General features: G+C 34.2%; 3 protein-coding genes and 1 long non-coding RNA gene across 8 annotated transcripts; 3 read left to right on the top strand and 1 right to left on the bottom strand.

The window, feature by feature from the left end:
* The first annotated feature begins 12549 nt into the window (after positions 1–12549).
* LOC120335568 (sphingolipid delta(4)-desaturase DES1-like) lies at positions 12550–20173 on the top strand. The gene is made up of 9 exons (XM_039403099.2): positions 12550–12696; positions 13878–14027; positions 14866–14944; positions 15169–15321; positions 16711–16841; positions 17346–17467; positions 18172–18282; positions 18840–18996; positions 19823–20173. The coding sequence occupies exons 1-9, from the start codon at positions 12615–12617 to the stop codon at positions 19855–19857; spliced, it is 1020 nt and encodes a 339-aa protein (XP_039259033.2). The 5' UTR covers positions 12550–12614; the 3' UTR covers positions 19858–20173.
* On the bottom strand, positions 20075–25008 carry LOC120335569 (uncharacterized). 2 transcript variants are annotated; one of them, XM_078109558.1, is made up of 6 exons: positions 24727–25008; positions 23980–24082; positions 23132–23238; positions 22378–22550; positions 21853–21961; positions 20075–21261 (listed from the first exon to the last, which is right to left on the bottom strand). In XM_078109558.1, the coding sequence occupies exons 1-6, from the start codon at positions 24830–24832 to the stop codon at positions 21089–21091; spliced, it is 771 nt and encodes a 256-aa protein (XP_077965684.1). In that variant the 5' UTR covers positions 24833–25008; the 3' UTR covers positions 20075–21088. The 2 variants fall into 2 exon arrangements, with proteins under 2 accessions (XP_077965684.1, XP_077965688.1); XM_078109562.1 differs by lacking the exon at positions 24727–25008 and adding an exon at positions 24365–24533.
* Positions 25009–36365: 11357 nt separating this feature from the next.
* On the top strand, positions 36366–42678 carry LOC120336682 (protein rolling stone-like). Of its 2 annotated transcripts, none has more exons than XM_039404414.2 (4): positions 36366–36604; positions 37913–38015; positions 38558–38795; positions 39717–42678. In XM_039404414.2, the coding sequence occupies exons 2-4, from the start codon at positions 37923–37925 to the stop codon at positions 40256–40258; spliced, it is 873 nt and encodes a 290-aa protein (XP_039260348.2). In that variant the 5' UTR covers positions 36366–36604; positions 37913–37922; the 3' UTR covers positions 40259–42678. The 2 variants fall into 2 exon arrangements, with proteins under 2 accessions (XP_039260348.2, XP_039260346.2); XM_039404412.2 differs by having other exon boundaries at positions 36367–36604; positions 37904–38015.
* An 11589-nt stretch (positions 42679–54267) lies between these two features.
* Positions 54268–74124, top strand: LOC120336287 (uncharacterized). Of its 3 annotated transcripts, none has more exons than XR_013474342.1 (5): positions 54268–54340; positions 55639–55701; positions 55907–55963; positions 57872–57961; positions 73064–74124. It is a non-coding gene; the product is annotated as an uncharacterized LOC120336287 (long non-coding RNA). The 3 variants fall into 3 exon arrangements; XR_013474343.1 differs by lacking the exon at positions 73064–74124 and adding an exon at positions 66051–66117; XR_013474341.1 differs by lacking the exon at positions 73064–74124 and having other exon boundaries at positions 57872–58170.
* The last annotated feature ends 29360 nt before the right edge of the window (positions 74125–103484 follow it).

The raw sequence follows: 103484 nt of genomic DNA, 5'->3' as shown, positions 1-103484 counted from the left end.
TAGTTATTGTTACACAGTTTCACTCCTTTAGAATATCTTGATAATGGTTTTGCAATATAATACCTAAGATATCATGACAAGAATGGCCCATGTTTTACTAGATCTTATTCGAAGTAGAAATGTAAAGTTAATTGAAATTAGCCTAAAATACGGATATATATACAACAAGTATTTGTTCTCCCTGAAGTATCTAAAAAACGTGTACGTTACGTATTTACAATATGTTTATAATAATAGGGAGGTAGTTGCTGCCAGTTGGTTTCTACGCTCGTTTGGATAGATAAAATATTGGATATACTTCCAAAATATTTAAATAAAAACGACTACGCTATCTTAGTACCTAAATTCGCTGTCGATATTTGGGATATGGTCAGCGCACTACTGTAGTTTCACTAAAGAGCTATTGTGCGTCATTTAAAGTATAATGGCACTCCACAACTGTTAGAAACACTTATCATTAGGGTTGTTCAGATACTTCAGTGTGGATAAGACTGAGTTCTGGAATAATATAGTAGACTCATTTAAAACGGTAATCTGGGATATGGTTATGAAATACAGTTTGCGATAAATTATTACTAGTAAGTGCACCAGGTGTAAGTATACAATGTAGCCTAAATGACTTTTGGTAGCATCGTTCATCGCCTAGGTTAGGTTGAGCAACTGAAATTTAAAATTGGAACTTTTTGACATTTAAATATTGAGCTTGGAAACTCATTGGATATTTGAAGTCTTGATTTTAAACATACTTTTGAGTTGACGCAATGGCCGTGATCTAAACAAAGATGTGCCTCCTACCTTACGAAAAATAAAGCTACAATAAATCGGTCATAAAGGAATTATCAAGTACTTGTACCGAATTGTTGTTTTAACATTTCGAATATGAGTACTACTAGTATAATCAAAACAACGGTAGAAGCGGAACTGAGAATTACTTTATTCAAATTAACCAATATAGTTATAGAATGCTTTTCCTTTGTATGACCAGATATAATCTTGTTGTGATTACATTACTTCCTACGAATGTTTGGATTTTGTTGTTGGAAACCGATGGTTATTATCAACCAGGCAATCGGAGGCAATTTAAATAACAACAACCGACAAGAATTCCACTTTCCAAATCTACTTTGCGGTCGCGTATAGGCTCCCTCGGTGCTTTTGTGTCTGGAAATCCGGCTTTGTTCAGTGTAGAAAATGTCTAGTTCATAAAATTTAACGAGATGAGTTGTTGAACTTTTGGAAATATTGGTTGAATATTCTTAAAGCAAATGTTTAGTGAATTGTTCCAAAATAAAGGCGAGTCTAGTATAGAGTTTAGGTCAAAAGCTATTGACTGAATATATATTGAATATTTTTAGAGAAAATGTTTAGTGAATTGTTCGAAAATGAAGATTGGTCTTGTGTTGGGTTTTCGTCAAAAAAACCTAACGTAAAGCTTGAAGCATATAGTTTGTCACTACAGTATATAAAGAGCCGCGTATAAATAGGTATGGTCTGTGTAAAAGTGATTTTGGAAGTGTCCAGTGAGAATGATTGCGGAGATCGTACGGAAAGACTTTTTTATAGGAGAATTTGTTAAAAGCAAGGTCCCATGCACTCATTCCCAAGCAAAAAATGATCTCAAAGCGAAGTTATGAGCAACTAATGCAGTGACAAGATCTTAGAACCTTTTATGATTTATGAATAGATATTAAATTGACTGTTTTTATGTACGTTTTATTATCACGGCGATATCGCACGATGGACACCAGGCAGTGTAAAATACATTACAATTAACCATTGAATGGTACAGATTATCAAAACTTGATATGAAACTCTAGATAGAAGGTTCATTTAAAAGGCGTTTCGTCCGTAAGATCGTCTGTAGAATTATTATCTCCATTGTCAGTAAATTATATGGAATACATAGTTTGTTGAAATGGCATTATGATGCCGTTTTAGTTTATTTCAAAGACAAAAAGTTTCTTTATACATAATAAACCATAAACATAACCATAAACAAACAAAAGTAATATTTTGACATTCCGCGGATTTATCCTATTATTTTGGTCGTTGGTATTTTTCGGGCAAAGCAAGAGAATTTGTAACTAAATGGAAATCTATAAGCATTTTAATGCCTAAAGAGTTCATTAGTTGGTCTCCCGAAGTATACGTACCAAGATGGCTCACAACCTGAACTTAGCATGTGTACCAGGTTAGAACTGTTCAGGTTGTGCGTCATCTTGGTACAAATACTTCCGGAGCGTCTATTAGTTGTTGTTACCAATTTAATTATTTTGTCTATTATTGATCTGTCCAATGAAGTTTCTTGTATTTAGGTGGCAATATATCTACTCACCATTCGTTTACCGAAGCAATACTTCACACAAATACCCAACTTTATTGCAAATACTCATAACTTGATTGCAATCCATAATGTTAATTGAATTTTAAAATATTCGACATCCGAGATATCAACTATATATGGCTTTCCTAATTTTTCTTCATAGTAATTACGATTGTCTGAAGTGCTGTTAAGTACTTCGACGCTTTACATGGACTTGATACCGGTTAGCTGTTGAAGCATATTATTATAAGCTATAGACTCAAATAGCCATTTGACAAACGAAGTCGGCATATTTTTCAATATTTTGTGCGTCACGTCTGTATCTGAAGTATGGAAAGTAAGAATGAAAGGGTTGGAATTCAATATAATAAAAATTCTATTCAGTATAGGATAGTTCATGCTTGTTTAATTAAATATACAGCCGTTTCCATAGCGACAGATACCGATGGAAAATTTTGATTTATTGAATATTCATATCAGATTCAAGGTTCTGTAACATTCTTGATGGAAATCCCAGAACAATCAAATGTGTATGTGCATGTGTATGTGCGGTGAAAGTCTTTACTATATGACGTACAAGGCACCATATAAATACGCATTGTGCTGTACGCATTGCTGTACGTGTAAAAAGGAAAAAACAATCCACAGCCACTCATGCTAATTAAAATCGATTTTTCAGTCAAATATTTTTGCTAATAATTAGCTCAACTTGCCTGTATAATATACCTATGCAATGAAACAGGAAATAGACAGAAACGGGCGCGCTCTTTAAGCAATTTCAATTCTTTCAGGGTCAGAGGAAGGATTTCGTACAAGAAATCTATATCAGACAACAAAGTATCAAGTCGTCTTAGAGGTGTATAATTATCATTGTATAAATACCTCACCGATTACTCGAGTTCATTCTGTTTAATTATTAGTTAGTAATGAGAAATTATTTTGAACCTTTAAACCAAATTAAATCTGAAGCACAGCGAAGTGAGTTCAGACATTATTTCATAGTTATATGAATATTAAAGTGATTCATATGTGTATGTACATAGACATATAGGTGTGCGGAATTGTTCAATTTTACTTGAAACATCGATATGCTTTAGCTGAGGCCATAGAAAACGAAAACTAATTGAAAGTTGATAAAAATATTGCTATAAAGGAAAATATATTTATTCTCGGAAATTTGGAATTTATTTACCTTTTAACACTTGGGGTATACTTTGTATTTGCGTGTAGTATCACTAATGTTTATTGCGTATGCAGCAATATTGTAATGTACGTATATATATATGCGACTGTGAGTTGCATGTATGACGTATTGCAAAATTTGTTCTTGAATAACAACAAATTACAAATAAAATTATATGTGGGGAGGATTAGGAGCTTCAAATGGTACGAGGGAGGAATGTGCCATAATAATTCGGGAACCACTGCTTTGAATGATTACTAGTAAATATGCGCATTGCCTGGTATTGATCATTAAAATCCGATTGATTACACATTTCGGAGACCTAACATGACCCGGTGTCACGACTAAACGTTTGTTGGATTAAAATAGATTTGTCTTTCTTTAAATTTTCTTCATGATAACTTGCTTTGAATTACCGATAAGTTTGTTAGAAAAGGAAAATGTTCATTGTGAGTGTATATGATTAAAATATGTTTCACTTATACAGGGTGTCCAAAGGATCTCGCCCGATTTTGTAGTGATAACAATTGTAAGTTTAAATAAATATTTAGTTGATACTACTGTGAGGTCGGGCACAATTTTTTAGACACTCCGTATACGTAAGAAAAGAGATTTTAGATAAATAAAATGGTATAGTCCCCACTGCACTGAAACACATTGGGTGTTTTTGGAAATTGAAGGTTAAAATTCCACTTTCATTCAATATGACTCACGTTTTTGATAACCTTCCGCTGACAATCATACTGTCATTTCCGAATTTTTGAAAGAATATAAATCATAAAAAATGCATAGATGACATTTCCGAGTGGGGCGACGTGTCCTTTGTTATGGAATTAAACCAGCGCTGTGACATTTTGTCGCATAATACACATACTCAAGTTGATTGATAATATTTTAGGAAATGTAACACAAAATTACTTGCATGCACAATTAAATCCTCTCAGATAGAGCTAACACAGTAGAAAGTCATGTTCAGGCTATACGTGCTTATGGAAGCAAGGGAATGGCAGCAGCACAGCATTTTCCATAGCTAATTTTAACGGTGCCTCAGTGTTGGATGAAATAATTTGAGTTAGTCAGAAGAGACCGACCTCAATTTTAGCCCGATTGGAGTAAATATTTGCCTGTTTGTCGTGCTCAGATATCATTTTAAACCACTGTATAAATGTTTGTAGGTATGAGATTTATTCCTAAAAATATCACCAGTTTCAATATTACTATCCTAAGTGATTAAAGAGTCTTCGGCATTCATTTATACTAATATATATATATATATAGATATTTAGGGCACCAAAGTCAGTACTTAGGGGAATGTAAAACGCATTATCCGGCCCTGGCTATATACAGCTTCTCGTTTGTTTTATACTTTCCAGCAGAAAGCCAGTAATTGTAATTTTGCGAAGCACAAGTGGCGCGTGTCTGAATCAACACCTACAATTACTACGCATTTCTCGTATAGAAACTATTTTACTCGAAAGCCGATTGAAACCATTTCTCCATAATAACACTAGGAAAGTAATTAGCATAATAGTACAGGTATAATTAGGTATCGTGTAATTATCATGCAAGCGACGAACTCGTTGATGAGACAGGTTTCATACAGCTGTTATAAAATGACTCTCGATTTTTTATTCATTCCTGATGAAATTTTCTGTTTAGGATAGCATTTACATATTTATCTCGGGGGCGAAACACAGTTTATCGTCCGGTTACAAGCCCATGTCCGGTGTGGAATTAGTTTAATTAGCGTTTGTTGCAGATGCGTGGACTTTATGGTAGAGAAAACCGTAACAGTGCAACCTGCCACCGATTGCGTAAACCACCCTACGACGACGAGGAGTCCATCAATTTGCTCGCACATAATTATTCCTCGATTAATTATTATCGAACCTGCGAACCCACGCAGGGTAAGCAGAGGTGTGGTTGCGTTTTCTCAACTCTCAGCTTGAAGCACCCGCCCCGTGGAGCTATTCAAAACGTTGACTAAATTCGATAACTGTATGTCAAAATGAAGACTCGGCAACCACAGGGAATCAATAGAAAAGATTAAAACTCAAACGGAGAAGTGGCTTTAACGCAAATATAAAACCAAAAGACAAACAGTACTATCAAAACAACAACAACAATACAAACAAATAAGGTTCAAAAACAAACAAAGGAAACTACACAAATAGACGAACCCCAACCCAACCACATCAGTTAGACCGGCTATTCTAAGATGATACGATAGCATCCATATCCAGTTATAGGAAAATCAACAATAGACTAAATTTATATGATCTTTTATATTTACAGTTATATCTTGTATTGTTTGAAGAAGTTAGACCATGATCTAACGAAAGCTCACAAATATACTTACTATTTCGTTGAAAGAGATCATGTTATTTTTACTAAATACGATAAGTCTTGAAATCGTGTTGGCACTAACTATGCATCATATTAACGAACGAGAAAATTTAAATCGATCAGTCTGGCGATGCTTTGTTGTTATGTTTGGATGCTGAGGTTATACTGTATACTTGTATACTGTATATCCGATACTTTTAAGGCAAATGAGAGGTTCCCAAATACAAATATTGGTATACTGGGAGTGCAGAATTAAAGGGATTTCTATTTGCAGCGAGTTGTACTTTTTTTTTCAATGGGGAAAAATTATTATTTATGTAAATTTGTTTCTGAAACGAATGATTTGAATAATAGCGACATTGATTTTCATTTTAAATAGCTTTCAAATCAATATATTATATTTTTCTATATGAGTGCAGAGTCAGACGTGGGAAAAATAGTTGTCTGAATGTAAATAAAATAACAGAGAATTTTAACATTTCAAGATAGGCGTTAAGAATATGATCCCGAGTAGTTTTCAAATGACAGAAATTGATTTGGCAATCCAAATTTATACAATGATATTTACAACTTATGTCTCGTCGAGCTTGATCCAACCAAGAATTTTAATTCTTTTCCATGCAGGATCATTAATTATAAATGATTAATGTTTAGTAAAAACGTCACCGCCGGATGCCGTCAGCAAATTTGATTTATTATATTGCTATGCGCAAACAATATGATCGCCTATCGCATATAGTCACAACGGTCCAATATGAGGAGCAGCAGGGGTGGCCAACACGTCGATCGCTATCGACCAGAACCGAAATTCTAAAAATTCTCCTCAACTGATGCTCACGGAGAGATTGTTTTGCGTTATAAGAGGAGAAAATGCGATGCATATAGCCAAAAGACGATAATACTCTGGAGTGTGATTTATTTCATTCACAACGGCAGCAGTGATATCAGAATATCCATTTTAACTGTTAATTTGTATTAATTCTGAAAGAGCCAAGAATTTTTAGTACTAATTTATTTTTGTGTGTGGCTTTATTATCGATCAGTCGATTGCAAAGTGTTAAGAAGATTTTAGTCAATCCCAGTCGATGATACGGCCACCTCTGGCATAAAGGATTGCAAAATGTAAGAGTAGCATTTAGCTGAAAGCACTGTTCATCTTGTTCTGCAGAAACATATCATAATGTATTGTTGTTCTCATTGGGTACTTTGCTTCAATGTTAAATTTTAAAAGAAGGACATGTTAAAGTTTTGGAGATAATCTACGATTTTATCGATAGTGAATTGCTTTAAATAGCGGAAATCATAAATAATATTATTATGTTTTAAATAAATTTCTACAAAACTTCATTTGGATTTGCCAAATTTTGCAATGTGCAAATGAAACTGCAGAAAGTATTATTCATTTTGTGGCCACCATATCGTATGCCATTTCTGTAGAATTCGCACATTTTGTTATGGTTATAGAACTATTGTAAAAGGTTAAAATCGGGTCGTTGGTGTTTCATAGTATCCAATTGTTGAATTCAATTGAAGTGAGGCCGAATAGGTACCAAAGGAGGAAGTTCCATTTCCGACTGATTTGTCAGGTATAGAAGTAGTCGAAATGTTGTATACAGAGTTTGGTCTGCTTAGGGAACATTTAGGAAGCATTTGAGATTGTTTAATGCAAAAGTTTGGATTGTCGATTGGGCATTTTCATTCGCGCTGAATTTGAAATTGGACAAATATCAACCATTTGAATGAATATTGCATTGATTGAATATTGCAAGATGTCTTAATTTCAAGTTGTGAAATACACTGCGACGGTTCCATTACATTTGAACCCACGTACATTTGAACCCATGACAATTGCACCTGTATGCTATTGCACCTATGGAATTTTTTTTGTTTTTCGGATAGTTGAACCCATACTAACCCTAACCCATGGGTTTTAGCACCCGCATATAGATTAAACCAGTGGATATACACATGGGTTTAAATGTACGTGGGTTCAATTGCACGGTCACCCACTGCGACAAATATGTGTGTGAATGATACCCATTTAAAAAGACGATTTTTCAAAAAGGTATTATGTTTATTGAGTATGAAAGAATATATTTATCAGAGACAGAGTTATTTTACTCGTCACTTTGTCACATTCAACATTAAAGTTTCTGCGATAAATATAGAAATGACAGGACGGATTAATTGAATTAATTTACCTGTTGTAATCTATAATAATGCACGGAGAAAGTCGCGAGCAGGTGTTCTTTTTCGACAGACGGCCGGTCAGCTGGAAGTTAAGTGATGTAATTCATATATCAATTATTTACAAGTTTCAAGCTGCTTTCAGATTGTCGCTTCTCCCTCCGCAATAACAAATTGATTCGAGAGATTTCGTCAGAGCTACTGTTTGTAACTTTATGCTGCATCAGAACGTAGTTTATTTTATCCGTTATGTTGTGGTTTTTTAAGGTAAGGACCATTTCGCTCTGGTTATCTTGCCCATATATCTGAGCATAGCTCTCTTGTTCCTGATACAAATGCGCTGTTACACAACCTCGTTCAACAAAAACAAACTCACTCACAAGATGAAGTACTAAGTGACAACTGAAATATACTAAATCGAATATTAGAGAACTTTGTGTATCAACTGATTTTTGTCCAGATTTTAAAATTTGAACGAATTTGCTACACTAGAGATATTTCTAGTCAAAAGCTTTTACCTTCGCTCAATTGATTTTGCCTAACAAGCTGGAGGGTGCGTTCAGGGTCGGAATGATTCAACAAGCGAAATTTATATTTTAACAACGGAAGTAAAACCTAATAAAACACAAAGCTGTGTAAATTCTTTTTGTTCCATTTTAGCATTTTTTTTTAAATAATGGATGCAACAATTACGCCACTACATTGGTCATGTGGCGAAATTTATTAGAGATGGGATGAGCAGTTGAATTTATTCATTATCAGATATTCGAAATTAGCAGCACGATATGTAAACTCGAAGATATTTATAAAAATAACGAACAAGTTTAGGAATTTAGCGTTTTGATACGAAGAACCCTATTCCGATTAATATAGGTGTTTTGAAATTACGAAAATAACACACCAGAAGTTATTTATTTTATTAAAGCAATTCAAATTCTCTAGGTCGTTTTCTCGTCGGCCTAGGCATGGTGCATATTGCTTCATACAATTTGAAATCGAAAATATATTTGCAATTTGGTATCAAATTATATACTTCTTTCACTTTAAGCTAGCTGTAAAGAGGCTTATATAAAATTGATTCCGATACACAGTATTCACACCGACAGGCAAGTTCCTTTCTCATCAATAGGCTTTCGGAGGTTTTCATATATATAATTTGTATTTTAGTCTGTATTGCTAGAATGAAGTATCAGAACTCTGCAACTAATGTAAAAGTCATTCGTGTCAGCCCTTACATCGTTCTGCTGTCAGCGGTTTTGCTTTATTTATCCTCGACATGACAGCAATCAAGCTCTATAAATGTCTTTCATTGTTTAAAATTGCCGTATATTTTCTAACGGCATTCGCTGTTAGTATTTTACCATGCTGGGTCAGTGATTGAATCATGTTTTGTTATGACTTACTTACAGTATTATTACTTTCATCATTTCGTTCGTCGTGCCCAAGCGTAAATAACCATAATCCGCCACACCGGTAATTAATGAGTCTGATATCATGCCAGGAGCAGCAGGCATAATAGCATATAAATTTTTAATTCCTAGTCAACTGTGGGCATCCCACCTCTCCCTTGAGACGCATTGCTCATATTTTAATTGATTGACACATTGCTGTATAAAAAAAGCGTTAGGTTCATATAGAATCGCGTGTATTACATTTTGTACAATGTATCGTACAGCGCATCTGGACAGTGTTATAATATATACATATACGTTGTGATTATTGAACGGGAACGCATGATTGATTCCTATCATTTTATCAACAGTAAATGTTTGTAAATTTCATAAGTTTGTTAACAGTAACATTGGAATGACGAATGGGAAGTATCTTGTATTGATTACATTGCTATTCATTTCTTTCCTGCACAGAGTACGCATCATATCTCAGCATTGGTCGAGACGCAAAGATAAGACTATTAATATATGCTGAATCAGAAAGATATATTTCTGATAGTTTTCTGTATAATTTATTTCTTCTCAATGCTATTTATCAAGACGAAATAGCTTGAATTTATTTAAATATTATAGTTATCAGTCCTATTTTGTTTCAGAGCGGTTTGAGAACAACTGTAGTTGAATGATATAATCAAACCAGCCATCTAGTCATGAGATTTATTAGTAAAATTCTGCAATTGAGAAACATAGCGTAAGCTGAGGCAGTTTGATATATAGGTATGGTTGTTTTTTATGTTTAATTAACTCGAAACAAATCTCCGTTGTACCTGTTAATATAGGTAGTTTGGTGTCTGAGATTGTATATTTTCTCCTACAACGTTTGATTTCCTATTAATAACCTATGACGTATTACTGTACCACAACAAGCTACACAACAATGTCATTTTTGTAGACATTTGAAGGCTTTGCGAACGTACAAAATCTATTTTGTTTTTCGGTTTGTATGTGTATGATTGTACCGGTCCTCTTTCGAGAGTATGAGCAATCTTATGATTGAAATCGAAACGCTTGTTATTGGGAGTTGAGTCGCAAACTCCCATTTTCGTATCGATGTAATTTGACTTCGCGGTTTCATTGACGTTTAATGTTATTTTGTATAAAAAAAAATTGTAAATTTTATCACTTTTTACGGTATTGGAATTGGGTACGTGTCGATAAGTACGTGTCGCAATATCGGCAGCCCATACAAGGCAGAGCGGAAACAAATACCGTTCAACATGCGGATGCGATTAAAATAGCATTAAATACCTTTGTTCAATTTGTATAGCTCAGTTCGAATTCTTTCAATAAGGAGCAATTTAGAGAGATGAAACTGAACGAATCAACATAATGCCACGGTTTTGTATTGTTGGTATTGTATGGAAACGCCTCTTCTAAATTTTAGTTCGCTAGAGGTATCGATTCTATAGTTGTGTGAACTCCCAGAACAGGGAGCAAATTGACAAATATTACTCAACAAATCTGTTGCCAGGCAGAGACGCAAAGCCAAAGACTAGTTTCAATTTTTAGCATGTTGCTATAGTCAAAATGAAATAGAGATTCCATTTGCTGGTCTACGTTTCAAGCAAACAATTTTCTTTGAATGCGGATTTTCTGTAGCACACTATGGACTAAAATACTTTAGTAAGGAGAATAGAGTAAGCAATTTAATGTGCATAGACATCGTGCAAACCATTGAAACATGAAACCGATAATTAGTTTTGATTGCCGGCAGGCTTGGTTGTCAAAGTGCATACAGTATTTATTGCCTATGACGACATAAATTTCCAGTTTTGATATTTCATCGTTTGTCTAGGTTAAATTTGTGTCAACTGTCAAGTGTAGTTGCTCTTTCGCAGACACATGTGCAGATATAGTTCTTGTGGATAATGTGATGACACGCAGGTTATTAATCATATATATTCTTTGCTTCACTAAAATATGGTTTCAATTTGATACCGTTATTTCCTAATGAACACAGTAACATATTTCATACCCAATGTAGGCCAAGTGTGATATAAAACACTTCTAAAATTAAGCTGCCGAGTATGGTGTATTATTGATAAAATATTCTCAATATTTCTCCTGGTAGATACAAATTTATTATTATATCCAGTTGTGTTTCCGCATATTCTGGTGCGGCTTATTGTATGAATCATATCAGCGCGACGTGGTATCCGATGTGAAAATACTTCAAACAACGCGTACATACTACCTAAATTGTGCAGTTATTACATTCCACATCACGCAGCCACGGGTAGGGGTGTTTTTTTATGAATCGCGCATTACATTTTATCCGAAATTGTATTCAAAATATGTGAAATGCTAATAATTTCGGTAGATTAAACGATTTTTAACAGTGTATACATGCTTTTATATCACTCAAAGTACAGCCTATTTCCTATATGTTTAGATTTAACTGCCGACAGCTAACGCAACTTGATGTGTACAGCAGGTATCATTTTTCGATTAAAAGTTCAGTTTTGAATCTAAGTTTTTGGAAAGAAAATGATATTATAGTAAGGTTAGAGCAATAAGAAGATGCGAATGGCTACAATTGATCTAAAATACCAAAGCCAGCTCACAAGGATACAGTGGGCAAGCGTAAGCATTAAGCAGACGGGAGAATACTAAACTCATTGGGCTGCTGTAGCTTAATTGACTGAAAATCCAAATCGCCCACACCTTAGCCGTATTCAGTCTTATGTTCGAATGCATGCACGTCGTGCTTATAACAACAAAGGTTGAGGCACCAAGCAAATATTACGGATTCAAATGCCATTAAAACTTACTTCCTTTCTATGCTGCGAAATACTAGAGTTAGCTGCCTTTCCATCAGGTATTTTGCTTATTGTTGTGGACAAAAATGTTTGTGTGATTAGGCATAAACAAATTAACAGGCCTATTGAGTAATTTAACTAATTTAACATTTTGAATAGGATTGTTTACTCATATTATATGATTTCATGGCGACCCTGTAGGCCTGTACCTGTCCGTGTCGCGAGGAGGAAGCTACATAACAAAGTGTAATATTGATTTATGATGTCATATAATATAAATTACATTTGTGCTGTCATAATTTGAAATTGTAATCATTTTCCATTATTTAAATCTAGACTAACTTATTTCTAAACTTACTTTAACCATGGGAGGATATGTTACAAGAGAGCGATTCGAATGGGATTATTCAGACCAACCTCACACAGATCGGAGAAAACAGATGCTTAGTAAGTAGCCTAATACCTCTGTTATTTTGGTCCCAAAGCTGATATTCGCAGGTTTGAAATGTGTCAGTTCAACAATTCCTGTCAGAAGCACGATTTGTAACCTCATCACGAAAATTGTTCTTGTTTGATGACGAGATCGTTACGCGAGATGGCGATTTGCACCTCAGATTATTCTGCGTGGGTTCGCAGGTTTGAGTCACATGGGCGATAATTATATGCTGCGGCATTACTGAACCCGGTCACGGCTTCCTCCACCATCGAATCCATGCATCTGAAACCATATAACTTACTACTGGTAGGCGGACGGGAGGCCGTGGTACGCCATATGGCTACTCTTGTCGGCTTTCCTTTTCCTTGGGATAAATATGTAAATACAAAAATACTATCCTACATATTTGTTTTGGAACGATTCGAAGATGTTCACTTAACCCGAGCTCTGAATAATTGCAATCATTGGATTTTTTCCAAATATCGCCGATGTATGTCAACAAATGAATGGAGGGAAAAATTGGACATCGCATTTGTATTTTAAATGCTGTGCTCAGGCCAGATCTCACAAATTTAACAATATGCGAAATAGTATTGAAGTATTTATCTTGGAGAGCGCCCTTTCGCCGCCTCGACTTTTTTCCAACAATAATAGCAGGTTCGGTTTTTGATGATCTTTATTGATTTTCACCATTTCGCGTTAATAATGACTGTCAGTAGCTCACGTACGCAACAATGAGTCGTCTTTACCCGCCTGCATTGACGTATTTGAATATTAAATACCAAGTTCACGATATACCGAACAAAGAATGACTCGGATCAGAGCAAGATGACTAAGGCTTATGAATATTTACCGAATTCAACAAACTGTTTGTCGCATCAGCGTTAGGAATACGCTCGCCAACGCACCCCAGATTACCCTGCTTGGGTTCGAATGTTCCCATGAATCCCATGGGGTATAATTATGTGCGGGAGGATTGCTGGACTCCTCGCCGCCGTAGGGTGAGGAGTCCAGTCCAGTCTCTGGTCTGTTGCGGCTTCCTCCACCATCCATCCAAGTTCATGCATCTGAAACAAATAACTGACCGACTAATCACATACTTGACATGGACTATAATGACCGGACGAGGCCATATTATTAAGCCGTTCTCCCCGGGGATAAATATGTAAATCCTACCATATTCTCTTTTCAGGTCAATACCCACAACTAAAGAGATTGATGAAGGTAAATCCACATTTCAAGTGGGTTGTGTGTGCCCAAGTTGCCGCACAATTTGTTGCTTGCTATCTTGTCAGAGATCTGTCGTGGCCATGGCTTTTACTATGGGCATATATTTTGGGAGGTTTGTTTATTTATTTACTTATTTTATATAGTTTCTACGGATTTGAATCAAATAATCAGCTCTACAAATATTAGCGTATCTTGAAGTTTGGAAACAGCGCTTAAAACTTCTTTCTATCATTTACCCCTCGAGCAAATTTGAAAGTAAAATCTACCATCTCCTAGAGAAGACAGTGTGTGTAAACTTCTTTTTTCAATTTCGTGGGTGAAGTATAAAAAGTCGGGATACGCTTGGCAGTCACTCTAGTTTAAGTTCAGAATAACATCAATTGTGTAGCAGAGGGCGTTGCGTTTCCAACAATTTCGCGATCCGCTACGTGTAGTCAACAGACACCCACATTTGGTCGTGTACTTTCTTACTTGCAAAATTTTCCTCCACTACAGGCCAAATTTACCTCTATTTAAAATCCCCTGGCTCAGAACATAGGTACAAAATACTACAAGAATTTCGCAGTCGTATTTACACTTAATGTACTAAATTATTGTGGTTGATAATATATTCATTTGGAGTTTCATTCCTACTCCAATTGTTTGGATAAGGATATTGATGAATCGTATCCTGTGACGTCAGTTATAGCAGGCCAGTGATCTGATTAATCACAGGGTCGTCATCGAAAATCGTGCATCGAACATCAAGTTTATTTTACGCGTACGATATGCTGTCATGTTGGTATTTCTGATTAGATATAACCGTGACTTTCAAAAGTACATATTTTTAAGTTAGGATTTTGTCCTTACATCCATGATAATATATACGCAGGATAGAATGCATTCTTTCTCTTATTTGCAAAATTATTGAAAATATTTTCCATGGAAATAATCTTCTGTATTTTTTTTAGGAACATTGAATCATAGCTTAACACTTGCAATACACGAAATGTCTCACAATCAAGCATATGGACATGGAAGTAAAAGCAGGTCAGTTACTATTTAATTACCCGTCCCCCTTGATTTGACAAAAAAATTCCTTACAATTACAATATTACATGACTAAAATGTGAATGTATGTCATCTTATAAGTCACGTTTTACATGAATCCAGTGCCTAACTAATATTATACAAAAGATAAAAACAAGCAGGAACTCGTGCGAACAATTTGAATACCACTACGATCAAGTATTCGGTTAATTTCATACTTACAGGTGGAATGGAATTTTTGCCATGTTTGCGAACCTCCCTATCGGCATTCCTTACTCTGTATCATTCAAGAAATATCACCTCGATCATCACCGATGTCAAGGGGTAGACGGAATCGACACCGACATCCCAACCGAATTTGAAGGTGTTTTGTTTTGGTGAGACGAGCCATTTTTTATATTTCTTATCCGGTACTCCCGTAGTGTGTGTACCAGGTTAGGGCATAATTTTATTTTCATTTTCCTTCCTTTAGTTCTACAACGAGTTCGGGGACTGTCTGTGTTAGCCAAGTGAATATACCCTCTGCCCTTAGGTTTCAGTTCCTTTACACAACTTGATGTAAAATAGGCGAAAAAAATTAATTATCGCCATATTGGTACACACACTTCTGGAGCGCCCCTTAGTCTGCCTACGTAGATGCGCCAAGTTGATGCATGTGGATGTTTCTTGTTTTAGAAAAACGGTGGGTTTATGAATCGTTAAGGCAAATTGTTGTAATTGGGACAAAAACTTTTCCCACTACCGGACCAATTTTTTCAGATTTTCGGTATAGTTTAAGATAAAAATGTGTCTCAAAAAGCTTTTAGTTTTATCTGTTTTCGATGTTTTTCTTAAACTGTCGTTTTACCCAGAATTTGCTGATTAGGAAATATTGTGCCATGTATTTCCGGGTGTCAGTAACAAAATTCGTACTCGATCGTATTCAAATCGCGTACATGCGTGTAGCTTTCAGGCAAAATGATATAAGATAGCCTATACGCAGGGCTGCCATCGACATGAACCCAAATATAAGGACATCAGGGAAACATAATAATAAGATACCAAAGAACGATATGTAATAAACAAAATGTATCCATGCCAGTGTGACCCGTGTTATTTATACTTTGCATTAGAAAGGATTTGCTACATCAATTCTTTATTCTTAGAAACGAAATCAGTAGGCTACTGCTATACACTTATCAAACCTATCACATCTTAGTAATTCTACTCGTCAACTGCACGGCTCTTATTCACTACCGTATTTTGATTCAAGTTACACGAACTGATCTTTGCCGGTAGGCTATTGTTTTGTCATTGTGGCAATTAATTTGCTGTCATTATGCCATGTATGCGCGAAGCAATCGGTGAGGTTCTAATATCATTTCTAGCAAATCAATCATTCGAATTGACCAATAATCTAAGTGCCGGGTATAAGAACCTCTACCCCTAAAAGAAAACAAACATAAGGACTCATGTCAAAATAAGGACGTTTCTTTTAGAAATATCGGACGCTATGGCAGCCTTGCTTATACGTAATAACAAGGCAGTGAAATTTGTAATAATAAAAATAAAAGCAAGGTCGGATACCCAGATGATGAATTGCTGAACACTTAATTTTTCTAAATGCTGGTGAATTGTCGGAAGTATCTCATGGATTACCTGTGATACATACTAGGTGCACACCACGTAGCACCTAATTTGTTGAATTTTATGGTGTACCTGTCTGTATACGTAGTATTTACTCATTTCCCATACGTATTAAAATACTGTTACTTGTTTTCATATAGCACAACGCTACGTAAAGTCTTATGGGTTTTACTGCAGCCATTACTCTATGCAATACGACCTCTGTACATCAATCCGAAACCTTTATCTCAACAAGACCTCATCAATGCTACTTGCCAGATCACGTTCAATGGTATGTATGTTAACAAATTGCGCTGCGATAAATAAATGCCAGCAACCAGCGGTTTCGCGGTCAATACTGAGGGTGGTCGTATCTTCATGTAAAAACGAGCACATTTCATATTTAACAGGCTTACCACAAAATTTCACGAAAAAACGGTGACCTTCTGTGTAAAAAATATATAGTTCAGGCCTCGAATGCCCATACCTCAGCATATAAACCCTGTTTTTTTTAGATGCGGTTGGTAATCCAAGAATTTGATAATAAATGGCCGTTAACCTTTTTGAAAAAAAGTTATTATGTATTCCTAATAAAGTCTCTCAACCTTAAGCATATTATTTATTAATAGGATTGTGATGTCATACTAAGACTTGTCAAATGCATCATTTTTAAATAATTTTTATTGAGATTTAACTGACGTATATCTACGCTTAACATTTCGATCAAGTCCCGTCAATAGTTAGTTAAAATTGGTGCCGATCTAACATTTATTTCTAATTATATTTTTTTTTATAGTTTTCTTGGTTTGGACGTGGGGAGGACGAGCTCTTGCGTATCTTCTCATTGGTACCTACCTAGGCCTGGCAATTCATCCCGTTTCAGGACATTTTATATCTGAGCATTACATGTTTTTAAAGGTAAGAGTAATACATATTTGAACTAATTTCATATAGTCACTTATTCTGATATTTTGAGGTTATTTAGAAACTAAGAACTTCACCCGTATTCAACCACTGATGTGCGAAAAAAAATCCATTTACAATTTCAAATTTATATATACACTGTACATCTCGCCTGTTCGTCCAACCAAAAATTTATGGAATATCGGATCATTTTTTCATTTTAATTCCAATATGCATGAAGATCTATTTACATACAGTTCGTTATTTAAAGCTAAAACGACCGAATAAAACAGCGATTTATGTTGCTTTAAGATGGTGGTCGGTTCGAGCCGGACCCAGTGTTTTCACGTCTGACTGTCCGAATAACGCAGGTGTTCAATTTGGCTCGAGTTATATGTAATGTGAGTAAAGTAATGTGAACTCAAAATAAAAAAAAAACATGTTATTAAATCTCTTTCTCAGTTCACCCGCATATTTGAAAAAAGTAATCAGCTTCGATCGATCATATTCTATGGGGCTAATTAGCTTATAAAATAATATCCGTCACAGACTCACATCACTGGTATCTCGCTCGTACGGGACATCAGCATCGCTGCTACAACGTTGTTTCAAATGTTTGTAGGGTACCCACGTATGCAAAGTATTTGAGCGAAATCCGGACTTGCGTTACTGCTTTAAGTCGGAATTTAACTTGATTAATAGTTCTTCATTTATTTCAGGGACACGAAACCTACTCATATTACGGGCCTTTGAACATGTTAACATACAATGTAGGATATCACATGGAACACCATGATTTTCCAAGTATTCCAGGAGCCAAATTACCACTGGTAAGCATTGCTGTATGTTTGCACGACATCGAAAATCAAATGCGGCTTTTGATATGCAAACCGAGTGAAAAATGATCTTTGACATAATCCTAGGCGTTCGATTTGGGTGATGAAAACTACGATCATAATGTTGCTGCCAGTCAGGGGTTTACCAAACTGTCCGGAGAGAGTTTCTCATAACGATCCCCCTTGAGGTATGACTTCAAAAATAATTCGGGGGATAAACAAATTATAGATTTTGTTATACAGAACAACAATAAATAAATGAAGGTCATGTAAGAGTTTGTATTATTAATTCAAATCATAAAACTAATCTACAAACTCACTCCTACAGCGTGCTGCCCGGGGCGGCTGCCATACATTAGTGTTTTGACACCAAACCCATCAGCTGATGTCTCTTCGGGATAAATATGTAAATCCTATCCTATCATAATAAAAAAAATAAATTCAGCAGTAATTTGACAATTTTTACGCTTTTGTTTGATCGAATGTAACCATTTGCACCCTCCGAATTAGCCAAACTGGACAGTGTAGCATGTTATATCACCCTTTTTCAGGTTCAGAAGATAGCACCAGATTTCTACGACGATCTTCCCCGCCATGACTCCTGGCCCGGAGTAATAAAAGAATTTATAACCGATCCAGACGTAGGACCTTATTCCAGAATTAAAAGGAAGGACTATTCGGGACAAAACGGAAAGGACCAGAATGCAAGTAAGTTTTTGCGATTTAGCATTAGCAGTAGAAAATTTGGCGCTCCAGAAGTGTGTGTACCAATATGAAGGTAACTTATTTTGTTCGTCTACTTTTGTCTAAAGGGACTTAAACATAGGGGCTGGTATTCACTTGGCTAACACAGACAGTCCCAGAACTCGTAATAGAAATAAAATAAGGAAAATTGGAATAAAATCATGGCCTGGCACTTGCACTACGAGGGTACCGAAATGTGAGTTGATTTCGGGGAATATAGCACTTAACATATCCATGGACATTTAGCTTAATTTATATCCCTAGGTCGAAATGACCCGTAGCAAGAAATGACCTAATCAAACATGGCTATTTTCAGAGCCCGTCTTAAGCCGCCAGAACCTATGCGCCGCATTGTATCTCGGACCTCTACGGGCGTTGACTTTTGAATTTATAATATATAATCGTGTAGACCCCTATAACTTCATGATAAACTGTAGGACTTTGCTACACGCAATGCTCTTTTAGTTAATTGTGCAATAAAACGTAAAGACTCGTATTTGATTTGGTCATAAAATAATTGTTTGCACATTTGTCATTTATGAGATCATAATAAAGTGAAAAATACGATTATATGAACGAATAATAGATAATAAATTGAAGCAGCATAGAGTAGTGTTAATGTAATTAAATTCACATAAATTACAAAGCAATAATAGTTTATTAACCACATCAACGTAAAAGCAAATAGAGCATTCGGTTGCAAAAACCTTTTTATTTGCCCTCCTATTCACAGAAATACGGTTGCAATGTTCTGCTGTCATCTTCTCTGACATACCATTTTACTTTTCAGACGGAAAAATATTCAACGGAGAGATATCGAAATGAATGTCTATCCACTGATCACCGAAAAGCATGATAATTTAAACTAAATAATTGATGCCCCATTATAATTTGTACGCTTTGCTACCGAAGGGTCCACAAACAAAAGCTTTGCACGCAATGTGAGTGTAGACATTGAACGACGGAATTTGAATTTTTTACTCCTGTATTCAACTCAACCACACATGGCATTGCACGTTATATTTGATACAAGTCACACACCCCCGCTTCTTGCCTATTTATTTTCTACGTTATTTAACATTGAACTATTGCTGTTATAGGAAATTTAGCCAGAAATTCAAATAAATATGAAAACGTGAAATAGTGCGATCTGATTGAAAGTGGATACGGGTTTCTGCATAGGGTACCATTGGAGAATCTCGTCAAAATAAAAACTATTTATGTGGTACGAGATGACCGCGAAGTTTCTTCCCCAGTTACATTTTCCATTCCCATCATCGAAACAATCGCATTCACCCTAGCGCAAGTTTGATTTGAGGCATAGAACACATGTTGAAAACAAAGATATACAGAATGAATGAAAAGTGAGGTAACTACCATTCTAGATGATTGATAATCGGCCATTAATCGGCCATTAATCGGCCATAAAGTCGATAATCGGCCATAAAGTCCACATAAGAAGCAATGGGAGGCATAGATAGTCCTTGGGGAAACTCAGAATAGATTTGAGTTAAACTGCGTTAGGTTGATATACAACTGAGAAGAAATGTTTAAGTACCATACGCATGAAGACTAAAAGGCAATCCGGTAAAGGCAAAAAAGACACTAATTTGCTATTGAGCATATATAATTTGAAGAAAATATTTCAAACTTCCCCCAGGTCTAGGGTTCTGCCAGTACATTCCAGGGGTTATGTAAGTTTCCAATCAAAACTGATGTATGTAATATAATTTAACTATACTCAAATGCACATGGGTCTGCCATTATTATTAGACATGTTACACTTTAAGATTTGCTTTTACAAGTAGCCTATAGTATTAGGTTCCCTTCTATTTATATTTAATAAAAGAAAAACTATTGCACAGGGATTCCCTAAGCCCCTGGAATGTTTCATTGAAGTTCTGTTCCACCAAAAAGCTTATTAACAACCACTGCTTTCGGTGATGGTTATAGCAGGAAATATTTGTGTCATGATTAATCACAGTATTTCGAGTGTGCAATTTCCTCATTGAAAATGAAAAATTATAGAGATATCATTATATTTGCACATTAAAAATTAGGGCTTGCCAAAAAAGGGAATCAATTCCGGTACACTCTTGATATAATCCTGATACGCTGGTAGATGACCATATCTCTTCAATCCACTTCGCTCCAACATAGGGATTCCGCTAACTCTTGTAAGAAGGTAATAATTGAACAATGGTGATATAATGCTCAACCATTCCCAATCTGTTGATGAAAAATAAATCCAATTTTTTTGGGTGTATTATATCGAATAGGATTTTTTTGATGGCTATTGAGTTGGAGGGTATTTATAATAAGATAAAGCATCATAGACACTCAACAAATTTTAAGGTAACTAGTGAATAGTCCAGATGTATTAATTAAGATGGTGGAAGTCTTACTAAATAACTGGACAGTGGACACTATAGCTAAGTCCACTAACAATTCCTGTCTAGAGCAAACCAAGAAGACCTCAGCAAACAACCAATTTCAAAAATCAAACCTAATGACGACCCAAAATGAATGAAATAGTATAATTTATACATTACAAGATACATGATTGAACAGACTTATCAACTTTCCTCTTTCTGGGACAAATATTCAAATCCCATACTATTTGATGTTGTATATTTTATTTGGAAATATTTTAGTTGAAAATTGAAATGATTGGTTCAAGAACTCTCCGATATCCATCAAGTTTTCAAATAAGTAATTTCAAATTCGAGTATTGGGCATTGCTCAATTAAGAATATATATTAAATAACACTCAGCATGCCCAAAATATCCTTTTGGTCATCCTACAAATAATAAACTTACTTTTGAATGAAGATGAAGCCGACACAAACAGTCCAGACCAGAGTAATATTTCACCAAAATAATTGGGATGTCGACTTATTGACCAAAGTCCGTGGGAGATAAATTTACCCTGGAACATGAAATATAAATTTCTGATTCTATACACACATTTGTTTTTTAAAATGCAGACTGGTTCTATAAACATTTCCTATGAATGAGATGTTAAAGTGTAACTAGGTTGGAGGTTTAATAGCACCATTGCTATCTCTTCACATATATAGGAAATTTATAAAATGACAAATAGTAAGTTTCGAATTGATGACTTGATACAGACATAATGCATTACAGCATAACAAATGCTTCAAAAGTAGCATCAGTTTATTTACAACATAACTTAATAACTACATGAATCTTCAAATCAAGATTATGGACAAGAATCAAAAATGAATTTCACTCAAAATAGCATAGATCATAAATATTGGTGATTGCTTATACAGAGACTCGTTTCGACCAAAGATGTGAAAACGAATCATATGGAAAACTCACAGCATTATCAGGATCACTTCGAAATGTAAACTTCTGATAATCAGCGATTACTTCTGTTAAAAATCCAACCCCGAACATTCCCCAACCTATGTAGTCTCTGGTTGTTGGTTTGAGACGGTCCTTACTTTCATTGTTAAGTAGAGAAGGTAACATAGTCAAGAATACCCATACACCTGCCATAACAGAATTTTGTAACTATTAGAATGTCATGATGTGACAATAATACTAAAACTAGTAATAGATCGAGATCAACTTGAACAATAGATTCAAACTACCGACAATTCACGGAAAGATACGATTCTGCCTGTGTGAGGTAATTGCAATTAAACTTGGATTTTTTAACAATTAGAAGTTCGACAATTTATGGAAAGATATCATTGCAACAATAATATAATAACAATAACATATAGGAAGCATGGGATAGACCTCAAGTTACTACTATATTGAATTTCGATCACTAATCACTACATTAGTCTGTAAAACATGTTACCATGTTACATTATAGTACAATTATTCTGAAAATTACATAGATTAACTGAATGTAACTCAAGTGATCAGCGATTTAAATTATTGTATAACTATGATTCAAATGATTGAGAACCCAAAGATTCATATTATAATTAGTGTTCTGTGCATTATTATGATATAGCTATAACAACAAACTATTCAAAAGGTTGAGAAAAATTGATATGAAATATTCGGAAGTGAACACAGGACACAGCTTTCAATAATCTTCAGTTTTAAACTCATTTACCTTGAAGCATCCAATACTTGAAAAATATTGATGGATTTCCTCGAACTTTATTAAACCTCCTATCAACACCATCATGTATTACTCGATAGAAAAGAAATGAGCCAAGCCTGAAATTATCAATTAATTATTATTAAAGTATTTTCACTCTTGTATCTGCATATTATGATGACTAAGAAATTGAATTATCATTACAAACAATTTGGATTTTCATGCAAATATTATAAAACGATTTTCAGTAGGATTTGGTTAGGTCTTACTTGTATACTAATTAATTCCAATACTAATCCACTTGGGTAGATATTAGGTTTATGCTTTGAAATATTTCCATACACATGGCAATACAACTATTTTCAGTGCAAATGAGATTTGGCCAGGTATTTCTTGGTCAATTAGGAAGATTAAAAAATGATATAGTTTCTTCAACACTAATATGAAAAAGAATAGTGTACAAAATAAAGTTTAAAACATGAGACATAAAAGTAAGGCACAGACAATCTCCCCCTGTGAAATGAAATAAAAGTGAAGAAAAAAGGATTGCGCTTTAAAATTGAGAGTATTGTGTTGATACAAAAATATAAGCAGTCAATCCTTCAATGCAGACAGACACACTTGACCTCTGATATAGATTTGTAATATACATATTTTTCATATCCCAAAAGAAAATATACAAGAACTACTAATACTTCTGATATTGACATCATCCATCTTTTGTAAAAAAACGCTCAAAACCAAAATTTTGCAATAATTGAAAATGATCAATATGTTAAATATATTCATCTTAAGCAGACTTGCAGACAGACATTGCACGATTGCACAATCCCATTGAAGCATTCATAATATGAACTTACCTAATTGCCCATGCCGATATAAGGTTTGCTTGAACTTTTTGTCGAAATGTTTTCTGACTGAAATGAAGACCCAATCTTGCAAGACATAAGAAGGTACTTGAACCTAAAAAGGTCAACAAAATTTAATAGAAATTTAAAATGTTTTCCAAATTCTGGTACTGTTCCAAAATCAGTGACTGTCTGACTGTCATCCATTAGTAACCTACATTATAGCATACATTTTCATAACAAGAACTTTGGGATGTTTAAGCATGATGAACTGCTACTGTGCTAAGAACACTTAGTAACCCCGATGCTTACAGAGTTGATGTAAAAAATTGACATTTCTTTTAATGTCACCATGAAGAAACAATAGTATAAACCATGTCAAAATAATATCAAAAACCTTGCAGCATTTTGTTTTAACATAAGTTTTGCCACCCCAAATCTGCAAATGACACGAATTGCAGAATTCACGGCTGGCTGAAAACTTTTAAAGTTCCACCTCCTGGCCTCCTAGGAAATCAAAACTTCATCTTCCGGAAGTTTAGAAATACCTCCAAACCAACTCCACAGTCAGACAATCCAAATGATCACATGGGTAGATTTAACTTGACCTGCAGTCAAGGCAGTAGGCAATATCAGAAGCTGCGTAATACCGGTACGGGTACTGTAATAGGGATTGAACAAATGAACCCGCTGAACCAGAGTAATAAGGTACCGGTACCTACGGTATCATACTGAATTATACAAATGTTGGCAACTTACCCACTAAATCATAAAACCTTTCAGTCTGGAAATAAGAACTCGGAAGAAATGCAAGCAGTTGAATCCCGAAGTCTAACGCAGCTAACTTCGCCACAGAATTGCCCATATTTCAGTATTTAGATAGGCCTATTTACCGTACCGGTAGTCTGGTAGTGCAGATTCTAACTATGTAATCAGTTTATGTATTCTCAGTTTTATATTTCTGTACTCGCTGTTGGTCACGACACCAGTCTGCCAGTACCGGTATACCTCAAAATTAGGATTATGTAACGTAAATACCGTATTTTATACAAGGCACGGTCGCTCGCGCGGAGCTGCAACTGCAAAATAACCGAAAATAACCTGCTCTATAGCGCTCAACTGCGACCAAAGTGGTTTAAAGGCTCTTTGCATGCGACGACCCTGGTCTGTAATTATTGGACACGTAGTGGACATAACGATCGTTTCAATATTATGTTGTTGTTGTTGTTGTTGTTGTTCTTGTTCTTGTTCTTTGACACGTTTTTAAAAAGTCGCTTTTCTCTTCGAATACTGGACCAATTGCTTTGAAATTTTCAGTGGTTAAAGATTAATTTTTTCGCTAGAAGGCTATTACTTTTGTTTATTCTTAAATTTTATATGAATCCTATGAGATATGATATTTCATACAAAATTTCGCGGTATTTATTTTTATTCATGGGAACACTGTTTTACACTTATTTCAAGCGGTTTCGCTATCGATTGTATTGCTCAGTACTACAGCTACTGTAGGTCGGTACTGGTAAGTTGCCATACAGGTACCGTAACGCAGTGAAATTGACTTATTCCTTCCGCGGTATTACTAATGCTGCAATGCAAGTTTTATAGCCTATCGTATGGAATATCAGACCTACAGGTTCGGTACCGGTACTGGTAGCTCAGTACGTAAGTACGATACTGGTACTGGTGCCGGTACCGGTGTCTTACCACAATGAAATTACCGTAACTTATTCTTTCACGGTCCTACCAGTGCAGTAATGCAAGCGTTGTAGCACTTGTAGCCTACTATATTTGTTTATTTTGATGAGAGTCTACTGGAAACAACATAAAATTTGAAAGGGAAGAATTGTTCTGTGATCAATTATCTGTCCTAAAGTGTAAACAACATAAAATTTGCAAGGGAACAACTGTTCTGTGATCAATTACCCTACCGGTACCGGTATATGGCCTACAGTGTACAGGTAAGATGCTGGCTGACTGCTAACCGGTACTGGTAGCTCAGTACGTAAGTACAGAAGTACGATACTGGAGCCGGTACCGGTGTCTTACCACAATGAAATTACCGTAACTTATTCTTTCACGGTCCTACCAGTGCAGTAATGCAAGCGTTGTAGCACTTGTAGCCTACTATATTTGTTTATTTTGATGAGAGTCTACTGGAAACAACATAAAATTTGAAAGGGAAGAATTGTTTTGTGATCAATTATCTGTCCTAAAGTGTAAACAACATAAAATTTGCAAGGGAACAACTGTTCTGTGATCAATTACCGTATATGGCCTACAGTGTACAGGTAAGATGCTGCCCGACTGCTAACTCAGTACCGCTTGACACGTTTTTAAAAAGTCGCTTTTCTCTTTGAATACTGGACCAATTGCTTTGAAATTTTTAGTGGTTAAAGATAAAAATTTTCTCCAGAAGGCTATTACTTTTTTTTTCGCTATGACGTCATCAAAATTATGTGACTCTACGTGTCCATATATTTGAGCATAGCTCTCTTGTTGTTCTTGTTCTTGTTCTTGTTCTTTGACACGTTTTTAAAAAGTCGCTTTTTTCTTCGAATGCTGGACCAATTGCTTTGAAATTTTCAGTGGTTAAAGATTAATTTTTTCGCTAGAAGGCTATTACTTTTGTTTATTCTTAAATACTATATGAATCTTATGAGATATGATATTTCATACAAAATTTCGCGGTATTTATTTTTACTCATGGGAACACTGTTTTACACTTATTTCAAGCGGTTTCGCGATCGATTGTCTTGCTCAGTACTACAGCTACTGTAGGTTGGTACTGGTAAGTTGCCATACAGGTACCGTAACGCAGTGAAATTGACTTATTCCTTCCGCGGTATCACTAATGCTGCAATGCAAGTTTTATAGCCTATCGTATGCGGAACGGAATATCAGACCTACAGGTTCGGTACCGGTACTGGTAGCTCAGTACGTAAGTACGATACTGGTACTGGTGCCGGTACCGGTGTCTTACCACAATGAAATTACCGTAACTTATTCTTTCACGGTCCTACCAGTGCAGTAATGCAAGCGTTGTAGCACTTGTAGCCTACTATATTTGTTTATTTTGATGAGAGTCTACTGGAAACAACATAAAATTTGAAAGGGAAGAATTGTTCTGTGATCAATTATCTGTCCTAAAGTGTAAACAACATAAAATTTGCAAGGGAACAACTGTTCTGTGATCAATTACCGTATATGGCCTACAGTGTACAGGTAAGATGCTGGCTGACTGCTAACCGGTACTGGTAGCTCAGTACGTAAGTACGATACTGGTACTGGTGCCGGTACCGGTGTCTTACCACAATGAAATTACCGTAACTTATTCTTTCACGGTCCTACCAGTGCAGTAATGCAAGCGTTGTAGCACTTGTAGCCTACTAAATTTGTTTATTTTGATGAGAGTCTACTGGAAACAACATAAAATTTGAAAGGGAAGAATTGTTCTGTGATCAATTATCTGTCCTAAAGTGTAAACAACATAAAATTTGCAAGGGAACAACTGTTCTGTGATCAATTACCGTATATGGCCTACAGTGTACAGGTAAGATGCTGCCTGACTGCTAACTCAGTACCGCTTGACACGTTTTTAAAAAGTCACTTTTCTCTTTTCGAATACTGGACCAATTGCTTTGAAATTTTTAGTGGTTAAAGATGAAAACTTTCTCCAGAAGGCAATTACTTTTTTTTTCGCTATGACGTCATCAAAATTATGTGACTCTGCGTGTCCATATATTTGAGCATAGCTCTCTTGTTAAAGAGAGAGAGATTTTATTTCCACAAACAATGAATCGCGAAATAAAACAATATCAAAAATTCCATTGAAGTATGGCATTCAATTTACACATTGTTTTGTGATTGTCTGTATGCAGGACAGCTGATGGTCACCGAGGCTCCTGGCCATTACTTCTCTTGGCAATATCACTTCTTATAAATACTAAAAATTAATTTTCCAATTCTTTAAATTTTCATTAGATATTAGATTTTGAGCTGCTTGTTAACTAACATTAGTTCCTCGCGACTTCCGCGGTAAAATTAGGTGTTCAACATTTTGTATTTATATCGGTTGCTGCCTCAAATCTTTGGCTAGAAAATCTTGGCATAGTCATAGTCAAGTTTATTTTTTCCATCCAGTAGAAGAAGTTAACATGCAAAATTAAGACGAATAAATAGAATTGAATACACATTTCACTGAGGAAGGGAAGCCGCGGGAAACCAAAGCTGGTTATCAAGCAGCGACACCCAAGGTTTAAATATCTAAATAAACATTAGTCAAGTTTTAGCAACGCGATAAACATGCAAAATTAAGACGAGTAATATTAAAAACACATATCACTGGGGAGGGGAAGCTGCGAGGAACGAAAGCTGGTTATCAAGCAGCGACACCCAGGGTTCAAATATCTAAATAAACATTAGCCAAGTTTTAGCAACTTGATTGTTGGAGAACTGTTATCATTGATGATCGAGTCTTGGTAGTTGAACCATATAATGCAGTGGTGCTTAAACTGGGGGGCGCGAGATGCTTTCAGGGGGGGGGGGGGGGGGGGGGCGAGAGGTCACAAGATGGAATCGAAAATTTCCATGCAACGTCTCATGAAAAGGTCTTCGGTTCGTTAAATGCCTGCTTTTTTACGGTATAATACCCCTTTTTTGTCCCGCAATAATCAATCTATGACAACTTGACAACTACAAGAATTCGAAATGTCTCTCTATTTTACTTCATTTGTGTTCAAGGTAGCTCGCGATTGCGGCGACTCATGACAAAAAAAGGTCATTACAGATCTAAAATACCACATCAATCCCTGGACATAAGGATGTGAGATCAACTGCCCGTCAATATTTAGTTTCGATATATTTTGCGCTCATGCAAATACGTTATTGTCGTTAGAAAGATCTGGTATAAAATCTCAGAAAGTATATATATTCAATTTAGTACAATGAAATTACATATAAAGTATATTAGTAGATCAGAAATACACATTCATCGCCCCATAACACCCGCGGTACGGCTCCTGGGTCAGTTGTTGAGATCACACCACTCGTTAAAATAGCCGACTTTTTCAACGGCCCATGATCGATATAAATATTTGAAATGATTGCTTTATCCACACTACAGGTGTGCCGCGGGAACAAGGAATAGACGAAATTTGCGATGTCTAAGAAAGTGTTTTTGAACTGTCGCGTTCCATTCCATGACGAAACCCGTTGGTGTTTTCCGTTTTAGTTTTATTATCTTTTAATGCCGCTTTTTCCATTATTTGGTTGCGGATTCACTTCTTTATTCTATCTTTAGCATCTCGTCGCTGATGATTATATAATAAAAACTCGTTTTCCCCACAGGTGTCATGGTTTCATGCGAGAACGCAAAAAGTAATTATCATGTCTTCGCGGCACAAAATATTTGTTGAGTGAAATTTCCGATTTAAGGAGATGAACACCGAAATAAAGATTTTTACGGTTTAAATAACACGTCACGCGGGCGAAAACAATCGGAGATTTAAACAAAATGCAATCGCAAACGTCATTATGGACTTTATTTTTCAGCGCTCAAGGGCCGGGAAAAAGTCCACATGCATAATTACTATTAACAATTGAGCGGCTTCTTTATGCTACAAATCTACATAAATTCATTTGCACTTCTCTATTGTGTAAACTGTATTTTTGACCTTAATTTTACGTAAAACTTAAGTTGACTTCACCAGGTATTGCAAACTGAACAGAAAAAAGAGAATGTATGATGAACAATATTTGTGTATGGCTTTATACATACAACAGTGAAAGGCGAAATTGTATTCCGATTCGTTTTATGCCTAAGCAATCTGAGCAATGATGCTATGAGACCAACACTCCAGCGCCATCTTATTATAAAGCAACCTGCCCATTACAAAAGCATTTTTCCAAAGCAAAAAAAAAGGAGGGGGGGGGGTGGGCGCGAAGTGTATAAAATTTTTCAAAGAGGGGCGCGGCTCAAAAAGTTTAAGAACCACTGATCTAATGCGATAGGTAAATAAATAACCAACATCGAAATATTCATTCAAATTTTAAACAGGTTTATGATTTCATGCTCTAACTGCAATTGAATACGGTTTACATATTTATCCCGGCGGATAGGAAAGCGATAAGACGACCTAATCATATGGCGAACCAATGTCGGGTATGAGATTAGTTAGCCGACTGCTAACTCAGTACCGCTTGACACGTTTTTAAAAAGTCACTTTTCTCTTTTCGAATACTGGACCAATTGCTTTGAAATTTTTAGTGGTTAAAGATAAAAATTTTCTCCAGAAGGCAATTACTTTTTTTTTCGCTATGAGCCGTAACCGACCAGCGGTTACATAAATTACCCTAGGTTGGCGTGAGGTCCTGCGAACCCACGAAGGGTAATCAGAGGTGCGGTGGTAAGCAAGCGTATTACCAGGCTCATTTATAGGTCATATTTTTCTGTCCCATCTCATAGCAATTTGAGTCTGTCCCATTTCATGAGATTCCCATTGGAAATAATTTGCTGTAAAAAGTGCTAAATTTAGGTTTAGCGTCTACTAAATAGGACCACATGTACAAAGAGACATGCAAAACGACAAATTTATTGACTTTGTTACCTAAAAATTCAAAGAGAGCACCAAGGAGGCTATGCTCAAATATATTGACACGATTACAAAGTTCATAATGAAATGTTTTGCTGTCAATTTGTTAAAAATCATAAGGTAATATGGTAATTTTGAATAAATTATCTGATCTCATAGCATTCATAAAAAATTTAGAAAAAAAGTAATAGTTTCAGAGAAAAGCGATTTTTCTCATAACGATCAAAATAAATTTTCTTGTCCCACGTGTCCCATGGAAAATACAAAGGAGTGATGACCCATCTCATTCCCATAAACAAGTCTGCGTATTCCTAACGCTTAGCTCGATGCGCCACACCGCCAATCTTATATTCATGTGTAGCCAAGTGACCTTTGTGTTTCTTAAATTGCTGAATATGAAAGTACGATATAGTCCTGACTTTTATACTCTCTCCCACAATTGTGACATCCAATACGTTGTTCATTAAACTGGCTAGCTGATCCCATAACTATAATCGAATGAACTGGTAACCGGACGAGAGGCCGTAGTTTGCCATATTATTAAATCGTCTTATCGACTTTCCACTCACCCTTGATGAATATGTGAATCCTATCCTATCCATAACGTTTATTAGGTTATTCTATTAAAATTACTCGAATTCATTCAAATTCCGAAGTATTTGAAATCACAACGAACGGTTTTCAAATCCCCACGCATATTTGAATCACTCTTCATGAAACGTCATCGTTCTGGGTACAATTGTGAATTGTACTATACCAAAAAAAAAAAAACGTTTACATGTTCAAACCGAATAACAATATGTTTTGAGTCAGTCGAGTACAGAAACGGTTTTTGAATATATATATATATATATATAGCGTGTTTGAAGCACAGGCTATCATTTATAACGGTACCGACTGAGACACTGAAGTCATCTGCCAAATTTATTTCTGTTGAATATGGTACGTTTTGCTCCATTTTATCATATTTTATTGTATTTACTGAGATTGGTGTGACCCCATTGAATACACTATGATTCAGAAGCGTACCACAATAAAACCTCGATTTTAAAATTTCGATTACACAGGCATTGTGTAAAATTGAAAAGGCAATAAGTAGTTCCGTTTAGTTGGAATGAGGTAGAAATACAATTTAATCTGAATTCTCCGTACATAGAAAGTCAGTTGTTGAAAATTTTGAATTTGATAGATAAAAAAGTTTGACATTGGTCAGACGAAACGTTACTGAAATATATTTATTTGTGTTAGAGTGCAGCAAAGGATATTAATCGTTACTCTTGCTACAGCATCCTTACATTTTATGCTTACGGATCCACCGGAACAAAAGCAAAGACATAGAAGAAGGATAAGTATATAGTTAATCGCGCAGAAACCAAATCATTAAAATGTAAAAGTGCCCTTTTGCTTTATTTTGAATTGAACCGATTTTTATTGCAAACGTATGGAAGCTGTACAATTTCAGCATAATCTGTCGCTTTGACGAAAGTTGTCGCGATTTATGCAGAATTATACGAACTTTTTGGAAAACTTCAAACGTATTGGCATATGTGATAAACGGCATCACCAATTTATCAACTACGGGTCAATATACAGAAACGTGTTGAAGAAGGATATTGATTGTTGTTGGCGGGAATGAAAATTTTTTTGAAGCAAACTGACTAACTGAATGGACATGCAATCAAATCGTGAATTAGATAATTTGCAATAGTAAGGGTGCAAGAGGCACAGTAATCTGCATGGGTCCTACAGGCTTATTTTATCATTTTAAATACGTATTTTTGATCCTATTTATTAAAACTTTGTGCGGTTTTCACTCCCGCAGTAAACGGTTAACCCCATAACATTTTTTTATATTGTTTTTCAATCGAATTTACTTGAACTGTTGCGAGTCTTCTATATATATCAATTTTTATTTTTGGATAATGTTCTATATATACCACAATTCATTAACTTCAGTAGTAGTACGTAGTTTGCTGTAATATATATATATTTATTTGTTTTCAATTGTGAATGTAAGCCAAAAGTCCTAAATTTACTTCACATTAGATATTTGTGTATTACAACAATTAACTAAAAAAAATAGTAAAATGTAAATAAATCTATTTATTTGCGTTTAACAAACATTGGCTAAAAATGGCCACACTTTGAGCAAATAATATATAATGCTAATCAAAATTTAATAGCAATGCCACCATGGTGACCATTCAAAATTTCTGTCAGCTTTGTTACCTTCGTTTGGATAGGAAAATATCCCGAGGTATAAAAAAACGGCAAGACGGCATAATCATATGGCGAACCAAGAACTCTCGCCCGGTCGCCAGTCCATGTTGGTTATTGGATTAGTCAGGCAGTTATTTGTTTAAGATACACAGTCTTGGTGGTGAAAATCCCGTAACCTTTGACTTTGTGCTGCCATTCTTGATGCAAAAATATATCTTGGTGTTTGGGTCATTGGATTAACTATATGCTATTTATATGCGACGTTAAATCAGGTTAATTATAATGGTGTATGTAATTCGAAAGCAGTTCTTCGTTTCGTTGTATATATTATGTATGACAAAATAAACTTAATTTGAAATTACCGAGGTAATTTTCTGAATATAAGTGTAGCACAAATCCGGTATTTCCACCAAGTCTATTTTTAGATAATTACAACTTTGAAGGCTTTTCACAATTGAGATCATTACACCTGCTAATGTCCAGTAAGATCTAATCCTTCTGCTTGCAAGTAAGCCATGTTGGAAAATCTAAGTATGAAATGTTTAGATTTAGATAAGTTAGCGGCATATGCTATAAGGATTTAGCCAATATTTGATCGTTGATATTCGTTCTCAAATAACGATAATTTTCGAATTCTGGACGAGTTCAACCATAAAAGCATCTCGCAGAATTCAAACTAACGTAGTACCGTAAGTACCGAAATCAACGTCGCAAGCCTTGTCTGGCGATTGAAACAAGGGAATATACTTATAAAGCTAATCAGCGTATTATAGACGGATTGAATATTTGTTTAAAAAAAGCAGTGGTTGATGTGAGATAAACCATTTCGCAGAAGTCAAACTATCGTAGTACCGTAGTTACTGAAATCAACGTCGCAAGCTTTGCCTGGCGATTGAAGCAAGGGAATATATTTATAAAGCTAATCAGCGTATAATAGACGGACTGAATATTTGTTTATGAAAGCATTTGTTAATGTGAGATTAGATGTTATTTGATATGTTTCGTGCAGCAAAAGGGCAGATTTTGAAGTAGCGACAATAATTCTAACTAACTTTCACTTCAGCGTCTACGGAGCTGCAAAATCCAGCTTCTATTGGAATGTGTAGAGAGGCGAGCAAACGTAATTTAACAACATTTTTCATTGCTCCATTTTTAGTCACAATAACACAAAATACAGCCTTTACCGTAGGGATAGAAACGCAGTTGTTGAGATATCTTTTCATCAGGTTACTTGGTCGAGATGTTAAAATTTTGTGACGCGCATTTATACAATTAATTTTTTGCAGGTATTCCGTTTTTGTTTATGAGTTACGTGTTTATAAATTTGCTATCTCCAAACTATATGTCATCAAAACAACATTTGAATAACAATATTACATCTAGTTTAAATTACCATAATATGTCATGGGATTTTCAAATTTCAATTTTACAGAAACAATTATATTAGAGTAAAACATAGCTATGATATGCTTGGTTGTTTAATTACCAATCATAGCATTGATTAATTTTAGTCGGCACGATTCGTCACTAAAACTAGATAAAATGTTAAGCGTATCACAGTGTCAAAGCAAAAAAATAGTGACGTATAAATGACACAGTGAAAATACCAGTTTGTGTGAACTAGTATGACTCGATATTTTAATGCCAAATAACAAGCCTCTACGTATTGCAGATTCGATGTTATGTCAGTTTATTTTCATTTTATAGTTATAAAGCAGTCCGATGATTAAACAACGTTAAATGTCGTTAGAAATTACAATGCCTCAACGCGCAACACAATTTGTTTTAATTTGACTATTTACAAAATGGTTTAAGCGCTGCGGTCACAAGTCAGTCGTCTCTGAATTCGATATGTGTACATCGCGAATTGATACGTTAAATCGCTCGTGACAAAATAATTCCGGGAAGTTTGCTGTCATTCAAACATTCAAATTTCCGTGTTATATTCAGAGCTATGAGCGGTTCAGAATTTTATATGGAACAGCTGTCAAGACGCCGAATATTTGAAACAAGAACGTTCAGCGTGTGAGAGCTGCACTTTATGTTTATTTTGACGGTTTTGATGGTTGTTAAGAATAATACAAATAAAAAGTTTGAGATCAGAGGAATAAGGAGAGCGAAAATATTGTAAATAGGTACTTGTACAAAAATAATAGCTGTGAAGGTTGTTTTTTGGATTGTACTCTTTATTTTACTCTGCCTTGTGAAGCTCCCTGCAACTACAAAAATAAATTACTCTAATTTGAAATAACCATTCGTTTGAATAGGCTTGAAGCAAGTTTTATATTGAATATCTGTTGTAGCCCGACAAGTTCAGGCCACCTTAACAAGTGGTCCAGCAACAAGTTTTCAGAACGCCGGAAACGGGGTTGTCCATCTTTGGTTCCGCTACGACCTCCAGGACCATCTGACGAATTACTCAACCCCAAGGAAGACGTTACAAATCGGATAGCAGAAGTAAAAGTTGTTACACCACAAGTCAAGACTCCAAAGCAAGAGTGTCATTTAGTTTAATTGATTTCCTGATAATCATTTTATTTTCGAAGAGCTTTATCAAAGACGCATGGTGTGCCGGGGGTAATTACTGCAATTCGAGAACTATCTACGTATACCATCTCGTAAAATTTCCACTGATGCAAATCCCAATGCCCTAAAAGTTTGAAATGTAAATTTTCGACCGATTGGGGAATTTTTCACGTCGGTGCAGTCACTCCACGTTAACGTTCAGTTGATTTGATTTTTAATTTGCCAAAGATATGACATTCCACGTGTTCTGCTATGTATGTTTCTTACGAGACCGTAATATGAACCGAGTTCAATAATAATGACACACAAGAATATGGGGCTTTGAACACGGGAAGTTAAAGGGGGAAAAGTAATTACTATTGACACATTAGGAAGCATTAACATACTTCGGTTTATTTAAGTAAGATTTACTTATTTATTAATTTGTCCAGATGAGGCCGAAGAATGCTATTATTCGAATGAATTACCACATTTCATTCATGTAGCAAAAATAATAAATATAAGCCACTGACACCAAAAATGAACTGGCAATTGAATCCCATGGGTGTCCACGATTGCACCAATATATATAGTGTAAGAAACCCGATATTTCATAAATCCGGACGACAACGTGGCTAACTATTTGAGGAGAGGAAGTAGATTGTTTATAGGGAGAGTGCCACACCATTTGTTACAGTTATGTTCGTTATAGAAAGGGTAATATTTAGTCAAACGTAACGTTACAAAAGTACATTTGTGTCAGCGTTGAGTAAAGCTACTAAATCACAGTCTTAGTGATTATCTCTGCAGTGTCCATGAACTATTTGGATATAATATAGTGCTGAAACGTAGCAGATATAATGATATAATACATACTCTATATCAGTGGTTCCCAAACGATGGGGCGTATAGACAATTTTTTGAGGAGACGTTAAGCTATTCAAAAATAAAAATAGTTGTTAAATATGATCTTTCCCTCCTTATTTTGTAATTTACATTTCTTTGATGTTTACATTTAACTACTATGTACACGTATTTTCAACGTGATTTTGGAATAAAATATATTTTGCCTTACCATCTGTTATTTGTAGCTTATTGTTAGCTATAGTTAATTTTGGGGTGGGGCTTAAAAAGTTTGAAAACCACTAATATATATTGAATACTGCATAATTCCTTGCTACGTTTCAAGATATTTTTGCAGTGTCGACCAAACTATCACCGGATCATGGAATGAATCATAATGCACCGAGTATAACAACGGAAATATGCTCATTTATATAAAAACGCTATACCGATGCAATTAAAAAATACGTTTCAGACAGGTGATTATGCGGTCATTGTTTATTGTTAATTTGTTTATTCTTGGCCAAAGATAACATGATATTAACACGTGATTCATATTAGAAATTATGACCCGTTCAAGGCTGGCAAGAAGCAATTTCATGGGATACTTTGTTAAATATGTTTTGTATTAATTTTACGAATATTTTTCATAGTAAGTTTAGTTTGGAAGACGCGATATAATTTCTTGTATTTATTTGAGGCTTCTTATTTTGCTGTAGTACGTAATGGTGCAGTGTAGTATGTGATTTAAATGTACGTTTCTAATGTGTATTGTGATTTGGATCCAGCGACAATGTAAACGCAAATTATTACCACCTGGAAGGTCATGAAATATATTTTTTTCTACTGAACTTACTTGACCAGGCAGTAAAGGCATAAAAATAAAAGGAAATTTATGATTTAATAAGGCTATCGTGTATATGAATACCGCTGTGTGGATCGCATATTACACCGGTGTACCAACAAAGTTTTGAACTATGTATAGGGGATTGCGGTGTTGGTACGATTAGTCTTTGTCAATTAAAGAAGTATTTATGTTTGAGCTGTAGCTATTTTAGACACGCAAAGTATCTAAACTTGCAGATTTCAGCAAGATACAATTTTCGTTTCGCGATATTTGAATATTTAAGAATCTGAGTAAGGCGTAAAGTCAAATATATATAATGTTATACAGAAATAATACAAAAACTAATATCAGGAGTAGGAGTAATTGAATATGCCTCTCCAGCATGCCTTTTTGAAGTATTGAGCATTAAAATTAGAATGACAGACGACTATATATTCTAAAATGGTTACTTTGCTAAAGCTCGAATGTGCCCTGAGGCAAAGTCCAAGTTGAAGTTTCCTCGTATTCCGGAGTTCAAATTTCATAATGTTCACGAGATGTTGCGACAATTGTCAGACACTAATTGCTTGTTTATGCGAAACTATTTTTGTAACAATAAGCAAGGTTGCCAGACTCAATTTTGATAAATACTCGCTCAATTGAAGCTGTACAGGGAGAGGGTTTACCTGTATCAGAGATATCATTAGACAGAGGTAAACATAATGACTGACACAATTTTAGCCAATATTGTACGGTATCATTTTGTTAATTTTATATGAACACTAACAGCAATACGCTAAACAAATTGAGCAGTACGCTGATGTAATCTTTGTGAATCGCCTAATTTGCAAGCTCACCCATTTTAGTGTCAATTTTTGCAAATTCTGGTTGTTACTATATTTGCGTATGAGTTGTCAATAAATTACCTTATCAAGTTTGAAATAATTTTCAGAAATTATAGATTTAGAAAGATGTCGGAAAATATTTGTCGACGGCAATTCACCTGTCGGAGCTTTGGTTTTGCTTGTTCCGAAGCAGAGAAAAATTCTTTTTATGTATCGCAGGTAAGCCATGATAATTAATAAATTTTAACATGATGGGGGGAATCGTAAATCTTCTATTTTTTGAATTCTGTGAGAGTTAGACGGGAATCATTCTGTATTTGCCAAAGCATATACTCAAGTATATATTTAATAACTCGAGATAATTTATCATAATGTAAAAAACAGTAAATTTCTGGTATATTTGACTTTAGCGATTTAATATTTACGCCATTACATATATTATTGTTTACCGTGAATTAATTGTGATTTTTATAGTTTAAAAAAATTCTCTATTGAAGCGTTTAGTAATTGTATGTTTGTGCCTTTTTATGTATCGCAGGTAATCTTAGATTGTTGTTATAATAATTAAGTCTCAACATGCACTATATGGGGAGAACTGTTGTTTGCTAAAGTTAATACTTCTAGTAAATTCATAAATGCAGATTTCGTTTCGTAATGTGGAAAACGATATTCAGTTTAATTAAATTAATAGATGTTCTTGAATAGCTTTTGCCATTAAAAAATACTTTATTATTGCTAATAACAAACCTCGTTCATTACAGTGGGGAGAAAACCGAGTCATCTTTTTCATCTATCGTTTATTTATGGGATTATATTCACTTGGATGGACTTTAGCATATTTAATTACTCTCGGAATATATGAGCCTGATCGGTTTGCCATCAGCTACACGTTTCTAACCAACTGGGGAGATGTCCTGAAGACTATTTACTTCATTTTAGCGGCAGTACTATCATTAGTTGGGGTCGTAAACAGGAAAAAAATGATATTTACTGATAATAGTAGGTTGCATTTGTTTTTATTTGTTTAATTTTTTCTAATTGGTTAATGATGACGTGGTAGAAAAATGGAGTATAACACTTCCGCGTGGATTCTGTAGTAGATCACTGATAATCCTATGAGGCCTTTCCGATCTTGGCTTCAAATAAGGCGATACAAAAGTGATCACTGGTACGCAAGGAGATGGTATTCTAGAAAAACTTTTTTATTTGTCTCTTAACAATTATTTACGCTGAATTGACTGAGGTTTTGCGATTGCTCGGATTACAAATGCTCAGATTAAACTACGAGCAACAATCAAGCTAGGTTTTTTATTTTCATAGCTTAATATGCATTTATTATCATTTTTAAATGAGACGTTTCCACGCCTTCACTGCAAACAAGGCTATTTTCGAGAGGCCCGTAATCTTTCATGCCTATTTATTGTACACTTGGTGATGAATTCAGTATGGGGTTTTGATCCAACATTTTCGACCTGTGACCCTAATATGGTTGGGACTAATGCTCTACTATTAAGCATCGCGTCAAGTTAAAATCATTATTGCACCCTTCTCATGTCTTGAAGTGACTTTTAACGTATTACATTACGCGTACCTGGCTTATTACCAGAATGCGCGCCCTAAAAGCCATCTAAACAATGTCTGCCCTGTTTCAGGAGTCTTTTTTTGTAATAAATTTGTATTTTGGACATAAGTATTTTTGTTTATATATCTTGTTCGAATTCTTTCCATTCAACCTATCAAAGTTTGATAATTATAATTATTACAAGTGTCGCTGCTCCATAACCAACATTCTTTTTGCTTAACCCTCCATCGTGAAGTGCCATTTGCCATGCTTTTTACCTAGCTTTTGTTCGCATCAAGTGTACTTTCATTTTGGTGAAAAATAAACTACTCACTGACTATCAGCTCTTTTTTTTCTAGTTCCAACAAAGATTCTACGAAGCACAACTTGGATGTTCTTTTCAATCTCTGCAACCGCTCAAGTCTTAATTTTCCTTACCTACTGGGTATTTCTAGCCCCAATTGCCGCACCCGAAGACATTCCAACTCCTTACAATATACACCGACATGCGATAAACCTACTTCTGGTTTTAATCGATGTGTTTGTGGCAGCTTTCCCCATTCGTCACCCCCATGCTGTTTACGCCATGATTGTAGCGTTTCTGTACTGTCTTATGACGCTGATAGAGCATTTAACTGGTGGAATATCCGCTGTGTATCCATTTCTGAATTGGGCTACAAACCCCGGGTTAGCTGCCGGAATATGTGTCGGGCTTAGCATATTAGGACCAATAGTTGTTCAAAGCATTTTCTTCGGTTTTTATAACCTAAGACTTGCTATTGCGAAATGTGTTGATAAATCGAGATCGCCAGAAACTACAAGGCTTCGATCCACAGAGCCGTCAGATCAAAATGGAGCAACACATGACATTGACAATCCAGCGTTTGACTCTTTTGAATGAAATCAGCCAATAAAGTATATAGAAAGGATGGTGAACCATTGACTGGCGGATACATAGTGACCCGTCATGTTTTTTTTTCGATGACCCGTCTGGTCAAGATTTAAAGCGAGAAACATACCAACATTTTAGTGATGGTAAAATGTGTACCGAGATCGGCCTTAACTCAATCGAACAATAAGTGAAACACTACAAAAGTTCCGATATATATAAGCTTACCATACGTCCCGGTTTAGCCGGGACAGTCCTAGTTTTCACAAGCTGTCCCGGTGTCCCGCGCGTTATACATAAATATCCCGGTCATATAATATGGCAGTCATGAAAATTTTGTTTATTTAATATCAGTGCACTATTATTTTTAGTTAATGGGGGCAGTCCAGTTATCACTGATTCGCGATTCACTTCAATAGTTCGGTGAGGGAAAGAGAGAGAACTACCATGCAAAAAATGCACGTTATCCAATGATTTAAATATTACTAAGCCTAGGAATCGGTTCCCGATTTGTTCAATCGTCGCTTTCCTGTTTTTTTTCATATATATGGTAAGCCGAGATTAAAATAGTATATATATGGCACAATATATGTATAACGATATATGGCAGGGGTGGCCAACCTGCTTTCGACCGCGATCGACTAAAATCTTCAAAATATATCGCGATCGACTGATCGGTAATGAGCTCCTACACAAAAACGAACGGGCACTAAATATTCAGATAACTGCATACACCCATACAAAAAATTCCACTGCTGCAAATAAGAAGGCTTTTTGGGCACATTATTAATAAAATCGACTAAAAATTTGTATTTTTTATGTTCTATTTGAGTTGTTAATTTGATTATTTAATTGTACCCGAGTAAATCTTTCATTATTTATTTAAGATTTATTTAAATCATACAATTCAGATAAAGAGCGTGCCTAGTTTTTAGTCGTAAGTGTTGAAATTCTTCAAGAAACTTTTTCAAGTATTCATGTATTATCCAAACAGTGAAAAATAAATATTCTCAAACCATGAATGTTACATGGCTGCTCAAACTTTAGTATCTAATTTACAATTTCATCCAAACGCGATTCTTCGCTTGCTTTTAATTAGAACAAATTGGGCATTTTTGATGCCATTGCGCATAAAATTTATCACACTACTCTTGGAGTGAGACAATAACTTTCGCATACTGCGGAAGTTGTTGTAGAATTGTCAATGTTTGTCAGTCTAGACACGCGATATTCGGCACTTCATTTTTAATCCTTGCCAGCGGAAAAACTTGCATTTGTTACGTAATAATATGCTCTATCGCGCTTGCTCACACTCAAATACTGTATGTGTATATTGTATTTTGCGCATGTAAAGTACTGTATTCTTCCTATTGCAAAACACACAACTGGTTCAAGGCAATTTTTGGGAGTATCTCAATAAAATTCCTTCAACATCAGACGCAAAAATTTGTAGCTGCCTACTTTCCTAAGATTGTGATTAAAACGAAAACCACGGGAGAAAATGCTGTTTGACCGTGAACGTCTATGTCATGTTATATGATACTGAACAAAAATAAATTCACAACACTTCATCCTGAGACACTGACCGTTTACACATTACCGGAGTAAATTTAAAAAAAAAAGAATTCTTTTGTTTTGATGCACCTCAATGTAAATTATACTTATGATAAATTATTTCCTAAATTCTTTATAAAATGATTTAATTTAGTCAAGAGTGTACAGAACCTTTTCATTATTTTTTTAACTTTTGTCTCCGTTTTATTATCAACTTGCACAATTTTTTTCTGAATCTAATCAATTTAAATCATAATTGAGAAACCAAAGTAATAACGCATATTGCAATGTTGCAATTGCAATCTTTGTTGGTTTTATCGGTTAGTTTTGAAATGTGCTTGCCGTTACAAAATATAAAATTGAAACCGATATTACCCTAATTTTAGGGTTGGCTCTATATGTATATTTTTGAAAGCATATGAACATGGCATTGGTTGTATATAAATATTTAGTCGGTGCCATTAGTATATGAGTTGTCTATATATATATGCATATGGCATTGACTTGTATGCACATTCCAGTGGCTGTATATGAGTATGTAACATTGAATTTCGTAGGTATATAAATTGAATCATCAATTCCCAAAATGAGCGAATATCGTAAAAAGCAAGTGATTAATCAAACTTACTATTATTAATATTATTTACTTGACTTCCATGATAAATGGCCTTTGATCCTTAGACATCTTGAGGACTGTTACCAATATACAGTCCGAGTGAGTTTGTCGCCCACGTTTTGATTAGTGTTTGCTCACAGCAAATTTTACCTCAAAATATAATCATGAACAATATGATATTTTTTTTTAAATAGTTCATTTTACATAATTTTGAAAAGTTTATATTGGGTTTTGTGATTTGTATCGATTAAATATATTTATATTGTACAATACGATGATGAATATTTGAAAAAAAAATAATGAATAGTAGATTTTATGCAAAGTTGGGCTTCAGAGTAAAAGTTAATTCCAATTAATATGTCATCAATGATGTAATGGTTAGGTCATATTATCAAATTGGTCCACAAGGAAGCTTTGCACAAAAATATGAACACAAAAGCCGTGCATCGGTACTAGTCTGACAAGGTCTCAATTGAGCACTTAGCAAGTTGAAACGCAAGAACCTGTTTCCACGAGTTACAAAAAAAACAGAAACATTTTCAGGTTAGGGTCGAAGCAATATTGGAGGAAACCAGAGTCGTATCTTTGGATTTATCACAGAATATCAAAATCACAAGACTCAGAATAGCAATTCTAGACTCTAAAAGCCCAGGGATAAGATTTCGCATTTGGGAGTGAAATTATAAATTTGCAAAATATCGTTTTTTAAGCGTATTGGATATAAGCATATTTCTAAATTTTTCTAGACGAGACTTGGCATGCAAAAGATTACTAAGGTAGTTTGTCCTTTTTATGGTATTCATTCACAATTTAATACATTATGCATGGCCTTTTCTGGAAAATGCTCAAATTGCATCAATACCCACCAGAGCCTCGCACCGTGAGGTAGTTTGTATTGTGTGTAACTTCTTCCATAGCATTGCTATGTCGTAATTTATTCGAAAAGAGACGTTTCCCCAAGTTGGACACCTTTGAGTTAGATCCACGCTTTAGTTTCTGATTGGCTGGTTGTAACAATGCATAGACAAATACTGCGGTCCTAATATAGATTGTTGCATCTTTTGTTTTATTCATTGTGTTTCTATACAAACCTATTTTATATATATATATATACTTAACAAACAACCGGGCAATAATGATGAATGAGGGCTCGATATCGGGCCGCACTGATACCCGCAACCCTGGGGGCATTGTCTACATTCGTGCACAAAGTTTATTGATACTAACCAGTCTCGCAACGCCAGTTCCCATTGTGGGTAAGTACCGGGTTTATTTCTATCAGTATTGTCCCTCACTACGTAAATGACTTTGTAGATTTGATAGATCCTGCTCTTATCAGTGTTTCGACAGGATGGTGGTGAGGACAAAAGAATTTTTACTCGAAAACGAATCTTTTTTATAAGATATTCTTTAATTAAGAACAGATAAATGTAATATCACAAAACGACATCCAATTTCTGACTTGTTTTACCTATCAGAATCATTTTGGTGCTTAAAATAATTGCCATTTCAACAGTCAAATATTTACAATTTTATTGATATATCTTCGTGTTATATGTATGTGAGACAGGCCTTTATTCCATTGGCATCTCAGGAACTGTTCTCAATCTACAGTTCGAGTGAGTTTATCGCCCACGTTTGATTAGTGCTTGCTTTCAGCAAGTTTCACTTTAAAACATATTCATGAACATTATCATGTATTTTTGAAATGTTCATTTTATAAGCAACTAAGGTAGTGTCATTTTCATGGTATTTCCTCCACAATTTAATACATTATGCTTGGCCTTTTCTGGAAACTGCTTACATTGTATCAATACCCATCCGAGCCTTGCACCGTGAAGTAGTTTGTATTGTAAATAACTTCTATAACATTGCTATGTCGGAATTTATCCGAAAAGAGGCGTTTCCTAAAAACGCACACCCTTGAGTTAGATCCACGCTTCAGTTTCTGATTGGCTAGTAGTAACAATGCATAGATATATACAACGATTCTTAATATAGATTGTTCAGGCGGTCGTACTGATACCCGAAACTCTGGGGCATTGTCTACATTCGTTCGTAAGGTTCGATTACATTTGAACCCACGTACATTTGAACCCATGACAATTGCACCTGTATGCTTTTGTACCTATGAATTTTTTTTTGTTTTACGGATAGTTGAACCCATACTAACCCTAACCCATGGGTTTTAGCACCCGCATATAGATTGAACCCGTGGATATACACATGGGTTCAAATGTACGTGGGTTCAAATGTACGGTCACCGTTCGTAATGTTTATCAAACTTCTCGAGTATCGCACCAGCAGTCTCCATTGTGGGTAAGTACCTGGTGTATTTCTATTTATATTGTCCCTCAATACGTAACTGATTTTGCAGATTTGATACCCTTTAATTTTGTTATATTATACAAAAGATGCTCATACCAACGTATTTCCTGCCCTTATTAGTATTTCGACCGAATGGTGGAGAGGGCAAAAGAATTTTTATTCAAAAAACGAATCGTTTTTTGTAAAAAATCCTTTAACTGAGGAAGGATAAATATGCTATCACACAACGACACCCAATTTCTCACTTATTTTACTTATCAGAACCATTATAGTGCTCAAAATAATTGCGATTTCAGCAGTCAAATATTTACATTTTAATGGTATACACATTCGTGTTATATCTGTGTGAAACAGTTCATAAAATAACATTCAGTCAAAGCTTGCGTATCCACTATCAAGCGTTACACGCATTTCATTTGTGTTGCGTGAATCAGGGGGAGAGAAATCGTAATCACTCGGCGATACCGTAGGGAAGCTGTACGATGTTGTAGATCGGCTGTGAAATCTCTCCGAATATTTCAATGGCCCAGAAGTTGTGGGACGAGACGACGGGACGCTTTCTGTGACGAAGCTCAGTTCACTTGAAGATCTAGAATCATTATTGACGGCATCAACATATAGATCAGGACTTTCGTTGTCAGTATTCTCAACTCGAAGCAACTCCTTTTCTGATTTTTGAGAAAACTGATTCTCTGTCTTGTCGGCGACGTCGTTGTGGGGTTTCAGAACAGAAGAATCTGTCAGACTTCCCGAGACTGTTACAATTTCAATGTTTTTGTTTTGTGCTTCCTTGCCACAGGTAATGGGAAAGAAGCACCAGGTTAAAGCAAAAATGAGGGAGAGGGAGTAAACGTTATCAAAATCAAAACCAACGATATTTTCCGTCTCCCGTAAATCTAATCTTGAAACACCGAACTCAACGTAAATCAGAGCGATGGTTGCGACAACAAAAATCCAAACAATCAGTTTTTCTGAAATATAAAAGACGTGGCTGAGAGTTATAATAATGCACTATTGACTATAGCTATAAACTAGTACAAGCAAAGCCCATTTTTCAAACAAAAATATAGCCATCCCAATCATTCCCCGCCCATCTAGAACTAATCCGTGACCATAAATCGTATACCTAATCTTACCTGTTATATAAAACCTCTTCATACTTTCAAACTCAGAGATAGCTTCGTACTTTAACAATAATATAACTTTTATATAGACCTCACTATTGTGCGGAAAATATTTATAGGTAATTTTATTGTCATAAATTATGAGTGCGGCATATAAACAATGTTTTGGGTTTTTTGTAGTAACCACATAGGCTAATGTTGCAACGCCACAACAAATTTTATTAAAAAACCAAATTAATTGTTTATAAGTTTTTTTCCTTTTCCTAGAAGGCAATAATAGAAATAATTTTCAATCATTCCTTTACAATTTCTTTATGAAAACGAGATAGCGGGCAAAATTTACCATAAAAACGTGCAAACGTTCTGCATAGCAACTCTATTGTTTTTCAACTAACTTGGTCCAATAAGCACAGTCATTTAAAATTCCAAATGCAGCATTTATAACCTAATCATACAATATTTTGTATAATAGCCTATATTAGATTGCAAAGTATACGAGCTTGACCCTGATATATCCACCACCAAATATACTCAACACTGGTTCAAAGCAATGAATGACCGGATATTTATTGCATTTCACAATAATAAAACAAAAGTTCGGTGTATATACAGGGAAGTATAATATTACATATATATTACAATACAGTTGGATCGAAGGAGGCACATGTGCGCTCTGTTGCGTTCTTTGATCGTCGATAGACAGTCTGTGATTGAACAATAGGATGAATCGCATTCACAATTTTAGGACTTGTCAAAACCGACTATCTGTTGGATTTACAATAAAATGAAATTTTTACCAATACGTATTTTTAAGTACAAACAAAACTAAAGCAGCGTAAATGTAACGATATATTCACACTTGAATATTCATATTAAATAAAAATTAATTTTGAGTGAAACAAGTATAAAAATATTTGGTATAGAAGTTAAATATGGATTGATTTGAATATTTCTTCTTTCCGTTCCAATTATTTAGAATGCTCTCGCAAGCATCAATTTATTCTCGGGTAGTGCGACTATTATAAACTGAATCTGTCAATTCAATTTCTCCCTTAAAAACTTTAAACCTTATATTTCGATTCAATTTTGTGTGAAATAAGTATACCTATTATTTGACAAGTCGAAAATGCTTTGAACCCACGTATATTTTCACCCGTAAACTGCACCCAGGACAAATGCACCTGCATAATTTTGCACCCACCGACCATAAAACGGGCGTCTCCCCAAAGCGCACACCCTCAGTTAGATCCACGCTTCAGTTTCTGATTGGCTAGTAGTAACAACGCATATTTATGTACAGCGATCCTTAATATAGATTGTTGCATCATCTTTTTTATTTATTGTATTTGTATACAAACCTTTTTTATATATATACTTGGAAAACAACCGGGCAACAATGATGAACAGGTGATCGACATTGTGCCGTACTGATACCCGAAACCCCGGGGCATTGTCTACTTTTGTGCGCTATGTTTCTTAAACCTCTCCAGTCTCGCAACTCGAGTCTCCATTGTGGGTAAATACCTGGTGTATTTCTATTAATATCGTCCTTTAATACGTTCACTGATTTTAAAGATTTGATAGATGCTAGGTTATCGCTGCTTGAGATTTCTCAAATGTTAAATTTCATCAGTTTCTATTTTTGAATGATATGTCAAAATTCATCTACTCTCAATGACAATATTATATGACCGATTACAATAAACCTTTTAATTTTGCTAGATTATACAAAAGATGCTCAAACCAACGTACTTTCTGCCTTTATCAGTGTTCCGACCGGATTCGTTCAATAGTTGTGAATTTGCTTTTTTCACAGCCACAGGAACAATCGCTGTCACAACATCGCAAGTTTTTAGTTGGGCTAGATTCTCTTCATATCTAAGAAGATTTATTCTAATTTCACATGATCAGTATAAATGTCTTCAGCTATATTCCTGTCTGGGCATTGTCGTCCTTTAATGGTCAGCTCACCAGAGCCGGGATAAGAACTTTAGACTCTCAAAGCCCAAGGAATAGAATCTTTAGCTCGCTAGAGTGGAGAGAGGAATTCCACACTCTCAAATGCCAGGGATAATTTTCGAAATTTCAAGTAAAATATAAATCATCCCGGATGATTCATCCATATTTGATATGACCATATTTCTAGATGTTTCTATACAAGACTATTGACAAGCAACTAAGGTAGTGTTATGGTATTTCCTACACAATTTAAAACATTGTGCATGACTTAGAAAATGCTTAAAATCAGAGCCTCGCAACGTGGGCTAGTTTGTATTGCATGTAACTTCCACAGCTTTGAGATGTCGTGATTAGGGCTGGGAATTTCAGGGAAAACACTTTAACCGTTAACCGGGTAAAATTAACCGGTTAACCGCCGCGTGACGTTTAAGGTAACAATTATAATTTCAGCTTGTTACGTCACAATGGTTATATTGCAATTTCGCGTGTTCTTATCCCGGTATCGCTCAAAATTATTCACGGATCGAGATAGTTTCATGATTCCTCTGCTACAAAAGATAGGCAGCGTGGTTTGGGCATGTGGAAATATTTAAGAAACCCCGATTCCGTTGTTAAACGTCATTTATGTGACAAATTTTCAGTGTTTGATGTGCAAATTCTACTTCGAAATATATATCATAGAGAAAACGGCATCAACTGCACACTTGTTGTTTGACTTGAATATCCGATTTTGCAATGAAATCGTGAACAATATATTTCGAAATCGACCAAAAACTGATTCTGAATTTATCATTGTAAATTTTCATTATCAGCAACATTGGTACTTCCTTTATTTTTTACATTTATTAAGTCCTTACCCACACAGTTAGTGATATTTTTTTGAATTAAATGCCGCAAGAGATAAATTTGAGATGACGTAATCATATTTGACGAAATTGTACGGTATAAAGATGATTTGTACCTGAGATGTCAGTTAAAGGTTAGAATAAATCACAACCGTTAACCATCTGAAATCTGTTAACCGGTTAACCATTCCCAGCCCTAGTCGTGATTATTTCGAAAACGTGCGTTTCCCCAAAGCGCACACCCTCAAGTTAGATCCACGCATCAGTTTCTGATTAGCTGGTAGCAACAATGCATGCAATATACAGCGATCTCCGATATAGACTGTTGCATCATCATTTTTATTTATTGTATTTTTACATAAACCTATACTCAACAAACAAACCGGGCAACAGTGATGAGCGGTTGATCGACATCGAGCCGTACTGATATCCGAAATCATGGGGTATTGTCTACATTCGTGCACAATGTTTATTGAAACTAGTCTCGCGACTGGAGTCTTCATTGTGGGTAAATACCCGGTTTATTTCTATCCATATTGTCACCAAATACGTAACTGATTTTGCAGATTTGGTAGATTCTACGGTATCGCTCCCAAAGCTTCTCAAATTGTCAGTTATCACTTTCAAAGGATATATGACAAAATTTATTATAAGAATGACGAATGACGAAATCAAAAGAAGAAGAAGAAGTAGAACAAAATCGAATTTTTAACAACTTTTTATTTTCAAGTATATAACATGGTTCCAATACCATACATACATAAATATAAGAAGCATTTATGTAGTCTTTGTCACCTTCTCCACTCAGCACAACACGGGTGGAATCGTCTAAAATATGTTTGGAAAATCGATATGAGTAATGCTGAATTTTATTGACCTTTGTTGGCATTGTAAGTCTAATTGGTATAAAGTAACTTATGGTTCATGTGCGATGTAAAAATTTTCTGTCCTTTCAACAATAGTGGTTACTTGTTTGTAAAGTACCTCATAATATATGCCTTATCACGATTGCACTCTTGACACTACGTGCTAACCTGTGTCTTACTTTCAGCTTATCCTCGCAATTACCTGTAACCTGAGCGATGCCTGTAGTAAATTTACGATTTTCCTATTGTATTGCGAGTTCAAAATGAAAAGAGCTTAAACGACAACATTCATCTAAAATGCTTACACGGAACGATGTTTCCATATCTGTTCTTTTTCATCATGTTTGGACGAGATGCAATTTCTGTTGTTTCATTAATCAACTTCACAGCTTCTTCCAATTTCTAAAAATATATTTTACATAAAGAAATGTAGCCATAGTATACATACTTGGATAAATATTACGACAAGAATTTATTGAATAATTATTAAATATCCCAGAAAATATGATGTTGATTAAAAGAGGCAGAAAATATGATGTAGATCAAAAGAGGCATCAACTCTCAAGTCGTTGACATTAAATTCTTACTTCAAATTAGATCTTAAACTCTCGATTGTCACTCTTTTTCAATCTGTTGTAAGTACATAAAAAGAAGCTTGGCATCTATCCTGGTTTCAGACTCTATGTCTACTGTCTCATTTTGAACGTTTTCATATGTGTTTACGAAATCTGAACAATAAAGATGAATAAATTTTCCAAAGCTTATGAAACAAACAAAAATAGAGTATTTTAGAAACACCAAGTTTTCACATGGGGTTTACCATATTATTGAGTATTATTAAAGCTAGCACTTCGGATTCGTACGAGAATAATTTTTCTGTCGCCTTAGTCTTCGTATATTTGCCTCCAGGGTCGACTTGCTTGGCATCTGTTGATCTATTATTCAATACTTCACCTAAAATATATATTGTCGATGTATTTGATTGTGTTGATGCTGCTTCTTTTAATGTTGCACGGATGATCCCAACTTTTGTTTTAATGCTGTCGCCAGAATGACTGTGATATCCTAGTTCTTTTATTACATTTTCACCGATCAATCACCAACAGTCGATTTACATAGAAAATTCCTAAACTGACGGCAGCGCCAATGAATAGCATCTGAAACTCGATCATTTCGCTTACAGAATTCGTGGCCTTTGTAAATCAGTAAGTCGTTTCCTCTTGCGGTCTTGAAAAAAGTAAGCACCATGTTTCTAACTTATTTTCGCAAAGGGACTTGTAATATTCGCATTGGCAACGTCCTAAAGAAACAGTTTGGAATTGTCAGCGAGAAAAAAAAGACATTGATGCGGGGAAAAACTTTGCGCGGGATCGAACTAACACATCAATTAAAATCCTTGCTCGATTGGCGCCGCTCTCTTCAAGAGTTGTCGACCGTTTAAAGCACAAATCATACTCCCAAATTTGGCTCGCATTTCCCCGTGGAACATTTTGTCGATTGAGTCTTATGATATCGACAATTGCGACGACAATGACAGACGGAGTATAATATAAATATATACGATCAGAAAATAGTTTTAATAAAGCAATCGAGAATTACATAGTTATAATGATTGTTTTTCCCAATGTATACATTGGGAGAAATAATCCTAAGTGTACCTTTCAACCCTATTATAGCATGGAAGGATAAGGGTGTATATGTAAATACGATAATATCCGTAAATGCAAATGCCCATGGGTATAGATGTTCATGGGTGCAGATGTCTGTGGGTGCAATTGTGCGTGGGTGTTAAAGTACACGGGTGCAAATGTATGCGGGTTCAAATGTCCGCGGGTGCAAATGTCTGGGGTGCAAATATTCATGGGTTCAAATGTACATGGGTTCAGATGTTCGCGGGTCCAAATGTACATGGGTTCAAGTGTACGCAGGTGCAAATGTACATGGGTTCAAATGTCCGCGCGTGCAAATGTACGTGGGTTCAATTTTACATGGGTTCAAATGTACGCGGGTTCAAATGTCCGCGCGTGCAAATGTACGTGGGTTCAATTTTACATGGGTTCAAATGTACACAAATGTACGCGGGTTCAAATGTCCGCGGGTGCAAATGTCCGGGGTGCAAATATTCATGGGTTCAAATGTACATGGGTTCAGATGTTCGCGGGTTCAAATGTACGCGGGTGCAAATGTACATGGGTTCAAATGTCCGCGGGTTCAATCTCTATGCGGGTGCTAATATACATGGGTTGAAATGTATGGGTTCAAATGTCCGTAGGTGCAAATGTCCATAGGTGCGATAATATGCAGGCGCAATTGTCCTGGGTTCAAATTACGGGTTCCAATGTACGGGTGCAAATGTACGTTGTCTCAAATATAATGGAACCATTTTCTCCTGGCATTCTACACCTGCTTTCGGACAAAAAAATTTTAACAATAGAGAAAATCTGTTCAAAAGATGCCGATGTTCCGGCAAACAAAATCAACGAGTTTCTTCAAATTTGAGAAGCTAATATTTCTTAAAAAACGTAAAACGTTAAACATCTCCGTCCACTTAATTTCAACCGGCAAAGTATGCCAAATTGCATTCGAAGCATGCTCAGATAAATATATTTCTATCAGTATTCGTCGAAAAGTGCATCGCTATTCAAAACCTGACTAGCTAACCGAACATATCATTTATCAATTTTGCAGACCAAACACTTCAGTTCAGTTTATTTCACCCTTCAAATTTGTCCATATGTGGGGCCTGACAGCATTGTACGCTTCATCGTGCAGCTCTATATACGATAGAAATTTTTTGTAGAAATCGCAAACATCCTTTTTAAATACAGTTACGTCGATTTCGCCAAAGCGTTCCAAGGATTTCAGAAGTACAGGTGATTGCGACGGAATTAACAGACTTTATCTTTTTTTCTGCAAATTTAGCTGACAGAATATATTTAGCACGTGCTTTGTACAAATGACCACCTCTCCGGCTATGGCCGGTAGTAACTAATATCGATTGCTGTGTGTACTAATCGCTCACTTTCCTTCAAACCCTGACAATTATGATAATCTAAAATCAACTTCAAATGTTCTTCGAAATCTCTGTGATGTAATTTAATGAAGTCTTTGTTATCTCTTGTTTTGTTTTATTAACTTTGGTAACTTGATGTTTTTGTTTTTTTATTTTTATTCAGACAAAAGTGGCAGCCCTGGTCATGTCTCAGACTTGGTTACAGTTAAGAAGTGATGTACGTTGAAGACTGAATGAAGCTGATGACTTTTTAAAATACAGAACGTTTTTTAAATAATTGGTTTTCAAACAATAGCTCACGAGCTGACATTTATTGAGTATAGCCTACGGTGCATATTTTTCTCTGAGAGACCATGCATCTAGAAGGAAGCTGAAACCGACACCCAACGGCAGGGGTCGGCAACCTACGGCCCGCGAGTAATATAATCCGGTCCGCGACGCTTCACTGAATTATAGTAAAAAAAACTGTTGTACGGACGATTATATTCTTTACGTAACAGAATTTATTGTGAGACATGTATAGACTAAATTATATTATAACCTAAAAAGTATATAATTCACAATTACTCGTTTAATGAGCCCATAATTTAATTATAATTAGACAAATGGCAATAGAACGCAGAAAAGTTGATGCTAAATGCAAAACGTTCGATGGCGCCGAAAATATTCGAATGGGATATTTTGAAATGCAATGAGGAACTAAATCTATATTAATATATTTTATTCGAGAGATTTATCACTACTTGATTTTTATTATAAAAAATATCATCCGCTCGGTTTCCAACTCTCTAAAAATCTGTGCAACCCGCCAATGACTTGCAACCCTTAATTTTGGCCCGCGAGCGATAAAAGGTTGCCGACCCTTGCCTTACGAAATCCATTAAACCTTTGGCACAATCTCAGGTGGGACAATCTCGGGTGGGAATTGATCCTACGACCCCATGGAGGGTAATGTGAGGTGTGATGGTAAGCGTATTCCTACAGCTTAGCGGCATGCACCACTCGCCGCTTAGATGTCATAGCTTCGTCAAACATCTAGAAAATAAAATGCATCATAAAAGGTTATATTTTCCCGGGAAAAGGGGATAACTGGTTAATTTTTAAGGTGTTTCGAAAACGCTTTTATATTCACATATATACTCGGATACGACGATTTCAAACCGCCAAGATGTCGTGAACTTGAGGGTTGTCTCGTACAGTCGTACCTGCATCATGATCGCTTTTTACCAAGCGATCAAAAGTATTTTGAGGCTTTATTTTAGCCACTTAGCTAATGCATTGCTACTATACTGGGCTCACATTAGCAAAGTTTTTCAATGCAGTCAGAACGGGTGTATTGTGCGATTGTATGTAGGAGATTGACTCTAAATCTTAACATTATCAGTTGTTGTCATCGGTCTGCAGTCGTCTTGACATTTTAGATACTTCGCATAGAACCGAGATTAAGACTGTGGTATTATGCCTCGAACTTTTTGGTTTGGCGGATAATTTACTGGAAGCTAGAAATTATGACGGTTACAATTAGTGTAGAGCAAATACCGACTACCATTCACATTCGATAAATTAAGTTTTGTGATCACGCGTCAGAATCGTGATCGGCTCGTGGCGATTCAGAGTTATCCTGGAGAAATCGGAGTAATTATTTGATTACAAATGATTATTTAGTGTTTTCGTCAAATATTTCGCGCGAAAGCCACCAGCGACATCGCTTCAGTCGCAACAGTGTGCGGATAAATTTTGTCGTAGGATGATCAATGGATTTTCTTGTTACCTTCGGAGCAATATTCAGGTGAGTAAAATGTACTTGATAACCCATGCTTTTACTGATGTTGTATATTTTTCGATAGTAAAAAAATTGGAATTTGTAACCTAATCCATAAAAATAAATCGGATCCCAGAAATAAGGTATTGTTTTGTGATCTATAAGTCTCAAGGGTTAAAATCGCAAACTCATCTTGTTTTTTTGAATCAAATATAATTCAACCCTACCAAAGTTCCATTCATGAGTAGCGGAGAATACGAAGTTGATCGGTTTTGCGGCTTATTCAATTCTAGGTCCGATTATTACAAATAGAATCGATGAAACATATACTGTAGAACGCTCTGAATAATTCTCCAAGTTTGTCTTGTTTTCATTTACTCAACGCTCCACCATGTTAGTTCTGTAGGAAAAGCTTTGCTGTTTCGTCATTGAGATTTTTGATATTTATCGGTTGTCGCCCGTTATCCCTGCGGGCGCTGTGTGTGTAACTAATGTTGTTCGCCTATTTTATATCAAGTTGTGTAAAGGGACTGAAACCGGTACTCCTGTAGTATGCGAACCAATATGGCGAACACCGGAACGTAGGATGTGTACCCAGTTATGGTTAGTCCCTAATTTTATTCCAATTTTTCGTATTTTATTTCTATTATGGGTTTGGGGACTAGCCAAATTATGGTTTAACCCAACCTTAACCGGTATTCATGTACGTTCCGGGTTCACGCGTTTAAAGATGTAGAAATATAACTTTTGAAAAGACCGGACCCAGATATTTTTAAAGTTTTGTACGCGGATCTTAGGTGAAAATAGTTGAGTAGCTCAGGCCTAGCTGATCGCGTCGTTGCGCACGTAACATACTAGTCTCGAACGTGATTCTTTTAGTTTGGTACAATAAGCCTCGTACCAAAATTAAATTTAACCGTAATCTCAACAAATTCCTTGAAAAGTTATTTTTATCTAAAACATCAAAATCTAGTTTCAGTTTTCTTGAGGCAGTATCAGGTGGGCCAGATTGTATTTAAACAACGGCCGGATTGAGCCCGCGGGCCGCACTTTGTACATGTATGACTATATCAATACCAAAACAACGCAACGAAAACAATTTAAAGGTAATACTGGAAGTATGTCTCTACGCTATCTATACATGACAAGCTTAATATCAATCATACATATCTTTCTTAAGGATAAGACGAACCTCAAGCATATAGCCAAGGCCAAAAGCCAATTTTTTTTAACTTCGTGATATTTTATCTATTGTACGTAGATTTAGTTTAGGCAGGAATCATAGTGTTATACGAAAGCTTAATATCAATATCTTTGCTTTTTAGATGCAGACATATGAAATATGAAGTTAAAAGAAATGGAACAAATTGAGGAGATCTACAATACAGGTAAACAATGTTTTAAATATTTTAGTTAACTTTCAGATATTCATTATTTCCGTAAACAAATGTGACAATTCTACACATTAGTGACTGGAAATGATTTGTCATATATTTCATAAAACATTGCGTACTTTAATTTCTTAGTATATGTCAATTAAATCACTAAATTTACTAGTGAAGCAGTTTTTTTCAAATTGCCTTATATTTTTAGGTGAAAATAGCGAGGAGAAATTAAAGTAAAGGTTTCACTTGCAGATTGCATAATAAGGTACAATATATACACTAACACATCCTTCTAAATAAGTAATCTATGTAGTTTTTGGCGTCATAAATCCCTTTTCCTGTTTGACTTTTTCGGTTTGAAGTTTCGAAGACGCCTGTTATATAAAGGGATGCTTTATCGAAATGGGTAATCGCGGGAGACGTTGTGATTACCACAAATAGTAAATTTTCCTTTAATGTAAGTCCAATGATCATGCCCCGTTAGGAGCAATTCGGTTAAATCTAATGAGCCACAAATCGTAGATCAGTCAAGAGTATCATGTTATATACCGGTAAGTGAATCTGACAAAGCGTATAAATTTCAGTGCAAATTCCTCCATAATAATCATTTGACCATACCGTTCATTTTTAATAATGTTCCTGAATCGGACTAGATTTTCAATGACGAAGTATATTCGTATTGGTATAACAGTAAATCTCCCGTAGTCGTACATCTAGCGATAATATTTAACCATGCCATTGGTGTTGCAAACTAAAAACGATACTATGTTTATTAGATACAACGTAGAGTGCATCCATATAGCCATAAACCTCCTACGGCCTGTATATAAAGTCCTTTATAATCTATATCAGGGGTCGGCAAACCCTGGTGATTACAGATACTGACGTGGCAATATTTCCCGTTTTATATCTGTATTTCCTTACTCATTGATATCATTGTCCGTATTAAATCTGCATAGCATTTTGGTTCGATCAAATCCGTTTTTACCCCAAATGGTAGGTCACGCGAGAGTACAGCACTAGATGAGTGAATCCGACAAAGCGTATCAATGTATCCGTGAATCTCCCATAGTCTATAATTCCTGGTAATAATCAGTTTATGCCGTTTATGTTCATAAGTGTTTCAAACTAGAAACACACGAAATTCTCCATGACGATATTACTCGACATGAGTCGATCCAACCAAGTGTGTTTATAATACATAACCGTGAATCTCCCATAGTCGTACTTTCCGTATCGTCACTAAAATAAAAATAAATTTATAATAACGTTACTATATAAATCATATACACCCAATTTTCCAAGTGTATCAATATACATGTAAATCCCACATAGTGTGTATATATCCACCTTGTTAGCAGTCATAGTAATCGTCCCATTAATATTCATAAGCGTTAAATTCTAGAGATGTAACGGATATCAGCAATATAGATACTTATATCGGTATGGGCTAAATGTAGAACCAATATTTCTGATACATTTGGGTTTTTAATCTAATCCAGGAGCATTTAAAAAAGAAGTTAAAATATGGACGTTGAAATTAATTTTTTTGCGTGGAGTTATCATGTTCGTGGTATCTGTCGCCTCCTTAATTTTGAGCAATTTTCGTCCCCACCCATGAGTGTAGAAACAGGATTCTGACTAAAGATGTACCAATTTATCGTTATCGGGTATCGTTATCGATAATACCGGCCAATTTTTCTGTATTAGTATTTGTACCGGGTAAATTTAGACTTAGATAGATTTTATTGTCAATTTATTTAGCTTTTCATTCTGATTCAGAATCATTTGAAAAATAAGTTAGAATACTGATGTTGACATAGACTTTGCTCGAGGTATTGTGTTCGCGGTATTTGCCTCGTTACCTCTGAGCCATACTCGATTACACCCCAGCAATAAGAAACTGGAATGAAATTCTGGTTCGCTTTTATATATTTATCTGCCAAACGAGCTTCATATAACTAGCCAAACCAATTTGTTATAATGCGTTTTCATGCGTATATATATTTTTAGCTTATGCTAAAACATAGATCGCCTGGAAAAAGAAATAGGTTTAGCCACCCAATAAGGCGACCCCGAAAAATCAATTTGTAATATAGGCTCTGAGAATCGTTTTATTAGCCTGAAAAACCGATTGGGTACAACTAGCTTACACTACATGTCTGTTTTACAGAACACTGCTTGTTTCGACAGTTTTTCATTGTATCAAAAGATAAAGATCGAAGATACGAATAAGCAAACGAAACCAAAGAATTATCGACAAGTAATTTGTATTTAAATATTTCATTCGAATTTTTGATATCCATTGACACAGTAATTACGGACCGACAGTAATTTTCGTATATTCCAGAGTTGTAAAAACCTTATTGACATTTCATTGGTATATTGTAAATTTTTAAACTTGCGCAATTTAAAACTGGCTGACATCTTATGGCTAATATTTGGAATTTATTAAATTAAATGACTACATGTTCTTGACGACTAAAGTTATTTTTTAAAAGTAGCTTACATGTGTGTTCCTATGTGTCTTTCCCCCTACCCAGTGGGCAAGATAGCACCCTTTGAGAATTACTGTTACAAAGTTGCAATACTACCGTGTTTTCCCGAAAATGAGACCTAGGCTGGATTTTTAAAGTGATTTTAATATAAGCCCTGTCCATAAAATAAGAACTAGTCACTAACGAGACATTTTTTTTACCTAGTCGATAGCAAGAATTGCGTTTTAATTCGTTTTGCAGTTGTATTGAATATAAAACGTGTTATTTATTTATAAGTAAATGGATACCGGTACTCATATTTTGTATATTCCAAAATCTCGCAATTCTCTACTTTGTAAGTTTGTTATAAAAGAAATCCCCCCAAAATAAGTCCTAGTGTTATTTTCCGGAAGAAAATTGAAATAAGAAAGGGTGACCATACGTACGTTTGTCGTCCTCAGAGGACGTTCTGAAATATCGAAATATCCTCCTTTTTTAAGGGAATTGAGTATTTAATATTCTCTTGCGTTTGTGATGTGTTAAATAAGGAACTTGTAAACGTAAATAGAAACCTTATCATTACGCATATGAGAAGCAATGCAATGAACCCTGGTGTTTCGTTCTCTATCTAGCTTTACGGGTTGTCAAGCATGACTCGACATCACCAACTTATATTAACAGTAAACATAGAAAGCACGCACAGTAGAACAGTTACAATAAGGATAACCACGGGTGGCGCTATAGGGTATATTACCCCTTTTCATAAAAAGTATCAATACATGAATGTTCACGGCCCGAATCTATCAGGAGTACGAATGATTCTAGTTCGTGTTCTGCGTCTTCTGAAATTCGGAGTTACCGGTCTCTCGCTCGATTTCGTTTCATCTGAACAAGGAGTTTCAGAATTGTTCGCTACATTTGACGTTAGTTGTGACTCTGCATGCGAAGATGGTTCTTGTTTTATTTCCTTCTTGTTATCGCATGTTGGTCTTTTAAAAACCATCTATTCCACTTGTAGTCTCTTTCCTCGGTATTCACGCGATATGACCTTGGAGACAATTGCATGTTGGTCTTTTAAAAACCATCTATTCCACTTGTAGTCTCTTTCCTCGATATTCACGCGATATGACCTTGGAGACAATTGCTCAGTGCATGTACCAATCTCCATCTCCCTTCGTTTTCAATAAGTTTCACGAGCACTTTTCGTCTTTTGTGAAGCTCCGAAAGTTGTTTTGTTTCGCGATTGTAATATTTCTTAGATCTTGCACGTCTCTGCTCAATTTTCGATTTTACATTTTTCTCAACTTTCGGCGCGAGCAGTTTCTTCAATATTGGAAGAAAACATCTTGTGCGACGGGACATTAGCATTTGACTATAGAGAACCATCTGTTGGCGTATTTATCCATTCGAGTAAAGCTTTTTATACATCTGAACAGTCTCGACGTGTCTTTTTAATCAGATTCTTTGCTATCTTGACGGCTGATTCGGCTTTACCGTTCGACTTGCTATGCAACGGAGATGACGTTCGATGCATAAATTCCCAACTTCCAGCAAATTTTTGAAATTCAGCATTTGCAAATTGTGGATCATAGTCGGAGATCACTGTGTCTGGTTTGCCATGTCTGCTGAAATTTTTCTTACAGCATATGATTACCGATCTCGAAGTTACGTTATTCAGTTCGTCGAGTTCCCAGAAATCTGAACAGTAATCGACAGTGATTGAATATTCCTTGTTAAATACAGTAAATAAATCCATTCCTATTTATACCATGACTGGTTAAGGATTTCACCGCTTATTCACGGTTCTCGTTGATTGTCTTGTCACGCGCAGGTTCCATAAATACACTACACTGACCAATATATGCTTTGATTTCTTGGCTCATTCGAGGCCAACATACTATATATCGGGCCTTTCTCAAGCATGACTCAATGTGACATTCATGAATGCGTTTGGGCATTTCGGGCCTCAGTGTCTTAGGAATTACTATTCTTCGCCAATTTGAAAAAATTCAAAACCGTCTTTTGGGGGTTGTGGTATATTATCATTTGTGCACAACCTAGAGAGTGTATCTGCTATATGCATTTTTCTTCCAGGCTTGTACTGGACTTCTAAATTGTACATTTGCAGTCTAAGCGGCATTCGCTGTAATCGTTTGAGTGCTGCTTACAAGGATTTCCAAAAAATAGCATCTATCGTTTTGTGATCACTTTTCGACCAAGAATATAATGATCAAATCGTTCGCATCTAAACACGATTGTCAAACATTTTTCAATTTGTGCGTAACGACGCTCCGTAGTCGTTAATGAGCGCGAGGCAGAAGTAACAGGCTTACCTTCTTGTAGTAACAGAGTTGCCCCTAATGCGACTTCACTCGCATCACATTGTCAGGTTACCTCTTTTGAAATGTCATAATATAGTAAAATTGTTGCAGTTGTTGCTAACGTTTTGATATTTTCCAACGCATCATCATGTTCTCTCAGCCATTTCCACTTAACATTTTTGTACGTCAACCTACGAAGAGGCTTACAAATTTCTGATAGGTGTGGAAGAAATTTAGCAAGCCTCTATCATCATTAGCGGCCACTATCATCTTTTAAAATTCAGGTAATAAATCGTTAAATGGGTGAAGAAATGTCGTACAGCACTGCAATTATTTAAAATTTATTAACTTGAATTCAGTGCGTCTATTTCATATGAAATAACTGTATCACACAGTCAAACACTTTGTGTCACGAATCATCACGAAATATGTCAATTATACCAAACTTTTTACATTTCAGGCCATTTTTTATAAACCATCAAAAACCTGGGTGAAATTTCAACTTTTTCGGTGAAATATATGCAGTCCAATAAAATTTCTATGGCTTTTGATATAAAAAATACAAAAAATTTACTTTCACTAAACTTTTAAAAAAATTGATGGAATTCAACTTTTGCTTGGAATTGCCCATATGTGTTCCCATTTCCAGCAGCAAGTATATCATCGACAATACATCGTATACCTTCGAGACCTTCGAGACCTTCCGGAGCTTCATTAGGTCGCCTCGAAACATCCGTATCTAGAAAATGGAGTTATAAAGTAGTTGAATAGCTACTTTGTTCGTCAAGCTTGATTTGCCAGAATCCATCTTTGGCATCAAAAACAGAAAAAGCTTTTGCATTAGCTAAATCGGGTAAAACATCTTCAATATTTGGAATAGGATAATGAGAACGTCTTAAAGCTTTATTCAGGTCTTTTGGGTCCAAGCATATCGTCAATTTACCAGGTTTTCTAACTGCTACCGTATTGCTAATCCAGTCGGTAAGTGTGGTAACTTTAGCAATTAATAAATTTATTCATAAGATCATTGCGAAGGCAATTCTACGAGGTTGATGCTTTACTGGTAGAGCTTACCAGACCTTCAAAAGGTTTCGCCCGGTTGTTTGAAACTCACCACAAACGTTAGAATAGAATGAATCGCTAGTATATAAACGAAAAGCAATACAGTGCTCCTGAAAACCCCGCAAGTGGGTAGTTTCGATGTATGCGAGCCCGCATGGCAGAAGTGGGGGCATCCGACTGAGGCAGCAAAGCGTGGTGCATTACTTTCATATAATTAAAGGCAAGCTTAAATTACAATTGCACGGTGATAAGACAAAAATGCATCATTTCTTATACTATACTTAATCCTAGAGAATTTAGTACATTGTGTAATGCATATCTCAGGCACTGGAAAATATGGTTCTACCAAATAAAGCGTCCTCCATTTAGGGTTTTTTCGGGAAACACGGTATGATATCTGTATTCCCTTCTTCACTTTATAGCAAAATATTTATTATTCTTAGTAGAATTTTTATTTTGTTTAATCCAGCAGTTTTTAACCTGGGGTGAATTTTCTCTGGGGTTAAGTTTTGTCATTCTTAGAGGTAAATTTCGTTAGTTCGAAAAAAAGATTTTGAATAAACAAAAAACGCATATATTTACATGTTTTGATGCGAGCAACATCTTGTTATTGATAGGCAAACTTGCGGGAAATATGTATTTTTAGCCTATTATTGGATATGATGATGTGTATTAGCCTATTATTGTATCACAATGTAGAGACTCTTGCAGAAAGCTATTCTGGCAACGGTTATCGAGAACGCCTGCGGATTGTCGCTAATTCAGCGTTGGAGTGAGGAATGTTAGTTCAACAGTGATTCGTTCCGGGTAACAATTAACGAAGTTCTAATTAAATAAGCTTCAAATAAGTTGCTAAGTTTCAAGTTGGGAAAAACACGCGTGGTAATAAAGATCTGATAGATGTCATTAGAAGGAACATTAATTCGTAACACGTTTAAGTTGAAAGTTATTTTTAAAAGCTCCACACGGTAGGAAATATTTGCACTGTAAAAAAATTCAATAATGAGTTTATAGCCCTGCATTGAGTCTGAATTATAAACTTCCGCGGGCAATCAGCAGTTGTTTTTATAAGCGTAACGGTATCTTGAAGATGTGATACGTAGCCTACATGTTTTGGCGAGAAATTGCGCGCGTTTTGTAACATTCCTACTGGATAAGCTTGGAAAGTCGCTGTACCGTTGTCGTTAACCTGATAGGCCTACAGGTACTGGTAAGTTACCGCGCAAGATTTCCAGGGAATTGATAATAAAATACTTCGATTTCTTCGCCTTGTCTATATATTTCAGCATAGCTCTCTTGTTATCGGTTAGCCTATATTTCAACCAAAATTAGAAACCAATACCTCCGAGTTCTTTGTTATTTCACCAGACATCGAAGATCTGGTTGCCCAGACGCAAAAGTAGCCGTCGCATTAAATCTGATTGTTTTTTTCTCACTGAAAGCAGTTTCTTGACCAACCCTTTACTTGACCTTGTTAACTTATTTGCTGAATGGGTAAATTATGCAATAAAGAACGACTGGTTTAGGAGCGTGTACCTATGTTATGTTCTGTTATAGAAATACTTGTATTTAGTTTTGAGTAGGTCATTAGTATGGCAATATTTGTAATTTGTGCAATTTGAAGTCGGAGACTGACATCTGACGACTAATGTTTAGAGTATTCGCACACTTGCGGAATAAAGCGAAATATAAAACACTAGTGAATAATTTATTAGCCAGAATCATGAATGTTTTTAATTTTTTGAAAAATCTGCGACGTATTTGAAAATGAACTTTATATGTTTACTGTAACCTTATTGAAGCTTTTTTCGTTTGTAAAGATCCAAGTGTGTAATGAAAATCTTCGGAATTTTTTAATATAAATCTAATTAGGTAAAAAATATTGGTACTCCCGTAGTATGTGTGCAAGGTTAGTGTTAGTTAATAATTTTAATTCAATTTTTCATATTTACGGTAAGTTTTGTTTGTAAAGGTTCAAGTGTGTAATGGAAATCTTCGGAATTTTTTAATATAAATCTAATTAAGTATAAAATATTGGTACTCCCGTAGTATGTGTGCGAGGTTAATGTTAGTTAATAATTTTAATTCAATTTTTCTTATTTACGGTAAGTTTTATTACGAGTTTGGAACCGTCTGTGTTGTGTTAATTAACCAAAAGAATACATCCCCTGCCCATAACTTGATGTAAAGTAGGCGATCAAAATTAGTTACCTCCGTATTGGTACACAGAATTCTGAAGTGCGAAAAATTGGTATATCATATTTAACTCAGGAAAAGTTGTGTATATTCGAAGATGCAGGGTAAACACACACATATATATAATATTTCAAAAAGTCGTGTAAGGCAGTGCGTTTCCAACCGCTGGACCTAGTACCGACGTCGGACCGCGCAGTTGTGATCTGCGAGATAATTGGTGACCGTACATTCGAACCCATGTACATTTGAACTATGTACATTTGAACCCATGTGTATATCCGCGGGTTCAATCTATATGCGGGTGCTAAAACTCATGAGTTAGGGTTAGAATGGGTTCAAATATCCGTGAAACAAAAAAATTTCCATAGATGGAATAGTATGCAGGTGCAATTGTCGTGGGTTCAGATGTACGTGGGTTCATGTAATGGAACCGAGAAAATTTGCTACTTGTTTGTCAGCCAGCGTAACCACTGAGTGGCCAAGAAAACTAATGGCACTCAGTTTTAGTTGGTAAATCGAGCGTTCGAGAATAGTGTTAATTGTCATCCCAATTTTGACGTTCTAATTCAAAGGTTGAAATTGCAAGCCCGGGAACTAATTTTTGTGGTCTTCGAATGTCCCGACTTTTAATGCAGAAAACATGTTATAAATTTATTATTGTCTCTACACGGATATATTTTTCACTGGTAACAAGTGCTGCTGTAAAGCGCTTTTGTATTTAGTAGCGTTAGTGGTATGTTGTTTACTTGATGTTGGTTGTACTCATAAGTGGAGTTTATTTTGCATTTTAAAATTATGAAAACTTCCGGGCACGAAAGGAAATTTGTGATGAGGGCCGTGCTTGGACGAAAATTTTTTTCCTGCTGCGCCACTGCTCATCTATGTCATAGTGAAAACGTCCAATGTGCACGTCGGAAACACATATTAATGTGAGCAGCTCTATCTGAAATGCATTACACTCAGAATAAATTGCGTACTCGCTTGTCAGATTGTCATTTGGACGACGGCAACCTGGTTTCAATTCGATTTCAACGCTTTGACCATGGCAAAGAAACGAAACGTCATCTCAAACATTGATTAAATTTAAATGAAAAAAGTGTATTGTTTGATAGAATATATATATATATTAAAAAAAACAGTAGGTGCAAATGCACCATAGTTTGAAGTTTATGGTTGCAATCGCAGGTGGAAATTATTTCGTTCCGCACGTGGTAAATGTATATATTGGCCGGCGAGTACACAAATTTGGCCGATTGATGTTCCAATTTGTCGCCATTGTTGAATTTCAAAACAGTGCCATACTTTACTTGTGTTGCGCAAATCTTACTCCTATTCTTCCTCTATTCCTGTATGCTAGTGGATCCGTATGCGTATCCTGCTGCACATTAACACAAATGTATTTCTGTAGCATTTGGTCCGACCAAAGGCAGACTTCCTCAGAAAAGCATCTCTCGAATTGGGTCTCATATTTTACTGTTTCTATTTATATATGCAACTAAAACTAATCAGTTCAACTTAGGTTTTTTGAAAGATTACAGATTTATCTGATATTTAACATAAAATTATGTAGGCTAAGTGGTAAATTGATAATTGTTTTCAGATGTCAATTATTTTGTGGAAAATATAAAAAAGATATATTTAAATCTGATTTTTGAAGTTTTAACCTATGATGATTAACTTGAAAGTGTAAATATTAATTCAAAAAAATTTAAAATTGTATATATATTTTACACACTTAAAAAGTGTACAATTTAAATCAAAATATTTGTGAAGTTTTTAAATCCAGTGTTTTTACATACAAGGTCCACCCAAGTCTGTATTGTCATTCTATTCTAAACGATTTTAAAGAAATTAAAAAAATATATAATTTTTTTACAAACTTGAATAAAAAAACAATTGTATTGGTATTGTATGGTAAAAATGAGTTTATATGTTAATGCTTTATATACAAAGTCGTCAATTAACTCATGCAAAAAAATAGTTGGAACCTTTTATGATGTGTTATAATTAATTAGCAAACTTAGTATTTTAGAATTTTGCTCTATAGTTAAGTACCTGATATACTTTTCAACGAATAATCGAAAATTCGGAAAAAAGATTGTGAACTTCAGCTCTTTTGCAAATGTTCCCAGTCTTCATTGTCATTGCATGCTGTGAAAGATTTCGAGCGTTCCTAGATAAATTCTAGTTATCTCATGATTTTATTAGAAATTAGGAAAAAATATTATCTTCAAATTTTATTTTAAAATAGAATTATTTTTTTTAATTAAACAAATTTATCCCCATTTATATTCAGCGTACAACCAAAACTCAAAATCTATCTTTGTCGCAAGCTTTCGAAGACTTCATCGACATTTTGTATTGAAAACGATGTCAAATGTTGATACTATATGTATATATATGTCAATTCATCAATGCATCGAAAACTGTACAAAGTTATTTTAAAATTTTATAAATAAACTTGCAAAAATAATGTTTTTGAGTTTTGTTATAAACAGGGATTCCATACCGTCTTTATTTATAAGATTTGTCCTTTTTTTGACTTGTTTTTAGCTTTCATTCCTATTTTTGGATTGCGCATCCTCATTTTGTCTTATTTGGACTCCATAAAGAAAGCTTTCGCTAAAGCTTTATTGTGGCATCATAAAAGAAACACAATTTTATTTGGAACACAAAGAAGCAAGGCACGGATAGGCATGAAGTGTTGTTAGTGTGGCGATCCTTAGGTTTTGTCGTGGTGGTGGTTATTTTAGTCTAAATTTAAAAATGAGCAAACGTAACAACATTTTTCGTGATGAGTACGGGAAAGAATTTTAATAGAAGTTAAACGAAGTGCTTCGCACACTGACGTCTGTAATTGTGACATTACCCTGGAGGCCATAGAGAAGCTAGCTATTTCTGATCACAATGCAGAAATAGTTCCAGTCTTCCTAATTTTGGGTTCCAGATCGATGGAATCCCTGATTATAAATTTAAAAGATTTTAAATTCAGCAATTTCGCAAATGTTCCAAATCTTTACTGTTGCGGTTAGACAATTCTCGTTTCTATACTTTACTATTCGCTATGTATACATCAATATAAGAAAAAACATAACCAGTTTACGTAAAGATTTAGAAAAACATTATCTGACAATAGGTGCAATATGAAAACATGATGAATTTGAATGAGTAAATTTATCTCGCTATTGTTAGAATTCTTCATTGACATTTTATGTTGTCATTTCACGTGATCATATCTTATTGCTACTGTTAGCTAACTTCTAGTGCAAAATGTGAATATGTATAGTTATAACTTCAAAAGGAACTAGCAAATGTAATCTTAAGAATGTATCATTCATTTGAATAAAAAATGTTTTATTTTTCCATTTTTAAAGTAGCAAATAATGAAAATTAGAAAAATTTGGGAAACTAATAAAATGTTTGATATATAGCTTCTTTGCAAATGGTTAAAATCTTTACCACCGTTCTGCTGTGACACATTTTACGCTCTTTTACTTCATCGTTCGCCATTTTCCAATACAATTAAATTATAATTTGCCCCCGAGTTTTATAAAAGATTACGAAAATACCTAAAATACCTTGGTAGCCTATCCAAAGAGTCAAGTAAGTAATGAAAGCTTTTGACTGTGAATTTGAATTTAACGAAGCATATAAAATTGATATATTAAATTAAACTCTGCGACTCGGTAGCATTTGAGATTTTTGAATAATGCAGGTTAGACATATAATTTATATATATGTTATTTCAAAATGTCGCGGTATGTAGTAGGTAGTGCATAAGAAAACGTTAAATCTGGATATAATCAGTTACAAATTAACGCCCGATCATTAACTAGACATGAAAGCATTGAAGTTACGTTTTTTTTTCGAGATCTATTCAAGAAACTATTAATGATTAATTAAAACGCAAGTCTTCATTGAAATTGTACGCTGTAAAAGATTTCAGGCGTTGATGCATATATTTGAGTTACCTTACGCTTTTAATAGAATGTAGAAAAAACAGTTTTCAACCTTGAAGAAGCGCATAATATAAAATAGCAATAATCGTGAAAAGTTGTTAACTTGAGACTGTTAGAAGTATTCTCTTTTATAATTTAAATATTCTCTGTTCTAATTTTCTATTTTTGTCAATAAAAGGCAAACATGGTACATCGAGTAAATATATAAATAAAAGTTGTTTTCAAATATTGAAGCATCGTACAATGAAAAATTTGAAAATATATTTATCGAAATTTTAGAAGCCGCGTACAAAAAAATTGGGATTGGATAATTTGAGAATATCTGACAAGTTGTGTAACATAGCTTTTGCCGCAAATAATCTATATGTATATTAGCACTCCCTGTCCGAAACGTTTTTAAATGTTAATACTGTATAAAGTTATCAACGAAATAATACAAGGAAACTTGTTTAGACTGATATCACAAAACCGTAACCTATTTTGAAAGCCTGTGTACTTTTGAAAAATAGACATATAAGAGAGAATAAAAATTATTTTCTAAAAATAAACTCAGAAAGGTTACCTTAGAAATAATATAATTTGTTCAAAGAAACAATGCCCTCTTATTACAGATAAAATCGCAGAATTTTACATTACAATTTTACATTAATCGAACAGAAAGTATTTGTTCATTTTTGTAAGAAAAATTAAATGAAAGATGTTTTAACTAATTTTTGAAGCAGCGTTCAGTGCAAATTTGCGAAATTAGATAATACCTTAAAAGTTTTGTTCTATTTTTTTTTTTTTTGAAATAGGTATCCACAAGTGTTTAGTATTAGCGCAATTTTTTTTTGCGAAAATTGCGAATTTATATTTTTAGGGCCTGCGAAATAGCACCTTTTTTGATATTAAAGGGGCAAATATTTTCTTGCGAGTTTGACAAATAAGTTGCGTACTAGTACTTTTGTAACCCAATTTTGCATTACATAACGATATTTGCTTGAATTCTAACCTATGTTGTGCATACAGGAGAGAAAGCTTTCGCATTAATGACAAATTTTTTTTTTTATAGTGTGATTACTATACAAGCCCGCCTATTCCCTACTTCCGTAAAAACGCTCGGCGGTGTCTTTGAAACCAGATGTTGGAATATTACGCAGTGCGTTTCTTTGAACGAGATTGGTCATGTGTCTACCAATGACATCGATGAATTGTGACCATAGTGCGTGATTTTCTAGTGCTGGTTCGACAGGTCTTTGTACTTTTCGTAGTAAACTTCTTGGAGCCATTCAGAAGGTTCTGACATTTTGTTTAGTAATGGTCATTATTTTTTGAATTAGAAGTAACTTTTAGCAGCGTCTCACAGATTTGCAAAATCAGCAAATTCACAAAACACGTATGTCGTATTAACAGCCTTTTTATTTAACCGCAAATGCACATGGCGTTTCCCGGAATTTTGCGATCGAACGCAGCTACAACTCATTGATATTTGAATAGAGGTGAATAAAATCAAATTTTTATTTTTTAATTGGATATTTTTAATGAATACCGGATAGTCGAATAACAAATATTTTTTTATACACAACAGGAGTCTAAAATGTAGGTCGAAACATTAAAAATCGGCAAAAAAGCCCTTTTTCTGGTTAATTTCGTTGTGATCGCTGATTGTTTTTGTCATCTCAATCGTTTTGGCGGCGATATGCTGTATTTTGCAATTTATATTCTCACACTTTTTCTTTTTCTCAAATATGAATTCTTGTCGATCGACGGAGAGCGAAGTTCTATATTTGACGTTTACACGTGCGCTCACATCGGCAAAGCATTTCTGCGTGGTCAAAAGACAAGATGACTTTAATACACAGCAGCCGTCAAGCGTGGCTGAGTAAAATGTTCACATTTTCGAAACATTACTTGGTCAAGGAAGGGAGGGATCACTAAGGAGCTAATTAAAAGTACATTGGAAGGATGTGACTTGTCATTTCTTTTCTGGATATAGCTTGTACGTGTTAAATACCACGTATGGTCTCTCGGAAGCGCAAATCCAACTTTTAATTTTCGATAATCATTTTTTAATACGCGGGTCATGCATGAAACTGCTAGTAACATGCTGCCAATCGTACGTAGTTTAAAATGTGGGATATTTATCGTTACGTTTAGTCGTCACCCCTGTTTTGTTTTATTTTTAAATTTCTTTGTTCTACTTTGACGTCGTTTTACAGTGATCTAATGTAACTCTCGCGCGACTAAATCCTTTTTGTTCTGCATGGCATCCTTGGCGCAATTTATTTCCGACTGAATTTAAATTGTGTTTTAGAATAAGTTATTTTCTGTTTGTTGGTTTTCAAAATTCACAAACCCGGGGCGCAATTTCTATTAAAAAAAGAGCAATGATGCACGGAAAACAAATTTGATTTTATTGCAATTTGAACAAAGAAAAAAAAAGTTTTACATGTTATGCATGACTAACCAGCGCTACATGTGGGACTTGTGCACATGAAGGAATATATATCGCGACAGGATGTCTGATATCTGAGAATGCGTACTTCTCTTCGCCATAATTTCAGGATTTCAGGTTCATGCGGTCGAATTAAAATTATTTATAAAATGGATTTGGATAAAAATGGATTTAAAATGGTTATTTCGCGACCACTTTCCGCGACAATCATTCCTTTATTTTCAAATTCACGTATTTTTTTTTTTTTAAAATCATCCCGAGTATTTCGTGTACCATCGCAAAAAAAAACTTTGGTGTTATCATTCCTATTGTCGTAGTTGTAATATATGAAAACGTCGCTAATCGTTGGTAATAACTAATATCGATTCCTATATGTATCAATCATTGTCTTGTTAGGTGGAAGGAGTTGCACAAAATGCCGTTTACGCGAAAGAGTACGGTTCGCAGCTGAAAGGGGTGGTTGATTGCATGAAAGTTTTGTTTGCGACAGGTGTGCTTAGCAGTTGTCTTTTCGTTACCGATGAATTTGCTAAGTGTTTACCCCAGTGGTTCTTAACCTTTTTTGCATTATTTACCCCTTTACCAAACAAAATTTCTAGATTTGCCCCCAATATTACCATTTGTGATCATTTATTAAAAATAAGTCAAGCGAATTATAAAGGGCACCAACGTTAGACGCGAATCTCTCCATCTCTCCCTTTTCTTTCTTTTGCGACAATCCGCAGTCAGTCTCGATTACATTTGCCAGAACCACCTTCGGCAAGAGTCGCGATATTGTGATGCAATAATAGGCTAATATACATCGGCCATGGGCTAATACATATTTCTCGCAAGTTATCCTAACAGCTAACAATAACACAATGTTTCTCGTACCAAAACAAGCAAATAGGTGCGGTTTTTGTTTTTCCAAAGCTTTTTTTCAGAATAACGAGATTTACCCCTAAAAATAACGAAATTTATCCCCAGGGGTATATTCACCCCAGGTTAAGAAATGCTGGTTTCCTCTTTAATTTGCAATATTAGCTGAAAGAGCGCTTTTGCGTGTATCTATGCTGTTTCAATTGAGTTAACATAAAAGCTAAGGCGCCTAACGTGTTGAAATCGGTCAAAGCACTTATTTCAACTGTAAAGAACTTTCACACTAATTTCCTTAGTAAACACTGGTATTCACCATTTTCTTTTGTATTTCAATATCAAAATAAATGTTCAAATGGGTTCGATTCCCATAAGTACCGATGCGTCATCGTGTAAAATCTCATGTAATAAGTCCGTTGTTAGGGCTCTGAACATTTTCGAATACCTGATGATTTAGAATCGAATCGATTAATTTTTTTCGAATTACTTGGGAGACATATAATTGTATGCAACTTTTTTATTGTAATTGGTCCTGACAACAAATGGATTACTAAAAACATAAAATACACCAATTAGACCAAGGCTGCTCAACCCGCAGCCAGCTGGACTGTTTTTTTGCGGCCCGCCCTATAAGTTCGTAAGCAGACTTATGTTTTTACCATGTTGTATTTGGGTATATAGGCTCAAGTATGTTTCGTGATTTTCGTGTGATTATTCCTGCCATCTATCTACATTCAAATGGCGGTTCTTATTATTACGTCTGTGATTGCACCCCGGTGGACATTGACGTCAGTCTTTTTTATTTCTCGCAGAACTGTGCGTTCAGTTCGACGAACTCGAAATATATTGTGCGATTATTGAGGACGAACGCTTAGCGCAAGCATAGGTTAGAACCTAAATTTGCAAATTAATTTCATTCTGATTGTTTTCTTGCGTGTCTGCTTTGATCGTCTTTATCGCCAAAGTATAATAAAAAGTCAACAATATCTTGGGGACTGGTCCCGGGACTCGTTGTCCTTTTATGTTCGTATTTTTTTTTATCTAATGTTTGCGCTAAATGAGATTTCGGAAATGTGTCCGTCAATAATGCTGATGAAATTGACTTAATTGCATTGCTGCATATTGGTCACAAATCAGTATATTATATACGCTATTCGCCCAGAAATCTTTGTAATGTTACTTCAGTATTGGTGTTTCAAATTTTACGAAACGACCCACTTAAAATTGATATTCCCGTGACATTGGCGCTCATTATGCTCATTTAAACATTGATGCAGTTTCACAGCTACTGAAAATGAATGAATAAAAACACTATAACGCAAATATAACACTCAATTTCGAAGTGATGTGTGTCTTCTCGTGTGGTCGTCAAAAAACCACAAGTTTCATGTCCACACCCAGTGTTACCGGATATTCGAATAGTGGTCTGTTATTCTAATATTCGACTTGATATTCGAATAATTTGCCAGTACTACTAGTACTGCCTACTCAGTAACCAGAAGGCAATTATTAAATAGATTGATTTTATGTTAAATAACTTGCCTTTCATTTATTATGTAAATTACCTACACCGAAATCAGGACTTATCTGGTATTAATGTCTTGTACAAACGTTTGCGGCCCGCAACGAATTTCGTAACGTGAAAGTGGCCCGCGAGACGAAAAAGATTCGGCAGACCTGAGTCTTAAACAGATTGTTGAGCGTCCACACATGATAAAAATTTCATTAATATCAGACTATAGAAAAATAATAGAATAATGTGAATTCTTTGAAAAAATATGGCTTGAATAAAACAAAGAAAAGAAAAAAAACAAGAAGGCAGCAATTCGAAATTTTTCTCTCACCGTTTCGAATAATTTACTATTAGATACAAAATGCCCAGCCCTACCCATTGTACATTTTTACTGCAAAGAATTAAAACACAGATGCGATCGAAGGTTATCAATTGATGAGATAAGACTATTTTTATTGCTTATTATTAGTTATTCATGATGCTACTACGATTCCTAAGAGAATGCCTTACCTTCGGCGTCATGATTATTTCTATATATAATTTTTCAGGTTTCCTCACTTAATGGAAATGGAATCTTGACGACATTCTCTGTTCACAGAAAAAAAATTAAAGTTGAAAATACAACAAGTATTCAAATATAAATGTGAGTTTCATCAAAGATGACTATGATTGGCTCACAAATAAAATGCATTGAACCACACTTATGTGAAAAAGACTTTAAATATAAATAAAGGCTGTTTTACTCTACTCGGTGACATACATACATTGATCATATTTGTATGCATACAAATGGATTACATTCAGAGCTTCAACATGGGTCGACCCAACTGTTTATGTGATGATTGCAAACAGATTCTTGATTACAAATCAAAGCAATTGTGTTTATTACTTTACAATACAATTCCCATATTTGATGTCATAGCAAGATGAATATGAAATTGTTTTCATTGAAATATATTGCATTAATGAATTTTATGGAATTCTCTTGTGGAATTTTTATCACAACACAGTATTGTTTATATTTGCATAAATTTTCTTTCAATCATTCTAATTTTAAACATTTATATCTGCAACAGTCTAATACTTGAGCGTAAAGGCAACGGCGATCGACATTTTTGTCATATCTAAATTATACCAATGTTGTCCTGACGAATTGGTATACAAAATATGTTATATATATATATATATTATTTCAATATATATATATCACTTGTGTGTTAAATTGAAGATTCTAACAATATTTTTTTACCAGTTTGTGGCAAAAACCAGATAGTCTATCTATGGTTGTCAATGCCGCCATAACACAAACCTTTTTATTACTTCATATCTTCTTATCAACACTGCCTATTCAACGTGAGAAATCTTGTGACAAACCAGGCCGGCATGGCTTTGTCTCATCATCTTCAACGTCAACTTCTTCAAAAACATTACAAAATACACTTACATATACAGGGGTAGGGAGGGGGGTTGGGGGTTCTGGGAAATGGTGGTGGACCCTGGGAGGGAGAGGTAAACACAGCATTGCAATCATAATTAGGCGATTTTGGTTTTGTCAATTCTGATATAAAATATTCATAGATTCTGGTAATAGGATGGTCAGATAGAGGTCCTTTCATTTTTATTTTCAAATCATTAGCATTAAACGTGACATTACGGTTGAATGTCGTTGCCTTCTTTTTTTTCAAATTAAGTGACAAGCAATCCTTTTTACGTGTTTACGTTACAAATATGGCTGTTTGGCAGCCCATGTGTGATGGCAGTTCCAGCCTACTTCGGCAAATTTCATAAATATTTATTTTAATGTTTGTGAACTAATTTCTTGAGACAATCATATTACTATAATTATGTACATGTTTTATGTTTATTATTGATATATTATATTTGGGAATGAATTATTTTATCTACCATGCTATATCTTTATTTAGCTATCCGTTTTGTCATAATCATTTATTCCATGCAATTTCTTTAAAATATTTTCAACAGGAAACGAAGATATAGTTTACGAGAGCGACAATGGAAGGATAAATTAAACAGGGCATGCCATGGCTTTTTTCATTTTTCTTTATTCGTTATAAATGACTGTCTTTGGCGTAATTTCAGTTTAAAAACTGGAATTAGTTATTAATAATGTTATTATTAGCTTTTCAGACGCAGAACTATAGAGATAGAAGTTGATTTCCAGAGGCAGAACTATAAAGATTGTGGATATGGAGATACTTTTTAAAAGCAGAACTGCGATGATGAAGATATGGAGACAGTTATCAAAGGCAGAACTTTAAGATGGAGATTCGAAGACTACTTTCAGCATAATTATGAAGATTCAAGTTACGAAGACACTTTTCAGAAGGAAAACTGAACATTGAAGACACGAAGACACCTTGGAGATGCAGAAATGAAGGTTGTAAGTTAGGCCTAGCTAAATTTAATGTTACATTAGCTTTTCAGTGGCTGAAATTTAAAGATTCAAGATGCGGAGAAAATTTCAGAGACAGGACTACAGAGATTGAAGATATGAAGATACTTTTCAATACCAGAAATATAAAATGAAAATATGAAGATACAATCGAAGGCAGAAGATTGAAGATGAAGATACGAAGACTACTTTTGGAAGCAGAATTATGAAGATTCAAGTTACGAAGACACTTTCCAGAAGGAGATCTAAACATTTGAAGGCACGAAGACACCTTGGAGATGCAGAAATGAAGGTTGTGTGTTAGGCCTAGTTAAATTTATTGTTACATCAGCTTTTCAGTGGGAGAAATATAAAGATTCAAGATGCAGAGAAGATTTTTAAGAAACAAAACTATAGAGATTGAAGATATGAAGACATTTTTGAAGAAAAGAACTATAAAATGAAAATATGAAGATACAATCGAATGAAGAAAAATAAAGATGAAGATACGAAGTCTACATTTGGAAGCAGAATTATGAAGATTCAAGTTACGAAGACATTTTTCAGTAGGAGATATGAACATTGAAGGCACGAAGACACCTTGGAGATGAAGAAATGAAGGTTGTAAGTTAGGCCTAGTTAATTTTAATGTTACATTAGCTTTTCAGTGGCAGAAATTTAAAGATTCAAGATGCGGAGAAGAATATTAAGAAACAGAACTATAGAGATTGAAGATATGAAGACAATTTTGAAGAAAAGAACTATAAAATGAAAATATGAAGATACATTCGAATGCAGAAGATTAAAGATGGAGATACGAAGACTACTTGAGCAGAATTATGAAGATTCAAATTACGAAGACATTTTTCAGAAGTAGATATGAACATTGAAGGCACGAAGACACCTTGGAGATGCAGAAATGAAGGTTGTAAGTTAGGCCTAGTTAATTTTAATGTTGCATTAGCTTTTCAGTGGCAGAAATATAAAGATTCAAGATGCGGAGAAGATTTTTTAAGAAACAGAATTATAGAGATTGAAGATATTAAGACATTTTTGAAGAAAAGAACTGTAAAATGAAAATATGAAGATACAATCGAATGGAGAAGAATAAAGATGAAGAAATGAAGATTACTTGTGTGGAAGCAGAATTATGAAGATTAAAGTTACGAAGACATTTTCAGAAGGAGATATGAACATTGAAGTCACGAAGACACCTTGGGGATCAGAAATGAGGGTTGTAAATTAGGCCTAGTTAATTTTAATGTTGCATTAGCTTTCCAGTGGCAGAAATATAAAGATTCAAGATGCGGAGAAGATTTTTAAGAAACAGAACTATAGAGATTGGAGATATGAAGACATTTTTCAAGAAAAGAATTATAAAATGAAAATATGAAGATACAATCGAATGCAGAAGAATAAAAATGAAGAAATGAAGACTACTTGTGGAAGCAGAATTATGAAGATTCAAGTTACGAAGACATTTTCAGAAGGTTATACGAACATTGAAGGCACGAAGAACCCTTGGAGATGCAGAAATGAAGGTTGTAAGTTAGGCCTAGTTAATTTTAATGTTACATTAGCTTTTCAGTGGCAGAAATATAAAGATTCAAGATGCGGAGAAGATTATTAGGAAACAGAACTATAGAGATTGGAGATATGAAGACATTTTTGAAGAAAAGAACTATAACATGAAAATATGAAGATACAATCGAACTCAGAAGAATAAAGATGAAGATACGAAGTCTACTTTTGGAAGCAGAATTATGAAGATTCAAGTTAGGAAGACATTTTTCAGAAGGAGATATGAAAATTGAAGGCACGAAGACACATTGGAGATGCAGAAATGAAGGTTGTAAGTTAGGCCTAGTTAATTTTAATATTACATTAGCTTTTCAGTCGCAGAAACATAAATATTCAAGATGCGGAGAAGATTATTAAGAAACAGAACTATAGAGATTGAAGATATGAAGACATTTTTGAAGAAAAGAACTATAAAATGAAAATATGAAGATACAATCGAATGCAGAAGAATAAAGATGAAGAAATGAAGACTACTTGTGTGGAAGCAGAATTATGAAGATTAAAGTTACGAAGACATTTTCAGAAGTAGATATGAACATTGAAGTCACGAAGACACCTTGGAGATGCAGAAATGAAGGTTGTAAGTTAGGCCTAGTTAATTTTAATGTTGCATTAGCTTTTCAGTGGCAGAAATATAAAGATTCAAGATGCGGAGAAGATTATTAAGAAACAGAACTATAGAGATTGAAGATATGAAGACATTTTTGAAGAAAAGAACTACAAAATGAAAATATGAAGATACAATCGAACGCAGAAGAATAAAGATGAAGATACGAAGTCTACTTTTGGAAGCAGAATTATGAAGATTCAAGTTAGGAAGACATTTTTCAGAAGGAGATATGAACATTGAAGGCACGAAGACACCTTGGAGATGCAGAAATGAAGGTTGTAAGTTAGGCCTAGTTAATTTTAATGTTGCATTAGCTTTTCAGTGGCAGAAATATAAAGATTCAAGATGCGGAGAAGTTTTTTTAAGAAACAGAATTATAGAGATTGAAGATGTGAAGACATTTTTGAAGAAAAGAACTATAAAATAAAAATATGAAGATACAATCGAATGCAGAAGAATAAAGATAAAGAAATGAAGACTACTTGTGGGAGCAGAATTATGAAGATTAAAGTTACGAAGACATTTTCAGAAGGAGATATGAACATTGAAGGCACGAAGACACCTTGGAGATGCAGAAATGAAGGTTGTAAGTTAGGCCTAGTTAATTTTAATGTTGCATTAGCTTTTCAGTGGCAGAAATATAAAGATTCAAGATGCGGAGAAGTTTTTTTAAGAAACAGAATTATAGAGATTGAAGATGTGAAGACATTTTTGAAGAAAAGAACTATAAAATGAAAATATGAAGATACAATCGAATGGAGAAGAATAAAGATGAAGAAATGAAGACTACTTGTGTGGAAGCAGAATTATGAAGATTAAAGTTACGAAGACATTTTCAGAAGTAGATATGAACATTGAAGTCACGAAGACACCTTGGAGATGCAGAAATGAAGGTTGTAAGTTAGGCCTAGTTAATTTTAATGTTGCATTAGCTTTTCAGTGGCAGAAATATAAAGATTCAAGATGCGGAGAAGATTATTAAGAAACAGAACTATAGAGATTGAAGATATGAAGACATTTTTGAAGAAAAGAACTACAAAATGAAAATATGAAGATACAATCGAACGCAGAAGAATAAAGATGAAGATACGAAGTCTACTTTTGGAAGCAGAATTATGAAGATTCAAGTTAGGAAGACATTTTTCAGAAGGAGATATGAACATTGAAGGCACGAAGACACCTTGGAGATGCAGAAATGAAGGTTGTAAGTTAGGCCTAGTTAATTTTAATGTTGCATTAGCTTTTCAGTGGCAGAAATATAAAGATTCAAGATGCGGAGAAGTTTTTTTAAGAAACAGAATTATAGAGATTGAAGATGTGAAGACATTTTTGAAGAAAAGAACTATAAAATAAAAATATGAAGATACAATCGAATGCAGAAGAATAAAGATAAAGAAATGAAGACTACTTGTGGGAGCAGAATTATGAAGATTAAAGTTACGAAGACATTTTCAGAAGGAGATATGAACATTGAAGGCACGAAGACACCTTGGAGATGCAGAAATGAAGGTTGTAAGTTAGGCCTAGTTAATTTTAATGTTGCATTAGCTTTTCAGTGGCAGAAATATAAAGATTCAAGATGCGGAGAAGTTTTTTTAAGAAACAGAATTATAGAGATTGAAGATGTGAAGACATTTTTGAAGAAAAGAACTATAAAATGAAAATATGAAGATACAATCGAATGGAGAAGAATAAAGATGAAGAAATGAAGACTACTTGTGTGGAAGCAGAATTATGAAGATTAAAATTACGAAGACATTTTCAGAAGTAGATATGAACATTGAAGTCACGAAGACACCATGGAGATGCAGAAATGAAGGTTGTAAGTTAGGCCTAGTTAATTTTAATATTACATTAGCTTTTCAGTCGCAGAAATATAAAGATTCAAGATGCGGAGAAGATTATTAAGAAACAGAACTATAGAGATTGAAGATATGAAGACATTTTTGAAGAAAAGAACTATAAAATGAAAACATGAAGATACAATCGAACGCAGAAGAATAAAGATGAAGATACGAAGTCTACTTTTGGAAGCAGAATTATGAAGATTCAAGTTAGGAAGACATTTTTCAGAAGGAGATATGAATATTGAAGGCACGAAGACACCTTGGAGATGCAGAAATGAAGGTTGTAAGTTAGGCCTAGTTAATTTTAATGTTACATTAGCTTTTCAGTGGCAGAAATTTAAAGATTCAAGATGCGGAGAAGAATATTATGAAACAGAACTATAGAGATTGAAGATATGAAGACATTTTTGAAGAAAAGAACTATAAAATGAAAATATGAAGATACAATCGAATGCAGAAGAATAAAGATGAAGAAATGAAGACTACTTGTGTGGAAGCAGAATTATGAAGATTAAAGTTACGAAGACATTTTCAGAAGTAGATATGAACATTGAAGTCACGAAGACACCTTGGAGATGCAGAAATGAAGGTTGTAAGTTAGGCCTAGTTAATTTTAATGTTGCATTAGCTTTTCAGTGGCAGAAATATAAAGATTCAAGATGCGGAGAAGATTATTAAGAAACAGAACTATAGAGATTGAAGATATGAAGACATTTTTGAAGAAAAGAACTACAAAATGAAAATATGAAGATACAATCGAACGCAGAAGAATAAAGATGAAGATACGAAGTCTACTTTTGGAAGCAGAATTATGAAGATTCAAGTTAGGAAGACATTTTTCAGAAGGAGATATGAACATTGAAGGCACGAAGACACCTTGGAGATGCAGAAATGAAGGTTGTAAGTTAGGCCTAGTTAATTTTAATGTTGCATTAGCTTTTCAGTGGCAGAAATATAAAGATTCAAGATGCGGAGAAGTTTTTTTAAGAAACAGAATTATAGAGATTGAAGATGTGAAGACATTTTTGAAGAAAAGAACTATAAAATAAAAATATGAAGATACAATCGAATGCAGAAGAATAAAGATAAAAAAATGAAGACTACTTGTGGGAGCAGAATTATGAAGATTAAAGTTACGAAGACATTTTCAGAAGGAGATATGAACATTGAAGGCACGAAGACACCTTGGAGATGCAGAAATGAAGGTTGTAAGTTAGGCCTAGTTAATTTTAATGTTGCATTAGCTTTTCAGTGGCAGAAATATAAAGATTCAAGATGCGGAGAAGTTTTTTTAAGAAACAGAATTATAGAGATTGAAGATGTGAAGACATTTTTGAAGAAAAGAACTATAAAATGAAAATATGAAGATACAATCGAATGGAGAAGAATAAAGATGAAGAAATGAAGACTACTTGTGTGGAAGCAGAATTATGAAGATTAAAATTACGAAGACATTTTCAGAAGTAGATATGAACATTGAAGTCACGAAGACACCATGGAGATGCAGAAATGAAGGTTGTAAGTTAGGCCTAGTTAATTTTAATATTACATTAGCTTTTCAGTCGCAGAAATATAAAGATTCAAGATGCGGAGAAGATTATTAAGAAACAGAACTATAGAGATTGAAGATATGAAGACATTTTTGAAGAAAAGAACTATAAAATGAAAACATGAAGATACAATCGAACGCAGAAGAATGAAGATGAAGATACGAAGTCTACTTTTGGAAGCAGAATTATGAAGATTCAAGTTAGGAAGACATTTTTCAGAAGGAGATATGAATATTGAAGGCACGAAGACACCTTGGAGATGCAGAAATGAAGGTTGTAAGTTAGGCCTAGTTAATTTTAATGTTGCATTAGCTTTTCAGTGGCAGAAATATAAAGATTCAAGATGCGGAGAAGTTTTTTTAAGAAACAGAATTATAGAGATTGAAGATGTGAAGACATTTTTTAAGAAAAGAACTATAAAATGAAAATATGAAGATACAATCGAATGCAGAAGAATAAAGATGAAGATACGAAGTCTACATTTGGAAGCAGAATTATGAAGATTCAAGTTACGAAGACATTTTTCAGAAGGAGATATGAACATTGAAGGCACGAAGAAACCTTGGAGATGAAGAAATGAAGGTTGTAAGTTAGGCCTAGTTAATTTTAATGTTACATTAGCTTTTCAGTGGCAGAAATTTAAAGATTCAAGATGCGGAGAAGAATATTATGAAACAGAACTATAGAGATTGAAGATATGAAGACAATTTTGAAGAAAAGAACTATAAAATGAAAATATGAAGATACATTCGAATGCAGAAGATTAAAGATGAAGATACGAAGACTACTTGAGCAGAATTATGAAAATTCAAATTACGAAGACATTTTTCAGAAGAAGATATGAACATTGAAGGCACGAAGACACCTTGGAGATGCAGAAATGAAGGTTGTAAGTTAGGCCTAGTTAATTTTAATGTTGCATTAGCTTTTCAGTGGCAGAAATATAAAGATTCAACATGCGGAGAAGATTTTTTAAGAAACAGAACTATAGAGATTGAAGATATGAAGACATTTTTGAAGAAAAGAACTGTAAAATGAAAATATGAAGATACAACCGAATGCAGAAGAATAAAGATGAAGAAATGAAGACTACTTGTGGAAGCAGAATTATGAAGATTAAAGTTACGAAGACATTTTCAGAAGGAGATAAGAACATTGAAGTCACGAAGACACCTTGGAGATGCAGAAATGATGGTTGTAAGTTAGGCCTAGTTAATTTTAATGTTGCATTAGCTTTTCAGTGGCAGAAATATAAAGATTCAAGATGCAGAGAAGATTTTTAAGAAACAGAACTATAGAGATTGGAGATATGAAGACATTTTTGAAGAAAAGAAATATAAAATGAAAATATGAAGATACAATCGAATGCAGAAGAATAAAGATGAAGATACGAAGTCTACATTTGGAAGCAGAATTATGAAGATTCAAGTTACGAAGACATTTTTCAGAAGGAGATATGAACATTGAAGGCACGAAGAAACCTTGGAGATGAAGAAATGAAGGTTGTAAGTTAGGCCTAGTTAATTTTAATGTTACATTAGCTTTTCAGTGGCAGAAATTTAAAGATTCAAGATGCGGAGAAGAATATTATGAAACAGAACTATAGAGATTGAAGATATGAAGACAATTTTGAAGAAAAGAACTATAAAATGAAAATATGAAGATACATTCGAATGCAGAAGATTAAAGATGAAGATACGAAGACTACTTGAGCAGAATTATGAAGATTCAAATTACGAAGACATTTTTCAGAAGAAGATATGAACATTGAAGGCACGAAGACACCTTGGAGATGCAGAAATGAAGGTTGTAAGTTAGGCCTAGTTAATTTTAATGTTGCATTAGCTTTTCAGTGGCAGAAATATAAAGATTCAACATGCGGAGAAGATTTTTTAAGAAACAGAACTATAGAGATTGAAGATATGAAGACATTTTTGAAGAAAAGAACTGTAAATGAAAATATGAAGATACAACCGAATGCAGAAGAATAAAGATGAAGAAATGAAGACTACTTGTGGAAGCAGAATTATGAAGATTAAAGTTACGAAGACATTTTCAGAAGGAGATATGAACATTGAAGTCACGAAGACACCTTGGAGATGCAGAAATGATGGTTGTAAGTTAGGCCTAGTTAATTTTATTGTTGCATTAGCTTTTCAGTGGCAGAAATATAAAGATTCAAGATGCGGAGAAGATTTTAAAGAAACAGAACTATAGAGATTGGAGATATGAAGACATTTTTGAAGAAAAGAAATATAAAATGAAAATATGAAGATACAATCGAACGCAGAAGAATAAAGATGAAGATACGAAGTCTACTTTTGGAAGCAGAATTATGAAGATTCAAGTTAGGAAGACATTTTTCAGAAGGAGATATGAACATTGAAGGCACGAAGACACCTTGGAGATGCAGAAATGAAGGTTGTAAGTTAGGCCTAGTTAATTTTAATGTTGCATTAGCTTTTCAGTGGCAGAAATAAAAAGATTCAAGATGCGGAGAAGTTTTTTTAAGAAACAGAATTATAGAGATTGAAGATGTGAAGACATTTTTCAAGAAAAGAATTATAAAATGAAAATATGAAGATGCAATCGAATGCAGAAGAATAAAAATGAAGAAATGAAGACTACTTGTGGAAGCAGAATTATGAAGATTCAAGTTAGGAAGACATTTTTCAGAAGGAGATATGAATATTGAAGGCACGAAGACACCTTGGAGATGAAGAAATGAAGGTTGTAAGTTAGGCCTAGTTAATTTTAATGTTACATTAGCTTTTCAGTGGCAGAAATTTAAAGATTCAAGATGCGGAGAAGAATATTAAGAAACAGAACTATAGAGATTGAAGATATGAAGACAATTTTGAAGAAAAGAACTATAAAATGAAAATATGAAGATACATTCGAATGCAGAAGATTAAAGATGAAGATACGAAGACTACTTGAGCAGAATTATGAAGATTCAAATTACGAAGACATTTTTCAGAAGAAGATATGAACATTGAAGGCACGAAGACACCTTGGAGATGCAGAAATGAAGGTTGTAAGTTAGGCCTAGTTAATTTTAATGTTGCATTAGCTTTTCAGTGGCAGAAATATAAAGATTCAAGATGCGGAGAAGATTTTTTAAGTAACAGAACTATAGAGATTGAAGATATGAAGACATTTTTGAAGAAAAGAACTGTAAAATGAAAATATGAAGATACAATCGAATGAAGAAGAATAAAGATGAAGAAATGAAGATTACTTGTGTGGAAGCAGAATTATGAAGATTAAAGTTACGAAGACATTTTCAGAAGGAGATATGAACATTGAAGTCACGAAGACACCTTGGGGATCAGAAATGAAGGTTGTAAGTTAGGCCTAGTTAATTTTAATGTTGCATTAGCTTTCCAGTGGCAGAAATATAAAGATTCAAGATGCGGAGAAGATTTTTAAGAAACAGAACTATAGAGATTGGAGATATGAAGACATTTTTCAAGAAAAGAATTATAAAATGAAAATATGAAGATACAATCGAATGCAGAAGAATAAAAATGAAGAAATGAAGACTACTTGTGGAAGCAGAATTATGAAGATTCAAGTTACGAAGACATTTTCAGAAGGATATACGAACATTGAAGGCACGAAGAACCCTTGGAGATGCAGAAATAAAGGTTGTAAGTTAGGCCTAGTTAATTTTAATGTTACATTAGCTTTTCAGTGGCAGAAATTTAAAGATTCAAGATGCGGAGAAGAATATTATGAAACAGAACTATAGAGATTGAAGATATGAAGACAATTTTGAAGAAAAGAACTATAAAATGAAAATATGAAGATACATTCGAATGCAGAAGATTAAAGATGAAGATACGAAGACTACTTGAGCAGAATTATGAAGATTCAAATTACGAACACATTTTTCAGAAGAAGATATGAACATTGAAGGCACGAAGACACCTTGGAGATGCAGAAATGAAGGTTGTAAGTTAGGCCTAGTTAATTTTAATGTTGCATTAGCTTTTCAGTGGCAGAAATATAAAGATTCAACATGCGGAGAAGATTTTTTAAGAAACAGAACTATAGAGATTGAAGATATGAAGACATTTTTGAAGAAAAGAACTGTAAAATGAAAATATGAAGATACAACCGAATGCAGAAGAATAAAGATGAAGAAATGAAGACTACTTGTGGAAGCAGAATTATGAAGATTAAAGTTACGAAGACATTTTCAGAAGGAGATATGAACATTGAAGTCACGAAGACACCTTGGAGATGCAGAAATGATGGTTGTAAGTTAGGCCTAGTTAATTTTAATGTTGCATTAGCTTTTCAGTGGCAGAAATATAAAGATTCAAGATGCGGAGAAGATTTTTAAGAAACCGAACTATAGAGATTGGAGATATGAAGACATTTTTGAAGAAAAGAAATATAAAATGAAAATATGAAGATACAATCGAACGCAGAAGAATAAAGATGAAGATACGAAGTCTACTTTTGGAAGCAGAATTATGAAGATTCAAGTTAGGAAGACATTTTTCAGAAGGAGATATGAACATTGAAGGCACGAAGACACCTTGGAGATGCAGAAATGAAGGTTGTAAGTTAGGCCTAGTTAATTTTAATGTTGCATTAGCTTTTCAGTGGCAGAAATATAAAGATTCAAGATGCGGAGAAGTTTTTTTAAGAAACAGAATTATAGAGATTGAAGATGTGAAGACATTTTTCAAGAAAAGAATTATAAAATGAAAATATGAAGATACAATCGAATGCAGAAGAATAAAAATGAAGAAATGAAGACTACTTGTGGAAGCAGAATTATGAAGATTCAAGTTAGGAAGACATTTTTCAGAAGGAGATATGAACATTGAAGGCACGAAGACACCTTGGAGATGAAGAAATGAAGGTTGTAAGTTAGGCCTAGTTATTTTTAATGTTACATTAGCTTTTCAGTGGCAGAAATTTAAAGATTCAAGATGCGGAGAAGAATATTAAGAAACAGAACTATAGAGATTGAAGATATGAAGACAATTTTGAAGAAAAGAACTTTAAAATGAAAATATGAAGATACATTCGAATGCAGAAGATTAAAGATGAAGATACGAAGACTACTTGAGCAGAATTATGAAGATTCAAATTACGAAGACATTTTTCAGAAGAAGATATGAACATTGAAGGCACGAAGACACCTTGGAGATGCAGAAATGAAGGTTGTAAGTTAGGCCTAGTTAATTTTAATGTTACATCAGCTTTTCAGTGGCAGAAATATAAAGAATCAAGATGCGGAGAAGATTATTAGGAAACAGAACTATAGAGATTGGAGATATGAAGACATTTTTGAAGAAAAGAACTATAACATGAAAATATGAAGATACAATCGAACTCAGAAGAATAAAGATGAAGATACGAAGTCTACTTTTGGAAGCAGCATTATGAAGATTCAAGTTAGGAAGACATTTTTCAGAAGGAGATATGAAAATTGAAGGCACGAAGACACATTGGAGATGCAGAAATGAAGGTTGTAAGTTAGGCCTAGTTAATTTTCATATTACATTAGCTTTTCAGTCGCAGAAATATAAAGATTCAAGATGCGGAGAAGAATATTAAGAAACAGAACTATAGAGATTGAAGATATGAAGACATTTTTGAAGAAAAGAACTATAAAATGAAAATATGAAGATACAATCGAACGCAGAAGAATAAAGATGAAGATACGAAGTCTACTTTTGGAAGCAGAATTATGAAGATTCAAGTTAGGAAGACATTTTTCAGAAGGAGATATGAACATTGAAGGCACGAAGACATCTTGGAGATGCAGAAATGAAGGTTGTAAGTTAGGCCTAGTTAATTTTAATGTTGCATTAGCTTTTCAGTGGCAGAAATATAAAGATTCAAGATGCGGAGAAGTTTTTTTAAGAAACAGAATTATAGAGATTGAAGATGTGAAGACATTTTTGAAGAAAAGAACTATAAAATGAAAATATGAAGATACAATCGAATGCAGAAGAATAAAGATGAGGAAATGAAGACTACTTGTGGGAGCAGAATTATGAAGATTAAAGTTACGAAGACATTCTCAGAAGGAGATATGAACATTGAAGGCACGAAGACACCTTGGAGATGCAGAAATGAAGGTTGTAAGTTAGGCCTAGTTAATTTTAATGTTGCATTAGCTTTTCAGTGGCAGAAATATAAAGATTCAACATGCGGAGAAGATTTTTTAAGAAACAGAACTATAGAGATTGAAGATATGAAGACATTTTTGAAGAAAAGAACTGTAAAATGAAAATATGAAGATACAACCGAATGCAGAAGAATAAAGATGAAGAAATGAAGACTATTTGTGGAAGCAGAATTATGAAGATTAAAGTTACGAAGACATTTTCAGAAGGAGATATGAACATTGAAGTCACGAAGACACCTTGGAGATGCAGAAATGATGGTTGTAAGTTAGGCCTAGTTAATTTTAATGTTGCATTAGCTTTTCAGTGGCAGAAATATAAAGATTCAAGATGCGGAGAAGATTTTTAAGAAACAGAACTATAGAGATTGGAGATATGAAGACATTTTTGAAGAAAAGAAATATAAAATGAAAATATGAAAATACAATCGAACGCAGAAGAATAAAGATGAAGATACGAAGTCTACTTTTGGAAGCAGAATTATGAAGATTCAAGTTAGGGAGACATTTTTCAGAAGGAGATATGAACATTGAAGGCACGAAGACACCTTGGAGATGCAGAAATGAAGGTTGTAAGTTAGGCCTAGTTAATTTTAATGTTGCATTAGCTTTTCAGTGGCAGAAATATAAAGATTCAAGATGCGGAGAAGATTTTTTAAGTAACAGAACTATAGAGATTGAAGATATGAAGACATTTTTGAAGAAAATAACTGTAAAATGAAAATATGAAATTACAATCGAATGGAGAAGAATAAAGATGAGGAAATGAAGATTACTTGTGTGGAAGCAGAATTATGAAGATTAAAGTTACAAAGACATTTTCAGAAGGAGATATGAACATTGAAGTCACGAAGACACCTTGGGGATCAGAAATGAAGGTTGTAAGTTAGGCCTAGTTAATTTTAATGTTGCATTAGCTTTCCAGTGGCAGAAATATAAAGATTCAAGATGCGGAGAAGATTTTTAAGAAACAGAACTATAGAGATTGGAGATATGAAGACATTTTTCAAGAAAAGAATTATAAAATGAAAATATGAAGATACAATCGAATGCAGAAGAATAAAAATGAAGAAATGAAGACTACTTGTGGAAGCAGAATTATGAAGATTCAAGTTACGAAGACATTTTCAGAAGGATATACGAACATTGAAGGCACGAAGAACCCTTGGAGATGCAGAAATAAAGGTTGTAAGTTAGGCCTAGTTAATTTTAATGTTACATTAGCTTTTCAGTGGCAGAAATTTAAAGATTCAAGATGCGGAGAAGAATATTATGAAACAGAACTATAGAGATTGAAGATATGAAGACAATTTTGAAGAAAAGAACTATAAAATGAAAATATGAAGATACATTCGAATGCAGAAGATTAAAGATGAAGATACGAAGACTACTTGAGCAGAATTATGAAGATTCAAATTACGAACACATTTTTCAGAAGAAGATATGAACATTGAAGGCACGAAGACACCTTGGAGATGCAGAAATGAAGGTTGTAAGTTAGGCCTAGTTAATTTTAATGTTGCATTAGCTTTTCAGTGGCAGAAATATAAAGATTCAACATGCGGAGAAGATTTTTTAAGAAACAGAACTATAGAGATTGAAGATATGAAGACATTTTTGAAGAAAAGAACTGTAAAATGAAAATATGAAGATACAACCGAATGCAGAAGAATAAAGATGAAGAAATGAAGACTACTTGTGGAAGCAGAATTATGAAGATTAAAGTTACGAAGACATTTTCAGAAGGAGATATGAACATTGAAGTCACGAAGACACCTTGGAGATGCAGAAATGATGGTTGTAAGTTAGGCCTAGTTAATTTTAATGTTGCATTAGCTTTTCAGTGGCAGAAATATAAAGATTCAAGATGCGGAGAAGATTTTTAAGAAACCGAACTATAGAGATTGGAGATATGAAGACATTTTTGAAGAAAAGAAATATAAAATGAAAATATGAAGATACAATCGAACGCAGAAGAATAAAGATGAAGATACGAAGTCTACTTTTGGAAGCAGAATTATGAAGATTCAAGTTAGGAAGACATTTTTCAGAAGGAGATATGAACATTGAAGGCACGAAGACACCTTGGAGATGCAGAAATGAAGGTTGTAAGTTAGGCCTAGTTAATTTTAATGTTGCATTAGCTTTTCAGTGGCAGAAATATAAAGATTCAAGATGCGGAGAAGTTTTTTTAAGAAACAGAATTATAGAGATTGAAGATGTGAAGACATTTTTCAAGAAAAGAATTATAAAATGAAAATATGAAGATACAATCGAATGCAGAAGAATAAAAATGAAGAAATGAAGACTACTTGTGGAAGCAGAATTATGAAGATTCAAGTTAGGAAGACATTTTTCAGAAGGAGATATGAACATTGAAGGCACGAAGACACCTTGGAGATGAAGAAATGAAGGTTGTAAGTTAGGCCTAGTTATTTTTAATGTTACATTAGCTTTTCAGTGGCAGAAATTTAAAGATTCAAGATGCGGAGAAGAATATTAAGAAACAGAACTATAGAGATTGAAGATATGAAGACAATTTTGAAGAAAAGAACTTTAAAATGAAAATATGAAGATACATTCGAATGCAGAAGATTAAAGATGAAGATACGAAGACTACTTGAGCAGAATTATGAAGATTCAAATTACGAAGACATTTTTCAGAAGAAGATATGAACATTGAAGGCACGAAGACACCTTGGAGATGCAGAAATGAAGGTTGTAAGTTAGGCCTAGTTAATTTTAATGTTACATCAGCTTTTCAGTGGCAGAAATATAAAGAATCAAGATGCGGAGAAGATTATTAGGAAACAGAACTATAGAGATTGGAGATATGAAGACATTTTTGAAGAAAAGAACTATAACATGAAAATATGAAGATACAATCGAACTCAGAAGAATAAAGATGAAGATACGAAGTCTACTTTTGGAAGCAGCATTATGAAGATTCAAGTTAGGAAGACATTTTTCAGAAGGAGATATGAAAATTGAAGGCACGAAGACACATTGGAGATGCAGAAATGAAGGTTGTAAGTTAGGCCTAGTTAATTTTCATATTACATTAGCTTTTCAGTCGCAGAAATATAAAGATTCAAGATGCGGAGAAGAATATTAAGAAACAGAACTATAGAGATTGAAGATATGAAGACATTTTTGAAGAAAAGAACTATAAAATGAAAATATGAAGATACAATCGAACGCAGAAGAATAAAGATGAAGATACGAAGTCTACTTTTGGAAGCAGAATTATGAAGATTCAAGTTAGGAAGACATTTTTCAGAAGGAGATATGAACATTGAAGGCACGAAGACATCTTGGAGATGCAGAAATGAAGGTTGTAAGTTAGGCCTAGTTAATTTTAATGTTGCATTAGCTTTTCAGTGGCAGAAATATAAAGATTCAAGATGCGGAGAAGTTTTTTTAAGAAACAGAATTATAGAGATTGAAGATGTGAAGACATTTTTGAAGAAAAGAACTATAAAATGAAAATATGAAGATACAATCGAATGCAGAAGAATAAAGATGAGGAAATGAAGACTACTTGTGGGAGCAGAATTATGAAGATTAAAGTTACGAAGACATTCTCAGAAGGAGATATGAACATTGAAGGCACGAAGACACCTTGGAGATGCAGAAATGAAGGTTGTAAGTTAGGCCTAGTTAATTTTAATGTTGCATTAGCTTTTCAGTGGCAGAAATATAAAGATTCAACATGCGGAGAAGATTTTTTAAGAAACAGAACTATAGAGATTGAAGATATGAAGACATTTTTGAAGAAAAGAACTGTAAAATGAAAATATGAAGATACAACCGAATGCAGAAGAATAAAGATGAAGAAATGAAGACTATTTGTGGAAGCAGAATTATGAAGATTAAAGTTACGAAGACATTTTCAGAAGGAGATATGAACATTGAAGTCACGAAGACACCTTGGAGATGCAGAAATGATGGTTGTAAGTTAGGCCTAGTTAATTTTAATGTTGCATTAGCTTTTCAGTGGCAGAAATATAAAGATTCAAGATGCGGAGAAGATTTTTAAGAAACAGAACTATAGAGATTGGAGATATGAAGACATTTTTGAAGAAAAGAAATATAAAATGAAAATATGAAAATACAATCGAACGCAGAAGAATAAAGATGAAGATACGAAGTCTACTTTTGGAAGCAGAATTATGAAGATTCAAGTTAGGGAGACATTTTTCAGAAGGAGATATGAACATTGAAGGCACGAAGACACCTTGGAGATGCAGAAATGAAGGTTGTAAGTTAGGCCTAGTTAATTTTAATGTTGCATTAGCTTTTCAGTGGCAGAAATATAAAGATTCAAGATGCGGAGAAGATTTTTTAAGTAACAGAACTATAGAGATTGAAGATATGAAGACATTTTTGAAGAAAATAACTGTAAAATGAAAATATGAAATTACAATCGAATGGAGAAGAATAAAGATGAGGAAATGAAGATTACTTGTGTGGAAGCAGAATTATGAAGATTAAAGTTACAAAGACATTTTCAGAAGGAGATATGAACATTGAAGTCACGAAGACACCTTGGGGATCAGAAATGAAGGTTGTAAGTTAGGCCTAGTTAATTTTAATGTTGCATTAGCTTTCCAGTGGCAGAAATATAAAGATTCAAGATGCGGAGAAGATTTTTAAGAAACAGAACTATAGAGATTGGAGATATGAAGACATTTTTAAAGAAAAGAATTATAAAATGAAAATATGAAGATACAATCGAATGCAGAAGAATAAAAATGAAGAAATGAAGACTACTTGTAGAAGCAGAATTATGAAGATTCAAGTTAGGAAGACATTTTTCAGAAGGAGATATGAAAATTGAAGGCACGAAGACACATTGGAGATGCAGAAATGAAGGTTGTAAGTTAGGCCTAGTTAATTTTAATATTACATTAGCTTTTCAGTCGCAGAAATATAAAGAGTCAAGATGCGGAGAAGATTATTAAGAAACAGAACTATAGAGATTGAAGATATGAAGACATTTTTGAAGAAAAGAACTATAAAATGAAAATATGAAGATACAATCGAACGCAGAAGAATAAAGATGAAGATACGAAGTCTACTTTTGGAAGCAGAATTATGAAGATTCAAGTTAGGAAGACATTTTTCAGAAGGAGATATGAACATTGAAGGCACGAAGACACCTTGGAGATGCAGAAATGAAGGTTGTAAGTTAGGCCTAGTTAATTTTAATGTTGCATTAGCTTTTCAGTGGCAGAAATATAAAGATTCAAGATGCGGAGAAGATTTTTTAAGAAACAGAACTATATAGATTGAAGATATGAAGACATTTTTGAAGAAAATAACTGTAAAATGAAAATATGAAGATACAATCGAATGCAGAAGAATAAAAATGAAGAAATGAATACTACTTGTGTGGAAGCAGAATTATGAAGATTAAAGTTACGAAGACATTTTCAGAAGTAGATATGAACATTGAAGTCACGAAGACACCTTGGAGATGCAGAAATGAAGGTTGTAAGTTAGGCCTAGTTAATTTTAATGTTACATTAGCTTTTCAGTGGCAGAAATTTAAAGATTCAAGATGCGGAGAAGAATATTATGAAACAGAACTATAGAGATTGAAGATATGAAGACAATTTTGAAGAAAAGAACTATAAAATGAAAATATGAAGATACATTCGAATGCAGAAGATTAAAGATGAAGATACGAAGACTACTTGAGCAGAATTATGAAGATTCAAATTACGAACACATTTTTCAGAAGAAGATATGAACATTGAAGGCACGAAGACACCTTGGAGATGCAGAAATGAAGGTTGTAAGTTAGGCCTAGTTAATTTTAATGTTGCATTAGCTTTTCAGTGGCAGAAATATAAAGATTCAACATGCGGAGAAGATTTTTTAAGAAACAGAACTATAGAGATTGAAGATATGAAGACATTTTTGAAGAAAAGAACTGTAAAATGAAAATATGAAGATACAACCGAATGCAGAAGAATAAAGATGAAGAAATGAAGACTACTTGTGGAAGCAGAATTATGAAGATTAAAGTTACGAAGACATTTTCAGAAGGAGATATGAACATTGAAGTCACGAAGACACCTTGGAGATGCAGAAATGATGGTTGTAAGTTAGGCCTAGTTAATTTTAATGTTGCATTAGCTTTTCAGTGGCAGAAATATAAAGATTCAAGATGCGGAGAAGATTTTTAAGAAACCGAACTATAGAGATTGGAGATATGAAGACATTTTTGAAGAAAAGAAATATAAAATGAAAATATGAAGATACAATCGAACGCAGAAGAATAAAGATGAAGATACGAAGTCTACTTTTGGAAGCAGAATTATGAAGATTCAAGTTAGGAAGACATTTTTCAGAAGGAGATATGAACATTGAAGGCACGAAGACACCTTGGAGATGCAGAAATGAAGGTTGTAAGTTAGGCCTAGTTAATTTTAATGTTGCATTAGCTTTTCAGTGGCAGAAATATAAAGATTCAAGATGCGGAGAAGTTTTTTTAAGAAACAGAATTATAGAGATTGAAGATGTGAAGACATTTTTCAAGAAAAGAATTATAAAATGAAAATATGAAGATACAATCGAATGCAGAAGAATAAAAATGAAGAAATGAAGACTACTTGTGGAAGCAGAATTATGAAGATTCAAGTTAGGAAGACATTTTTCAGAAGGAGATATGAACATTGAAGGCACGAAGACACCTTGGAGATGAAGAAATGAAGGTTGTAAGTTAGGCCTAGTTAATTTTAATGTTACATTAGCTTTTCAGTGGCAGAAATTTAAAGATTCAAGATGCGGAGAAGATTTTTTAAGAAACAGAACTATAGAGATTGAAGATATGAAGACAATTTTGAAGAAAAGAACTTTAAAATGAAAATATGAAGATACATTCGAATGCAGAAGATTAAAGATGAAGATACGAAGACTACTTGAGCAGAATTATGAAGATTCAAATTACGAAGACATTTTTCAGAAGAAGATATGAACATTGAAGGCACGAAGACACCTTGGAGATGCAGAAATGAAGGTTGTAAGTTAGGCCTAGTTAATTTTAATGTTGCATTAGCTTTTCAGTGGCAGAAATATAAAGATTCAAGATGCGGAGAAGATTTTTTAAGTAACAGAACTATAGAGATTGAAGATATGAAGACATTTTTGAAGAAAAGAACTGTAAAATGAAAATATGAAGATACAATCGAATGGAGAAGAATAAAGATGAAGAAATGAAGATTACTTGTGTGGAAGCAGAATTATGAAGATTAAAGTTACGAAGACATTTTCGGAAGGAGATATGAACTTTGAAGTCACGAAGACACCTTGGGGATCAGAAATGAAGGTTGTAAGTTAGGCCTAGTTAATTTTAATGTTGCATTAGCTTTCCAGTGGCAGAAATATAAAGATTCAAGATGCGGAGAAGATTTTTAAGAAACAGAACTATAGAGATTGGAGATATGAAGACATTTTTCAAGAAAAGAATTATAAAATGAAAATATGAAGATACAATCGAATGCAGAAGAATAAAAATGAAGAAATGAAGACTACTTGTGGAAGCAGAATTATGAAGATTCAAGTTACGAAGACTCTTTCAGAAGGATATACGAACATTGAAGGCACGAAGAACCCTTGGAGATGCAGAAATGAAGGTTGTAAGTTAGGCCTAGTTAATTTTAATGTTACATTAGCTTCTCAGTGGCAGAAATATAAAGAATCAAGATGCGGAGAAGATTATTAGGAAACAGAACTATAGAGATTGGAGATATGAAGACATTTTTGAAGAAAAGAACTATAACATGAAAATATGAAGATACAATCGAACTCAGAAGAATAAAGATGAAGATACGAAGTCTACTTTTGGAAGCAGAATTATGAAGATTCAAGTTAGGAAGACATTTTTCAGAAGGAGATATGAAAATTGAAGGCACGAAGACACATTGGAGATGCAGAAATGAAGGTTGTAAGTTAGGCCTAGTTAATTTTCATATTACATTAGCTTTTCAGTCGCAGAAATATAAAGATTCAAGATGCGGAGAAGAATATTAAGAAACAGAACTATAGAGATTGAAGATATGAAGACATTTTTGAAGAAAAGAACTATAAAATGAAAATATGAAGATACAATCGAACGCAGAAGAATAAAGATGAAGATACGAAGTCTACTTTTGGAAGCAGAATTATGAAGATTCAAGTTAGGAAGACATTTTTCAGAAGGAGATATGAACATTGAAGGCACGAAGACATCTTGGAGATGCAGAAATGAAGGTTGTAAGTTAGGCCTAGTTAATTTTAATGTTGCATTAGCTTTTCAGTGGCAGAAATATAAAGATTCAAGATGCGGAGAAGTTTTTTTAAGAAACAGAATTATAGAGATTGAAGATGTGAAGACATTTTTGAAGAAAAGAACTATAAAATGAAAATATGAAGATACAATCGAATGCAGAAGAATAAAGATGAGGAAATGAAGACTACTTGTGGGAGCAGAATTATGAAGATTAAAGTTACGAAGACATTCTCAGAAGGAGATATGAACATTGAAGGCACGAAGACACCTTGGAGTTGCAGAAATGAAGGTTGTAAGTTAGGCCTAGTTAATTTTAATGTTGCATTAGCTTTTCAGTGGCAGAAATATAAAGATTCAAGATGCGGAGAAGATTTTTTAAGAAACAGAACTATATAGATTGAAGATATGAAGACATTTTTGAAGAAAAGAACTGTAAAATGAAAATATGAAGATACAATCGAATGCAGAAGAATAAAGATGAAGAAATGAAGACTAATTGTGTGGAAGCAGAATTATGAAGATTAAAGTTACGAAGACATTTTCAGAAGTAGATATGAACATTGAAGTCACGAAGACACCTTGGAGATGCAGAAATGAAGGTTGTAATTTAGACCTAGTTAATTTTAATGTTGCATTAGCTTTTCAGTGGCAGAAATATAAAGATTCAAGATGCGGAGAAGTTTTTTTAAGAAACAGAATTATAGAGATTGAAGATGTGAAGACATTTTTCAAGAAAAGAATTATAAAATGAAAATATGAAGATACAATCGAATGCAGAAGAATAAAAATGAAGAAATGAAGACTACTTGTGAAAGCAGAATTATGAAGATTCAAGTTACGAAGACATTTTTCAGAAGAAGATATGAACATTGAAGGCACGAAGACACCTTGGAGATGCAGAAATGAAGGTTGTAAGTTAGGCCTAGTTAATTTTAATGTTGCATTAGCTTTTCAGTGGCAGAAATATAAAGATTCAACATGCGGAGAAGATTTTTTAAGAAACAGAACTATAGAGATTGGAGATATGAAGCCATTTTTGAAGAAAAGAAATATAAAATGAAAATATGAAGATACAATCGAACGCAGAAGAATAAAGATGAAGATACGAAGTCTACATTTGGAAGCAGAATTATGAAGATTCAAGTTACGAAGACATTTTTCAGAAGAAGATATGAACATTGAAGGCACGAAGACATCTTGGAGATGCAAAAATGAAGGTTGTAAGTTAGGCCTAGTTAATTTTAATGTTGCATTAGCTTTTCAGTGGCAGAAATATAAAGATTCAACATGCGGAGAAGATTTTTTAAGAAACAGAACTATAGAGATTGGAGATATGAAGACATTTTTGAAGAAAAGAACTATAAAATGAAAATATGAAGATACAATCGAACGCAGAAGAATAAAGATGAAGATACGAAGTCTACTTGTGAAAGCAGAATTATGAAGATTCAAGTTACGAAGACATTTTTCAGAAGAAGATATGAACATTGAAGGCACGAAGACACCTTGGAGATGCAGAAATGAAGGTTGTAAGTTAGGCCTAGTTAATTTTAATGTTGCATTAGCTTTTCAGTGGCAGAAATATAAAGATTCAACATGCGGAGAAGATTTTTTAAGAAACAGAACTATAGAGATTGGAGATATGAAGACATTTTTGAAGAAAAGAACTATAACATGAAAATATGAAGATACAATCGAACTCAGAAGAATAAAGATGAAGATACGAAGTCTACATTTGGAAGCAGAATTATGAAGATTCAAGTTACGAAGACATTTTTCAGAAGAAGATATGAACATTGAAGGCACGAAGACATCTTGGAGATGCAGAAATGAAGGTTGTAAGTTAGGCCTAGTTAATTTTAATGTTGCATTAGCTTTTCAGTGGCAGAAATATAAAGATTCAACATGCGGAGAAGATTTTTTAAGAAACAGAACTATAGAGATTGGAGATATGAAGACATTTTTGAAGAAAAGAACTATAAAATGAAAATATGAAGATACAATCGAACGCAGAAGAATAAAGATGAAGATACGAAGTCTACTTTTGGAAGCAGAATTATGAAGATTCAAGTTAGGAAGACATTTTTCAGAAGGAGATATGAACATTGAAGGCACGAAGACATCTTGGAGATGCAGAAATGAAGGTTGTAAGTTAGGCCTAGTTAATTTTAATGTTGCATTAGCTTTTCAGTGGCAGAAATATAAAGATTCAAGATGCGGAGAAGTTTTTTTAAGAAACAGAATTATAGAGATTGAAGATGTGAAGACATTTTTGAAGAAAAGAACTATAAAATGAAAATATGAAGATACAATCGAATGCAGAAGAATAAAGATGAAGAAATGAAGACTACTTGTGGGAGCAGAATTATGAAGATTAAAGTTACGAAGACATTCTCAGAAGGAGATATGAACATTGAAGGCACGAAGACACCTTGGAGTTGCAGAAATGAAGGTTGTAAGTTAGGCCTAGTTAATTTTAATGTTGCATTAGCTTTTCAGTGGCAGAAATATAAAGATTCAAGATGCGGAGAAGATTTTTTAAGAAACAGAACTATATAGATTGAAGATATGAAGACATTTTTGAAGAAAAGAACTGTAAAATGAAAATATGAAGATACAATCGAATGCAGAAGAATAAAGATGAAGAAATGAAGACTACTTGTGTGGAAGCAGAATTATGAAGATTAAAGTAAAGAAGACATTTTCAGAAGTAGATATGAACATTGAAGTCACGAAGACACCTTGGAGATGCAGAAATGAAGGTTGTAATTTAGACCTAGTTAATTTTAATGTTGCATTAGCTTTTCAGTGGCAGAAATATAAAGATTCAAGATGCGGAGAAGTTTTTTTAAGAAACAGAATTATAGAGATTGAAGATGTGAAGACATTTTTCAAGAAAAGAATTATAAAATGAAAATATGAAGATACAATCGAATGCAGAAGAATAAAAATGAAGAAATGAAGACTACTTGTGAAAGCAGAATTATGAAGATTCAAGTTACGAAGACATTTTTCAGAAGAAGATATGAACATTGAAGGCACGAAGACACCTTTGAGATGCAGAAATGAAGGTTGTAAGTTAGGCCTAGTTAATTTTAATGTTGCATTAGCTTTTCAGTGGCAGAAATATAAAGATTCAACATGCGGAGAAGATTTTTTAAGAAACAGAACTATAGAGATTGAAGATATGAAGACATTTTTGAAGAAAAGAACTGTAAAATGAAAATATGAAGATACAACCGAATGCAGAAGAATAAAGATGAAGAAATGAAGACTACTTGTGGAAGCAGAATTATGAAGATTAAAGTTACGAAGACATTTTCAGAAGGAGATATGAACATTGAAGTCACGAAGACACCTTGGAGATGCAGAAATGATGGTTGTAAGTTAGGCCTAGTTAATTTTAATGTTGCATTAGCTTTTCAGTGGCAGAAATATAAAGATTCAAGATGCGGAGAAGATTTTTAAGAAACAGAACTATAGAGATTGGAGATATGAAAACGATTTTGAAGAAAAGAACTATAAAATGAAAATATGAAGATACATTCGAATGCAGAAGATTAAAGATGAAGATACGAAGACTACTTGAGCAGAATTATGAAGATTCAAACTACGAAGACATTTTTCAGAAGAAGATATGAACATTGAAGGCACGAAGACACCTTGGAGATGCAGAAATGAAGGTTGTAAGTTAGGCCTAGTTAATTTTAATGTTGCATTAGCTTTTCAGTGGCAGAAATATAAAGATTCAACATGCGGAGAAGATTTTTTAAGAAACAGAACTATAGAGATTGGAGATATGAAGACATTTTTGAAGAAAAGAACTGTAAAATGAAAATATGAAGATACAACCGAATGCAGAAGAATAAAGATGAAGAAATGAAGACTATTTGTGGAAGCAGAATTATGAAGATTAAAGTTACGAAGACATTTTCAGAAGGAGATATGAACATTGAAGTCACGAAGACACCTTGGAGATGCAGAAATGATGGTTGTAAGTTAGGCCTAGTTAATTTTAATGTTGCATTAGCTTTTCAGTGGCAGAAATATAAAGATTCAAGATGCGGAGAAGATTTTTAAGAAACAGAACTATAGAGATTGGAGATATGAAGACATTTTTGAAGAAAAGAAATATAAAATGAAAATATGAAGATACAATCGAACGCAGAAGAATAAAGATGAAGATACGAAGTCTACTTTTGGAAGCAGAATTATGAAGATTCAAGTTAGGGAGACATTTTTCAGAAGGAGATATGAACATTGAAGGCACGAAGACACCTTGGAGATGCAGAAATGAAGGTTGTAAGTTAGGCCTAGTTAATTTTAATGTTGCATTAGCTTTTCAGTGGCAGAAATATAAAGATTCAAGATGCGGAGAAGATTTTTTAAGTAACAGAACTATAGAGATTGAAGATATGAAGACATTTTTGAAGAAAATAACTGTAAAATGAAAATATGAAATTACAATCGAATGGAGAAGAATAAAGATGAGGAAATGAAGATTACTTGTGTGGAAGCAGAATTATGAAGATTAAAGTTACAAAGACATTTTCAGAAGGAGATATGAACATTGAAGTCACGAAGACACCTTGGGGATCAGAAATGAAGGTTGTAAGTTAGGCCTAGTTAATTTTAATGTTGCATTAGCTTTCCAGTGGCAGAAATATAAAGATTCAAGATGCGGAGAAGATTTTTAAGAAACAGAACTATAGAGATTGGAGATATGAAGACATGTTTAAAGAAAAGAATTATAAAATGAAAATATGAAGATACAATCGAATGCAGAAGAATAAAAATGAAGAAATGAAGACTACTTGTAGAAGCAGAATTATGAAGATTCAAGTTAGGAAGACATTTTTCAGAAGGAGATATGAAAATTGAAGGCACGAAGACACATTGGAGATGCAGAAATGAAGGTTGTAAGTTAGGCCTAGTTAATTATAATGTTGCATTAGCTTTTCAGTGGCAGAAATATAAAGATTCAACATGCGGAGAAGATTTTTTAAGAAACAGAACTATAGAGATTGGAGATATGAAGACATTTTTGAAGAAAAGAACTATAACATGAAAATATGAAGATACAATCGAACTCAGAAGAATAAAGATGAAGATACGAAGTCTACATTTGGAAGCAGAATTATGAAGATTCAAGTTACGAAGACATTTTTCAGAAGAAGATATGAACATTGAAGGCACGAAGACATCTTGGAGATGCAGAAATGAAGGTTGTAAGTTAGGCCTAGTTAATTTTAATGTTGCATTAGCTTTTCAGTGGCAGAAATATAAAGATTCAACATGCGGAGAAGATTTTTTAAGAAACAGAACTATAGAGATTGGAGATATGAAGACATTTTTGAAGAAAAGAACTATAAAATGAAAATATGAAGATACAATCGAACGCAGAAGAATAAAGATGAAGATACGAAGTCTACTTTTGGAAGCAGAATTATGAAGATTCAAGTTAGGAAGACATTTTTCAGAAGGAGATATGAACATTGAAGGCACGAAGACATCTTGGAGATGCAGAAATGAAGGTTGTAAGTTAGGCCTAGTTAATTTTAATGTTGCATTAGCTTTTCAGTGGCAGAAATATAAAGATTCAAGATGCGGAGAAGTTTTTTTAAGAAACAGAATTATAGAGATTGAAGATGTGAAGACATTTTTGAAGAAAAGAACTATAAAATGAAAATATGAAGATACAATCGAATGCAGAAGAATAAAGATGAAGAAATGAAGACTACTTGTGGGAGCAGAATTATGAAGATTAAAGTTACGAAGACATTCTCAGAAGGAGATATGAACATTGAAGGCACGAAGACACCTTGGAGTTGCAGAAATGAAGGTTGTAAGTTAGGCCTAGTTAATTTTAATGTTGCATTAGCTTTTCAGTGGCAGAAATATAAAGATTCAAGATGCGGAGAAGATTTTTTAAGAAACAGAACTATATAGATTGAAGATATGAAGACATTTTTGAAGAAAAGAACTGTAAAATGAAAATATGAAGATACAATCGAATGCAGAAGAATAAAGATGAAGAAATGAAGACTACTTGTGTGGAAGCAGAATTATGAAGATTAAAGTAAAGAAGACATTTTCAGAAGTAGATATGAACATTGAAGTCACGAAGACACCTTGGAGATGCAGAAATGAAGGTTGTAATTTAGACCTAGTTAATTTTAATGTTGCATTAGCTTTTCAGTGGCAGAAATATAAAGATTCAAGATGCGGAGAAGTTTTTTTAAGAAACAGAATTATAGAGATTGAAGATGTGAAGACATTTTTCAAGAAAAGAATTATAAAATGAAAATATGAAGATACAATCGAATGCAGAAGAATAAAAATGAAGAAATGAAGACTACTTGTGAAAGCAGAATTATGAAGATTCAAGTTACGAAGACATTTTTCAGAAGAAGATATGAACATTGAAGGCACGAAGACACCTTTGAGATGCAGAAATGAAGGTTGTAAGTTAGGCCTAGTTAATTTTAATGTTGCATTAGCTTTTCAGTGGCAGAAATATAAAGATTCAACATGCGGAGAAGATTTTTTAAGAAACAGAACTATAGAGATTGAAGATATGAAGACATTTTTGAAGAAAAGAACTGTAAAATGAAAATATGAAGATACAACCGAATGCAGAAGAATAAAGATGAAGAAATGAAGACTACTTGTGGAAGCAGAATTATGAAGATTAAAGTTACGAAGACATTTTCAGAAGGAGATATGAACATTGAAGTCACGAAGACACCTTGGAGATGCAGAAATGATGGTTGTAAGTTAGGCCTAGTTAATTTTAATGTTGCATTAGCTTTTCAGTGGCAGAAATATAAAGATTCAAGATGCGGAGAAGATTTTTAAGAAACAGAACTATAGAGATTGGAGATATGAAAACGATTTTGAAGAAAAGAACTATAAAATGAAAATATGAAGATACATTCGAATGCAGAAGATTAAAGATGAAGATACGAAGACTACTTGAGCAGAATTATGAAGATTCAAACTACGAAGACATTTTTCAGAAGAAGATATGAACATTGAAAGCACGAAGACACCTTGGAGATGCAGAAATGAAGGTTGTAAGTTAGGCCTAGTTAATTTTAATGTTGCATTAGCTTTTCAGTGGCAGAAATATAAAGATTCAACATGCGGAGAAGATTTTTTAAGAAACAGAACTATAGAGATTGGAGATATGAAGACATTTTTGAAGAAAAGAACTGTAAAATGAAAATATGAAGATACAACCGAATGCAGAAGAATAAAGATGAAGAAATGAAGACTATTTGTGGAAGCAGAATTATGAAGATTAAAGTTACGAAGACATTTTCAGAAGGAGATATGAACATTGAAGTCACGAAGACACCTTGGAGATGCAGAAATGATGGTTGTAAGTTAGGCCTAGTTAATTTTAATGTTGCATTAGCTTTTCAGTGGCAGAAATATAAAGATTCAAGATGCGGAGAAGATTTTTAAGAAACAGAACTATAGAGATTGGAGATATGAAGACATTTTTGAAGAAAAGAAATATAAAATGAAAATATGAAGATACAATCGAACGCAGAAGAATAAAGATGAAGATACGAAGTCTACTTTTGGAAGCAGAATTATGAAGATTCAAGTTAGGGAGACATTTTTCAGAAGGAGATATGAACATTGAAGGCACGAAGACACCTTGGAGATGCAGAAATGAAGGTTGTAAGTTAGGCCTAGTTAATTTTAATGTTGCATTAGCTTTTCAGTGGCAGAAATATAAAGATTCAAGATGCGGAGAAGATTTTTTAAGTAACAGAACTATAGAGATTGAAGATATGAAGACATTTTTGAAGAAAATAACTGTAAAATGAAAATATGAAATTACAATCGAATGGAGAAGAATAAAGATGAGGAAATGAAGATTACTTGTGTGGAAGCAGAATTATGAAGATTAAAGTTACAAAGACATTTTCAGAAGGAGATATGAACATTGAAGTCACGAAGACACCTTGGGGATCAGAAATGAAGGTTGTAAGTTAGGCCTAGTTAATTTTAATGTTGCATTAGCTTTCCAGTGGCAGAAATATAAAGATTCAAGATGCGGAGAAGATTTTTAAGAAACAGAACTATAGAGATTGGAGATATGAAGACATGTTTAAAGAAAAGAATTATAAAATGAAAATATGAAGATACAATCGAATGCAGAAGAATAAAAATGAAGAAATGAAGACTACTTGTAGAAGCAGAATTATGAAGATTCAAGTTAGGAAGACATTTTTCAGAAGGAGATATGAAAATTGAAGGCACGAAGACACATTGGAGATGCAGAAATGAAGGTTGTAAGTTAGGCCTAGTTAATTTTAATATTACATTAGCTTTTCAGTCGCAGAAATATAAAGAGTCAAGATGCGGAGAAGATTATTAAGAAACAGAACTATAGAGATTGAAGATATGAAGACATTTTTGAAGAAAAGAACTATAAAATGAAAATATGAAGATACAATCGAACGCAGAAGAATAAAGATGAAGATACGAAGTCTACTTTTGGAAGCAGAATTATGAAGATTCAAGTTACGAAGACATTTTT

This window comes from Styela clava, chromosome 2, assembly GCF_964204865.1.
Source record: "Styela clava chromosome 2, kaStyClav1.hap1.2, whole genome shotgun sequence".
Classification (NCBI taxonomy): Eukaryota; Metazoa; Chordata; class Ascidiacea; order Stolidobranchia; family Styelidae; genus Styela; species Styela clava.
This window is presented reverse-complemented; position numbering and strand designations above follow the sequence as displayed.

Coding starts and splice junctions, on each gene's coding strand:
- LOC120335568 (XM_039403099.2), top strand. CDS start 12,615: ATGGGAGGATATGTTACAAGAGAGCGATTCGAATGGGATTATTCAGAC. Junction 15,322..16,710: donor TTTGAAGGTGTTTTGTTTTG/GTGAGACGAGCC, acceptor GTTTTCATATAG/CACAACGCTACGTAAAGTCT. Junction 17,468..18,171: donor AGCATTACATGTTTTTAAAG/GTAAGAGTAATA, acceptor CATTTATTTCAG/GGACACGAAACCTACTCATA.
- LOC120336682 (XM_039404414.2), top strand. CDS start 37,923: ATGTCGGAAAATATTTGTCGACGGCAATTCACCTGTCGGAGCTTTGGT. Junction 38,016..38,557: donor ATTCTTTTTATGTATCGCAG/GTAAGCCATGAT, acceptor CGTTCATTACAG/TGGGGAGAAAACCGAGTCAT. Junction 38,796..39,716: donor AATGATATTTACTGATAATA/GTAGGTTGCATT, acceptor TTTTTTTTCTAG/TTCCAACAAAGATTCTACGA.
- LOC120335569 (XM_078109558.1), bottom strand. CDS start 24,832: ATGGGCAATTCTGTGGCGAAGTTAGCTGCGTTAGACTTCGGGATTCAA. Junction 22,551..23,131: donor CAAGTATTGGATGCTTCAAG/GTAAATGAGTTT, acceptor CTGTTATGGCAG/GTGTATGGGTATTCTTGACT. Junction 21,962..22,377: donor GAAGTGATCCTGATAATGCT/GTGAGTTTTCCA, acceptor TTCATGTTCCAG/GGTAAATTTATCTCCCACGG.